The sequence below is a fragment of the Solanum dulcamara genome, chromosome 5 (genome assembly GCF_947179165.1).
Source record: "Solanum dulcamara chromosome 5, daSolDulc1.2, whole genome shotgun sequence".
Taxonomy (NCBI): Eukaryota; Viridiplantae; Streptophyta; class Magnoliopsida; order Solanales; family Solanaceae; genus Solanum; species Solanum dulcamara.
Window position 1 is genome coordinate 3462602 of NC_077241.1, and position 144179 is coordinate 3606780.

At 33.1% G+C, this 144179-nt stretch overlaps 6 protein-coding genes, 1 long non-coding RNA gene, 1 other non-coding gene and 2 pseudogenes across 21 annotated transcripts in view; 4 read left to right on the forward strand and 6 right to left on the reverse strand.

Annotated features, from left to right (window-relative positions):
- Positions 1-8737: 8737 nt before the first annotated feature.
- Positions 8738-11897, reverse strand: LOC129888812 (putative late blight resistance protein homolog R1A-10). The gene is made up of 2 exons (XM_055963841.1): positions 9284-11897; positions 8738-9106 (listed from the first exon to the last, which is right to left on the reverse strand). Exon 1 carries the CDS (start codon positions 11895-11897, stop codon positions 9285-9287), a length of 2613 nt encoding a protein of 870 aa, XP_055819816.1. The 3' UTR covers positions 8738-9106; position 9284.
- A 9952-nt stretch (positions 11898-21849) lies between these two features.
- LOC129888814 (putative late blight resistance protein homolog R1A-10) lies at positions 21850-25923 on the reverse strand. The gene is made up of 2 exons (XM_055963843.1): positions 23032-25923; positions 21850-22099 (listed from the first exon to the last, which is right to left on the reverse strand). Exons 1-2 carry the CDS (start codon positions 25727-25729, stop codon positions 22092-22094), a joined length of 2706 nt encoding a protein of 901 aa, XP_055819818.1. The 5' UTR covers positions 25730-25923; the 3' UTR covers positions 21850-22091.
- A 2051-nt stretch (positions 25924-27974) lies between these two features.
- LOC129889885 (putative late blight resistance protein homolog R1A-10) lies at positions 27975-32540 on the reverse strand (annotated as a pseudogene).
- Positions 32541-32680: 140 nt separating this feature from the next.
- LOC129888813 (TMV resistance protein N-like) lies at positions 32681-37665 on the reverse strand. Its single transcript, XM_055963842.1, has 4 exons — positions 36964-37665; positions 35717-36806; positions 35085-35357; positions 32681-34468 (listed from the first exon to the last, which is right to left on the reverse strand). Exons 1-4 carry the CDS (start codon positions 37455-37457, stop codon positions 32837-32839), a joined length of 3489 nt encoding a protein of 1162 aa, XP_055819817.1. The 5' UTR covers positions 37458-37665; the 3' UTR covers positions 32681-32836.
- Positions 37666-43000: 5335 nt separating this feature from the next.
- LOC129890890 (small nucleolar RNA SNORD96 family) lies at positions 43001-43094 on the forward strand. Its single transcript, XR_008767078.1, has one exon. It is a non-coding gene; the product is annotated as a small nucleolar RNA SNORD96 family (small nucleolar RNA).
- A 1919-nt stretch (positions 43095-45013) lies between these two features.
- LOC129888815 (uncharacterized) lies at positions 45014-49614 on the reverse strand. The gene is made up of 2 exons (XM_055963844.1): positions 49356-49614; positions 45014-45756 (listed from the first exon to the last, which is right to left on the reverse strand). Exons 1-2 carry the CDS (start codon positions 49496-49498, stop codon positions 45135-45137), a joined length of 765 nt encoding a protein of 254 aa, XP_055819819.1. The 5' UTR covers positions 49499-49614; the 3' UTR covers positions 45014-45134.
- Positions 49615-57876: 8262 nt separating this feature from the next.
- LOC129888816 (uncharacterized) lies at positions 57877-78670 on the forward strand. Of its 10 annotated transcripts, XR_008766721.1 has the most exons (19): positions 57877-57942; positions 58107-58172; positions 58337-58402; positions 58573-58692; positions 59503-59619; positions 61635-61777; positions 63288-63353; positions 63524-63643; positions 64516-64586; positions 65639-65778; positions 67201-67721; positions 68590-68655; positions 68827-68952; positions 69783-69899; positions 72031-72089; positions 72693-72807; positions 75200-75362; positions 75858-76001; positions 78241-78670. It is a non-coding gene; the product is annotated as an uncharacterized LOC129888816 (long non-coding RNA). The 10 variants fall into 10 exon arrangements; XR_008766728.1 differs by lacking the exon at positions 65639-65778 and having other exon boundaries at positions 78246-78670; XR_008766724.1 differs by lacking the exon at positions 65639-65778 and having other exon boundaries at positions 75205-75362.
- A 1252-nt stretch (positions 78671-79922) lies between these two features.
- Positions 79923-86955, reverse strand: LOC129888818 (probable polyamine transporter At1g31830). 3 transcript variants are annotated; one of them, XM_055963845.1, is made up of 2 exons: positions 86710-86955; positions 79923-81877 (listed from the first exon to the last, which is right to left on the reverse strand). In XM_055963845.1, the coding sequence occupies exons 1-2, from the start codon at positions 86815-86817 to the stop codon at positions 80429-80431; spliced, it is 1557 nt and encodes a 518-aa protein (XP_055819820.1). In that variant the 5' UTR covers positions 86818-86955; the 3' UTR covers positions 79923-80428. The 3 variants fall into 3 exon arrangements, with proteins under 3 accessions (XP_055819820.1, XP_055819821.1, XP_055819822.1); XM_055963846.1 differs by lacking the exon at positions 86710-86955 and adding an exon at positions 82992-83098; XM_055963847.1 differs by lacking the exon at positions 86710-86955 and adding an exon at positions 82996-83074.
- Positions 86956-104463: 17508 nt separating this feature from the next.
- Positions 104464-105950, forward strand: LOC129890337 (ubiquinol oxidase 2, mitochondrial-like; annotated as a pseudogene).
- A 29666-nt stretch (positions 105951-135616) lies between these two features.
- The window catches only part of LOC129888819 (uncharacterized), a 9762-nt gene continuing 1199 nt past the window's right edge, over positions 135617-144179 (forward strand). Inside the window, exons 1-10 of one of the 3 annotated variants that reach the window (XM_055963850.1) lie at positions 135618-135919; positions 136782-136965; positions 137360-137437; positions 137818-138181; positions 138315-138427; positions 138560-138724; positions 139008-139147; positions 139986-140078; positions 140185-140324; positions 140474-140689. In XM_055963850.1, the coding sequence (XP_055819825.1) occupies positions 135858-135919; positions 136782-136965; positions 137360-137437; positions 137818-138181; positions 138315-138427; positions 138560-138724; positions 139008-139147; positions 139986-140078; positions 140185-140324; positions 140474-140514 (1380 nt within the window). In that variant the 5' untranslated portion in view covers positions 135618-135857 and the 3' untranslated portion in view covers positions 140515-140689. Of the gene's footprint in view, positions 135920-136781; positions 136966-137359; positions 137438-137817; positions 138182-138314; positions 138428-138559; positions 138725-139007; positions 139148-139985; positions 140079-140184; positions 140325-140473; positions 140690-144179 lie in introns of those variants that run through there. The other 2 variants (XM_055963849.1, XM_055963851.1) reach the window with 2 other exon arrangements.

Below are 144179 nucleotides of genomic sequence, written 5' to 3' on the forward strand. Positions count from 1 at the left end.
AGGATAACATAATCCAAGTTTAAATATCTTATCCCCCATCACATATCCCCCACCATACTTTTTCTTTTTTGCTTCCTCACTTTTTTCTTTAAATACTTTTTAGCCTTTTGCACCCCCTCCCCATCCCCTTCGATTTTTTATGTTATGTTACATTTATATATTTTTTTATAACAATACTTTGTTATTGCAGTTAAAAACTATTTGATAATGATACTATTATGAAAAAGTTTGACTATATATAATACACACCATGTAGATCTTTTTGAGTTTCACATTAAAATCGTAATAAAGTAAATATTAAAAAAGTAATAATAGACTGTTATATAATCACTATTACTTTTTTTAGATATTTATTTTTAAAAATTACAACAAATAATTTGAGACTGACAAAATTATTATTTACTAATAAAGGGGAATGAGTACACATGTCACCGTCAACGTGTGTGCTTCCCCAGAATTAGTATTGATTTAAAGGGTATTTTGGTCATTTAGTGATTTTCACTTTATTATTTTATTTATCTATTTTAATAAATCAAGACCACTTTATTATTTTCAATCAATAGTATTTTTATTATTAAATAACTATATAAAATAATAAAGCAGACAAGTTTAAAATTTTAAAATTGTTATAAAACAAACTAATTTAACAAATTAACAAGAAAGAGAAAATTGAGAGATATTTGTATGTTTTAATTTCATAACATACAGGTTATTTATAGTCGAGGAAGGAGAGGGAGTTATAATAACAAAGGCAAGTGGTAATATAATTGGGTAGAAAAAAATAGGGAACAAAGTTAGTGGGTAGGAAAGTAATGGGCAACCACTTGTATAACACTTCCCCTCAGATATTCACATGTAATGTGCTTTATTAAAAACTTTACAAGAAATAATATACATATTATCCTAAACACCCATAGATGTTGTGCCTCGTTAAAATCTTACTAGAAAAAATCCAGTGGAAAAAAGCCTAGTGAAGATAAAAAAGTATACACATTCTATCTCCTTTTATGAAGCCACATTTCAATTGAGTTATGCACGCGACATTGTCTTCGAATATAACGGTGGGTACTTTGATATCATTTTTCAGGCCGCATCTTTCTTTGATGAACTGTATCATCGATCTCAACCACACACATTTTCTACTTACTTCATGAATTATTATTATTTTAGCATGATTTGAAGAAGTAGCAACAATAGACTGCTTTGTAGATCGTCATGATATAGCAGCTCCTCCGTATGTAAATAGATAGCCTGTTTGAGATCGAGCTTTATGTAGTTCTGATAAATAACCTCCATCTGCATAATCAATAAGGTTCGCACAACCTTTGTTAATATAAAACAAACTCATATCAATGGTACCCTTTATGTATCGCAAAATATGTTTGATACCGTTGCAATGTCTTCGCGTTGGGAATGAACTTTACCTTGCCAGAAAATTAACAGAAAATGTTATACCAAGACTGGTTGCGTTTGCAAGATACATAAATGCACCAATAGCACTGAGATATGGTACTTCAGGACCAAGAAGTTCTTCGTTCTCTTATAGAGGTCGAAATTGATTTTTTTCCACTTCAAGTGATCGAATAACCATTGGAATACTTAATGGATGTGCTTTGTCCATTTAAAATCATTTTAAGATTTTTTCAGTGTAGGCAGACTGATGGACAAAGACCCCGTCTGCTAAATATTCAATTTGCAGACCCAAACAAAATTTTGTCTTTCCAAGATCTTTCATCTCAAATTCTTTCTTTAAATATTTAATCGTCTTTTGGACCTCTTCAGAGGTTCCAATGAGATTTATGTCATCAACATAAATAGTGAGTATAATAAACTCTGATTCTGTTTTCTTAATAAAAATATATGGACAAATGACATCACTTATAAAACTTTCATTTGTCAAGTACTCACTAAGACGATTATACCACATACACACTGATTGTTTTAGACCATATAATGATCTTTGAAATTTGATTGAGTACATCTCCCGAGACTTAGTACATGTTTCAGGCAATTTTAATCATTCTGGATTTTCATGTAAATTTCATTATCAAGTAAATCATAAAGGTAAACTGTAACTACATTCATTAGATGTATTTCAATATTTTTATGTACAGCTAAACTAATGAGATGTCAAAAATTTATTTCATCCATAATAGGTAAATATGATTCTTCATAGTTGACCCCGGATCTTTGACAAATCCTTGTGCAACAAGGAGTGCATTGTATCTTGCAATTTCATTTCTCTCATTTCGTTTTCGCACAAAAACTTATTTATAGCCAACTGGTTTTACACCTTCATGGGTTTAGATGACAGTTCAAAAAATCTCACGTTTAGCAAGTGAGTCTAATTTTGATTGAATTGTCTTTTGTCATTTTGGCCAATCATATCTACGTCGGCATTCTTCGATGGAGTTAGGCTCAATACTTTTATTATCTTGTATGAGGTTAAATGCAACATTATATGCAAAAATATTATCCATCGTATTTTTCGATCGATCTAAATTTATCTCATCACCGATAGAACTTATTGAAAGTTATTCATTCACTTGAGTCTCAGGTTCATTGATTTCTTCAAGAATATCAAGATTACTCAAATCTTGATCTTCTTCAGGAGGTTCTTTTGTAGTATCATCTTTATTATTTCTCACGCTTCTCTTTCTAAAATTTTTATCCTTTGAACCCAATGGTCTACCACGCTTCAGGTGTGTTTGGGATTCAGAAGCTATGATATTAGTAGATGGTTCTTTTGGGACATCGATCCGGATAGGCACATTCACTGCAGGGATATGTGACTTAGTTATCCATTTCAAATCAGTAAATGCATCTGGCATTTGATGTACTATTTTTTGTAAGTAGATGATCTTCTGGACCTCCTACTCACATGTGCGGATACGTGGATCAAAATGAGACACTAATGAAACTTTCCACGTAATTTCACTTTCTTTTTTGGGTTTCGTTTTCTCTCCCAGCAATTTTCTTTTGGGTTCCGTTTTCTCTCCCCCTAATTGTGAAAAAATTATTTCATCAAATCGACAATCTGCAAATCGAGCAGTAAATAAGTCTCTTGTCAACAGTTGAAGGTAGCGAATTATGAAGGGTGAGTCAAACCCAACATATATGCCCAACCTTCGTTGAGGGCCCATCTTTGTACGTTGTGATGGTGCTACAGGCACGTATACCACACAATCAAAAATTTGTAGATGGGCTATATTTAGTTCATGACCAAATACTAATTGTGATGGAGAGTATTTATTATAATTTATCAGTCTGAGACGTACAAGTGCTACTGCATGTAAGATAGCATGACCCAAACAATAGTCGACAGTTTTATTTTCATAAGTAGAGGTCTTGATATCAACTGTAGACGCTTATTAAATGACTCTGCAAGGCCATTTTGAGTATGAACATGAGCAACAAGATGTTCAATTTTTATCCAATTAATAAGCAATAATCATCAAAAGCTTGAGATATAAATTCTCCAGCATTATCAAGGCGAATAGCTTTAATCGGATAGGCTGGAAATTGCGCCTTTAATCTTATTATTTCTGCAAATAACTTCGCAAACGCCAGGTTGCAAGATGATAAGAGGCACGCATGAGACCATCTTGATGATGCATCTATTAGAGCTATAAAATATCTAAACAATCTACTAGGTGGATGAATAAGTCCACATATATCCCCATATATACGCCCTAAAAAGCTAGGAGATTCGATGCCAACCTTCGGGGTTGATGGTCTGGCAATGAATTTGCCTTGATAACAAACAACACATGAAAATTCATCATTCGTAAGAATCTTCAGGTTCTTTAACGGATGCCCAGTTGAATTTTCAAAAATTCGTCTCATCATTATTGATCCATGATGCCCTATTCGATCATGCCATAGCACAAATGTATTTAGATCCTTAAGCTTTTGATTTACGATTAAATGTGCTTCAGTTGCACTAATTTCTGTATAATATAGGTCAAACGACAAAGTTGATAATTTTTCCAAAATATATTTTTGGCCTGAGATACTCTTGGTTATACCAAGGTATTCTATATCATTTCATTTAGTGTCTCAACATGATATTCATTTCTACGGATATCTTTAAAACTTAACAAGTTTTTTGGGAATTTAGAATAGAACAGTGCATCTTCTATGACAATCTTTGTTCCCTTAGGCAGAAATATAGTAATTTTTTCGGAGCCTTTTATCATTTTTGAATTACCAGAAATTGTAGTAACATTTGCTTTTCTTCTAAGCAAGTAGAAAAAATATTTCTCGTCTTTAAAAATGACATGAGTCGTTCTACTATCAATTAACAAATATCCTCGCGATTGATTATTGACCAAACAAAATTTGAGGCATATTCATTTTTCTTCAAAAAGAAATAAAGTAAACATTATAATTAAAACGTGGCTCATTATACAAATTTTATTTATTTACATGAATTAGAAAAATATAAACATATTTTTTAGTACAGACAAATAAAAAGAAAATTATTTAAATATTATCAAGCTTATCAATATTCATATTTCCTTCTAGAAAATTGAAGAAATAAGCAGCATCCAGATGCATAGGCTCAATATTATCTTCAGAGATAAAGTTTATCTCTGGATTATTTTTTGTTCTCTTCAAGGATGTCCGATATAGCTGAATCAGACGTTTTGATGACCGGCAGGTTCGTGATCAGTGTCCCATACCTCCACATCTATGACATATACTTTCTGATTTTTTCTTTGGTATAACTTATTGCTTTTCACTCTTTTTTTATATTGCTGATCATTTCTCAGTGCTAGACGAGCATCATGATTATAATTTTTTCTTCGACCACGATCACGACTGGGGCCATGACCTCTTTCTCGCTAGTTATAGTTTGCCTGATTTACTTCAGGGAGTGGCAAAGAACTAACGGATCGACTATCATGATTTTTTATTAACAGTTCGTTATGTCATTCAACAATAAGAACGTGAGAAAATAATTCAGAATATTTTTTAAAACTCTTTTCGGATATTGCTATTGAAGGAGCATATTCTCTGGTGGAAATGTGGAGTTTGTATTTTCAAGTTTGTCTTGCTCAGTGATTTCTTCTCTGCATAAATTTAACTGTACTATAATTCTAAACAGGGCAGAATTATATTTTGTTATATTTTTAAAATTCATTAATCTCAAATTGAGCCGATCATGACGTGTTTGTGGAAGGATGACCAACTTTAGGTGGTCATATCTTTCTTTTAGATTCTTCCATAGTTTAAGAGAGCCTTTTAATGTGAGGTCCTGCAATTTTAACCCCTCGTCAAAATGGCGCCAGAGAAATATCATGGCTTTGACACTGTCTTGACTAGATGCCATATTGTCATCTTTGATGATGTCTGTCAGAACCATCGATTCTAGGTGTATTTCAGTATCTAGTACCCATGATGAGTAGCCTTTTTCAAATATATCAAGAGCAACAAATTCAAGTTTAGAGATTTTAGACATTTTAAGAAAATAAAATTCTTACCCTTTTTGTTACTTGTTTAAAATAACTTAAAGTAATGGAGGCTCGTGCTGATAACGTGTTATAAAATAAACTAACTTAAAGAGAGACAGTAAGAGAAAGAGAGAATTGAGAGATATCTGTATGTTTTAATATCTACAAACTATTTACAGTCGGAGAAGGGGAGGGAGTTATAATAACAAAGGCAAGTAGTAATATAATTGGGTAGGAAAAATAACGAGACAAAGTTTATTGGTTAGGAAAGTAAACGACAACCACTTGTATAACAAAAATATAATAGCAACGATATTTATAATTACATATTCCCATGCTAATCATAATCATGTTAGCACCAAGGACATTTCACATGCAATTCAACATCATACATCACTTCCATTGAAAAATTTGAGACCTATCAGTTTTCCAATGTCTTTTCATTATATAAGCTTTTTATTCATTTGATATTTCATATATATATATATATTGAGATCTAATTAAATTCGAATAACGTATTATAAGATTTATTTTTAGGGCCAACACTTGCAATAAAAAAAATTTATTTTTGAAACTCAAATATGATATTTTTGATTAGAAGGAAAGAAGTCTCAATCATCCCATCATTAACTCACGGTTCTTGTATAGATTTATCTAACTGCTAACTAATTATTTAAGGCATTTTTAATGCCTCCTTTTTATTAACATGGCAAAAAAATAAAAGTGATAATGGAGCATTGTGTAATTAATAAAATAAAAGAGGCAGGTGGAGAATAAATGCATTTTCATTATTACTTTATGCTTTTTGAATACACGTAATTATTATGAGTATGAACAGAATAAAGTAGTAATAAATCGTTTTACTATTTGTTGAAGGAATCTCATGATCATAGAGAAAAACATTTATGAAAATAAAAAGAAAATAAAATTAAGCATTTTAATAGTATATATATTTGTGAAATATAAACTATGTTATATATTTGTGAAATATAAACTATGTTATATATTTGTGAAATATAAACTATGTTTTTGAATATTTAATTTCAGAAGGTGTGACATGGAAGAAATTACAAATTTTACATTATCAAATGATAAATAATTATATAAGATAATTAAAATATTAATTTTAAAGTCTTAAATAGTAAATTTATTTTTTAAAAATAAAAAGTTGATCAATGTTTCGTGTTGGGACTTCATGCTTTTGTAACACTCCCTCAATTCCATATTAAATGAATTTATAAAGCAATGCATATATATTAAAAAAAATATTCAAGGATATAATTTGAACCATATTTTTCACTATTTTCCTTTGTAAAATCATAAATATAATTTTGCAAGTAGTGTGATTTATCTCCTAGAAAATATAAAACTTCAATAAATGAAAGGGCAAATATGGAAAATGTTTCAAACATCTATTTTGAACTTTGAACAATTCAATTATTTTGAACAATAAAAAATTCCTCAAAAATTCACTTAATATGGAATGAAGGAAGTAGTAAATATCAGGGTTGAGCCATCATACGCTACGGATTCGGCAGAAATCAACAATTTCAATTCGACTTATACATTTATCCAAACTTATAAGCTTCAAAATCTAATTCAATAGAGGGAAAGTAGAAGGGAATATAGCCTTCTGATATCAGGTTTATTTGCATCCGGTACTTTTAATGTTGAACACAAATTTATGTATAACTCATAATTTTAAATATATAATGAGTTCAATGCTAAAAATCTTACTAGTTGAACTCGTAAAACATAAATTTTAGAATGGCTTCTGAAGTCAATAATTCATAAACTAAAAATTATGATTCTTCCCTATTATAGACATACATATATACAGGGATGAGCCACTTATTACTCAGGGGTTCATCCGAACTCTATTCGGTGAAAAATTATATTATTTATACATAGTAAAAATAACTTTTTATGTATATATTAGAGGTCGAACCCCCTTCGATAAGTTCATGTGTCTACTTCTTCAAATTTTGAACATCCTAAATCAAAATTCTGGTTCCGCCACTGTATATATATACTACTACTTCATCCATTTTTGTTTGTCCACTATACTAAAAATAATTATTCAATTGTACTTGTTTAGTTTAAAAAATTAAGAGATAATTTATCACCTACTTCCTACTTTATCCTTATTGTCAACTATAACTATTCCCAATGCATTTTCAAAGCAACAACAACATAATATCCATTATTTTGTCAAAGCATTGAATTTATTGTAATCTTTTTTTAACACTCAAAAAAAAAACCTAGAAAAGAGGAAGAGTCACTAAGACAAGAGGATTTATTAAATAAAGTAAGGAAAGGCGTCTTTCCATATTTAACTTAGAACCAATATGTAATGCTGTGGGAAAGGGGTTAGACTAACTATCGGAACAAGCAAATTTTCCTTTAGCCACTCATGAATGGGCATCAAGGATGCTTTGTAGAGCCCCTTGTCCTCACTTCCACTCCCAAGGATCCCCCCGGCCTCGGGTCCTGAAAAAGTTCCTAGTCACCGGGCTGAGCGCACCTTTGTACTTCAATAGGGCGAGCAGTAGCGTAATGGGAGTTTGCCCATATAAACTAAGGGAGGGCTTTTCGAGTGACGATTGAAGTAATATAGTAAAATTGTTATTCTATTTATTGCTTTTTATAGATTTTGTTAAATAATACTAAACAAGTAAAAATAGACGGAGGAAGTACTTACTCAATACTCCATCTGCTTTATATTACTTGGCTCATTTTAACTTGACACAATCTTTAAAAAAACTTGTACAATATTAGGAATATATTTTACTAAATTAAATTCATTAATCATATTTTAACACTTTAAATTTGATAGCTACTATTTTATATAATTATTTAGTATTATAGATACTATAAAAAATATTTTAATTTAAAAAATAATTACGTAAAATATTTATTTTTAATATAAAGATTAAATAAAATAAATCGAAGAAAGTACACACACGAGGAGCAATAAATTTAAAATGTTGCATTAGAGTTAGTACTCCCCCACTTAGTGGGATTCCACTGAATTGTTGTTGTCGGAGTTAGTGCTGCTGAAATCAACACGTTATGTTTTGTTTGATTTAGATATCCGGAAAACATGCCCATTGGTTTGGGCCATTTTGCGACTAATGAATAGTCGCGAAAATGATAATTACTCATTTATTTTTATTAAAAATTTTAAATTCAAAGTTTTGAATACGGAGCGGACTTTAAAATAGGGATTTAGGTATGTTGTTGTTATCAATTTCTAATATTTACAATATTTCCCTAGCAACTCCAGAATACCAGTTTATTACAACACAATCAAAACAAGAAATTACTCTGTGTACAATCAAGCAATCAAAATATCGAAACCAGAAAGAAAAAATGGTACAAACAAGGAACAATTATTGGCAGAAAAAAACTTGACATCTGAAAGAAAGTACCTTACAGCAAACTCGACCGATTAACTTTAGCTCGAAACTTTGTGTTCTTGGCCAGGAATTTCCATCCTCTGCTTAGCTACTTCTGAATGAGGTAACAAAATGTGAATCTTTACAACAAAAGTTAGCATCATCTCCCGCATTTTTGACAAACAGTTGCCAAGATTCATCCGCTTCCAAAGTGGAAACATTCAGTTCGGTGTCTGTTCTCAGTTCATTTGCCTACAAACATCCAAAGAATGAGAAGTTATAATTACCTTGCTTCTTGTGAAATCTTTAGATTGGCGATTTGGGCACTATAACATATACCATAACACCAAAAGACAGTTTAGAATTCTCATCTACTGATGTAACACATATAACAGATGTTGAAGATTCGTTCCAAATTATTTTACTTACCTCAAATTGTGTCATAGGCATAAACTTTAAGTATGTTGTTTCCCAAGCTCTCTTGCTCTTCTCGGATCTTGTTAGCAAATTTCACAAGGGAAGGAGTACATCCCCATAACTCAATTCGCTCCAGCGTCATACTATTTGCAAATTCTTCAGGAATCTCTTGTAAGTAACAACATGTTTTGATAATTACGCGCTCAAGGTATGGGAAAGAATCATCGGTGGCCCTCCAGTATCTAAGAGCCTTCTTCTCTATGAGCAAGAATTTCAATTTAGGAAATCCCTTATCTGATACTTCCCAGACAGTTTCTCCAAGCTCATCACGAAACAACTGTAATGCCTTCAATTGGAGCACCTCGAGGTTGGGCAACGTGCTAATGATTGTCAGCTTTGACCATAATAGATGAGTTCCTTGAAGTGTCAGCTTCTTGAGATTCGGTGGGAAAGAACCCACACATGGAACTGGATGCCGATGAAGGAAATCACTTTTGTAATAGTCGTATAATAAGATTTTTAGTGCCTCTAGCTCAGGTAAATATATAAGATTATCTAGGCATTTGGGCGCCTCATAGAAGTGCTTACTCCGGCCACAAATCCCCAATTTTTTCACCTTTTTAATCCCTTCAAACATTTCTTTTGTGCAACAAAGAGGTCTCAACCCATGAACACTTTGCAAGTTCTCCAAAACCTGTGACTTATTGCCAGATACCTTTGGAGGAGAACACAAATAAAAAATTGAAGAGTCGAGATGCCTCAATTGAGTCATTTTCCAGGTTCCATCTGGTAAGTGAAACTCATCGGGTAGAAACTTACTAGCTTGACCAAAACTAAGAAATTGTAAATTTCGAAGTTTATAAATTGGTGGATATCCACTGAACCTAGCCATCAAATACCTTAAGGAAACTAGGTTTGATAGTCCGTTAGGGAACTGCCGCACGCCGGATCCCAGCAAGTCCAATACTCTTAGAAGTTTGAAACGGTCTAGTCCTAAATCAAATTCAAGTGTGTACGGTTTTCCCGCAAGAAAATGAAGAGAACGTGTTTTACCGTAAGTAGGGAAAGGAAGAGAGAAAAAATCTTGCACTGGCGATTGATGAAATGAAACCCACCGACGATCTTGAGGAACGATGGGACCTGAAATTGGGGGATTTGAAACATACAAAAGATTCTCACTTTCAGATTCTCTCAAGCATAAATCATGGAGAAGATCATGAATCCTACATGTCTTGATTTTGCCATCCAAACTATGCTTGCAAACAACAATTAGACTTTTATCAATAAGATCATGTAGTAGATTCGCAGCCACTTTTTCCAATTCCCCAAGCTCCCTCAGCTCAAAGAGTCCTTCTGCCATCCATAATCTAATCAAGTTTTCCACAGAAATTTCACTAGCTTTTTTGAAAACTCCAAAATACAGAAAGCAAGCTTTCAAGTGGGAAGGAAGATAATTGTAGCTCAAAGCGAGAACTCTTGAGCAATGTTGATAATCATCAAGGTTTACTAATGAGCTTACACTTCGAGCTACTTCATTCCACTTGTACAACGTCCTCTTGCTAGAAAGAGACCCTGCAACCACAGAAATCATTAGTGGTAATCCTTTGCAATTTTCTACAACTACCTTTCCGACACTCTCAAATTCAGCTGGACAATCATTTTTGCCAAACGCCTTTTGGCAAAACAAATTCCAACTTTCTTCTGGATCTAGGGGAGGCATTGGAAAAGGATTCTTAGGAGAGCTAGCATATCGAGCAACCTCCATGATCCGAGTAGTCAACAGTATTCGGCTTCTATTGTTGTTTTCTGGAAACCATAGTCTAATATCATCCCAGGCTTTCGATCTCCATATATCATCCACAACAATCAAATACCTTCTTCTCATGAGACTTTTCTTCAAGCAACCAGCTAGTTCATCATCGGGTTTCTGATCAAGATCTTCATTCACACCAATAGCGTCATGAAGGAGGGATAGAAGCATCTTTCTTAAACTGTAGTCGTTGGATACAGTAATCCATCCACGAACATCGAAGAATCCCACAATTGAGGGATCGGAAAACATCTTTTTGGCAAACGTTGACTTGCCTATGCCTCCCATCCCAGCAATGGAGATGACTTCCAGTTGTTGTTGAGATGAGTGCCCAGTAAGCTGACCCCGCATGCTCGCTTGTTCATCGTTGTGCCCCACCATGTCGTTCTCAAGGCTCGAAACACGCGATCGTGGTGAAGTAGAACCACCAAATGAACGATTTCCGGCTAGCAAATTTTTATTCTTGTTCCTTTGTTTGCTGAGCTCTTCCTTCACAGAATCGATGTCTTCTATAGCTTGTTCCAAGATCTTACGAAGCCTCTCATTTGCTTCTGTTCGAATATGTTCATCCTTCTCCATAATCCGCACTACTTGTGATTCGACTTCATCTTCTACTTCATTTGCTTGATCTTTCACCTTTTTCTGCAGATCTTTCATCAGTTCATTATCAGAATTGTCAAGAAACTCTAACAGCGAACCAACCTTCTCGTAGAGTGATTCCAAATGTTCTTTGTTACCCTCCTGAAGGTCTAAGCTGGATTGTGAAATCAGGTGCATTGTTCCCATTAGAGAAGTAACAACAGCATAAGCAGCCATCTCCGTTTCTAATTCTATACAAGATTTGTGAATGAAGAGATTTGATTTACAAGTATATCACTATATCAACTGAGGTGGTCATGTATTAAATACTAGTAATTGATCGAAGTTTCCCAGAACATATCTATATTGCAAATTGCATTTTTAATACTGATTTGAAATTTGTTAAGTCAATTGGTTTACAAAACACTCAACAATTAGAAGATTTCACTAGTACCAAATTGTATAGTTGCTTGAGTTGGATAGTCACTATCATAACATATGCTAATTTTGATTGCATACAACTAGCCATTTCTAGTAGAGCTGGAAAATCAACTAGCATATTATATTACTTATTAGAAATCAACTAGCCATTTCTAATTGAGCTGGAAAGTCAACTAGCATATTATATTACTATTAGAAATCAACTAGCTATTTCTAATAGTGCTGACTTGATTATTTTTAAGGAAAAATTATCTTGTTCAAGCTACTGAGTCTTCTATGACCTGGTCTGCTTCTGAAAAGTTTATGCAACTTTACACAGCCCCAAAGAAAAGAGGAGCTGGTTGTTAGCGGAAAAGTAAAAGAAAAAACATTAGATTTAATGTGGTTCAGATCAGCGTAATCCTACGTCCACCAGATAACAACTGCCTTTATATTAGTAATAAAGAAAGGGAAGATATCCCAGTTACACCTAAGAGAATTGCTCTTTCAACTCTCTCCTCTTACAGGGATTTTATGATTTGGCGATTAGTTGTTATACAAATGAGCAGTGAACCATTAAATTTCAATGACAAAAACATCATGTAACAGATGTTATGAACCATTAAATTTCAATGGCAACAACAACATATTCAGTGTAATTCCACAAGTAGAGTTTAGGAGGGACCCGAATCTTGTGCAGGTACAGAGGCTGTTAACTTTTCTTATATCATTACATTAAATGATATACTAGTAGTTAAGCATAAAAAATAACATCACAACCATCAGGTGAATTTTCGATTCTCATATACTGATTTAGCACAGTTCATCAGAAATCAAAACTTATTCTGCTAACCTTTTTGTATCTAAGGCTTTAAGCATATTGCTACCCAAACTCTCTTGATTTTTTCAGATCTGCTGAGAAAAAGTCACAAGGGTACACAATGTACTCTAAGATAACATGCAATTTAATGCTAAGTTTACGGTTAAGAAAAGACGTTGAAAATGAATAAAAGAAACGACCACACAAATAACATCTTTCTAGCCGCCTAAAGGAGGAAGTATTCAAAGATAAGATAAGACTATGCGCACACAAGCTTCCTTCACGTATACAGTTAGTTCTCACACAATTCCTTAGGATCTTAGGTGCGACCTTAGGGAGTTTGTTTTGACAGCTACTCTCTTATAGTTATGTGTCGTGGTTTAACTTTACGAGTCATTGTTGAGCTAAATTTGAACTTATGAGAATACGTGTGTTGCTTCCTTTATTTATTGGTAAAATGATGGATTTAGTAAATCAATTTTATCTTGATATAAAGAAAAATAAATAAATAAAACAAAAAACTCAATAGAAAAATTTAATAGCGTGTTCATAATAAAAATCCCTAACATGACAATTACATGTAACCGATGTTATGAACTATTCATTTTCCTTATCATATTGAACTCAACGATATAGTAGTTATGCACAAAATATCGTATCACAATCAATTGGTGAATTCTCATCTACTAATTTAACACAGTTCATACAATGGATGTCGAAGATTCATCCAAAGTTATTTAATTACCTCTAATTGTGTTTGTTATAGAATGTATATAGACTTAAATCTTCGTAATATACATAGTTATATTTAGGCAGCAGATTTATAGGAATCACTCTTAATTTCTTTCCTTAGTTCGCACCTAATGTATTGTATTTATTCACTGCTAACCTATTGGAATAAAATAAGATCTTCCATTCAGTTACATGGTATTAGAGCCTATAGGCACGTGTTCTGGCTGAATTGATTGCGCTTTGAATTTCCGGCGTTGGCTCGTCATTTCCGGCGAATTTCAGGTCTGTTTTGATGTTAAAATACAACTTGGAAAGTCTGTTCATCACCTCCAGGTTCGTTTCTATTCTGTGACACTGAATCTGGTTTGTGATTTGTGGTTCTGTGGCTGCTAGCTTCTACTTCAGTTCAGATAATTGGTGTTGTGTGGGGATAAGTTGCTGGTTTAGGATTTCTTTCTTTGAGCTACTTGTTTGGGTATTTGATTGTTCACTGCTTGCTCTAGTCTAATGGTCAAGTACTCAGTTCCTTTACTTTGGGTTGACAACTGGTTTCTTGGATGATAAAATTATTTTAGACTTTGTTCATCTGTGTTTGTGGGGTCACGTACATGCTTCTGGTTATATTTGTTGTTGATGAGTTCCTGTGCGACCTAAATATTTGGAGAAAATGACTAAAATCGTGGCTCATATGTCTTCGGATAAAAGAATTTTGGTTTCGTAGGAAGAGTTTGCAAAATTCCCAAAGAAATCTATTTCAGTTAATACCCTTGTTGAGTCATGAAAGACATGTCTTATATCCTCTTTGAATAAATGGGTGATCGATTTAGGTGCCATAGATCATATGACAGGTAGTCCTGATATATATTCTAAATTTCGATCACATGAAGCACTCCCTCCAGTGACAGTTGCTAATGGTTCATGTCACGCCCCAGAAAGGTACCCTAGATGTGGTCGGCACTCAGAAATCATTGCTGGCCCCCAAGCGAACCACTTGGCCTGATCACGCATCCGTTTATTCATTCAATCAACGGAAGACTTAAAATAAAGAGATAATTAAATGGAAAATTCCAATCAACAATCTAGCTCAAGGAAGAAAGGCCATGGTCCAACAAATCGAACTCCAATCTATGTCATTAAAATAGTCTAACAAGAACAATTCAAGGAAATAAAATACTCAATCGACCCATCACTATCTAGTCTATGAAGCCTCTATCACTACTATCTAATTGGTGCTAATGATAGGTTCATGAATACCTCAAATCAGCATGAAAAGACTAAACTCAACGCAAGAATAACATAAGTGGTATCCTCCGAATGTAGGGGAGGACTCACCAATAAGCTGAGTGTGAATAAATCCTTAATGGTGCGCCTATTGATGATCTCTTAACCTGTCTCTGCATCATGAAATGATGCAGGTCTAAGTGGACATCAGTACGTGACATGTACGAGTATGTAATATGGCAGAATGAAACATATATCAAGGTAGAATAATATCAGTCTAGATATCTCAAGTCAGAAAGATAAGAGAGACTCAATCAAGGTGTCATAAGTCTAAAGTAAGAATACGATTTAGACAGAGACCAATCATATACAATCCAATCCAATCATGTACAATCTAATTCAATTCATTCATATACAATTCGATCCAATCCAATCATATACAATCAGATTCAATCCAATCATATACAATCCGATTCAATCCAATCACATACCATCCAATCCAATCCAATCATATACAATCCGATTCAATCCAATCACATACTATCCAATCCAATCCAATCCAATCATATACACTCCGATCCAATCCAATCATATACAATCCGATTCATTCCAATCATATACAATCCGATTCAATCCAATCATATACCATCAACTCAACGAATAAAGTCAAAGGACTCAACTCAATAGACATGTGAATTAGAATTTAGAAATGTTTTACAAATCTACTCAATCATCTACAATACCAATCAAACCAATCAACCAAATATTTAATCAAATCAATAATAAACTCAAAGGACTCGACTCAACAGATATGCAAATTAGAATTTAGCAATGTTTTATAATTCGATTAAATCATCTACAATCTCAATCAAACCAATCATATTATGCATAATACACTCAATTTGGGAGTTTCTCTTATCCGACAACTATTACTTATGAGCCAGTGATAGTACAACAAACCGATGTTGTTTCCACGTCCGTTCATACCTTGCCAGAGTAGGAACAAATCAACAATCATGAATCCATAACCAATCAAGTCCTATCATGTCAGGACAGTAATTTGGGAAGCATCCGACTTTAACGGTTCAATCCTCTCATACGTTAGACGACTTAGTTGTTGGGTTCGAGTTATTAGACCTTTCTCAAAATTCAATCAATCTGGTCTTATTGGACCTTCTTTCAAAACTCAATCAATTTCAATCATCACTTCATTCAATTAGGCAATCCTTTCAAGAAACATTCATGAATCATCAGGACTCCGAGTCAACAATCATTAATGTTTTTATTTAAGACATGCTTTTAACTCAATCATGCAGTCCCATCACTCTTTCTCAAAATGATTATTCATGTCGAGGAAATATTCATGTTTCAAAGTAGTAAAATGCTTAAGGACATCAACTTGACTCCTGCTTAATGCATCCTCTTTTAAGACATTCAAAATCATTCTTTCAAACTCAATCAATGCAGTAAATATTAAATGCATTTAAAACATAATTTTAACTTCTCAACTCAATCTCAAAATAGACGTTTTAATGTAAAAATACTCGACTCATTTATACTCAAAATAATAATTAAGAGACTTCTCAAACTCAACTCATGCTTAAACTCTTTCTAAATTAAAGATGAAAATAATCATTCTTTAAACTCAAAATAGTGCATAAATAATTTATGCAAAAACGTTCACAAATCATTTTTAAAACTCCTTCTCAAACAATTATTTATACTCAAAATCCTTAAAAGACTCCAATCAAATCGGATTATGCAAATTATATCACGTAGTCACATTAAACTCCAATCTACTCTACCTCAAAACATCATCATCAACATTACCTCTTCGTCAATCATTTTACTTTTTTAAAAAATAAACATCATTTACATCATCATCAAACATCTTGCTCCAAAATCCTCATTTAACTCTGTGTTCATTTTCATCAAACTCATTAAAATATGCATCATCTCACTTTGAAAGCAATACTTTATTTATACATGGAAACCATCAATCTCAACCTCAAGACAAATTATGGCAAAGATGAAATCTCATCTTGGATTCATGTGAATGAATACATGAATGTATACCTCAAATACTCAACTCAAATACATCATCAATACACATGGATTTATATACCAAAACTAGATAGAAATTTTAGATAATTCAAGAACTCAATTCATGGAACCTCAAAACTCAACTCAACTCGAATCAATGAAGATGTAGGACACGAGGACAAACTCAGTCCAACATTGTGATTAGCCTTACATACATGGAATGAAGATTATCTCACCAAAAATAAAAGACATGGCTTGAAGAATTTTGAATCCTAGCTCTTCTCCTCATCTCACATCTCTTCTCTCAAAAGCTCTAGGGGTGAATAAGAAGAAAACACCCCTAGGATACTGATAAGAGGCGGATTTTAGCCCTAAAATGTAGTGGGTTGGTTGGGAAAGGATCGAAAAATCCCTCCCAAAAATTGAAAATGGGCAAAAATTTGAACTAGGATGGAATAAGTCCGCGTTGTTCCCCTATAGTTCTTTTTTTCCCGAAATTTTAAGTTGAACCAAAATTGGCCAAGTCCGCGACGCGGATTGGTCACGTACCCTTCTGGTTAACTGGACATAACTTTTTACTACAAACTTCAAAAAATATAAATCTTGGTGGTGTTGGAAATAAGACTCAAATAACTTTAATTTGATAGGTCATGGGCCACCCAATTCGTAATATTCTAGGAGATATAGCCATTTGAAGTTGACCCTTATACAGTTTTATACGAAAACTTAGCCGATAGGAATTCTTTGGACTTGACTTGATGTTAGAGATCCCTTATGACCCTAATTCACCTATAATACACTTAAAATATTTAGTAATTGATCCTAACTCATATATACAATTAAAAATCATTTAATTCGAGTCTATACTCATATGAAGAATGGTTCGAGTCTTAGCAAAAATATTTGGGGTGTTATAGTTCAATCTGTAACATTATTAGATCTGGGAGTGTAAAACCAACCTCCTCCATCACCTTGTCATTTGTATTAGGTCTACCAAAGTTAGCCTTCAATTTGATGTTTGTTAGTAAGCTTACTAGAGACCTGAATTGTTATATCTCGTTTTTCCCGACTTTTGTTTGTTTCGTGATATGAAGACAAATAAAGCTATTGGTAAAGGACATGTATCTGATAGTCTTTATATTCTTGATGAATATTGGGAATCTCGACTTGCTGCATACTCTATGTTATGTCTCCATTTGAGGCACATTGTTGATTGAGACATCCTTCTTTGCCTATGTTAAAGAAGCTCTGCCCTCAGTTTCAGAATATTTCTTCACTGGATTGTGAGTCATGTCAATTTGCCAAACACCATTGTACCTCAACAAATCCAAGGATTAATAAGTGTGCGGAGTCAATTTTTAAGTTAGTTTATTCTGTTGTTTGGGGACCAAATCCTGTTGTTTCCAAAACTGGACATAAGTATTTTGTCATATTTGTGGATGATTTCTCTCGAATGACTTGGATTTGTTTTATGAAGAGTTGTTCTGAAGTGTTTACTCACTTTTGTGCCTTTTGTGTTGAAGTTAAAACTCAGTTCAATACTTCGGTGTGTATTCTAAGGAGTGATAATGCTAAAGAATATATGTCAAAATTGTTCTAGTCCTACATGAGGCAACACGATATTCTCCATCAGACTTCATGTGTTGATACACCCTCTCAAAATGGAGTTGCTGAGAGAAAGAATAGGCATCTCACTTTTGTTCCAAATGAAGGTTCCTAAACAATTTTGGGCCGATGCAGTCTCTACAACTTGCTTTTTGATTAATAGCATGCCATCGATTGTTCTTGTTGGTAATATGCCTTACAAAGTGCTTTTTCCAAAAAGTCACTATTTTCGGTGGATCCTAAGGTGCTTGGAAGCACGTGTTATCTTCGAGATGTTTGGCCATCTGTTACCAAGTTGGACCCAAAGGCATTGAAGTGTGTTTTCTTGGGCTATTCTCGCCTTCAGAAGGGGTATCGGTCTTATTCTACTGAGCTTAGCAAATATTTGGTGTCGAATGATGTGGTATTTTCAGAGACTACACCATTATTCAATGCACCTCCCATTTCTACTACAACTCAGAGGGAGGAAGATGAATGGTTAGTCTATCAAATTACTCGTGTTGTGACAGAACAATCAGATGATGTTCTTCAATCTCCTAGTTCCCCTATTGAACACCAATTGACAATTGGGACTACAACTTCTGCTCCAGTAAGACCGTTAATTGTTCAAGTTTATTCTAGGAGATGAGAGATCAATGATACATGTTCTGGACTAATTCCTTTGTTATCAAATCTTTCTTCACCCGATCCTTCAGATGATCTTGATCTCCCTATTGCTCTTCGCAAAGGTAAAAGGACTTGCAAATCCACGTATTCCATTGCTAATTTTGTTTTCTATGACCGCTTATCCTTTATGTCAAGGTCCTTGGTTGCTTCTTTAGACTCCATCTCAGTACCCAAAACAGTGAAGGAAGCTTTGAATCATCCTGGATGGTATGATGCGATGCTTGAGGAAATACATGCCTTAAAAGAAAATCACACGTGGGATTTGATGGATTTACCTAGCAAAAAGAAACCAGTGGGATGTAAATGGGTGTTCACAGTTAAAGTTAATCCAGATGGTTCTGTAGCAAGACTTAAGGCCAGGCTTGTGGCTAAAGGGTATGCTCAAATTTATGGGGTGGATTATTTATACACCTTCTCTCTTGTTGCCAAACTTACTTCCGTCCACTTGTTCATTTCTCTAGCTACTTCTGAGAATTGGCCTTTACATCAGTTGGTTATCAAAAATGCATTCCTTCATGTTGATCTTCAAGAGGAAGTATATATGGAGCAACCACCACGTTTTGTTGCTCAGGGGGAGTATGGGAAAGTCTATTATTTGAAGAAGTCCTTGTATTGCTTGAAACAGAATCCCTGAGCTTGGTTTGGGAAGTTCAAAGAGGTAGTATTGGAGTTTGGGATAAAAATGAGCAAATGTGATCACTCAGTCTTTTACCGACAATCAACAGCTGGCACTATCCTGCTGGTTGTGTATGTTGATGACATTGTCATAATAGGAAGTGATTATACCGGGATCTCTTCCCTCAAATCTTTCCTGCATACTAGGTTTCATACAAAAGACTTGGGTCAGTTGAAATACTTTTTAGGTATAGAGGTGAGTAGAAACAAGTAGGGAATTCTTTTGTCTCAAAGAAAGTATATCCTTGATCTTTTTGCAGACACTGGAAAGTTGGCAGCTAAACCTTGCAGTACTCCAATGGTTCCCAATGTGCAGCTTATGAAAGATGACGGTGACCCCTTTGATGATCCTGAGAGATACATGAGGTTAGTTGGGAAGTTAAACTACCTCACTGTGACTCGTCCAGACATTGCTTTTGCAGTAAGTGTTGTTAGCCAATTTATGTCCTCGCCTACAATCAAACACTAGGCAGTTTTGGAACAGATTCTATGTTACTTTAAAGGAGCCCCTGGACTTGGGATAATGTATAGCAATCACGGTCATACTCGTATTGAGTGTTTTGCAGATGCTGACTATGCTGGGTCCAAAATTGACAGCAGATCGACTATAGGCTATTATGTCTTTGTTGGAGGGAACCTAGTTTCATGGAGGAGTAAGAAGCAAAGTGTTGTATCTCTATCCAGTGCAGAATATGAGTACAGAGCTATGTCACAGTCTACATGCGAGATTATGTGGATACATCATCTTCTAACTGAAATTGGGTTGGAACATCATACACCAGCAAAACTTTGGTGTGATGATCAAGCTGCTCTGCATATTGCCTCAAATCCGGTGTATAATGAAAGAACTAAACATATTGAGGTTGACTGTCATTTTATTCGTAAGAAGATTTTGGAAAACTTGATTTCCACTGGCTACGTGAAGACATGAGAACAAGTAGCTGATTTGCTCACAAAGGCGTTGAATGGAACTTGAGTTGATTATCTTTGTAACAAGCTGGGCATGATCAATATATATGCTCCAGCTTGAGGGGGAGTGTTATAGAATGTATATAGACTTAAATCTTAGTAATGTACATAGTTATATTTAGGTAGCAGATTTATAGGAATCACTCTTAATTTCTTTCCTTTGTTAGCACCTAATGTATTGTGTTTATTCACTGCTCACCTATTGGAATAAAATAAGATCTTCCATTCGATTACAGTGTTGAAGGCATAAATTTTGAGCATGCCACTTACCGAACTCTCTCAATGCTCTTTCTGGATTCGCTCAGCAAAAGTCACAAGGGAAGGAATACATCCATGTAACTCAATTTATTGCAGTGTCATACTATCTGCAAATACTTCAGGAATTCCATTTGATAAAGTAATGTTGATGGAATACAAAAGTTTGTAAATTCCAAAGTTTGGAAATTGATAGATCTTTAGGAATCATACAAACCATCATAGCCAAATACTTTAATGAAGATACGTGTACTACTTCACTAGGTAAATCATAGCAGCTCACTTTCTCCAAGTCCAGTATTCTAAGAAGTTTGCAATGGTTTAGTCCTAATACAAGATGATCTATGCTTATGCTGAAATTAATATGAAGAGAACGCGTTTTTCTACGAGTAACCAAGGGGCTGAACTAGATACAAAATATTTACAAATAACAATATGCGCAATAATCATCAAATAACCTCTTCAGAGTTCAGAAAAAAACAAATTTGAACATAAAATCTCAGACCAATATCACAGAGTGGTATTATACACATTCTAGTTTTTGTCCTTGCAAAGTTTTGACGACAAAATCAACCCCAGTTTACAAGAAACAAGCATTACAATAACTATAACAACATACCTAGTGAAATCCCATAAGTGGGATCTGAGGAGGACAGTATGTACGTAGACCTTACCCCCACATTGGGAGGTAGAGAGACTACATCCAATAGACCCTCAACTCGAGAAAATAGCACGAGTGAAGAAACCAAGACAAAATACTACACAAGGCACGGCAAAGCATACTGAAAAAGAACAATAACTACAACAAAATAATATGATAAGCGAATTACAAGGAACAATATGTAGTAATAGAAATCAAAGAAACAAGAACCTAAAAGAGTAATGCTACGGCTACTAATATGGAAAAAGCAACACTTTTGTAACTCAATGACCTGCAATTTGGTACTATCTGCAAAATTTAGCTGTCTCTTTTATACAACACATATTTACATACTTCTGCAACTGAGCCGAACCATAGTCAACTGTTACCAATCTGCACAAAAATAGATTTAACGGTGTCAATTACGAAATTTTTTTACTAACATATCTAACTTCAACCAAACTACCGTTGATCTAAAAGTTTGCTTATCATACGTGACAATTTTTTTTTGTTCCAACAATTTGAATTTAGTCCTAGTTCTCACATTTATCCAACTGAACTACACTATGTACTCTAAAATATATGCAGTGTAACCTTAAGTTACAACTTACAACAGAAAAATGGATTAGGTTCACAAAGTACACTCTAATTTATGAAAAATACACAATATACTCTAATTTAGTCCTTGTTCTGATAATAAATAAGTAAATAGACAAATAAAACAAGTTTGATGGAAATATTAGATATGATGTGCAACGGTTGTTATACAATATCTGTTCACTGAACCTATATCAACAACAACAACAGCCCAGTGTAGTCCCCATAAGTGGAGTCTGGGTATGCAGACGTTATCCCTACCTTTGTGGGATAGAGAGGTTGTTCTCGATAGACCATTAGCTCAAAAGAAATGTGCTCTAAGCAGGATTGCAAGGAAAAAATATGACCGAAACATAGTAAGATAAAAAGCAAATAACGCAAATGATTGTAAAACACATTGAAAAACAACTACACGACTAATAAATACTACTACTAAAAAGTCGAAGAGACGAAGAGGAGAGGAAGAGGCCCTAACATGACAATCATACGTAACAGATGTTATGAACTCACTATAAAAAATAAAGGACAGAGATGATTTTTTTCTAATCCATCTTTAACCCGTCGCTAAATAGGATTAGCGACAAATTTTAGTTGTCTAGTGATGGAATTTGTCCATCGTTGAATTTCTTTATCTTATTAGTGGATTCTTATCTACTGATTTAACACAGTTCATCAGAATTCAAACTTATAGTAGATGCTGAAAGCTCATCCTAATTTTTTTAACTTACCTCTTGTGTCAAAGGCATAAATTTTAAGCATGTCGTTCCCCAAATCCTCTTGCTCTTTTCGGATCAACTCAGCAAAACTCACTAGGTAAGGAGAACATTGATGTAACTCAATTAGCTCCAATGTCATACTATCTGCAAATCCCCGAGGAATCTCTTGTAAGAAGCTACAATTTTTGATAACTACGCGCTCAAGGCATGGGAAAAAATCATCAGCGGCTCTCCAATATTTAAGAATCAACTCTTCAAGGAGCAAGAATTTCAATTCAGGAAATCCCGCCTCTGTTACTTCCCATACCATGTTTGCCACAAAAGCATGATCCTTCAATTTGAGAACCTCGAGTTTCGGCAACATGCTAATGATGGTCATGTCCTTCCATCCTAAACTGGTACCGCAAAGTGTCAGCTTCTTGAGATTTGGTGGGAAAGAGCTCAGACAGGGAAGCCTAAGAAAAAAATCAACTCTGAAAGAGTTGTATGATGCAATATTTAGTGCCTCAACCTCATGTAAATATATTAGGTTATCTAGGCATCTGGGCTCACTATCGAATTCGTCTTCAGTTCCAGAAATCCCCAATTTTTTCACATTTTTAATCCCTTCAAATATTTCTTTCGTGCAACAACGAGGACTCAACCCAGAAACACTTAACAAGTTCTCCAAAACTTGGTACTTAACTTCATTAGTTGGTACCTTTGGAGGAGAACACAAATACATCCTTGTAGACTGGAGGTGCCTCAATTGAGACAATTCCCAAATTTCATTTGGTAAATATATGGTTCCGGTTTGTGGAGTGTATTGAGGGAAAATAAACGTTTGTAAATTCCAAAGATTGGAAATTGGTAGATCTTTACGAATCCCAAAAACCATCACGGCCAAATACCTTAAAGAAACTAAGTCTACTATTTCACTGGGGAATAAACCCAATCTCATTGTCTCCAAGTCCAATACTCTAAGAAGTTTGAAATGTACTAGTCCTAAATCATAACACCGATTGATTTGGTTGGACGAAAAAAGAAGAGAGCGCGTTTTGCTGTGAGTAAGATTATCAAAAAGCATGGGAGAGAAACAACCTTGCTTTGAATGAACTGATACCCACCGACGACCATGAGGACAATCTGTTATTCGTCTCTTAGAAATCGAGGGATTTAAAACATACGAAAGACCATTGCTTTCAGCTTCTCTCAAGCATAAATCATGGAGAAGATCATGAATCCTACATGTTTTGATTTTTCCATCCAAACTTCGCTTGCTAACAGCAACTAGACTTTTATCAATAAGATCATGTAACCGATTAGCAGCCACTTTTTCAAATCCCTCAAGCCCCTTTAGCTCTAATAGCCCTTCTGCAACCCATAATCTAATCAACTTTTTCATAGAAATATCTCTATCTTTTGGGAAAACTCCAAAATACAGAAAGCAAGCTTTCAAATGTGAAGGAAGATGATTGTAGCTCAAAGCGAGCACTCCTGAGCAACGTTGATAATCATCAAGGTTTACTAAAGAGCTCACACTTTGAGCTACGTTAGTCCACTCGTCCAATGTGCTCTTGCTAGAGAGAGTCCCTGCAACCACAGAAATCATTAGTGGTAATCCTTTGCAATTATTTACAACTTCCTTTGCGAGATTCTCAAATTCAATTGGGAAATGTTTTTTGTCAAATGCCTTCTGGTAAAACAATTTCCAACTTTCCTCTGGTTCTAGGAAACGCATTGGAAAAGGATCCTTAGGATAACTTGCATATTGAGCAACCTTCATATCTCGAGTAGTCAACAATATCCGACTTCTATTATTGTTTTCTGGAAAACATAGTCTAATCTCATCCCAGGCTTTCGTGCTCCATATGTTATCCACAACAATCAAATACCTCCTACCCTTTAAACTTTTTTGTAAGCGATCTGCTAGATCTCCATCGCTTACATTATCAAGTTCTTCTTTCACCCCAATAGCATCTTGAAGGAGGCATAGAATCATCTTTCTTAAACTGTAGTCCTTAGACACAGTAATCCATCCACGAACATCAAAGAAGCTCAGAATTGAGGGATCATAAAACATCTTATTAGCAAAAGTTGACTTACCTATGCCGCCCATCCCAGCAATAGAGATCACTTCTAATTGAGATGAGTATCCCTTAAGTTGACTCCGCATGAACTCTTGTTCAATGTTGTACCCCACCATAACATTCTCAAAGGTTGAAACATGCAATCGCGGTGAACTTATACCACCAATTGAACAATCTAGTACAGCTCGCATATTATTATTCTCCTTTAGCTTGAGGACGTCTTCCTTCACAGAATCGATGTCTTCCATAGCTCGTTGCAACATCTTATGAAGCATATCATGAGCTGTTGGAAGGTGGAAAATTTCTGTAGCTCGTTGAAAGGTCTTAAAAAGCCTCTCCTGAGCTGTTGGAAGGCGGAAGATTTTTGTAGCTCGTTGCAACATTTTAGGAAGTGTGTTAAGGGACTCTCTTTGAATGTATGATTCAATTTCATCTTCTACTTCATTTGCTAGATATTTGATCTTTTTTTGCAAATCCTTCATTTGTTCATCATCAGAATTGTCAAGAAGTTCTTGTAGAGAGCCAACCTTCTCGTAGAGTAATTCCAAATGTTCTTTGTTACCCTCTAGTAAATCTAAGTTGGATTGTGAAATAAGGTGTATTGTTCCCATCAGAGAAGTTACAGCAGCATAAGCAGCCATCTCTGTTGCTACGTCTGCAGAGAACCTTCAGAGATATCTAAACAAGAAATATTAATGCAGAAAGTCAGTAATTTTGTTAACTACTTCCTGATAATCTTACTGAAGTTTTCTTTAAATCAGTGTATCAAAAACAAAAAGCACAAAAAAGGTCCTTTGGGACTTAGAACACAAATAAAGTATGGTCTTTCATTAAAAAAAGGCGCAAAGGGATAAAGAAAACAAATATATATGTTTAATCCAAGACTAATAATTATAAGCATGAATGACAAATATATGAACAACTAGTGTATTTCTTCAAAAGAGGCTCATTGGCACGGAAAAACATGGAGAAGTATGCCTTGAACCTTGATGACAACACTGAAGAGCATATAAAATGAGGTGAAGCGCTCAATATGTATTGAGCCTCGATTCAAGGCTTAAGCGCGCCTTTGATAACACTGTTATATATGGAAGCTATTTACACACTGGAAATGATTGATGAAGTGTGATAAACAGTAGGAGCACTACTAATTATGTCACAGTCAGTATAATATAGGTGGTCTTCCTAAAGTATTATTATGTTTCCTAGAGCTGGCATTCACTTTTTCTTGATTTTGATTTTTCATATCAAAAGCTGAAGACTTGAGAAATCCTACCTACAAAGTGCTATTTGGGTTCCACCACATTGCTCACTTTTAACAAAACTAATAATCACCTTCAATTATTTTATTACAACTAAAGTAAATAAAGCCTGAAAGCAGAGGCTCCACTAGCTAAGAGTGGATTTCACCCCATACAGGATCCCAGTTCATGGAAGTTGAATTAGCATTTTATATGGTCTATAGTTTGAGAACACAATTCAGTTATAATATGGGGAAAAACAATGGTAGGAGAAACTCAAAGTGAAGTATAGTGCATGTTCCAGCCAAACGCGGAGCCAGGATTTGAAGTTATGAGTTTGGGATCCTAGACTGTTAAAGTTACTGAGTTCCAAATTATTAATTTGTGTATATTCAATGATTTATTTTATACAATTATAGAATTCGGACCAAATCTAGGTTCCAGCATTAAGGTATAAGCTGCAGCAGATATACATCTAGAAGTTCCAAAGTTTTTCTGCTAGCATCACCTTGTTGTATTGATTGACCCGCCAATGTAGAGAGAACTCATGCTTCTTGTATGTCATCTTGCAGATGATAACAGTCGACCAATGAAGCTCAAAGCAAATTCATTTTCTTCAGAACTCCTTCAGACATTACCTAAAGGAGAGTTAAGAAAAAAGAATTCAATATACATCTAGAAGTTTTCAAGAAGAACATCTCAACTAATGGCATGCAAATTTTTTCCAGATAGCACACAGCAAACCACACTGCTCAGAGTTGGCTATATGAATATGTGGGAATTTCATCATAATTGACTAGTTTTAGATGGTTTCAACCAATCGCAACTCTCTTCCTTTTATCCTAGATTGGGACTAGCAATGTGAGCTCACATAAAATGCAAAGCTCACACGAGTGGAGTTAAATGCTCCACTCACTCAATAAGTCTTTACAGAAAGATCACATACAAATGCATCTGCACAACTGGGACTTCTTTACAATTTATGCCCTGCTCGGCTGTATAATAAGAGAGCGTGGTTTTAAGTTTGTTTCCATTATAGGGCTAGTACATTGAGTATCTTCAAACTTTGCTATCCCGTTACACAGAGCAACACACATAGATCGCATATATCTTTAGTCTTTCTATCATTCAAACTGTAATCAGTACAAAATCATATATTTATAAGAATGCATTATAGTACATCATTTTTCTAACGCAAGGAACATTTCATGCCATATGCATTCCCACACTTCGTGAAAACAGAAAAGACATGCACACAGACAGACCTGTACAGTAAAGCAAATAGCAAATCGAGTGAATTTGGAAGTATTCATCATCTACAAGCATAAACACTAAATTTAAAGGACTCGAAACATCAGTACATTGACTTGATAAACAAAATTTACGTCATGTACTCACAAAATGCACCATTCTGTAATCAGATAGAACTTCCTTTTTATTGTGAAGACACTACCCAGACCTTACTTATGAGATTACACTGGGTGTGTAGTTGACCTGTCTGTATGCTTATTTATGTATATGCAGCCTTACTCCTACCTTTGAGAAGGTAGAGAGTTTGTTTCCGATTGACAAAACAAAGAATAAGACGGAAAAAAATAACAGAAAAAAAACAAGCATATAACAAGCACAAGTAAAGCAAGTGTTGTTACATGGGGGAGACAACTAAATGAGCTGCAGTTGGTGCTATCTGCAAATTCCTTAGATCATGAATCCTACATGTCTTGATTTTTCCTTTCCAAACTTCGCTTGCTAACACCAACTAAACTTTTATCAATAAGATCATGTAAAAGATTAGCAGCCAGTTGTTCCAATCCCTCAAGCCCTTTTATCTCTACGAGTCCTTCGGCAAGCCATAACCTAATCAACTTCTTCATAGAAATCTCTCTAGCTTTTGGGAAAACTCCAAAATACAGAAAGAAAGCTTTCAAATGGGAAGGAAGATGCTTGTAGCTCAAAGTGAGCACTCCAGAGCAACGCTGATAATCATCAAGGTCTACTAAAGAGCACACACATTCAGCTACTTTCCACCACTCATCCGGTGTCCTCTTGCTAGAGAGAGTCCCTGTAACCACAGAAATCATTAGAGGTAATCGTCTGCAATTTTTTACCACTTCCTTCGCAACATCAGCATACTCAACAGGGCAAACTTTTTTTTCAAAATAAGTTCCAACTTTCCTCTAGCTCCAAAAAACGCATTGAAAAAGGATCCTTAGGAGAGCTAGCATGTTGAGCAACCTTCATGTCCCGTGTAGTCCACAATATTCGACTTCTATTATTGTTTTCTGGAAACCATAGTCTAATATCATCCCAGAATTTGCTGCTTCATATGTCATCACAACAATCAAATACCTCCTACCCTTAAAACTTTTCTGCAATCGATTTGCTTGTTCTCCATTACTTAACTTATCAAGCTCTTCTTTTGTTGGAAAAATATTATTTTATATCTCAAAAAGAAATTATAATATATTATTTATCATTTACTAATCATGATTAATTTCCTTTAATACCTTTTAAATGATTCTTAAGTTGGTCAAACCTCTTAATTAGTCTTTTGTAACCTATAATTTATTCTACAACTTAATGACATTGATTTATTCTTCAATGTTGGATTTGAACGTTATTTTACAAATTAGAACGTTAGATCATTAAGGGAGTTGAAAGATGACTATTATTTCTCTATAAATACATATATTTTCAAGTCTTTGGGAGAGACAAGGAAAATCATACATATTCTTCTTCCTAAACTATGTTATAGTTGTGCTGGGTTTTATTTTGTAGAATTTTGTAAGTTTCTGGATTCTAGTTTATACTAGAAGAGCTTGTTGAATCCTGGGGGATACACTCATAACAGGTGAAATATCCTTAAGGACAGTGACAGAAGCACACCTAAAGCTATGTGAATTTCTTACTAGTGTTCGTGATGAAATGTTCGTGTTCATGAATTTTCTGCTATTTGAATTTCTTACTAGTTGTTGAGCATATTTGTGCCAACTAAAATTGTTGTGTCCTGTACCCGAATTGGAGAAGAAAAAAATATTTATATATGTTGGTGATTCTAGAACTACTCAAGTTTTTAGAATGAAAAAAGTTCTAAAACTCACATATGAAGATATTGGCATTATTTGAGGTGGTATATAAATTTAATATTCATGCAACTTGATTCTTGTGGAATTATGAGAAAAGATTGAATGAAGGTTTTAGTGAATTTGATAATGTGTTAACAAATGTTGTTATGTGGATGAGTTAATAGCCATGATTTTGTTTGTGCTTAATAGTTTTTTTTTTAAGTGATAGACGAAAAATGTTAATAGTTATTTTAATTTGATGGATTTATATGAGTCTTGGAACGTCGGCTTTGGATATGTTAGAGTTTTTCTTATATATTAAATAAATAAAAGATGATTAGATTTTCTTATGTTAAAAATAATAATAAGTTGAATATCTAAAAAGTCCTTAATAATTAGTCAATTCAAATTCATATTGGTCTTATTGTTTAAAATAGTCAGATTTTGAATAGTAAAGTCAGATTTTGAATAGTAATTATAAGGTCTTAATGATCAAGTCATTATTTGACTTTAAGGTGATTGAATGACCATTAACTTGGTGAAGCGTTTTTTGCCATTTGATTAATTAGAGCTTCAATGTCAACTTTTGAATAAATAATTATTAGAAGTGACAAATATTATTATTGTGTCACATTTGAAGATAGTTTCTCTAGATAATTGGATGTAGTTTTATTGAGAAATTAATGTGAAGCTGTTGATTTATTTTTAATATGCATAAAATTGTATGTGTTGTTGTATATAAAATTGAAACCTTATTAACGGTGAAAAAATTATTTCTTTATTATGAAATATTTGAAAGTGTAGGGGTGACCTGTTATGATTATGTTGATTGTATGCTAATAAATGTTGCATATACAAATTTGTGGTAATCAGTTGTGATGTGACTAAATGCAACGTTAGAGTTGAAAAAATAAATAAAGTATTATTGAGTTTTTAAAAGTAATAATTTTCTCATGTTCTTGTTGTTGAAAATGATGTTATTTTTAATGTATTATTTTGGAAATAAGTCATTGGTGATAGATGAGAGGTACCACAAGTATATAGTAACCAAATAAATTGAATATTGTGTTGTACTAGAAGGGTACAATGATGCAATGTGAATCTTAAAATAGAGTTAGTAATTGTGGAGTTGATTGGTGATGAGACTAAGTGGTTAAGAAAACCTTTAGTGTGTATTCCAATTGGAATGAAACCAATATTTCCTGTGGTAAAATTAGATACAAGTGTTTGAGACATGATGTGATAAAGCAGCTTATATGAAATTAAAGTATTTACATAAATTATGTGTAGTCAAAGGTGAATTTGATCAATTCACAGACTGAAAGAAATATCGAGGGGAGTGAGACTTCTTTTGTCATTTGAGAAGACCAACCATGATGGTACCTAACCTATAGTGACAAAAGCATGCTTCAAGCTATGCGAATTTGAATTTTTTACTAGTGTTCGTGATAAAGTATTCGTGTTCATGATGAAGTGTTAGTGTTCGCTATGATGGTTTATTTTCCGTAAGATTTCCAACATCTTTCACCCCAATAGCATCTCGAAGGAGGGATAGAAGCATCTTTCTTAAACTGTAGTCCTTGGACATAGTAATCCATCCACGAAAATCAAAGAAGCTCAGAATTGAGGGATCAAAATACATTCTTTTGGCAAAAGTTGACTTACATATGCCTTCCATCCCAGCAATGAAGATAACTTCCAGTTGATGAGATGAGTACCCAGTAAGTTGACCTCGCACGAGCACTTGTTCAGTGTTGTACCCCACCATATCAGTTTCAAGGGTTGAAACATGTGATTGCCAAGTGAACTAGAACTGACAAGTGAATGATATCCAGCTTGCAAATTTTTATTCTTCCTCTGCTTAATGAGCTCTTTGTTGACAGAATCAACGTCTTCGATAGCTTGTTGCAAGATCTTAAGAAGCCTCGCTTTTGTCTCTGTTCCGACGTGTCCACCCTTCTGCATAGCCAATTGTACTTGTGATTCAACTTGTTCTTCTGCTCCATGAGCTAGATCTTTGCCATTTTTCTGCATATCGTTCATTGGTTCGTCATCAGAATAGTCAGGAAAAGCTTTCAGAGAGCCAAACATCTCGTAGAGTAATTTCAGATGTTCTTTATGACCCTCCAGTAAGTCTATGTTGGATTGCGAAAGCTGATTTATTGCTCCCATCAGAGAAGTTACAGCAACATGAGTGGCCATCTATAGAAGATTTATTAATGAAGAAATTTGCAGAATAGTTGGAATTCAAAATGATAGATGGACAAACTTGATTACTCCTACTTATAAGTACATCAATAGGAGGTCATTTACTCACAGAGATTGTGGTGAAGTGGTAAGTACTCCTTCATTCTTAACCAAGAGGTCTCGGATTCAAGTTCTTTTGGTACGGAGTCGCCTTTGTTAGGGAACGCTTTACCCCCCAATGTGGACTTCCTGGCGCGAATCCGAATTTAGTCGGGCTCCAAACACCGGATGGAAAACCAAAAAAAAGAGGAGGTCATTTGTTATATACTTGTTGAAAATTTTAGAGAAGTTTCCTGTAGAAAATGGAAAATTTTGAATTTGCGATCTAAATATTGCTATTGTTTTCCCCTACTGATTTAGAATATGTTGAGTCAACTGCAAAAACATACTCAATATAGTCCCATAAGTAGGGTTTGAAAGAGTAGAGTGTACATATACCTTACCTTTACCTTGTCGGGCAAAAAGGTATACGAGACAACAAGTAGTAATAGAAAAATAAAAAAAGTACAGAAATGGCAAAATAGTAAAAAATAATACTAAGAGCTCGTTTGAATTGACTTAAAAAATGACTTTTAAGCCAAAAATGACTTTTAAGTCAAAAAAGAAGAAGTAGGGGGGCAACTTTTAACTTTTGAATTCTTTTTGTAAATTTTAACTTATTTTAAATACTTTTTAGATTTACCAAACACTTTCAAAAATTAAAAAATAACTTAAAATTGATTTGACCAACTTTTAAAACAATCCAAACATGCTCTAATACTACTAGCTGGAGAAACCAAACTGTTAAGAAGTCAACTACACCTTCACAAAGTTTCAACAACTAGAATATTTTACTAGTACCAACTTATTGCATCAATTAACATGCATGTGACAGTTGGACAGAATTTTGTAGGTAAACTTTAAGTTTATATGAAATCTTATCAACTAGAATACTTTAATTCATAAATTATATTGTAATATTAATCAAGAAATTGTGAGAGTTGCGCAGTCACTTTCATTACAACTCAAGATTTTGATTGCATACGATTAATCAAGAAGCTGTGAGAGCTGGAAAATCAACTAATATTTTCATATTCAATCTCACCTGTCCTGAAGTAACACATAAGTAGAACAGGATATAAAAAGGGAAAATAAAATTCTTGTTAAGGTAGCTGATAAATCATATCTGCTGGTCCTTGTCCCAATGCAATGCTCCTCATAATTTTCCCTCGAGTTCATCTTTATACAACAAATGAAATCCATACTCCTCCATTCCTCCGGAGAAAGATAACTTGATAAGCCCATAGTCATTTGGTGTTTGACCATTTGTCATAGATGTATCCCATAAGCTAGCAAGAGGTACCAAGAAAAAATGAACAGTATATTCTGTATCATAATTTGGAAGGGAGGATAATTCTAGTTTTTGGGTCATCCACAGCATCCCATCATCACATAAGGGAATCAAGTGAGCTGTGGTATCAATTAGGTTGCCTGAGTAGCATACAGCAAATCCCAACAAGTCATCACGTACATACCAATTTTCTGGCAAATTGACTGATACAGTTTTACCAGTTCCCCGATGGTGGAACCAATTTGGGATCTTATTCCCACCATGCACAATGGTAAACACTCTTTGTGACAAGGAACCTGAAGTGGAAACAATATCCTGAGACAAGGAGCGTGGAAATGAAATATACATTGAATTTAGATCCCTCATCACACTGTCTAGCATGTGAATGTCCAACTTCACTTTCATGCTTCCGAAGATTTCTGGAAATTTTTCTAAATTAGAGCAATCCCGTAGACACAGATACTTAAGAGAATCAACGCACAGACCTGGAAACCTCTTAAGTTGAATACAATTAGTCAATGTTAATCGATAGAGTTTTTTGAGAAATCCTAGGGAATGATGGACCTCTTCAAGATTCATACATCTTATCAGATTCAAAGTCTCCAAGTTTGGCATCCCCGTGAAATCTGGCAGCTCTTTAAGCTTCTTGCAGTGCGATAAGTTCAAGAATCGAAGAGCACCAAGTTGGGCCATGCTTTGAGGCAAATGCTTAAAATTATTTCCCCAGAGATACAATTCTTTTAAAGAGGATAAACATCCAATGTCTTCCGGAAGTCCTCCATCTATTATATTGCAGTAATTGAGATTAAGATATTCCAATGAGCATAACCCTTCATTCACCTGCGGGAACACAAGGCACACTCCATCTTTATGGCCTACTTCTGAATTTCCTTTCTCAAAAGTCAAGAATTTAAGCTTGTTCAAGCGGACGATGGAAGGCGGAAGCTGGGAGATTAGAGTACTATAGCTGGCATCAAGCTTCTCCAAGTTTTCTAAATCACCTATCTCTTCTGGCAAGATTTCAAGTTTTGAACAGTACCTCACATGTAGCTTCACCAAACCTTTCAACATGCCAATGCTGCTTGGAAGAGCTACAAGGTTGATCAAAAAGCTCAAATCTAGTTCCGTAAGACGAGCTTGGTGCTGAAAAATAGATGATGGTTGTTCCCTTATCACACTATCTCTCATTTGAATATTTAACTCCAATGGCTTGATTCTTCCGAGGATTTCTGGAAATTTCTCTAAACTAGTGCAATGTTGTAGATTCAGAGATTTAAGAGATTCCACGTTAACACATGGAAGCCTCTTAAGGCTTACACACCAACTCAAATTTAACTCGATGAGTTTCTTGGAACATCCCAGGGAATGGTGAACCTCTTCAAGATTACTACATCCCTCCAGATTCAAATACTCCAAATTTGGCATCCTCGTGAAATCTGGTGTTTGCATCAGGCTTCTAGAGAAGTTGAGATTTATCTTTCGTAGAGACGGCAAATGCTGCAATATATTCAGAACACAGAAAGAATGTGTGAACTTAGGAATTGTTTTCTTTTATTTTTATAAAGAAACTACATGTTCATAACAAAGGTACAACAACAACAACAACCCAGTGAAATCCCACAACGTGGGGTCTGGGGAGGGAAAGTGTACGCAGACCTGACTCCTATCAAGTTAGGACGGCTGTTTCCGAAAGACCCTCGGTTCAGAACAAAGGTAGAATACCTAAAACCCCTTAAGACATGTTTTATTCGATGCACACTTAATGTTGCAATTGTCTTAAGTATCCGCTATTCTTCTCCCAAATCACATACCAGCCTCTCGCCAATCTTTCCCCAGAAAGTAAGAAAAAATGAAAAGAAAGAAGAGATTACCTTCCTATTTTTTTAACAGTTGCTGGTTATTAAAATCACCCGAGTCGAACCAATTGTATTTCACGCCGTTACTAGGTCAGGTTGGGGTATTCAAAAGACAACTTATGACTTATATCAATCAAAGGTGTATTTATGGTCACTAGAATATATAGTCAAGAAGTCTAATTGACAATTGTCAACATTGAGTGTCTATATATGTATTTAACCAAAAAGAAAAATAAAACTGAATTCAGCAATTGTACCTTTGTGTCAATCCATAAATAACGCAGCAAACTGTACGGGAGATCAAGATGAACAAGTCTTTTGGGTTCAAAATTTTCTGGCAATGATTTCCAAGGATACCAAATACACTCAAACCAACGTAAATTGTTCGGCAGGTACTCAATTGTGTCATCATATGTATGAAAACGACCGATGTATAGTATTCTAAGCTTTTTCATCTTTTTCATGACTTTTTTGCTAAAGCATAGTTTTTGAATATATTGTAGCCAGATTGCTTCCGTTGCTTTTGTCCCCTGATAAAAGTATCATTAGTCTACAAAGCATAACTTTAAATCCAAATATCGTACAAATTTCAAGTTAATCACAAAGAATGAAATTAGATTAAACATATAAAACGGCTACTAGACTAATTCATGGTTAATAACATAAGATAAAGGAATTAGGCTGCGTTACTTAAAAATGGTTACTTGACGAATTAGCCACGTTAAGAAATTATATTACTTTTGCTTCTCTTACTAAAGTAAACAACTACAATGGTTTACTTGCAAGTATATGAAGCAAGAGGAACAAATAATTGGAGTTAATTGTCTTATAAGTCTTTGGAATATGAAAACTAGAAATTGAATACTATAGCATTGTTTAGCCTACTTACTGTATTGTTGACTATCACTTCTTCGAAATCTTCAGTGGCCCATAATCTGCTCTGTTCTCCCAAATCTTTTTGCATTTTCACCACATATCTACCCATATCTTGAATCAAGTCATGCATTTCAATTGTATCATTTTTGGAGATGAAAACAAGAGATTTGTCGATTAGGACATCCAATCCGTATTCAGCACCAAAATCACAACTCTCAAGGATTTGCATGACTTCTTTTTTTTCATATCCTCGGAAGAAACATGCCATATCTAGAAATATCTTTTGCTCTTCGGGCTCCAACCCATCATAACTTATTTTGAGTTTTTCAACAATTTCTGAAATAGAGTTGTTCTTTATTTGGTCTACAGTTCTTCGCCACTGAGTTAGGCCTTTCTTATGCAACAACGAACCCCACACCTTGAGGGCTAAAGGAAGGCCTTTAGCATTATTTACCAACTCCAACGAGAACTTCTTAAAACGCTCATCTGGAACTTCTTTTTTGAAAGCATGTTGGTTGAACAATTCCATAGCTTCATGAACGGGTAGTGTAGGCACTTCATATATTGCATCATCCTTCTCTATCAAATGTCTATTTCTAGTTGTTACAATAACTCTACTGCCATTACCAAACCAACGAAGATCACCTGCTAAATACTCCAAATGATCACTATGATCTATGTCATCAAGAACAATTAGAACCTTCTTTGAACAAAGTCTGTTCGGAATTATGCTCTTCCCTTCATACTTATTATTGACGTAATCATCTTTTTTTCTTAACAGTTCAGATAGAAGGATATTTTGTAAAAAATGTAGTTGATTCTTTCTTGCATTTTCTTTAACATCAGCTAGAAAACAAGCAGCTTTAAATTGATAAGATAGGGTATCAAAAATGGCTTTTGCTATTGTCGTTTTACCCACTCCGCCTATTCCCCATATCCCTACAATCCGAACATCCTTGATTTCTATCTGAAGTCGGGATTTTAGTTTCTCTAAATGAGCATTTATTCCCACAATATCTTGCAAAGAAAATAAAGAATAAGCACTCTTGCATAATTTGATAGAAATGTGGTCGACGATCTGTTGAATCTTCTCTGATTCAATCCTACACAAATAAGAAGATTGATTAATGTGGAAAATGTAGGAAAGTCAAGTATTAACAAGTATTTCATATTGTTAACATTCAGGAGGGTATTAACTACGAAACATTGTAATTTAGGTTAATAGCAACACTATATAAAAGTTGCAAAACTTAAACTCACCCGTCACGGATATCATATCCTTTTAGATTTGCCACAACAGTTAGGGCAGTCCTCCATCTTTGCACTTTCTGCATTCCCTCGACATCATCTTTATACTTCGATTCGTGTTTAGAAAATACTTCTCCAAAGTTCTCCCTTTGGTTTCGAACATGTGATGGATCCACATCATAGAAAACTGGTATGACAATTTGTCCATTTTTATCCTTACAGTCCACGATCTTCACTAGTTCATTCAAGCACCACCTCGATGCAGCATAATTTTTCGAGAAAATGACGAGGGCAATTTGAGACTCATTGATAGCTTTCACGAGTTCTTCTGGAATCGAACCGCCATGCTCTAGCCTTTTCACATCTTGAAAGGTGAATATTCCCCTGTTTTTCAAACCTTCATACAAGTGACCAGTAAATGTTCTACGAGTATCTTCACCTCTAAAACTTAAAAAGACATCGTACTTCCGTTGAAGACAGTATTGTGAATTACTGGATGATGCCATTGACTCAGTTAATTAGTTGAAATTTGAGAAGAAAGAAAAGAACTGTGTGGATCAAATAGATAGTGGTAATGATGAGAGTGAATTATTCAGATGGGGTGGTTTATTGCTATTGGATATTATTGAGATATTTTTTTTACAACTATCATGGTGTCTGGGCCAACATCTCGACTTATTGTACCGAATACCAGCCACCTACCATTAATAATAGCGGACAGATGAAAAGATTCACTTAGTATTTTTATCTCTAACTAAGATTCGAACTTGAGCCTGGGTCTCAACCACTTCATTAACCATTAAGATATTAAGTGCAAATATTATTGAGTTAATGATTAAAAATACATTGAAGTATTACTTTTTGTAAATTTTTCATTTAAACTATCACATATTCACTTTTTTATTTAAACTATCACCGATCACGTACACAAGAAACTATCAGTCATTTTTTTTTCTAATCGAAAGAAGTTTATAATAGTAGAAAATTTGTGTCTTTGAAGTCAAATAGAAGACCCACCTGATCTGCATCCTCTGTGGCTCCAAACTCCACAGCAATGTGTACACAATGGACAGCTAAAAGTACAAGTGGCTGAAGAAGTGAAGTCTCATTAATTCAAATTCATATCGAATGGGCTTCATCCCATTCAAGATAATGCTTTCTATCAAAAAAAAATTATACGAAGGACTCGAACCCGAAGAGTGAGGGTAAACCACAGAGTGGTCAAACGACTCTAATTTTTCTCAAAAAAAATTTGTTTATTTGGTATAAAAGAATCAACAACTGTAATTAACTTAAAAGAAAGAAATAGCAGAGGAAGAAGATGTTGACAGAAACTAGCTTCTCTCTTTTTCTTTTTTTTAGAATAAATTAAGTTGTAATTCTCCATGGTCACTTTTTGCCTTTAGGGAAGAAGAAGAGGCTTAAAATGGTTTTATATTTTGGATGGGTTCTCTAATTAGTTTGAATAAAAATAATATTACAATCTCGATAACTAATCTCAATGTTAACTTTCATAATTTTATTTTAATTAAATATGAAATAAACTCATTCTAAAATTAATTTCATAATTAGTTATTTCTTATTCCTCGTGTCAAACGAGTCCTAATAAATTTTTAGTTCTTTAAAGGTTGGTTTGCCAAGAGCAATAAGGAATAATTGAACTCGAAATTAATTTTAGAATGAGTTTATCTCACATTTGTTTAGGATGAAATTGCGAAATAACTTATCCCAAGATTATAATTTTATTTTTATCCTATATTAAAAATAAAATATCAATTTTAGAATGATTAATTTCAGTATAACTTGTTTCTCAATTAAATGACCTAAATTTATTAAAAGTAAAAAATGTTTTAGTTTTGTGGACTATGTTAATAAATTTTGACTATAAATTTGAGGGAAATTGTGTAAAAATTATTTGATCAAAAATAACGGGAAAGTCCTACGCGAAAAAACAGAACTAGATATAAAACAAAAAACTAACAGACTTCATACCTCAAAAAGTTATATTAATTTTTTTCATGTTTAATTGATCAAGATATTATTTTGAAAATCGCTTTCTGAAAATAATTTTTTTCAAATTAAAAAAAATATTTTTTCTAATTTACGCTAGAAAAATAAATAAATAAATAAATAAATAATATATATAATATTTCAAGTTCATAACACGCAACGCTCCTAATCCGCCTCTCTTGATCATCCACCCCTATTAATAGACGATGAGGACAATCTGCGGCTTAGAATGGAGATCACGTTAGAGGTGGGATTAGCTTAAGCAAGTCATCAACTAAGACGTCCAATTCTTTATTGTTTATAGAATGATGTTATTTTTGCTTATTTATTGTATTAAAAACGGGAAAAAAAATATTCCTAAACTATTAAAAATAGTACAAAATTATTCTCCATTCATTTATTAGCCCTCAAATATCCCCGACGTCTATCTTTAAGTTCTATATTGCCCTTATTTTTAACGACCTTCAATTTAAATTCATTTAATAAATTCATTAATAACGTGGTCACCTATTAAATAACCTAAACTAATTTGAAAACCCACCCATTTCCCCAATTAGACCCGCCCCAACAAATCCAGCCACCGTGGTCCGTGGTCTCCCATTTGCGCAAATCAACAAGGCTTTTGATTTAATGTTGAAGGGAGAGGGACTTCGGTGTTTCATCACCATGGATGACTAAACAAGCTTCTAGTCGCACGCTTCTCTTTGAGAAAATACCAAAAAATTTTGTCATTGTCTTATTCTCTTTTGTTTGTTTGGTGACTGAGTCTTCAAGCTTTTTGCTAACAGATATATAGGAGTAACGCCTCTGTTTTAAGCTAGATTTCTCACGCCCATCCATGGCTTTATTGCTTGAAAAGTGTATCAAAAAATTTCCTTGTGAGATTGAAGAACTCATTGAAATTAAAATCATTTTTAGCAAGTAATGTTGAATGTTGCTTTAGTAAGGTACTGCCAACTACTTTCCTCAAACAGTAGATAATGCAATGGTCGATAAATTGTCACTAAGCCTTCATAGTGAACCTTCCTTGTTGAGGTCTTCTCCTCCCCTATTGACTTGGTAAAAAGAGAAGCACCTTTGGTTACCAATGGAGAATTTCTGATCATCTTAAATTCAGGTGATTGGATTTATACCAACGGAAACCATAAACTTCATACACAATAGAGAGATATGGTAAAAAAAAAAATTATAATGGATGGAGTTCCTTTTTCCATCCTATCCCATTCACCGGTACTGATTATTGATACTATAAAAGTCATTTTTGAGTTTTTGTGCCAGCTCATGATCTAAACGAGTCGCACATACACCCTAGTACATGTTCCTCGACGCTAAGGACACCCCCGTAGAGCGGGGGATTTCGTGACATTTCTGATTGGTTGTCTTGTATTTCTAATAAGTTGTTTAATAGTTGGCATGTTGAATCGTATACCTAATATGAAGGGTTGGTTTAGATTGATCCTAACCAAATGATGGTGAATTACTTCTATTTAATAGAATATTCAATTCGAAGATAAAATCTCAAATCACAGGACAACAACTAAATGATATTATAAACAAGGAACTTAGTATAATTACAGAATTTCATCAATTTCTGATATTCAAACAAGGTGTGATAATGCATCTCGATCACAAAAAGCAATAAGATGCAACCAATATTACAATTTTATATAAATCAAACTTGAAGATCAGCATACATTGGTCTGGATGACCTTGAGACCTCAATTCTTGAATTTACTCAAAGATGAAAATGTAAGGAAGATGGGTGATAAAGATGGGTTAAATGAATTTGGGGTGAGTGGATTTGATTTGAGGCGGGTCTGATTTGGGAAATGGGTGGGGTTTTAATTTAGTTTAGGTTATTTAAAAGGTGACAAATAGATGATCGCCACATTATTAATAAATTTATTAAATGACTTTAAATTGGAGTCCGTTAAAAATAAGGGTAATATAAGAAATAAAGATAGACGTCGGATTATTTGGGGGCTAATAGGTGGATGGAGGATAGTTTTGTACTATTTTCAATAGTTCAAGAGCATTTTAGATCATTTTTCATATTAAAAAAAGTAAGAATTCTACTTATTTTTTAAGAAAAATCATCACTCTATATATTCGGACATGTGAAAAAGAAATGAACGAATATTCATGTCTCAATGCAGAGGTGTGAGAGGATTGACTATATATGGTTCAAAGGAAGGTAGAGGTAAACTGAAGAAGTTCGAAAAGAGATGATTAAACAGGAAATAACGCAGTTTCACTTTACCTAGCTTTATCATATTTTTTGTTTCATTTCTCCTAAAAAAATCAGAAAAACCTTTTTTATTATTATTATGTATCTACAACCAGAAATTCAATGCGTAATTTCAACAATACAGGACGTGACTTTAAATAGTAGGTTATGAAGGATACAAATTAGGGTTGGAGGTTAGCTAGATAATTGAGTATTGTCTCACTTATTCTTCTATACTTTTAGTCGTACTATTACTCTTTGTAGTTTCTTGTCCTTTGAATTTGGTTATTATCTGGATTTTCTTACACTTCGATTATCGTTTTATCTTGTTATGACAAAATGATTTATCATATTTTCATGATATTTTGTCATGACTTTCTTTATTTATGTTATTTTCCCTTCTATACTATTTTGGACAATTTTTTTCTTGAGCTAAGAATGTATAAAAAATAAATTTTCTACCTCCACACTAGTTGTCAGTATGGGTGTTCAAAATCGAACCGTAACCAATAAGCCAATCGCAAAATTGTCTTATTAGCTTATTTGTATTGAGTTATCGAATTAACGATTGGAAAATGGATTAAAATTTTATAATTAACAGCTTATTGATGTGGAAGCGGATTATTCAATTTTCTTATCGGGTAAATCGTTAATCCGTTAAGAATTACCATCTTACACTTTTATTTTAGGTATATTAGCCTCATTTAATATTTTAACATAATATATAAGAGTAATTGTATATTTTTTCTTTGATGGTCCTAACTCCGAAAGACAAAAACCGTAAAGTCAGGAAAACTTATTTACTTTTATATAATTATATATTCTGTCTTCAAAAGTAGAGGGCAAGCTAGCAAACTCCAAAAAATATTAAAGTTTAAAAAAGGTAAAGGCGTAAAGAAGCCTCTGACTCACCATTGCATTTAAAATAGTGAAAATAGGTTATCTCTTTTGTAAGGTGTGTTTATCATAAAAAAAATATACCATAAAAATTAAGTAGAAGTTAGCCGATACATCATCCGATAACCGTTTGTTAATCCGTTATCGAACCAACTGATATCTTATAAATTGGCTAGCATATTAGTAAATTTAAAAATTAATATCCAATAGATCAAACTGTTAAAGTGAAATTATCCGCCTTATAGGCTGCTCTAGTTATAAGTTCTTCAAACATTTTATCCTTGCTAAAATCATTGGGTATGTTGTTGTAAACATCTTTAGGGCTTACTCATTTACACCCAGCTAAAACTAAAAAATCGGCCCACATTCAAATTTGACCTAGTATGCTTTAAAAAAAGCCCAAAACTACGCCGCCTTCTAGACCTATACTAACATAGTTCCCATCTATAAAACCCTTACATCTTCTCTTCCTCCATCGCCGGCCTTTTGCTGGTAGTCAACTCTTCCATTTTTTCCGATTGTTTTAAGTTACTTTGTTGAGTTTTATTTGCTTTGTTATGTATTTTGTCAGAATTTTTGATATGTTTTTTCTTAGAGTCGAGTTTCTATCAGAAACGGTCTATGATCATGATGGTTCACTTTTTTTGAATTTGGGGCGGGTTTGATTCAATACCTGCATAACCCAAAATGTGAAAAAAAATCATCAGAAATTAAGCCCTTTTTGTTGATTTTTTAGCAGTTTTGAGTCTTTTTTCTTCTTCATTGAGGAAGAAAGAATCATTGCTTTATTATCCGAAGAGGGCATTCTCATATCCTATCGCCTTGTAGAGCAGAATCTCTGCTATTACTATTTGGGAATTGCCATGAGAAATACATTTTCTTAAAATCAAAATTCAAATTATTGAGCTCTTTTTTTGGCCTGTGAGGAGATCTATTACTAAAAACACCATCTTTCGGGACTGAATGGTCTTTTTGAGGCCTTGATGTTAATTCTGCAATTCTGAGGCCATTTGATAGTTGTATTTACTTCTTTTCTTTAAAAAAAAATAATATATGTTATCTTTTCCAAGTTAATTTCATTGGAATTTGTCTAATTGATTGATTTTTTCAAGGAGGGTGTATAAAGTGTAGTAATTGTGCTTATGGACGGTCAAGTGCTGTTTAGATAATTTAACAACAGTACTTAACAAAAATGCATAAGCTACATTGAAAAGCCACTAGGTTCATTGTTCATGTCTTTTCTTGAGTTTCAATCTGGAAGACTATCCCCTAGTGGCTGATATTTATTGAAGAAATTTCTTTCTTGTTGGGAGATGAATAATATTTACTGCGGTTCGTTTAGTTGCTAGTTAGAGTTACATAAGAATTAAGTTATGTCCTCTTTGTTGTGACGTTGTGTGATTTAATTGGAAAATTTATTGGTGTGGAACATGATTTATAAAAAATTCAACAACAATAATAATACTTGGAAGTTTTGAAGCCACTCATTGCACTGCCATGACAGAGGAACTTGTGACTTGTCCATTTGTTCAATGAACAAACAGTATGAAGATTCATTGATATTGAGAGGCAGAAGCAAAAAAGAACTTTACAGTAAAATCTACTTTTGACAGATTATGTAATGGATGCCAAAACATATTACCATGGAAACAAAATTTCTTATGAAATAGCTCACACTTTTCTTGTGGGTAGTAATCAAAATAATTAGAGGCCACAACAAATTTAGGCTCGAAAACAAGTATATGATGAAGTGGTGGATGTTTAAGCAGCAAAAGTGGCTATGTGAGATTTTATAAATGTTGAAAAATTATTTCAACATGCATTTGATGGAAGAAACGAAAAAAATATATATGAAAAAGGTATAATGCATAACTAAAAAATGCCAGTCAGCTAATGATCGAGTGGTTTAATTTGATGGGACTTGACATGCCGCGAATCATCTTGAAAGAAAGGTGTGATGGTGCATGGTTGTCGTCAGTCTTCTCACTTGAAAAAAGAAGCAAATAACTGATAGTTGTGCAAGAACATTAATATGAACTGTATTTTGTTGTTTCACTTTTGGTGTAAAGAAAAGTTTTTTGGTAAAGTTGAATCAATCACAGAAGTTATAGGATCCCTGTATATTGAGCATGATATATATAGTTAACTTGTAAATATGATTTTTGTATATTACATAGTAAGTTGATGTAAGTACACATGCTATCTGGAATGGAGCTCCCTTTGGCAACATGTTCATTATTGAGAGGTTTCTATTGTTTTGTTATTATTATTGAGAATTTACAATTGTTTGTTGCTTTGTATACATTAGCCTAGCATGTAGTATTTTAGTATCCTTATTTGAATATTTTATTTGTACAATAGCTAGTTATTTTACCTTACTCATTTTTAATCAATTTAATAATTAAGGATGTATTTTTTTAATTAGAAAGATATATGTACTTTTTATCGTAAAAATTATGGATTTTTTTAGTAAATACCAGTAGATTTGAAGAGGATAAAATATGTCATTTGCAATACATAAATGATCAATGCACGTTCCCAGAACTAGTATATATATATATATATATATGCGCGCGCGCAAGCCCACTAAAAGTTTTCAACAAATATTAGATCTGCACCCTTCACTTTAAAGATGTTAATGAGCTCAATAGTTAGACCCTTAAATGTTGAACTCATGGAGTTAAAATTCCTGAATCCGCCTACAAAAAGTTGCAAGTCGTTCACACTTGGACAAAAACAACTTACTTCAGAAGGGTAACATGAACCTATTTCTGAGCTTTAATTGAGCAATAGAAAAGAGCAATCTGATACACTAAACCTCCCGTGTTCACGCAGGTCTGGGAAAGAACTGCACCCGGTGTCATAGCAAAATCAAAATTGATGATAGAGTTGGAGCAAAGTTTACATTCACCAACTCAAGTGACACGATAGCTTAATGGTTGTGCTTCTTTCAAAGGAAAAGAACACATATCTATAAAATGCTATAGTAAAATTCTCAGCTAGTAGAATAAGCTAGTTTACATGTCAGTAACACTTCCATCAGAGGTTCTCAAAGATTTTCTTCATCTTCCTGGTTGTCATCTGAGGTTAAAAGATGATTTAAAGTGACTTTCGCCTTCTTTGTCTCTTTCGACTTCTCATTGGTTTCATATCCATCGACCTTTCTCTTGAGCGATTCATCTTTCTCAGCCTCAATTTCCCCTTCCTCAGTTGCAGCAGCTTTGTCGTCAGAGCTCTCTATCTTCTCCTCCTGTGAAGATGACTTTGATTTGGAATTAACCTGGTTTTCTCCATCATTTAGAGCTTCTTTGGATGATGCCGTTTCAGGTTGACGTAAAATGGAGCTGACTTCTTCATTGCTCGCGAGATCAATGGAGGTTTTCCCTGCCTTGTTTTTAGTGTTAACATTTGCACCTTTCTTCAGCAAATACTTGACGAGTTCCAGGTGAGACCCTTGGGCAGCATAATGAAGGGCTGTCATACCCTTGCGATTGCATGATTTGACAGACACTCCAGAACTAACAAGAAGCCTAACAACTTCCAAATGACCTTTTTGAGCAGCAAAGTGAATTGCACCCATGTCATCCATAGCAGCAGCACCAACGTCAGCTTTGTTTTTGCAGAGATAATCCACTATCTGGGCATGCCCGGACCATGCTGCCAGATGGAGCCTAAAGTCCAATTTAAAATGGATCAATAAGGCAAAAATGATAAATAAACAATTAAAAGAAAAGCAAAATTGATATAAGAAATTACTGGATCAAAGTGACTCGACTCACATGAGAGTTGGAAAAATCGAAAGAAAACTACCAGTTATTGGCAAAATAAAGCACGGAGGGACAGCCAAAACTAGCCACATTATGGTAGTATTGAAGTTGGTTGGGGACAGAGTCTCAGGAGGAAAGAAACTGAAAACTGAACCACAAATTGACATTGAGTAAGTAGTTGAATAAAATATCTTCACAGAGGAAAAAGGACATGACCAACGAGATCATAGACAGATATCAGATAATGAAGTCTTGATGACAGTGGTGAGAACCAAATCAGATACAAAAGGGGACTTATGGAGATAAAGCAATATCATAAAACAATATGTGCCCATCCTTTCTTCTCATGTATAGACAAATGAATCTATTGAAACTATAAAAGGTATTATAGTTTGCATCCACATCGACTGTTCTACTAAGTACCTAACCCACTAGTACATGTACTGTTTCGAATCATTTTGTTTGAGTTTCCAATGTATATCTCTTGTTTTCTTTTTTATTATCTCAACATCTTAGTTAGGCCATCAAACAGCACTCTTTGAGTGCAATACTTACGCCTAGGAGAAAATCTGCTCATAGCCAGCAATAAGAAGAAGAATTTTTCTATGATGACTATTCTTGGCAACTCAAAGCGGATCTTTCTGACTTAACAGCAATACATTATGATAATGTAAAGAGTGAATGTTACAAGCCAGAAAAAATATAACATTAGCCATAGAATATATTTAGAGCATTAGTTTACAAGTAAAGGCATAAACACACTCATAAAGCAAGTTTAAGAAAGTGGAAAAGATAATAACACAACCTTAGGCTTGTGATAATCGCAAAAGACTAATCTTTGCTCGAAAAACTTTGTGAAGATCCCCTTGAAGTATTGATAACAGCACAAATTACATTTCTTTGCCATGCTAAACCCTAACATATGTTTGAGTTTTACTACAATATATCCAACTTAGGCACTTCCTTTCCCTACTGCTAAAATCATAAGTACATGAGGAGACTGAGTGTAAGCTCCATTGGATGAAGTTTTTTCTCATATATCAATGGATATCCTATAAGATTGTCTCCATGGGCAGACCTCGATACCATCATTCCTTCAGATTGTCAAGTTCAGACTTTTAGCACTTAAACACAAGTAATACAAATGACAATTCTAATATATTATTTTTTGGTTTGTAGAACTCCTCAAGGGGCAGGAATATCGTCATAAAGTTCTAGCTCCATAAATGAATATACAAAGACCAAATGTTAGAAATTATTTACTGGAACAAGTATCCAAATGGGTAAAGAAAGCCTTGTATCTTAGAAATTATTTACTGGAACAGGCACTTGAAGTAATTCTTAAAGCTAAAAACATGGTAGAAGAGAATAAAATGAATATATTGCCCCAGGGGGTAACCCCTCAATTGGCAAAGGTTGAGAGACTTGTATCTTAGGTCACAGGTTCGAGCACTGTCACAATTGAAGCGAACTAACTCTGGTATTCAAGTTACTAAGGGTAGATGTGTGGACTAATCATCTTCGAGTTTCAGGGGCTGCAGTTGGCCCAAAGGGTCTGCTTTAGATGGATTTCACAGTTAGAAAGAAGGCGCAAAAATTGTGAAAGATTAAGGTCTTTCTTCAGATTTTTGGAGAAGTATGTTTTTAAAATGACATAAAAATACCCTTCAGGTTGGCCTAGTGGTTTGGGCTTGGGACTTCCATGTTGGAGGTCTCAAGTTCGAAACCCCTTGCCAGCGAAAGCAAGAAGTTTGCCTTCTAGGTTGAGCTCGTCGCACCGGGCTTGCCTAATGGGGGTTACCTCTCCTGTGTGGTTTGCGAGCCATTGCATAGGAGCAGGGTTTTACCCTGTGCGCACCCATAGGGTAGCGGCTGCGGGTTTCCCTTGTCATAAAAAAAAAGGACATAAAAATAATAATGTGACCTACATCTAACAATTTAGTGTTTTAGTATAGCTACAGCCTACATGGATGGAACGTCAATTACAGTAAAAAGGGAAGTGAATAATATCTAATACCAATGCTAGCAGCTTAGAAGTTTTAGACTTAAAAAATCATCTGCAGAAATCTACGTATCTTCTCAGACTTGAATATATACATTCAGAATAACATTCACTCTCCAGCATAGACAAAGTTCCATGTCAATGATGTAGCAAAACTAAAATCAATCAGAAGTCCTTTATCAAAACTAAAGCCATAGGCGTATACAGTGGGAAATAATATCAGAAAATCCTAAAAAAGTAAAATAATGCAGAATCTTACTAAAACTAACAGAACTGGTGGGTTTACAGTCCTCTTAGTAAGAAATACAAGATAATAGTATACCCAAAGGGTAGCGGCTACGGGTTTTCCTTGTCATAAAAAAAAATAATACAAGATAACAGTTATTCAGTCAAGCAAATACTCCCAACTTCTATCAAAATTTAGCTAATAATACACTTGCAGTGACGGCAAAATGGAGTTTTTCCCTTCGCTTATCACCTTAGCTACCCAGAGACAGACCCTAGATTCAAATCAGTGGATGCAGACCGACTACTCTTTTGCCACAATGGTTACAAATGTGCTGTTGCCAGAAAGCAACATTCGCCAATTAGCTCCTTAACACTTCCCAATTCCTTTTTTTTTGGATAAGTTCCTTAAAGTGAAGTTCTAACTTTATAGTAGTTAATGTCTCTTTCTTTCTGTACTATTCTGCCATGACTTTCTCACTTTTGCTATTCATTGTTTTCATCTTGTTTTCGATATGCTTGTCCCTATCTGACCTTTTATCTTGTTTTCCTCTCTTCAGCCGAGGTCTTTCGGAAACAGCCGCCCTACTTTTCAAGGTGGGGGTTAGGTCTGCGTACACTCTACCCTCCCCAGACCCCACATGGTGGGATTATACTGGGATTATACTGGGTTTGTTGTTCTTGTTGTTGTTTTTGTTGTTCCTTAAAGTGAAGTTCTAGACAGACCCACTATCAAAAAGATTCAGAATTCCATATTCAATTCTGGATACTACAATTCGAATTTAGATGTTTCAGCAATGAATTACACCCTCATAGTACATTCCCACCTACAAAAAGATATGATGTTCTACAAACAACAAGTGCTTATCCCTTGCTTATCACCTTAGCTACTCTGCGATGGACCTTAGAATTCAAAGAAGTGAGTGCAGACCCAGTACTCTTTGCCGCAATGGTACAAATGTGCAGTCGCCACAGATGAACATTCCCCAATTAGCTCCCAAATACTTCCCAATTCTTTCTTTTTTCTGGATAAGTTCTTTAAACTGAAGTTCTAGAAATACCGACTATCAAAAAGCTTCATAATTACATCTTCAATCATTTTCTTGAATCCCACAACTCAAATTTAGATGTTTCAGCAATGAATTAGACTCTATTCCCACCTCCAACTACCCATTTTGCAAAACACCCATTTCGTTTTTAAGTCTAAGTTTATCAAAACAAACGCATAATCAATAGAAAGCTTCAAATTGAAAGAAGGAGATTAAAGAAATCATACGGTGTACGAGAATGTTTATCCCTAGAGTTGACGGCTAAAGGATTGGTGCTGCATAGTGTTTGAACAGCGTTAAGATCCCCAGATCGAGCCGCCGCGTGCAGTCCTTCGTTCCTATCAGTTGATTGTCTCTTTGGGTTCCCCATTTTTGTGAAATTGGAGCTCGGAATTGAAGATGAAGCAATTTAGGAAAGAGAGAGATTTTGTACAATGGAGGAGAGGGAAGCAATTTATATATTGGAAAATAGGCATATGGCTTTTTTCTTCAAAATTTCATTTTTTTTCTCTCTCAAAAACATATCGAAATTATAATTTTTTTTCAATGAGTTTTTCACTTCAATTGTCCATTATTCTCCCTATTTATCTAAACTATCATTTGATTTATGTGTTAAAATACACTTTGATGATGAGTTGATTAAGTACATATTTTTTATGGACAACAAACTTGTGTAGAACAATTCAACTTGAACGTGTATTTTTTAATACAAATGGAGGAATTATTTAGTTATGAAGTTCAGAAAAAATATGATGGTTTAAATAGGTAAATAGAACAATGAATGATTGAATTATGAAAGCCGCAAGAAGGTGATTATTTAGGTATTTTTGTTTATGTATACAAGTGCTGAGAAAAATTATCATAAAATGTTTTCATTGTTACAAGATTGGTCCAAATATGTCCAACGGCGGAAGCTTTCCAATACATCAATATTTTTATAGTGAAAAATAGTTAAATTTGCCCTTGAACTGTGTAAAATAGTTAAAATTACCCCTAAAACCTTCTAGCGCTAATAACATCGTCTTCTTCAATACTTAAATCGGAAAAGAGCCTAAAATTCCTTTGAACTATTGAATTTGGTACAAAAATCTTTCATTAACCTTATGGCTCCAAAATGCCCCCGACGTCAATGTATTGGCTCTAAATTACCCTTATTTTTAACGTCCCACTTAAAAAATAAAATTAAGAAATTATTTATTATGTGGCAGGATCCTACAACAACAACAACAACAATAACCCAGTGAAATCCCACAACGTGGGGCTGGAGAGGGTAAAGTGTATGCAGACCTTACTCCTATCAAAGTAGGACGACTGTTTTCGAGAGATCCTTGGCTCAAAAGAAGCATAAAAAGAGGTTAGATAAGGCTAAGAAGTTCAAAGCGTTATGGAAAAGCAAATAACGAATAACGCAAATAACGAAAGCGACACAGATAAAATAGAATAATCAAAGTACAGAAAGTGATAGAAAGATAATAACAGAAGTCAGAATACAAGAAATTATAGTGTGCTAATACGCCTACTAATATGGAATAACAACGAGACTATGTACTAGCCTTCTACCCTAATATGGGTCCTCCACTCCCTCCTATCTAAGGTCATGTCCTCAGTAAGCTGTAACTGCGCCATGTCCTATCTAATCACTTCTCCTCAATATTTCTTCGGCCTACCCCTACCTCTTCTGAAACCATCTATGGTTAACCTCTCACACCTCCGCACTGGGGCATCTTTGTCTCTCCTCTTCACATGCCCAAACCATCTCAGTCGTATTTTCCGAATCTTGTCTTCCACCGAGGTCACTCCTACCTTGTCCCGAATAGCCTCATTTCTAATCATGTTACTCCTGGTATGCCCACACATCCATCTCAACATTCTCATCTCGGCTACTTTCATCTTTTGAATGTGAGAGACCTTAATTGGCCAACACTCCGCCCCATATAATATAGGCGATCTAACCACCACTTTGCAGAACTTGCCCTTAAGTTGTAGTGGCACCTTCTTGTCACATAGCACACCGGAAGTGAGCCTCCATTTCATCCATTCTGCCCCAATACGATGTGTGACATTATCGTCAATCTCCCCGCTGCGTTGCATGATAGACCCAAGATACTTGAAACTACTTTTCTTTTGGATGGTCTGGTCAACAAGCCTAACTTCCGCGCCAACCTCCTGAAGTGTCTCACTAAACTTGCACTCTAAGTACTCTGTCTTGGTCCTACTCAGCTTAAACCCTTTAGACTCCAAGGTATGTCTCCAATCCTCCAACTTAGCGTTAACTCCGCTACGAATCTCATCGATCAGGACAATGTCGTCCGCAAAAAGCATACACCATGGCACCTCACCTTGAATTTGTCGTGTCAATCCATCCATCACCAAGGCAAATAAAAATGGACTAAGGGTTGATCCTTGATGCAACCCCATCACAACTGGAAAGTGCTCTGAGTCCCCTCCTACTGTCCTTACCCTGGTTTTGGCACCCTCATACATGTCCTTGATTACCCTAATGTACACCACAGGTACACCTTTAGCCTCCAAACATCTCCATAGTATCTCTCGTGGAACTTTATCATAAGCCTTTTCTAGATCGATGAATACCATATGCAAGTCCCTCTTCCTCTCCCTATACTGTTTCACCAGTCTCCTCATAAGATGGATGGCTTCTGTAGTTGAGCGTCCTAGCATAAATTCGAACTGGTTCTCTGAAATAGACATGCCTCTCCTAACCCTCATCTCCACCACTCTTTCCCACATTTTCATAGTATGACTTAGAAACTTGATACCTCTATAGTTGTTGCAGCTCTGAATATCCCTTTTTTTGTATAGAGGGATCATTACGCTCGACCTCCATTCTTCGGGCATCATTGTTGTCTTAGAGATGACATTAAATAACCTAGTCAGTCACTCCAAACCTACCGAGCTCGCGCTCTTCCAAAATTTCCCAGGAATCTCGTCAGGTCTGGTCGCTCTTCCCCAGCGCATCCTACGCACATGATCCTATTGGCTATTATTAAAATTAATCTAACTAATTAATTTTAATTTAAAAATTTGACCTCCATTGAAGGAGTTTAAGCTTGGAAAATGGTGGGAGGTGGTGACTTGAGAAATGGAGAAAAAGAAGGAAAAAAAAACAAAAAATGGCTAAATAAAGTCTTTCACGTATTATTGTTGAGTGTATCACACTCACTTTACCATTTCAGCAAAAAGTGTCAAAATGACACAGCGAGACCCTACATGAAGTGTCTAAAATGAACATCGGCCAATTGAAGTGTCGAAATGAAACTTGGTGCCAACTTTAAGGGGACATCAATAGATTTGGCCTTATTTATATCGATGATGGTATCAGATAATATTAAATGTTAAAAGTGTTATGTTTTTTATCTATAGGATTTCAATTTCCATATTGACAATGGATAATGTGTGTGCCATCCATCAGTCTTCTTCTTATCCTCCTCAGTAGTTTTTGTCAAAAAACATGTGTAAGTATGAAGTAATAAATAATTGGCAATGCTCAACTAAAGAAGCAAGATAATAAATACATAGCCATCAATTGAAGTCTTCAATTCAAATCTAAAAATATGAAAGCAATGGAGAGATTTCTTCATAAACATAGCCATCAATTGAAGTCTTTTCTATGCTCTCAAATATATTGGAATGTCAAAAAAAAACATCACATTATAAAAAGTTTCAACTGAAAAAAAGTCAAAACTATATAATTATTTCATCAACCAAGCAAGTAAATTACAAAGATCAGTGTCCACAATTAAGTATAATTTTCAAAGCCTACATGAAGCGAACACGCTTGTTCAGTAAGGGAAAAAAAAGACAAAAAAAGAAACTAAAAGGAATCAAATTATACATTATTTCATAGGCCTTCTTATATCAAAATTCTCATAAATATTTTAAAACCAACTACAATCATGTATAGTAGCAATTTTTTTTACCTCATAAGGTCTAATAACATCAGAAAAACAATAGAACCTATTTACAAAATCAACAACAGCAAAATAATTCAACCTAAGTAAATTGAAATTCTTTGTTGATATGAACGTCATCTTGATTGTTGTCAATGATTTCTTGGGGGCGATTGCTTTCTTAATGCCTTCGTGTCCCTCACGTGATCATATCCTACCCTCTGCTCCCTTTTCCTTTCGGGATGAGGAGGCCTATGAGCCGTTAGTGGCTAGAAGAGCTCCGATTCCTTGCAGAAGACAGCCAGTCAATTTACAAGTTTCGAGACTTTCACTGCTCATTGGCCAACAATTTGAGACTCTTCTTAATTTGTTATAATTTTATATGTCTACTGATAAATCAAACTTAAGCTAAAGATAAATGTTTATACAACTATTACAACATCATCTTATATATCAATCTTAACTCTATAGAAAAGAAAAAAACTAGTCACTAAACATAGATTTTGTACATTTATCACACGTTCAATTATTACAAATCTCTATTAGGAACAACATTTAAATAACAAAAAGCTTCAAAGAATAAAACCTCCCTTTTGTGAAAAATATTTCTACAAAAACGCTACTAAAGAAGATATACCTTATATAATGCTAATCATTATATATGTATGTTGCACGATTATATCTTACATCAATTATTCAAAATTTTAAAAATAAATAAATTAAGAATACAAATTATGAACACAAAAAATTGAAATATAAAACGTCCTCTTTTTAATTGGGAAAGTATTTTTTATTTGAAGGTATGAAAGACTGATATATTTTATTTATGTATTTTTACTTTATATTTTCTCTTTTAAGTTTTAAATTTATATTTTTACAATGAATATTTCTGCAACATTATTGAAAGTTTGTGCTTTTTGTATTTTGACAGACACATTTCTCTCAAAAAGAAAAATATAGATTCTTCTCTTGAATTCTCTGCAGCATTTTGAAAAAGCTTTTGAAACGTAATATTTTTTTGATAACTAACTTTTCTATTATTCACCAATTGCAATATTTACATATCCATAGCAATTTTACCACAGATTGCTATCTCAAATAATAAAAACTCAGTTTTAATCATCTATGAGCACTAAGACAAACTAAAATATTAGTTGTTGCATTCTTGCTTTGATCCTTAGAGTGGCTCTCACATTGCAAGTATAAGCAATCTCCTTTGCAAGTTCTTCGCATTGTCTTCTCTTGTTTTCAAATATCCTTCTATTTCTTTTGATACAGATCATGTATACCAGCTCTACATAGACCATTTTGAAAATTTAAGCACTTAGTGATCTCCCCTTCGAACATGATATAGACCAGGCTAGGTTGTCATCCCATGTTGTTGTAGTTTTCCATTGGCATTTTAGCCATGTCATTAATCTGTTCCATACACTTTGGGTAAAGTTACACTGAGCAAAAAGATGGTCACTTTACTCCAAATGTTGTTGACATAGTTTACAAGTTTAGTCCACCACTATCCCCCAAGCATGAAGTCTATCTGTTGTTTGTAGCCTATCATGTAATTGAAGCCACATAGTACACCTGGCCTTTGGTCTAGCATTATTGTCAAATATCAAGAACTTCCGGGGAACTCTCATATTGTCTCCCAACAACTTGTGATAGATGATTTTAATATTGATTGTGTCCTGCTGTGCTGTTTGAGTTTGCTCCAATGTACTTGTAGCTGCAATAATCTTCCTTATCATCCACGAGGCTTGTGAAGGAATTGGTGCAGTTGAAATTGTGTTGGACTTAATTTAGTAGGTGTGGACCCATCTGATACATAGTTTATCTTGTTTATGAGCTAAGTCCCAATTAGTTTTTGCAATAGCAACTTTGTTTCATTTTTGAATGTTGAGAAGGTTCAGCCTTCCTATGGACTTTGGTGTACAGATCCTTTCCCAAGCAACTAAGGATGTTTTGGTAATGGTATTGGTACCTAACCACAAAAAGCTCCTGCAGTAGGAGTCAATAAGTTTCAGTATCTTAGCTGGAATGAGGAAAAGTTGAGACCAGTAAGATTGAATGCCAAACAAGACAGTTTGGATTAACTGTAATTTTCCAGCATGGGATAATTTCTTAGCAGTCCATGTAGAGATCTTTGCTACTCTTTTCTCTACTAAAGGAGTCCATTGAATCAGGGAAAGCTTCTTTGTAGAGAGTGGAATGCCTAAATATTTGAAAGAAAATTGTCCAACAGTAAATCCAGTGTAGTGAATAATCCTTTCCCCATCAGCCTTTAAAACTCTTCCAAAGTAAATGGAGCATTTCCCCATATTTTTTTTGTAGACCAAAGGCTTCTGAGAAAGTCTTAAAATAAACCATCAAGGATGTGATAGACTTAAGATCACCTCTGAAAAATAGTAGGAGATCATTAGCAAAGCATAAGTGAGACACCCTAGCTTAGCACATCTAGGGTGAAAGGAATAGCTTTTGTTGACTTTAAGGGTATTGAGTGATCTACTAAGGTATTTCATGGCTATGGCAAACAGAAATGGGGATATTGGGTCGCATTATCTAAGGCCTTTAGCAGCATCAAAGGGAGTAGTTGGTTCCCCATTTATCATTACAGTATAGTTCACAATTTGGACACATTGCATAATCCATTCAATGAATTTAGCTGGGAAGCATAGTTTTGTCATAACCTGTCTCAAAAATATCAATTTCACTGAGTCGTATGCTTTTTGTAGGTCTATCTTAACCATACATTTTGGGGAGATGTGTTTTCTCTGATATGCTTCCACTAGCTCAGTTGCTAGGATGATATTGTCAACAATTTTTTTCTCATGAATGAATCCTGATTGTGCCTCATTAATTAGTGAAGCTATTATCCCTTGTAACCTTGCTGTTAGGATCTTTGCTATGATTTTGTTGAGGACTGTACAACATGAAATTGGTTTGTACTCTTTTACAGTAATAGGATTAGCCTTCTTAGCAACCAGTGTAATAGAGGTACAATTGATAGCTTTGTGCAAGCTTCCTGTATTAAAGAACCTTTTAACGGCCTGTGTGATATTTGCTTTAATCAAGAGTCATGACTTTTTGTAAAATACAGCATTGAAACCATCTATTCCTGGAGCCTTGTCATCTCCAATGGACAAGAGATCTGAATAGATTTTTTTATCAGTGACTGATTTACACAACTATAGTCCTTATTGGTGGCTTATTATAGGTCCTCCTCTCATAATGACTCTATTTACTGCAGGTAGGCTATGTGCTGCTGACCTCACTAAGTATTTATAGAAAGCTAGAATTTTCACTTTAATGTCTTTTTGATTAGTTAGAGTAGTCCCAGTAAGAGAAGTAAGTTCAAAAATTTGCTTCCTAATAATTCTTTCCTTAATGACTGTTGAAAAGAATTGATTGGTCCCATCATCAAATTGTATCCATTTGGCTCTAGATTTTTGTTTGAGGACATTTTCTTCAATATTAGACCACTTCTCCAACTCTTGAAGGACTTCCTTTTCCTGTACCATTAAGTTATCTGAATAATTTCTAGTTAACTGCTGAAACTTAATGTTTACATAATATATCGTAATTTCTTCTCGAAATTATTTTAACAATATAAATTCATGATTATTCAGAAAATTTTATGATCACTAAATAATTTAAATATAAAAATCACAAAATAATAATAATTTACTTTTTTTAGTCTATTCACTCTTTAAGAAACCTGAGTTTATTTTCTCATATCTTACTCACGTCTTTACCATTTTGTAACCCCAATTTTTTTTTAATTTTCTTGTTTTCTTGGAACCTTGTTTTCTTGGCACCCAGTGTTTTTTTGTTTGTTTTCTTGGCACCCTGTTTTCTTTTTCTTGTTTTCTCCTCCCAAGCAATAAACAAAGGAGTCCAAATAACCTTCTCTCTCAGAAACTGAGAAACCAAAAGAAAAAACACTTTCTCGAATTCTCCGCTGCAATTTTGATAAATTTGATGTTTTAGAGCACTTTTTTTTCCAACTCAGAAAACAATCGCAAGGTATAATTCGAAGTGAAAATTCGATATCTAAACTTTGAATCGATGATGAATTATGTTTATGCAACTGTTTTAAAAAAAAATCCATTTTATTCACCAAATGTGTTTGTGTTGATTATATTTTTCATCGACCAAGTGAAATGACGTTGAAGAAATTGACTAATTTCCTAATTTTTCTCTCAATTCTCCGTAGTAAGTTTGAGTTTCCTCTACTTTTTCAATCTTTTATACCGTAAATTTTTTCTAGCATTATTAAAAGTGCTACTGCAGATCCGAATTTAATTAATTAGATCTTCAGTAACTACATTTCTCCCAAACCAAAAAATATAAATTTTGAAAAAGCTTTTGAAACATGATGTTCAAGTAGTATGTTATATTTCTTTCCAATTCCAAAACAGTAATACTTTAATTATTACTTTTTTTTAACCTATTCACTCTTTAAAAAACTTAAATTTCTTTTTCTCTCCTAAAATAATCGGTTCCAAACCCGACCCAATTCATCTAAATGGGTCAAGTCTGTCACGCTTTTACCGTGGTTTTGTTCTTGTTTTCTTCTCCCAGCAGTAAGCAAAGTAGTACAAATAATGCTTCTGAAACTGAGAAACCACAAAAAGAAAAAAAGAAGACGTTATTCTCTCGAATTCTCCACACCATTTCTGGTTAAATTGATCTTCCGGCACTTCATCAAATTTTTTCCGACTCAGAAAACAATCGCTACTTATAATTCGAAGTGAAAATTCGTGATGAGTTTTGTTTTTGCTACATTTTTCAATTTTTTTTTTCATTTTTTGTGTTTGTGTTGATTATACTTTTCATCAAGTAGGTGAAATGGCGTCGATGAAATTGGATTAATTTCCTAATTTTCTCTCGAATTCTCTGCAGCATTTCGGTAAGTTTGATCTACCTGTACTTCATCAAAATTTTTCCGACTCAGAAAACAATCGCTACTTATAATTCGAAGTGAAAATTCGTGATGAGTTTTGTTTTTGCTACATTTTTCAATTTTTTTTTTCATTTTTTGTGTTTGTGTTGATTATACTTTTCATCAAGTAGGTGAAATGGCGTCGATGAAATTGGATTAATTTCCTAATTTTCTCTCGAATTCTCTGCAGCATTTCGGTAAGTTTGATCTACCTGTACTTCATCAAATTTTTTCCGACTCAGAAAATAATCGCTACTTATAATTCGAAGTGAAAATTCGTGATGAGTTTTGTTTTTGCTGCATTTTTCAATTTTTTTTTTCATTTTTTGTGTTTGTGTTGATTATACTTTTCATCAAGTAGGTGAAATGGCGTCGATGAAATTGGATTAATTTCCTAATTTTCTCTCGAATTCTCTGCAGAATTTCGGTAAGTTTGATCTACCTGTACTTCATCAATTTTTTTCTGACTGAGAAAACAATCACAACTTATAATTCGAAGTGAAAATTTGATATCTAAACTTTGAATTCATGATGAATTTTGTTTTTGCTACAGTTTAAACTGGATGTGTTTGTGTTAATTATATTTTCATCGTGTAGGTGAAATGGACTACTGAAATTTCAGTATTTGTGAAATTTTAGTTTCATCGAGTAGGTGAAATGGCTTAGAAGGAATTGGATTAATTTCCTAATTTCTCTCGAATTCTCCGCAACATTTTGGTAAGTTTGAGCTTCCTGTAATTTTTTGTTTGAATCAGAAAATAATCACCTCTTGTAATTCGAAGTGAAAATTCTATATCTAAACTTTGAATCCATGATGAAATTTTGTTGTTGATATTTAAATTGGCTTGATTTCCTAATTTTTGTGCTTCAGATGGTTTAGAAAGTGATTCTTCAATTCCTTTTGAAGAATCAATTCCGTAAAAATAGCTCTGTCATAATTCTTTTTTTGAAAGTTTTGAATTGCATGAGCTCAAATTTGGTGCATCTTATGGTGTACTTGCTTTGTTGAGGTGGTACTAGGGGGAGGGGAACGAGAACGAGAACGGGAAATTAGGTGAGGGGATTACAAGGTATGGAATCGGACCCCACCCACATGAGGTTTTGGCAAGCTTAAGAATGGATGTGGTACCTATAATCAGGCCCAACCATTGCCGTACTTGAGAAGAAAGAATAAAATATTCTCTTTTTATCTATCTTAAGGCTGCCACTGATTTCTTATCTGGTATCTTGATGTCCTGTGTGTAGGGTTGTTCGGAAATCCTTTTGCAACTTCCTGGACGTTCATACTTTGTTCTGTAGTCTTTCAATTACCATATAGTTTCTATAATGTAATAAACGCTATATGTCATCGATTGTGATGTTTACGCAGGTTGACTCCTCAGATTTTTTAATTCCTGGCTTCTATGTGACATTTCTTGCGACACTTTTTTTTTACTAGTTGTTAATTGATTGATTGCATGTGTGCATTTTTTTATGGTAAAATATGAAATGATTATTGATTTTTCTTTAAATTTGGATTTGAGACAGTATGTTGGGGCTTTCAGAAGGTGTTATGGAACCAATTTTGTGCATTTATGGAACCAAGTTACTGGTAGCAGGATTCTTGGTTACACACAGTTGTCGGAATCTGACCGCTCTTTTGTGGTTAGTAATTTCACCCACGCGCCTGGTATTCTTGTAGTTTTTACTTTTGATATCTATCATCATTTGCTTATTATGTTTCGGTTACTGCACTATTTGGTTGTTTTTATTTCTGTCTTGCAGGCTTTGCTCTATTTCTCTTATTAGTTGTTATGTTTACTTCCCGATTTTCTTTTTTTGTATACTTGAATTTGTTTCATTTGAGCCGAGAGTCTTTCGGAAAACATGCTTTCTACCTACACGAGATAGTGATAAGGCCTGCACACATTATACCTTACCTTGACCTTGATTCCACTTGTGAGATTTCACTGGGTATGTAACCTCTCATTTTATTGATATTAGAGTGAGCAGGTGAGCCTATGCTCATTTTGCATTTTAGTGCTGTTTATAGAATTGATAACTTGCTTTCTTTTGTGATTTATTATTTATGTGGCTGAAATAAATTAAAGTTGTAGATATTAAACTTTTACTTATTTGTAATAGGTAAAAACTCCTAATATTCAATACTTTAAAATTAACTAAAATTTCATTTCTTAAATCTTTCCCTTTTTGAACTACAGTAAAAACTCAATAAAGTAATATTCGATAAAGTAATAATCTCGCTAAATGAATATTTTTCTCCGGTCCCAACTTGGGCCAGTTATATTAAAGTAATTTTCTCGCTAAATGCATTAGATAATAATTAAAAATAAAGTATTAAAGGCCCAGAAAAAATATAAAGTAATAATTACTAAAATACATCAAGAATTTATATATATTTAATCAGTCAATAATACTAGACCAATAACTATTTCTAGCTTTTTCCTTTTATAGTTAACATAAAATCTCTTCATATTCTATATACTTGAATACAATTAGAAACATTAAACTTTACTAAATTCGTTTAGCTTTCCTAGATTTAAATAATAAATATGCAAAGACTACACTTTTTAGTTTCCTAGATTTAAACTTTTTGAAATTCTTAATTCAAATATTTTTTTTCTTTCTTATGGCACATACTGTAAAATACTCTCTAAAATAATAAATATTTATTTATCGATAAATAAATATTTTATGCATTTATCGATAAACTAATAATCTCGATAAATGAATATTTTTTTCCGGTCCCAAGCATATGCATTTATAGAGGTTTTACTGTATATTATATGTCTTAAATGCCCTGAAAATGCTAGCTGCTCCTGCAAGGATGTTCGCCATCGTACATGAGAAAATAGATGGCTGAAATCCATGAGCCTAACTATGGCCCTCGCCTTTTGCTTGGTACTTTTGAGACTTCTTACGATGTTGTTTCATACAAACTTTGTGGTGATATGGTCCAACTCAATTTTCCTGATCACAAAAACAAAGCTCAGAATTTAATTGGCTTTAGCAGTTTGACACACAGTGGAGTTCCAGAGAGGTCCACGGTTAAGTTCACGGATTTCAGCAACCCTTTTCCCCATGTTCGTTGGCGGACACCCTTGTAGGTGCAACTGGCATTTTTTGGGTCACCTTTACTTCACATGCAACCCTTTTGGAAACTTGCTTAGGTGTTATATATACAAAATTAATTATCAAATTGATTATACTGAATTGTTTATTGTTTCCTCCTTTCTGTATTATCTAAAATTTAATGTATATATAACTGATTAACTCCTTATGTATTTGGTATCAAAGTCTTACTCTTACTCTTTTTCTTTTTGAACTATTAAATTCTTATTTATCATTACCTTTTGGTATCAAAGTCTTACTCTTACTCTTTTTGAACAACTCACTTGCTCCTTGATTCCTCAATTACAAATACTACCCATAAATCATATTGAACTACTTAAAACTCAATTCTCTTTCAAATTAGTCTTATTTTTTAAATGTCATACTTTGCTCTACAACAACAACAAAATAAAGGCATAAAAAATAGCCCAAGCAACTTCCAAAAAAAGTTACATGCGTGACCAAAAAGTTACATTCTTTGAATTTTCTGATTTCTTCTTTCTTTGCATGTATTACGTATAAATTTTTTACTTTATACTTTTATTTAGGAATTTGAGAAATTGGGGTTTCAAGAATGGAAGGCGGGACTTAATAATTAAAGTCTCGAAATGCATATCGATTTTTTTGTGGGAGTTGATTGGATGGATGACTGAAGAAGTTGTTATTGTGATCTACGAGTTCATACTAAGAGGTTAGAATGAACTTTCACATCTGGAAAAAAATATCGATTCTTTTTTCCGATTACTTCAAATTTTCACATCTGGAAAAGAATTTGCATGCGTAACTTCTGTGTTAATTGCGATACAAGGAAGAATATGTTTGATTGCTTTTGACAAGTAGGGAGAAATCAAATTCCTCCATGTTTTACTGCCTTATCTAAAAATACAGCCCCTAAAACATGCTGAACAACTCAATTGAGTTCTCTTCCAAATCGATCCCATTTCCCCAAAATGGTACACTTCTATACGGGAAAGAAGAAAATCACCCAAGCAAGTTTCAGGAAAGGTTGCATGCTAGACAAAGGTGATAGTTTAATTTTTTTTTAACCTATTCACTCTTTAAAAAACCTGAATTTATTTTCTCATATCTTACTCACGTCTTTACCATTTCGGAACCCTGTTTTCTTTTTCTTGTTTTCTTGGAACCCTGGTTTGTTGGCACCCTTTTTTGTTTTTTTGTTTTTTTGGAAGCCTGTTTTCTTTTACTTGTTATCTCCTCCCAAGCAGTAAACAAAGGAGTACAAATAACCTTCTCTCTCAGAAACTGAGAAACCAAAAAAAAACACTCTCGAATTCTACATTGCAATTTCGATAAATTTGATCTTTCAGAGCACTCTTTTTGCCAACTCAGAAAACAATCGCAAGGTATAATTCGAAGTGAAAATTCGATATCTGAACTTTGAATCGATGATGAATTATGTTTTTGCTACCGTTTTCAAAAAAAAATTCCATTTTTTTCACCGAATGTGTTTGTGTTGATTATATTTTTCATCAAGTGGGTGAAATGACGTAGAAGAAATTGGATTAATTTCCTAATTTTTCTCTCGGATTCTCCGCAGTAAGTTTGAGCTTCCTCTACTTTGTCAGTTTTTTATGCATGAATTTTCTGTAGCATTATTGGAAGTGCCACCCCCAGATCCGAATTTAATCAAAGCTTCAATAAACACATTTCTCCCAAACAAAAAAAATATAAATTCTCATCATAAATTCTCTGCAATAATTTGAAAGAGCTTTTGAAACGTGATGTTTCTGTAGTTTGTTATATTGCTTTCCAATTCCAAAATAGTAATAGCCTAATTATTACTTTTTTTTTTTAATCTATTCATTCTTTAAAAAAAATTCTCTTATAAAATAACCCGTTTCAAACCCGACTCAATTCATCTAAATGGGTCAAATTTGTCACGCTTTTACCGTGGTTTTGTTCTTGTTTTCTTCTCCCAACAGTAAATAAAGTAGTACAAATAACGCCTCTGAAACTGAGACACCACAAAAAGAAAAAAAGAAGACTTTATTCTCTCGAATTCTCCACACCATTTCTGGTAAAATTGATCTTCCGGCACTTCATCAAATTTTTTCCGACTCAGAAAACAATCGCTACTTATAATTCGAAGTGAAAATTCGTGATGAGTTTTGTTTTTGCTACATTTTTCAATTTTTTTTTCATTTTTTGTGTTTGTGTTGATTGTACTTTTCATCAAGTAGGTGAAATGGCGTCGATGAAATTGGATTAATTTCCTAATTTTCTCTCGAATTCTCTGCAGCATTTCGGTAAGTTTGATCTACCTGTACTTCATCAAATTTTTTCCAACTCAGAAAACAATCGCTACTTATAATTCGAAGTGAAAATTTGATATCTAAACTTTGAGTTCCTGATGAATTTTGTTTTTGCTACAGTTTAAACTGGATGTGTTTGTGTTAATTGTATTTTCACCGTGTAGGTGAAATGGACTACTGGAATTTCAGTATTTGTGAAATTTTAGTTTCATCCAGTAGGTGAAATGGCGTAGAAGAAATTGGATTAATTTCCTAATTTCTCTCGAATTCTCCGCAACATTTCGGTAAGTTTGAGCTTCCTGTAAAAAAGAATTTTGAATAAAAAAAATAATCACCACTTGTAATTCAAAGTGAAAATTCTATATGTAAACTTTGAATCCATGATGAATTTTGTTGTTGATATTTAAATTGGCTTGATTTCCTAATTTTTGAGCTTCCAATGGTTTAGACAGTGATTCTTCAATACCTTTTGAAGAATCAGTTCAGCAAAAATAGCACCTTCAAATTTTATTTATTTTTTTGAAAGTTTTGAATTGCATGAGCTCAAATTTGGTGCATCTTATGGTGTATTTGGTTTGTTGAGGTGGTAATAGCGGGAGGGAAATGGGAATGGGAAATTAGGAGAAGGGATTACAAGGTACAGAATCGAACCTCACCCACATGGTTTTGGCAAGCTTAAGAATGGATGTGATACCTATAATCAGGCCCAACCATTGCCATACTTGAGAAGAAAGAAAAAAATATTCTCTTTTTATTTATCTTAAGGCTGCCGCTGATTTCTTATCTGGTATCTTGATGTCTGTCCTGTGTGCAGGGTTGTTCGGAAATCCTTTTGCAACTTCCTGGACATTCATATTTTGTTTTTTTGTCTTTCAATTACCATATAGTTTCTATAATATAATAAAGGCTATAGGTCATCGATTTTGATGTTATCGCAGGGTTGACTCCTCAGATTTTTTAATTCCTGGCTTCTATTCACACTTAAACATCATATGCTTGTGAGAATTATTTTTACTAGTTGTTAGTTGATTGATTGTGCATGTGTGCATTTTTTTTGTGGTAAAATATGAAACGATTGTTGATTTTTCTTTAAATTTGGATTTGAGACAATATGTTGGGGCTTTCCGAAGGTGTTACGGAACCAATTTTTGTGCAGTTATGGAACCAAGTTACTGTTAGCAGGATCTTGGATACACACAGTTGTCTGAATTTGGCCGCTCTTTTGTGGTTAGTAATTTCACCCACGCGCCTGGTATTCTTGTAGTTCTTACTTTTGATATCTATCATCATTTGTTTAATTTGTTTCGGTTACTGCACTAGTTTGTTGTTGTTCTTATTTCTTTCTTGTAGGCTTTTTTCTATTTCTCTTATTAGTTGTTATGTTTACTTCACTAATTTCGTTTTTTGTATACTTGGATTTGTTTTATTTGAGCCGAGATTCTTTCGAAAAACATCCTTTCTACCTTCACGAGGTAGTGATAAGGCCTGCATACACTCTGCACTACCCTGACCCCACTTGTGAGATTTCATTGGGTGTGTATCCTCTCATTTTATTGATATTAGAGTGAGAAGGTGAGCCTATGTTTATTTTGCATTTTAGTGCTGTTTATAGAATTGATAACTTGCTTTCTTTTGTGCTTTATTATTTATGTGACTGAAATAAATTAAAGTTATAGATATTAAATTTTTACTTATTTGTAATAGGTAAAATGTCCTAATATTCAGTATTTTAAAATTAACTAAAATTTTGTTTCTTAAATCTTTCCTTTTTTGAACTATATTACATGCCCTAAATGCCCTGAAAATGCTAGTTGCACCTACAAGGCTGTTCGCCATCGTACATAGGAAAATAGGTGGCTGAAATCCATGAGCCTAACTATGGCCCTCGTCTTTTGCTTGGTACTTTTGAGACTTCTTACGATGTTGTTGCATACAAACTTTGTGGTGATAAGGTCCAACTCAATTTTTCCTGATCATGTGCATACAAAAACAACCAAGCTCCGAATTTAACTGGCTTTAGCAGTGTGACACACAGTGGAGTTCTAGAGAGTCCACGGTTGGGCTCACGGATTTCAGCAACCCTTTTCCCCATGTTCGTTGGCGCACACCTTTGTAGGTGCAACTGACATTTTCAGGGTCACTTTTGCCTCGCATGCAACCTTTTCTAAAACTTGCTTAGGTGTTGTATATACAAAATTAATTATCAAATTGATTGTGTAGTGTTTATTGTTTTTCCTTTCTTCTCAAATTTATTTTAACAATATAAATTCATGATTCAGCAAGTTTCAGGAAAGGTTGCATGATAGGCAAAGGTGGCCCTGAAAATGCTAGTGGCACCTACAAGGGTGTTCACCATCATACATGGAAGAATGGGTTGCTAAAATCCATGAGCCTAACTATGGCCCTCACCTTTGCCTTGGTACTTTTGAAACTTCTTACGATGTTGTGTATTACGATGTTGTTGCATACAAACTCTGTGGTGATAAGGTCCAACTCCAACTCAATTTTTCTGATTATGTGCACACAAAAACCAAGATCAGAATTTTACTAGCTCTAGCAGTTTGACACACAGTGGAGTTCTAGTGAGGGCTACGGTTTGGCTCTCGGATTTCAGCTACCCATTTCCCCATGTACGTTGGCGAACACCCTTGTAGGTGCAATGTCATTTTTAGGGTCACCTTTGCCTTGCATGCAACCTTTTCTGAAACTTGCTTAGGTGATTTTCTTCTTCCCTGTATAATAGTGTAACATTGTGGGGAAATGGGACTGACTTTAAAGAGAACTGAGTTAAGTTGTTCAACATGTTTTAGGGGTTGTATTTATACTTAAGAGGACAAAAAGTGGAGGAATTTGATTTCTTCTACATGTTTGTATACATGTGAAGTTATGAAGTTAACTAATACTTGTCAAAAGCAACCAAACATCTTGCTTTTAGTAACAATCAACACGAAGCTATGCATGCATTATTTTGGTCTCATGCAAAGATCGTCGAGAGGGGACAATGCATTACACCTCAGAATACTTCTTTTCTAAAAATTTTTTCCTTTTAAACTTTTCCAATTTCAACACTACTGACCAAAATCATTACTTCTTCGTCTTCTTCCGAGGCAGATGAATTTGGAATGTTTATTAACAAAAATGAAGTAAACCCTGACGTCAATCCTGAAGAAGTTGAATGTGGATAATTATAGACTAGAGATCTTTAGTCAAAAGATTGGTGCTTTGAGTATATGTACATTTTTGGAAGAGTGTAAATTTACTACCGAATTAAGGTATCCTCTTATCAATACAAGCTCTCATACCATGGTCATCTGGGGACGAAGGGAAGAGAAGGACATGTGGTCTTCTCTACCCAACACTAAAAAAGCAATCTCATAAATGAAATAACATTGTTGTATTGGGTTGCACGTAAAATATCACATTGATATTTAGGTTCCAGACTCGTCGTTTGCTGGTGTCTTCTTTTTCTTGGATTTTTTTATCTCAGACAGACGCTAGTCTCTTTCTTCTATGAAACCAACTAAAATGATCAGTGCTGAGAAAGTTAACATCTTGTGCTATAAATTATCCTTTGATGTATATATCAAAGATGCTTCTAAATTATATTTTCGCAAAGATTAGTGTTGTATGTACATAATTATGTCGTGTTTACTGAATTGATTATTGTTTCCTCCTTTCTGCCTTAGCTAAAATATTAGGTATATAGAACTGATTAACTTCTTATGAATTTGGTATCAAAGTCTTACTCTTACTCTTTTTTCTTTTTGAACTATTAAATTCTTATTTATCATTACCTTCTCCTATTTCTTGTGCAATTGTTTTCTATATTTTTGGTTGACAGTTCAGATAAACTCTACCGATAGAATTGGAGACGCGTATAACAACTCAATCTAATAGTTCTTATATACCACGTGACTGTTTTGATCATCGTTATGAACGTTGAAGGACAAAGAAGAATAGCTTGAGAAGATGTTAGGGCATTATATTGCCGATGGGAACGATAAAAGAGGTATATAGGGCATGAATCTATGATAATGAAATATCTTACTTACTCTTTTTCCTTCTTAATTTTCGATTATCATTTAATCCTATTTGTTCCACTATAAATAGGAATTACATATTGGAATCATTTGTTTTTACATCAGCTGCATAATCATTTACTCCTTTGTTATGTTTACTTCTATATTTTCTTCTTCTGTATACCTGGATTTGCTGCATTTGAGTCGAGGGTCTTTCGGAAACATCTTTTCTTCCTCCACGAGGTAGTGGCAAGGTTTACGTACACTCTACCCTTCTTAGGCCACACTTGTGGGATTTCATTGGGTATGCATCCTCTCCTTCTATTGATATTAGAGTGAGAAGGTGAGCCTATGTTCATTTTGCATTTTAGTGCTATAGAATTGATAACTTGCTTCTCTTTGTACTTCTTTTAAATATCATATTCCTTTAAGTTTGTTATTATTTATGTGGATGCTATACGTTTCACCCCTAAGCACCTAATATAGGTTACTAAATTTATTAAGTTTTCAACTTATGTGCTCACAACTTTGGTCTAGTGGTAAAAGCACAAACACATGATGTATGGGCTAAGCATACTTTGTCAATCTTTTATACCGTGAATTTTCTGTAGCATTGTTGGAAGTGTTACCCCCAGATCCGAATTTAATCAGAGCTTAAATAAACACATTTCTCCGAAACAAAAAAATATAAATTTTTATCGTGAATTCTCTGCAACATTTTGAAAAAGCTTTAGAAACATGATATTCATGTAGTATGTTAAATTTCTTTCCAATTCCAAAACAGTTATAGTTTAATTATTACTTATTTTTTTAACCCATTCACTCTTTAAAAAATCTAAATTTCTTTTTCTCTCATAAAATAACCGGTTCCAAACCCGATCCAATTCATCTAAATGGGTCAATTCTGTCATACTTTTACCGTGGTTTTGTTTCTTGTTTTCTCCTCCCAGCAGTAAACAAAGTAGACATATAATGCTTCTGAAACTGAGAAACCACAAAAGAAAAAAAGACGACATTATTCTCTCGAATTCTCTGCACCATTTCTGGTAAACTTGATCTCCCAGCACTTCATCAATTTTTTTCCGACTCTGAAAACAATCACAACTTATAATTCGAAGTAAAAATTCGTGATGAGTTTTGTTTTAGCTACAGTTTTCAATTTTTTTTTTCCATTTTTTGTGTTTGTGTTAATTATATTTTTCATCGGTTAGGTGTAATGGCGTAGATGAAATTGGATTAATTTTCTAAGTTCCTCTCGAATTCTCCGCAGCATTTCGGTAAGTTTGATCTACATGTACTTCATCAAAAAAAAATCCGACTGAGAAAACAATCACAACTTATAATTCGAAGTGAAAATTTGATATCCAAACTTTGAATTCATGATAAATTTTGTTTTTGCTACAGTTTAAACTGGATGTGTTTGTGTTAATTATATTTTCATCGTGTAGGTGAAATGGACTACAGAAATTTCACTACTGAAATTTGAGAAATTTTAGTTTCATCGAGTATGTGAAATGATGTAGAAGAAATTGGATTAATTTCCTAATTTCTCTCGAATTCTCCGCAGCATTTCGGTAAGTTTGAGTTTCCTGTGATATTTTTTTTGAATCAGAAAATAATCACCAGTTGTAATTCGAAGTAAAGGTTCTATATCTAAACTTTGGATCCATAATGAATTTTGTTTTCGATATTTAAATTGGCTTGATTTCCTAATTTTTGTGCTTCTGATGGTTTAGACAGTGATTCTCTAATTCCTTTTGAAGAATCAATTCAGTAAAAATAGGTCCGTCATCATTTTTTTTTTAAAAGTTTTGAATTGCATGAGCTCATATTTGGTGCATCTTATGGCCTACTTGCTTTGTTGAGGTGGTAATAGGGGGAGGGAAATGGGAACGAGAAAAAGAACGGGAAATTAGGGGAGGGAATTACAAGGTACGGAATTGAACCCCATCCATGTGAGGTTTTGGCAAGCTTAAGAATGGATGTGGTACCTATAACCATACCCAACCATTGCCGTACTTGAGAAGAAAGAATAACATATTCTCTTTTTATGATCTATCTTAAGGCTGCTACTAATTTCTTATCTGTTGTCTTGATGTCCTGTGTGCAGGGTTGTTCGGAAATCCTTTTGCAACTTCCTAGACGTTCATACTTTTTTCTATAGTCTTTCAATTACCATATAGTTTCTATAATATAATAAAGACTATACGTCATTGGTTGTTGATGTTTACGTAGGGTTGACTCCTCCGATTTTTTAATTCCTAGCTTCTATTCACACTTAAACAGCATATGCTTGTGACACTTTTTTTTACTAGTAGTTAGTTGATTGATTGCATGTGTGCATTTTGTTTGTGGTAAAATATAAATGATTATTGATTTTTCTTTAAATTTGGATTTGAGACAGTATGTTGGGGCTTTCAGAAGGTGTTATGGAACCAATTTTGTGCATTTGTGGAACCAAGTCACTGTTAGCAGGATTCTTGGATACACACAGTTGTCTGAACCTGGCCGCTCTTTTGTGGTTAGTAATTTCACCCATGCGCCTGGTATTCTTGTAGTTCTTATTTTGGATATCTATCATCATCTGTATATAGTGTTTTAGTTACTACACTATTTTGTTGTTGTTCTTATTTCTTTGTTATGTTTACTTCTCTATTTTCTTTTTTTGTATACTTGGATTTGTTTCATTTGAGCTGAGAGTCTTTCGGAAAACATCCTTTCTCTACGAGGTAGTGATAAGACATGCATACACTCTACTCTACCTTGACCCCACTTGTGAGATTTCATTGGGTGTGTATCCTCTCATTTTATTGATATTAGAGTGAGAAGGTGAGCCTATGTTCATTTTGCATTTTAGTGCTGTTTATAGAATTGATAACTTGCTTTCTTTTGTGCTTTATTAGTTATGTGACTGAAATAAATTAAAGTTATAGATATTAAATTTTTACTTATTTGTAATAGGTAAAAACTCCTAATATTAAGTACTTTAAAATTAACTAATATTTTGTTTCTTAAATCTTTCCTTTTTTGAACTATATTACATGTCCTAAATGCCCTGAAAATACTAGCTGCACCTACAAGGCTGTTCGCCATCGTACATAGGAAAATAGGTGGCTGAAATCCATGAGCCTAACTATGGCCCTCGTCTTTTGCTTGGTACTTTTGAGACTTCTTACGATGTTGTTGCATACAAACTTTGTGGTGATAAGGCCCAACTCAATTTTCCTGATCATGTGCATACAAAAACAACCAAGCTCCGAATTTAACTGGCTTTAGCAGTGTGACACACAGTGGAGTTCTAGAGAGTCCACGGTTGGGCTCACGGATTTCAGCAACCCTTTTCCCCATGTTCGTTGGCGCACACCTTTGTAGGTGCAACTGACATTTTCAGGGTCACTTTTGCCTCGCATGCAACCTTTTCTAAAACTTGCTTAGGTGATGTTCTTCTTCCCTGTATAAGAGAGTAACATTTTGGGGAAATGGGACCGACTTTCAAGAGAACTGAGTTAAGTTGTTCAACATGTTTTAGGGGTTGTATTTATACTTAAGAGGGCAAAAAATGGAGGAATTTGATTTCTTCTACGTGTCTTGTATACATGTGAAGTTATGAAGTTCACCAATACTTGTCAAAAGCAACCAAACATCTTGCTTTTAGTAACAATTAAACGGAAGCTACGCATGCATTTTGTTTGGTCTCATGCGAAGATTGTCGAGAGGGGACAATGCATTGCACCTCAGAATACTTCTTTTTCTAGAATTTTTTTTTCCTTTTAAACTTTTCCAATTTCAACACTACTGAATCATTACTTCGTCTTCTTCTTCCGAGGTGGATGAACTTGGAATGTTTATTAACAAAATGAAGTAAACCCTGAAAAAGTTGAATGTGGATAATTATGGACTAGAGATCTTTAGTCAAAAGATTGGTGCTTTGAGTATTTGTACATTTTTGGAAGAGTGTACATTTACTGCCGAATTTAGCTATCCTCTTATCAATACAAGCTCTCATACCATGGTCATCTGGGGACAAGGGGAAGAGAAGGGCATGTAGTCTTCCCTTCCCAACACTAAAAAAGCAATCTCATAAATGAAATAACATTGTTGTATTGGGTTGCACGTAAAATATCACATTGATATTTAGGTTCCACACTCGTAGTTTACTGGTGTCTTCTTTTTCTTGGATTTTTTTTAGCTCAGACAGATGCTATTCTTTTTCTTCTAAGAAGCCAACTAAAATGACCAGTTCTGATAAATTTAACAACTTGTGCTATAAATTATCCTTTGATGTTTATATCAAAGGTGTATCTAAATTATATTTTTGCAAAGATTAGTGTTGTAACTTGTACATACATAATTATGTAGTGTTTACTGAATTGATTATTGTTTCCTCCTTTCTGCCTTAGCTAAAATGTTTGGTATATATAACTGATTAACTTCTTATGGATTTGGTATCAAAGTCTTACTCTCACTCTTTTTCTTTTTGAACTATTAAATTCTTATTTATTTACCTTCTCCTATTTTTTGTGCTATTGTTTTCTATATTTTTGGTTGGCAGTCAGATAAACTCTACCGATAGAATTGGAGACACGTATAACAACTCAATCTAATAGTTCTTGTATACCATGTGACTGTGATTATCTTTATTAACGTTGAAGGACAAAGACGAATAGCTTGAGAAGATGTTAGGGCATTGTTGATGGAAAAGATAAAAGAGGTATATAGGGCATGAATTTATGATAATGAAATATCTTACTTACTCTTTTTCCTTCTTAATTTTTATTCCTGTTTTACTACATCAGCTGATTACATTTTTTCCTATTTGTTGCACAATTGTTTGTGTAAATTTGGCCGATAGTTCATATAAAATTTATAGGGACAATTTCAAATATACAAAATAAACTAATTAGTTTACAATAAATATAGCCATGTTTTATTTACATAAAAAATAGCCAAAATCATAGGAAATATACAGTGACTATATAATATAGCTTGCCAAAAGTCATAGAAAATATACACTGACTATATAATATAGATTACTTATACATGAGCTATACACTGAATATACATTATGATACACTCAAAAACTAAATATAGTTTGACTATATATTAAATATACACTGACTACTGAATATCGCTTGACTATATATGAAATATACACTAACTATACATGTCTATACAACGAATGACCATTTGTTTGGTAATTACTTTGGCCGAATGGCCACTGGGTGTAATTTGCCCAACTTTTTTTTTACACTTTTTTTTTGTGGTACAATATGAAATGATTATTGACTTTTCTTTAAATTTGGATTTGTGACAGTATATTGGTGCTTTCAGAAGGTGTTATGGAACCAATTTTGTGCAGTTATGGAACCAAGTTACTGTTAGCAGGATTCTTGGATACGCAGTTGTCTGAATCTGGCCGCTCTTTTGTGGTTAGTAATTTCACCCACACGCCAAGTATACTTATGGTTCTTGCTTTTGATATCTATCATCATCCGTGTATAATTTTATGTTTCAGAATCTCACCCGTGACATATAAAGTTGTATTTAAGTAAACACATTCGTCCTACGTGGCAATTCATGTATGATATACTTGAACTGATTTGTATTAAGTCACGTAGGACACGTGTGTCTATTTATTCAGTTTTATATAAATTTAAGTGCCTACTTGTGTACACCTAAAGTTAAAGGGCATAGATGTCAGTTAAAGGACACATTTATATATTGCGCCATTTTCAAAATATTTTTGTATCTCATATGCAACTTATTTTTCTCTTCTACTATCGATGTGATACTTTATGTGAAACCCACCGCTATAATGTCATTTCATTTATGAATAGCTCGCTTTTTTAGTATTGGGAAATGGAGTCTACCCACCCTTCTCTTCCTTTCGTACCAGATGGTCATGGTATGAGAATTTGTATTCATTCGAGGGTAGCGCAATAAATGTTACACTCTTCCAAAAGTGTACATTTACTATAGTTGTTCGAAGCACCCATCTTTCATCTCAGGCTCCTTCGTCCATACGTATATCCACATTCGAGTTTTTGTTTAAACATTCCGGATTCATCCACCTCGGAAGAAGAAAAAAGTAATGATTTTTGTTGGTAGTGAAGAAATTGAAAAGGCTTAAAAAGGAAAAAATTCTAAAAAAGGAAAAAACTCAAAGAAGTATTCTGAGGTGTAAAACATTGTCCGCTCTTGGCGACCTTTGCATGAGACCAATAAAAAAATTGCATGCATAACTTCCATGTTAATTACTATACAACAAGAAATCAAATTCCTTTCATTTTCTGCCTTCTTAACTACAAATACAACCCCTAAAACTTTTTGAACCTCAACTTAGTTCTCTTGCAAATCAGTCTCTTTCCCCAAATGTTACACTACTATACATGGAAGAAGAAAATCAACCAAGCAAGTTTCAGGAAAGGTTGCATGCGAGGAAAAGGTGACCCTGAAAATACTAGCTGCACCTACAAGGGTGTTCGCTAACGTACATAAGGGAAATGGATGACTGAAATTCGTGAGCCTAACCGTGCCCCCTGCCTTTGGCTTGGTACTTTGAGACTTCTTACAGTGTTGTTGCATATGAACTTTATGGTAATATTTTGGGGAAATGAGACCAATTTGCATATGGAAATTCCTTTTTCTTGCATGCGACCCCTCCTAGAACTTGCTTGGATGATTTTCTTCTTCTCTGTATAGCAGTGTGATATTTTGGGGGAAATGAGACCAATTTGCTAGAGAACTGAGTTGAGTGGTTCAGTATGTTTTATAGGTTGTGTTTTTAGTTAAGAACACCGAAAATGGAGAAATTTGTTTTTTCTTACGTGTTTGTATGCATGTGAATTTTTGAAGTTCATTAATACTTGTCATAAGCAATATCTTGCTTGCAGTAGCCATTGACACGAAAGCTACACTGGCAATTTCCTTTTTTGGTCTCATGCAAAGATTGTTGAGAGGGGACAATGCTATACACCTCAAAATACTTCTTTAGGTTTTCTTCTTCTCTAGATATTTTTTTCCTTTTTCAATTTCAACACTATCGATCAAAATCATTACTTTTCTTTCTTTTCCGAGGTGGATAAATCTGAAATGTTGATGAAGTAAACCCTGATGCCAGTACTAAAAAAGTTGAATGTGGATAAGTATAGCCAGAGAGCTTGAGACAAAGATGGGTGCTTTGGGTAAATGAACACTTTTCTAAGAGTGTACATTTACTACTGAAGCTATCCTCTGATAAATACAAGCTCCCATACCATGGCCATTTGGGGAAGATAAGGACGTGTAGTCTTCTCTTCCCAACACTAAAAAATAAATCTCATAAATGAAATAACATTATAGTATTGGGTTGCATGTAAAGTATCACATTGATATTTAGGTGCCGGACTCGTAGTTTGCTGGTGTCTTTTATCTCAGACAGATGCTATTCTCTCCCTTCTGGAAACCAACTAAAATGACTAGTGCTAAGAAAGTTAATATCTTGTGCTATAAATGAAAGTTGGTGCTTAAATATCAATGTTGTAGTTAAGAAGGCAGAAAATGAAGGAATTTGTAAAGATATTTGTAAAGATCAGTGTTGTATATACATAATTAATTATCAAATTGATTGTGTAGTGTTTACTGAATTGTTTATTGTTTCCTACTTTCTGTCATAGCTAAAATGTTATGTATATATACCTGATTAACAACTCCTTATGAATTTGTTATCAAAGTCTTACTATTATTCTTACTCTTTTTCTTTTTGAACTATTAAATCCTAGCTCATTTATCACCACCTCTTCTCCTTTTTGTGCAATTGGTATCTATAATTTTGGTTGACAGTTCAGACAAACTCTACTGATAGAATTGGAGACACGTATAACAACTCAATCTAATAGTTCTTATATACCACGTGGCTGTTTTGATCATCGTTGTGAACATTGAAGGACAAAGAAGAATAGCTTGAGAAGATGTTAGGGCATTGCTGCTGGACAAGATAAAAGAGGTATGTAGGGCATGAATCTATGATAATGAAATATCTTACTGCACTCTTTTTCCTTCTTAACTTTTGATATCTGTTTTACTATATTAGCTGATTAATTATCATTTTTTTCTATTTGTTGCACAATTGTTTTTGTGTGATTATGACTGACAATTCAGATAAGCTCTATCCATAGGACATGAAAAGTCTGTTACGTAATTTATTAATTCATGTTATGTTATCAATTTAATAGATTTTTTGTGCTACATGAAAATTGTTTTGTGTTTTTTTTGACTGACAGTTCAGATAAACTCTACCGAAAACGCATGAGAAATCTATTACTCAATCAATTTAATAGTTATTATGCCACATGGAAAAATATAAATGCATGCATGCATAAGCAACCATGTCAATTGCAACTATAAATATGATCTTTGTTGCTTTGTTTGTTTTCCTTCTTTGAATTTTCTGAATTATTCTTTCTTTGCATGTATTATGATAGATTTTTTTTTTATTTAGGAATTTGAGAAATTGGGGTTTCAAGAATGGAAGGTGAGACTAAATAATTAAAGTCTCCAAAAGCATATCGATTTTTTTTGTTGGAGTTGATTGGAAGGATGACTGAAGAAGTTGTTATTGTGATCTGCGAGTTCATACTAAGAGGTAATAATTCAAATTTTCATATCTATAGTCATAATATTTCACTAATTGTGATTTCAATTTTGCTATTTTGATTATCCTCTCTTTCTTCATATTGTCGGCTTTTAATTCTGCAGCTTCATTGAATAGTGACTGTTGATGAATGTGAATATGATGAGGGAAATTTTGTTTTCCCTTTTAAACTTTTCATATTTCTAAAAAAGTATTCTGAGGTGTAAAACACTGTCCACTCTTGACGACCTTTGCATAAGACCAAAATAAATAAATTACATGCGTAACTTCCATGTTAATTGCTATACAAACAAGAAGTTTGATTGTTTTTGAGAAGTATTAGTGAATTTCACAAGTTCACATGTATATTTATAGTACATGTAGCAGAAATCAAATTCCTTCATTTTCTGCCTTCTTAACTACAAATACAATCCCTAAAACATACTGAACAACTCAACTCAGTTCTCTTGTAAATCGAGCTCATTTCCCCAAAACACTACTATACATGGAAGAAGAAAATCACCCAAGCAAGGTTCAAGAAAGGTTGCATGAGAGGAAAATGTGGCCCTAGAAATGCTAGCTGCGCCTACAAGAGTGTTGAACATACATGGGAGAAATGGAAATTCGTGAGCCTAACCATGGCCCTCGCCTTTGACTTGGTACTTTTGGGACTTCTTACGATGCTATTGTGGTTTATGATGCTGTTGCATACAAACTTTATGGTGATAAGGCCCAACTCAATTTTTCTGATCATGTGCACGCCAAAAACCAAGTCTAGAATTCAACTGGCTTTAGCAGCTTGACATATAGTGGAGTTCCGTAGACTGTGAATATGGTAAATGAATCTGTCTATTAATAATGATTCCGAAAGCAACTGCTTCAGCTTCTCTGCAGGGCAAGCTTCATTTCCGTTTCTGGATATCAACAAAAATGTTGAAAAAGATAACAATGATGAAAGTGTAGGATTTGGTGGAGTGTGGAAAGATTTGAATGTGAACTTGTCGGAGATTGATCATGGATTTTGGCCACCCATTTGCCCTACGTATGCTGGCAAACATCCTTGTAGGTGCAACTAGCGTTTTCAGGTCCACCTTTGTCTTGCCTACAACCTTTTCCTGGAACTTGCTTGTGTGATTTTCTTCTTCCTTGTATAGAGTAGTGTGATATTTTGGGGAAATGAGACCGATTTGCAAGAGAACTGAGCTGAGTTGTTTAGTATGTTTTAGAGGTTGTGTTTGTAGTTAGGAAGGTAGAAAATGGAGAAATTTGGTTTCTCCTACATGCTTGTATGCATGTGAATTTGTGAACCTCACTAATACTTATAAAAAACAATCAAACATCTTGCTTGTAGTAGCAATTAACACGGAAGCTGCACATGCAATTTCTTTTTTTGGTCTCATGCAAATATCATCGAGAGGGGACAATGCTTTACACCTCAGAATAATTCTTTAGGTTTTCTTCTTTTCTAGAATTTTTTTTCTTTCTAAACTTTTCCAATTTCAACGCTACCGATCAAAATCATTACTTTTTTGTCTTCTTCCGAAATGGATGAATTTGGAATGTTTAAAACAAAAAAGGATGAAGTAAACCCTGACGTCAGTCCTGAAAAAGTTGAATGTGGATAATTATAGACTAGAGAGAGCATGAGGCAAAAGATAGGTTCTTTGAGTAAATGTACACTTTTGGAAGTGTACATTTACTGCCAAAGCTACCCTTTGATAAATACAAGCTTTCATACCATGACAATCTGGGGATGAAGTCATCTCTTCCCAAACTAAAAAAGCAATCTCATAAATGAAATGACATTATTGTATTGGGTTGCACGTAAAGTATCACATTGATATTTAGGTTCCGGGCTCTTAGTTTGCTGGTCTTCTTTTTCTTGGATTTTTTAGCTCAGACAGATAGTGTTCTCTTTCTTCTGAGAAACCAACTAAAATGACCAGTGCTACGAAAGTCTTGTGCTATAAGTTAACGTTGGTGTTTATATCAAAGGTGTTTCTAAATTATATGTTTCGCAAAGATCAGTGTTGTATATACATAATTAATTATCAAATTGATTATGTAGTGTTTGCTGAATTGTTTATTGTTTCCTCCTTTCTGTCTTAGCTAAATATAACTGATTAACTCCTTGTGAATTTGGTATCAAAGTCTTACTCTTGCTCTTTTTCTTTTTGAGCTATTAAATTCTTATTTATCATTACCTTTACCTATTTCTTGTGCAATTGGTTTCTATATTTTTCATTGACAGTTCAGACAAACTCTACCGATAGACTTGGAGACGTGTATAACGAATCAATCTCATAGTTCTTATATACCATGTGAGTGTTTTGCTCATCGCTATGAACGTTGAAGGATAAAGAAGAATAGCTTGAGAAGATGTTAGGGCATTGCTGATGGACAAGATAAAAGAGGTATATAGGGCATGAATCTATGATAATGAAATATCGTACTTCGCTCTTTTTCCTCCTCTTAACTTTTGATTCCTGTTTTACTACATCAGCTGATTATCATTTATTCATATTTGTTGCACAATTGAGTTAATGTCATTGCATTCAGAGTCGCTAAAGCTTTTAAATGTTGGGTATGTGTTCGGACTATTCCTATCTAGCTTTTAAAAATGTCACATTTTAAGAGAGAATCACCCAAGCAACTTTTTTTTTAAAAGTAATTGTATATTGATAGAGACATTTTAGAGATTATCTATCATGTGTGATTTGCCAAAAATTCTACAGATTGATTGTTATTCTTCGCGTATGGTTCGATATATATATATATATACACACACAAGTTCATGAATGGAGATGGAATTGAGAAAGTATGTGTAGACATCGAAATTTATTTGGATTTACGATGAGGGTCCAATGCCCCATTTTGTAATCATTTTTTCCTACGATTAATTTTCTTTATGAAAAATATATCTTGCACGTATATGTCGCAACAATTTATTTTTTATATTCTCGCGTAACTATTTTACATGTTTTCAATTGATTGCAAGTCACTAAACAGAGACCTTGCACGTTTTTTGCCCACCAATTTTTATAAATATGTATCAAGAACAAAAAGTTAAAAATAACAAAACATTCCCTTCGTGGAAAATTATATTTGCTAAAAGAGAAGATATATTTTATATGAGGCTAGTTATTATACATGTTGCTACACGTATATTATTTTATGTCAATTATTCTAATTCTTTTTTTTTATTATCAAGAATATAAATTGATGAACACAAAAAATTGAGAATAAAAATCCCATTTTTAATTTGAAAATTATTTTCTATATGAAGGTACATAAGATGATATATTTTTATCTCAAATTCTCTGCAACATTATGTAAGTCTGTGCTTCTTGTATTTTTAGAGAAACACTTTTTTTCTTTTTTTGATCATTATTGTATGTTTGAGTTTCTTGTATTTTAACACACATTTTATTAGAAATCATGTATTTTTTTGTCAAAGATTCTGCAGATTGATTGTTGTTCTCTGACATTGATTCTATTTATTAGATAATATACAAGTTAAGAAATTGGGATGAATTTGAGAATGTATGTGTAGACATCGAAATTTGATTGAATTTACTATGGGCCTCTATAGAATGAGATCAATTTGTTTTGTTTTTAAAGATAATAATTTTAAAAAAAATCTTTTAAGTTCTATTTTAAGATTATATTAGCAGAATCGAATACACGTACAAGATACGTGTCGAGGAGCTAGTTATAAATAAAAACACAATCTTTAGTTAAATCTCATGACAAGTATGAGTGAGCTTCCCATGCATGTAAATAAATTTGTGCTTCCCAAACTACTAATGCCACTCATAAATTATATTGAACACTCGACTCAAAATTTCAAATAAGTCTTATTTTTTTCTAAAATGCAAAAGCTTTTCATACAAAAAAAAAACTTATACTTCAACACAAAACAACATCTTCAAATAGAAGTCACTCCAACTAGTCCAGATTTTATAAGCAAAATCTCTATCAAAACAGAGGGGCAACGAAAACTAGTCGAAAGCTCAAGAAATAAAACCAAATACAGAGAACTTCAATTCTACATCCTTATGATAGCAAAGCCAAAATGTGGAGGTACATGAACGTTCACTAAGATATAAACGTTTCAAAGAGAATGGATATAACAGCTATTATGAAAGTCGAGCTAGCAAATAAGGAGTAACAGTAAAATGAGGGTTTGAACATTTTCGTACATTGAGTAACTTGTCATGGATCATAAAAAGAGAAACCATATTCATCGTCTATTTCTAATGCCATCATCCTTATGGAATAGGCAGAGGAGCAAGGCAAATATAAGCTTACAAGATTCAAAAGCCGGAAGGATCATCCATCATCCTTATGGAATATCTCTTTTCTCTATGCCCTCCACGAATATTCGTTGTTGCAGTGTGCTGTTAGTAGGAAAAGATACAACGACATATGAGAATCAATCAATGAAGTAATGCTCCATTATCGCGATGAATGTCAGGAAGATGAGGACTAATGGAGAACTTCAACCATTTCTTCTTCTCAACGCGTTTAAGACACGGTTGCATAACCAACCCGATTGCAACAGCAGCAAGGCTTATGATCATGACTTTAACTGTTGAAAATGCCAAAACAATACCGACAAGTATGGTTGGAGGAATACACAACAGGATGGCTCCGATTGTTCCGCCAGGTATCTTGAAAGGGCGCGATGCATTTGGAAACTTTATCCTTAATCGTACGAATGCTATAAATTCCAAGATCATACCAAAGCAATACAAGAAGTTTTCTGCAGCTACAATTTCTTGAAAGCTCATCCACGAAAGCAAAATCACACCGGAAGCTGAAAATAGGATCCCAACTAGAGGTGTTCCATGACGTGATCTCTTGGCAAAGAACTCGGGTAGCATACCTCTCTCAGCCATACCAAGTAGCTGAAAAGAGTCACTGCTCATTTCTGCCACAAATGTCCCCATATTTGACAATGCAGCAGCCCCTTGAATCCACCATCTTAGCCACACTCCACCAAGTATTTTCGCAATATCTGAGAAATAACCATCCGTCCACAGGTCACGTTCTAGTGGAACAGCTCCAGTACCAACTAATAGAGGGAAAAAGTAGGATAAAACGACTAGAATCACAGCATAAAACAGAGCTTTAGGCAGAGTTTTCTTCGGATTATGTACTTCTCCTACAAGAGTACTTATTGAATCCCAATAATTCAGATTCCAAAAGAGAGTGTTAAGATACAAGTTCCAATCAACGTTGTGCACATCCGCCACCAACCACCTCGTAGGCCTTAGTTTAGGAATAGAGATCAACCCCATAACAACAAAAGGAAGAATCGACAATATCCCGAGCAGAACGGCAACCCATCCAACAATAGTTAAACCTCTATAGTTCATGTAAGTAAGGACTAAAGTAATGCCTATGACCGCGATAACACGAGGGAGTCCACCACCTAATGCAGGAACTCCTGATTTCAGATAATCAAGAAACAAAACAGGGTAAAGAGCGTTATCGATTACTCCACTCAACCATTTCACCCAACCTTGTTGAAATCCCCAGTATGGACCTAATGCAGATGAAACCCAAACAACATAGCCACTATTTTCGGGGAACATTGTGCCTAATTCAGCTGTAATAAGTGCCTCAGGGACACTCCATATAATTGGGAAAACCAAGAATCCAACAAGTGCAAGAAGTGGACCAGATGCTTGTACAGTATCCTCAACACCAAATGGTCCACCTGATACTTCATAGAAAATGAGAAAAACCAAAGGCAATAGTGAAAGTTTCCTATCATTATTTGCCCTTGAAGAAGAAACAACTTCATTAATCTCTATGTATTCTGCATCATTGCACTCCCCCATTGGAATTGTAGCTTCTCTTTGAGGTAAGTCCCTTGCTTTCTGCATTTAGCATCAAATCTTTAGCATTACCATCTCACTGAAATTAAGTAAAGAACAACATACACAGTGTAATTCCACAGGTAGAGTTTGGGGAGAGTAGTGTGTAGAGAGACTGTCTCCTATAGACCCTCAGCTCAAGGAAAAGCATTTTAAAGCATTTCGATAAAAAAGAAAATAACGAGAGTGAAGAAGCCATTACAAAAAAATTAACTAAAGAAAAATATGAGAAAACATTTGTAAAAGAAACAGTAACTACAACAAAATAAGACAATAATCGGGGTACAATAACAATAAAAGTAACAGAAATCGAATAACAATAAACTACAAGAGCGATACTATAATTACTAGTATGAAAGAATAAGCGAGATCAGATTCAAACTACTTACTAATGTTCTATCCTAATCCACATCTCTGTAACCTTCTATCTAAGGTCATATCTTTTTTTTTTTTACCCCCCATTTTTGAGGATTTATAGTGTTTCCACACTTCCCCTCCAGTGTGACTCGAACCCAAGACCTACCGGTCGTGGATGGAGGTGCTTAACCAACTGAGCAAGCCTCACTTGTCAAGGTCATATCCTTGGTTAGTTAAGTTGTGTCATGTGCTGGTGATATCATGCTAAAGCAAATAAAGGTTGCTATCCTAATTCGTATCCTCGATAAGCTACAATTATGATATGTCATGTCTAATCGTCTCTCTCAAAAAGTCATCTAGCTAAAGCAAATAAAGGAGAAATCTTTATCATTCAAACTACTTGCGTTCTATCCGAATACAGTCATGTCATGTACTATCTAATTAAATTTCCCAAAGAATCATCTGACTAAAGCAAATAAAGGAGCAATCTTTACCAACTTATGACATAGTTCTTCACTAATAATCAAATCTTTTTACAGAAACAAAAGCAAAACAACCAAAAAATACAAAATTGCTTAGTGGGTCATCAGATTCTTGAACAAGAAGTAAGAAGAAAGCAATTAAAAAAAGAAGAAACATGAATTAACCCATAAAAGATGCATCAGAAACACAAACACAGAATTAATTGTTTTCCACTCAAACTATGTTATACATATGAAATTTTATTTATTTATTTTTTAAAAAAAAGTTTAATAATTACCTACACTGAACTCATCAACTTTAATTCTTGAATCTGTTCTTTTGCTTAGATTTAAAAAAATATCAAAAATTTGCAGAAAACTGAGAGAAGAAATAGTAAATTATATGAGTACATATATATATTTTCATGGTATTTTGTTCTGCAACAGAAAGCAGAGTCTGTTGTTCGCAGAGTACACTCACACACACCCCACTACAAATTTTCTTTTGTTTTTTACTTTTTGCCTTTTTAACATAAAGTATATTTTTTTTTTAAGAAAAGCTTTTTTTATTTTATCATCAAATTTATAGACTTTAAGTTAGTTAATTAATTTTAAAAATGATAAAGCAGAGATGAAAGAAAAGATTACTGGAAACTCTGAAATTAGGAGAAAAAGTAGAGGTAAAATTGAGTTATTAAAAATATTTTATTTGTCTTCTTTGAGCTTAGGCCATCACTTATCTGACTTAAATCACTTAATACACAAACACAGACACTTTCAACTCATTTTTTTTTTGTCAGTTGAACACTCCAATTAATAAAATAATTATTTAGACACTTTCAAAATTCATGTATCATGTCAGCTTGTTGAAGTGTTTAGTTTTCAATTGAGACCAATTAGTTGAGGTGTCTAAATGTGCACTTTTATGCATATTTGTCTGACCAAATTTAAATATTTATTTATATATTATGTCTATATATTTTATAGCACAATTTAGATCCTAAATTTTTTTTTGTCACCTCCAACTTATTTAAAAGACATTAGAGGCCCCTATTGTTCTCAACACCAGAAAACTTCATCATTCTCTCCTTAAAAGCTATCTGTGTAAAATTAAGACAATAAGACACTAGGAAAAACATTGTAACCATGAAAAGATACATGTATAATAATTATTGTCAAGTGCTTTTGTAGCTTAATTTAGTAAACAATTTTCACAATCTTTTTCAAAAGTAGTTTGTAAAAAAGCAATAATTAACAAAGAACTTTTGGACTAATTAAAACTCTCCCACTCCTCTAGTTTATGAGACAAAGAATTATGAATATCTCCCCTCTTTTGTTGATAAAAAACATAGATATTTATATAGCTATAATTATCTCATTAAAGATAAATTATAATTTAAAAATTAAATTATTTATAAATATAAAATATAATATTCTTTTAATGATAAAATTTAAAAAGTATCATGTAAATTGAAAAGAAATTAAGAACTTGCCTTGAATGCGCTTCATTAACTAGACTAGATAAAAGTAATAGTTTATTCAAATAGCTACCACTACACTACTTCTATATTCTCTTCGTCTCAAAATAAGTATTACTTTACTTTAGTTCAACAACAACAACAACAACCCAGTGAAATCCCACAACGTGGGGTCTGGGGAGGGTAGAGTGTACGCAGACCTTACTCCTACCAAGGTAGGACGGCTGTTTCCGAGAGACCCTCGGCTCAAAAAAGGCATAAAAGGGGGTCAGATAAGGTTAACGTTCACGTTCATTAAAAAAACAATAAACACAATATATAATTTATTAAATTATTTTTATTTATTAGATATTTTTTAAAAATTAAACACTATTTCCTGCCGTCTGTCAATTAGTTAACCATCAACATAATTTAATTAATGATCGTATAATTAAGAGAAATAGTTCTTTAATATAAGAGTGTAATTTGAAATAAATATTATTTTTTTATCTTAAATTTTTAAAGAAATATTTATTTTAGGATAATCTTTTTCTTAAAACTAAAATTATACTTATTTTGGAAAGGGGGTAGTTATATTGGTTGTCATGATTATTATATAAAGTAAACTAAGTCAAGCATGCGTCAATTATTTGTTTTAATCTTTTATGTCTCTGCATGTGTGTTTTCTTTTCTTTCTTTTTTCCATCAAAATTCAAAGGTAATTAAATTAGTCATTAAAATTAGTGCACTCATTGTGGCGTGCAGAAAATACCTCTTCTTTCCTTTTTCCAACCAACATGTAAACCCCACCAAATCCCATAACATTCAACAAAAACACACACAACACAAAGTAACATAACAAGGATAAGTTAAATTAGAAAAATTATTTATGAATAACAAATATATAATAAGTGTCTAAACAATGTATAATTTTTGTGTATATATTAATTATGCATATATTATACAGTGATTATATATTGATACAGAGGCGAACTCAGGTAAAGATATATATAGAGAAAGAGTGAGAATTTCTTTGGCTTCTTCATATTTTTGAATTCTCTTAATAATAATCCTGATTCTGCCATTGTATTAATAATATATACACTACATATTCGTTAAATTTTGTAAAAATTATATTCCGTCCTTCCCATTTTAACTATCGCTATAACTTTAAAAAGTTTGTCCCAAATTAATAATCATCTTATGAATTCAACACTAAAATGAATAATTATTTTCAAGTATATCCTTACATTAAAGAAGAGTGCATAACATTATATTTATGATAAAACAACCAATCTAGTTTGATTATATGTTGAATTTATTATTTCATAATGGACGTGAAAAAAGCTAAAATGACAGTTAAAATCGAATGAAGAGAGTAAAGATTAAGATTATTTTGTTATCCAAATTTGTCTAAATGAAAAACTCTCATATATTTATTATATCAACGTAACATATCTTGATTTAACCCCAAAACTAAACTAAAAATATACTCATAAGTATAACTAAGATATACGACACAAATTCGAACTAATTAACATCTTAAAATAAGTACTTCCTTCATCTCATATTAGTTGTCATGTATACTAAAAATAATTGTCCCAAAATATTTGTCAATTTAAACAATCAAGAGAGAATTCATTATATTTTTCCAACTTTATCCTTAGGATTAATTATTCTAGAATTAAGAGGCACATAAATAAATAAAAATTAAAAAAATAATAAAGAATATATTAGTCAAATAACACACCTAATTAATATTTTCTTAAGAGTTGTGCAAACAAATAGAACGGAGGGAGTATCAAATAACGAATGAAATAAAAAGGGCATACAAAGTATTTATAAGAAGGTATTAAACTCCTAATATTCTTTATAACTCTCTCTATATATATGCATGTTTTGGTACATTTTTTAAGAAGTAATAAATAAAATAATAATTTTACGATCACTTTTAATCGTTGAGTCATTTAAATATTGAAAAATAAATAATAATAAAAATAATAAAAGGTAAAATAAATATAAAATAACAAAATCTCTTATTTTTTGAATCGAACAAATAAAAATGAACATTTATTTTTCGTATAGCGACGGAGGGAGTAATATGGTTAACTCGTATGTTATCATGTTCCTTGTCGCACCAATCATTTCCCTCATGAACTCGTCATGGTCGTGAAGTTAGAAATTTTTCTCCAGGATTTTAAAAATAGAAAAAGATAACCATATGAAGAAATTAATTAAAAGAACTCAATATCTACTATATCTAATAAAAAAAATAACTTTAATCTTATCTATATGTAATTTTTCAATGAATAAACTTCGTATGAAGCCCTTACGATATCATTTCTCCCCCTGGCTCATCACATGATAAATATGAACAAAGAAAAAGTAATAGGAATTTTGCCATTTTTTGAGGGTAACAAAATTAGTAACTTGAAAAATAAGATAAGTTACCATTTTGAACATGTTAAATCATATAGATAGTGGAAAACGAAATATTTTTTACACTGTCACTGTCAGTATATACAAGTTAATTTCATTCGAATTTAGATAAATTAATTACCTGATCATCACCATTCTGCGCAGATTTATCATTTTGTGCTACTGCAACTTGCTGTTGAGCATTGGGAACTTCAATGGAGGATTTTGTTTCGAATTTTGTTGTCACCATTTTTTTTAAGACACACCAAAAACAGAAGAAGATAATTAATTTCTCAGTTGAGAAGTGAAAGAAATTAAATTAAAACAGAGGAATTTTGTGATATTTTCATGTTTAATGGGATAATAATAAGTGTTAAAAGAAGGAATTTGGAGAGGGTTTGTGGGGATTTGTTCATTAGGCTTCTTTATATAGACTTTCGATTTTAATTAGTTTGACTAAAAATAAAATATAAAAAGATTTTTTGGACTTGTAATTTTAAACTTAAAACTTTCTTCGTCTCAATTAATTTGACATTATTTGACCAGATACAACAACAACAACAACAACAACAACCCAGTGAAATTCCACATCGTGGGGTCTGGGGAGGGTAGAGTGTACGCAGACCTGACTCCTACCAATGTAGGACGGCTGTTTCCGAAAGACCCTCGGCTCAATAAAAGCATAGAAAAAGGTCAGACAAGAATATTAGAGTAAATAAGTAAATGACGAAAACGGTCCAAACAATAGTATAATCAAAGCACAAAAAAAACAGTAGATATTATTATTGTATAATAACATAAATACCATAAATAACATACATCAGAGAACAAGAAATCATAGTGCGTTAATACGCCTACGAATAAGAAATTTTGTTATGTTTATCAAATTGCACTTATTAAAAGCATTTTAATGCTTATTTTTAGTTGACTTTTCTTCATAATAAAGTGTTAAGTGAGATTCAATAAAGATAAAATGAGGATGGTGCCATTAATTAGTTGTTAAATACTCCTTCTATTCCATATTAAATAAATTTTTGAGATTTTTTTCATAATTCAAAATAAGTGAATTGTTCAAAGTTTAAGATAAATATTTGAACTTTTTCCCTTCTTTTACATTTTTTAGTTGATAAGTTTAAGAGAGTTGATTGCTCATTTATGATTTTAATTTGAATTATTTCTATTTTTAAGAATAATTTGACAATAATTAAAAGGGCAAAAGTGGAAAGAGACATTTAATTTTTATCCTAAATTTTTTTTCTTAATAAGTATGCATTGACTTACAAATTCACTTAAGATGGACTAAAAGAAATAAGAAAATGTGACTTTTCTTAAACGGCTTGAAAAAGAAAGAATATCACATAAATTGAAACAAAAAAAGTATGAGATTTATGTGGCTAAAAAGACATGTCATTATAGGAAAATATGAAAATACCATTTGAAGCTTATGAATTCAAAATTTAAATCACGTTGAATTACTAAAGTCAGAGTCAAAATAGAATTTGAAACTTAATGAATTCGGAATTTTAGTCATTGTGGTTACTAAAGACGTCTTTAAATGCATAAGCAGGGGCGGAATCAGAATATTTGATAAGGGGGTTCAAGAAAATTAAAAAATAAGGGACTGGATGAAAAAAGTAAACAAATGTGTCATTGCCAAGAATTGAACCCGCGACCACAGGCTCAATCACAGGCGCCTTATCCACTTATCCACAATATCCATTTGTTAAGGAGATGCAAAAATAATATTTGTGCATGAATAAAAAAATTCGCAGTATATATATTGTGCAATTTTCCGACGAAGGGGGTTCGATCGCCACCCCTCGCACCCCTGTAGTTCCGCCCCTGTGCATAAGTGAAATATCATTTGAAGCATATGAATTTTAAATTTTAGTCTTTTTGAGTTATTAATTTCTACGTTAATAATTTATACATATTACTTTCTCAAGATAATTAAAAATTTAATTTAAAACTATTGGATTCTGTAGAACCGCTTTCTACGCTCTAGTTAAACTCGTAATTGAGAGATCGTTTGATTTGTGGAATAAGAAATAATAATTAAATTTTTTTTTTAAAATAGTTACTTTATAGTCATTTGGTTAAACTTTCAATTTTGAAGTTAGCAATCTCATAATTATTATCTATCATAATTGTGATATTATTTTTATATCACATTTAAGGAAATTAAGAAGATGCGTCCTTCTTTCTTTGCATTGTTCCAAATAGAGGCAAGAAGTCCATGGCACAATGGTCATAATCAGATCTATTCATATATTTGGGAATTCCAAATCCAATAATATAATTTATTTATTTGATGTTTCTTTTTTTATTTTTATAATAATTTAAATATTATATGTTATATGTGAACTGAAATTGAACCAATCCCATCATGATCAAGCTGTATAGTTGTCTCTTTTTTTTTGGCTCCAATTGTAGGTGGGTGGTGGGGTGTTTTTTTGGAAATTACTTTTTTAATAAATAAGTGGGAATGATGCTTTATTTTGAAGTTATCTAGAAATGATATAGGAATTCATTAATTTATTCACATATTAAATCTACCATCCAATTATTAATTAATATTTAAAACTGTATTTTAAAAATTCAGAATCTATAAAATTAAAATTATGATTTCACCTCTATTTAAAGGTATATTTTATTTAACACTAATTTAAAATTATATTTATATTTTGTGTCTTATAATATAATCTGTCGTGTAATCTTAAATAAATTTCTCACATCTTGAATTCTTAAAAATAAGAATAAATGAAAATGAGATCCAACACATGAGTTTTGTGAACTCTCAATATATATAGACAAAATGACTATGAAACGTATGAGAAAATATCATGTACTGATTTTTGTATGGATTGTCAAATTTAGCAATTTTTTGTGCTTTTCCTCTTCACTTTTCCCCCCTTTTGAGGATTTTATGCAAATGCCTTTTACCTACTCTCACCAACTAAATCTAATGATATTAGATTTTTATTAATAAAATTCAAATGTCTATTATATATTCATAAAAAAAAATGAATTTGTATATATAATATGATTTTTAGGTGAAGAGGATTTCTGAGCCAATCCAAATATTGCCTGCTCGAAAAGTAAGGAAAGAGTCAATTGTGATGCCTATTGATATGTAAAGCGTGAATAACATAATATGAGCTCAATATTAAGTAGATCAAGGATATAAATGAATATCATAGTAAAAAGATTAGACACTATACCTAATTCGACTCAAAAAAATTAGTTCATATGATGAGAATTGCCTTATTGTCGTGTTAAAAAATAACACCTCTATACTTGTAAACATGTGTTAAAAGAATGGCTACTACTTTCTTCCTTTAAATATTAATTAAATCTGTTAAATATTCAGAAACCACCACAAAAAGGCTAGCTATACCTATATTACATGTTTTTTTCCTTGTAAAATTATAAGAATTATTACTAGTAATTAAAATATTTGTGCACATGTTGAAGAACACAAATAGATATGACCCATATGAAATGCAAGCACCTAGTGTACTAATTTGTTCTATATTTTTGTGTTTTAGTCAAACCAAATTGCATTATATTGACCAACTTTTGCTTTTGCATATGCACTAAAAATGTCATGCTATTCAACACATTTTTTAAAAGCTCCTTATATATAAAAAATATATTCAACCATTGCTTCGATTAGTTATCATATTATTTGTCAGTGTTACCTAACACATTTTTTCCAAGCTCCTTATATATATTCAACCTTTGCTTCGATTAGATTATTATATTATTTGTTATTATTATTATTATTCTTTTCTTCATTAGTTATTTCTATACTTTTATATCTCCTTTGCTAACCTACTTTGAAATGCTTTAAAGAAAATTTTATTTACAAAGATAGTTTCGCAAGGTGATTGTTGGTAAGATAAATATTCTTTGTCGAAAAATTATATATGAATAAAAAAATATCATATATATATATATATATATATATATATATATCAAAATTACTTGTGATAGATATATATTATAAACCAGAAACATCCTTAGAAAATATTATACGTCAGTATTGAGTATTATCAATTCCTATATGTTTAGTGCACCCTAACATTACTAATTAATACTTCATAAACATTTCTTAAAAAGTTATACAAACTTAATTACATTTATACTTATATCAACAAGCGGATTTAAAATGTAATCTATGTGTTCGTGTGAATTCAAAATGTTTTGCCAAATTATGTATATGACTAAGAAATTTACTAAATATCTGTAAATATTTGTAATGATCTGTCTCCGTCATTATGGATAAGTCAATGGGGAAGGAATCGGGCCGGAAAACTTTCGGATAGTGACTGAAAAATATTGAGCCTAGGCCAGGCTTGGAGGAAATCTGAGTTAGATGAGGTCTAGGTTAATCCGGTAATGGATGGGGGATTGAATTTTCAGTTTGATATTGAGTTGATAGCCAAGACGATATGAAGCTTGTACGGCTTTACGGAATTATATTCGATCAAATAAAACTTCCAAAATTAAACTTGACATGAAGCATAGATGTTAAAATGTCATAAGATAAGGGTATGTTGTAAAATGGGAGGCTTGATACTCAATCAGAGAGATTTTGTCTCCATGTATCCTATCAAAGTGGGATTAATTCCGTCAGGGGGATGCTGCAGCGGGACGGTCCAGCTGTGGGGGACAGTCGGGATTAAAATCGAGAAAAGTCCCAAAAACATTATTTTTCGCAAACCTTCATTCTTAAGAGCTAAGAGGCGACATAGGGCAGTTCCTCACCATCTTTCCACGAACTCTCGCGACAAAGGTAAGTTAATTACTCTAGTACTTCATAATTTAATTCTCAAAACTTAGAATCATAGTGGATCATCGTTGGGGAGGGTTTTGGCCTAAAATTTATGGTGGGAAAAGTCATAGTTTTTTTTGTTTTTTTTTCTTGGAAAAGTCATAGTTGGGTATTAGGATCATGGATTTAGCCAAAGGTTATAATTTTCAGATAAATTGGGCCATTTTATTGATCTTTTGCATATGTGCGAATGTTTTTAGACCAAGAACAAGTCGAACGAACTCGGAAAGGGAAAGCTCCAGCAGTTTAGAATTTTCAAAAGCTTGATTTCGAGGTAGGTGATGGTTTTGTCTTCGTTTATGTGTTATATGTGCTTGATAGTTACTTCATCTGTATGCATATAGGTATGTGAATAGGGAAAGATGAAATGAAACATGTGAAATGATTGTTTATTGTTTATGGCTTGCAATGAACCTGTTCTTGATAATTATGACTGTTGAAACCATTCACTATATTTGTGGTTGTGCTGTATTTGTTTGGATCCGGTGCCACGTTCCGACACATAATTGAATTGAGTGTCACATTCCGACACATATATGGATTGGATGTCACGTTCCGATACAACATTGGATCTGGTGTCACGTTCCGACACACCAATATGTGAAGTATGGGTTCCATGAGAGGACCATTCCTGATTGTGTTTTGAAATTAAGACTTTTAACTTGTGTATTCTATGTATATGTGTGTTTACTGTGTTGTAAGTTCTTGTTTATATCTCGCTTACTGGCTAGCCGCGTGATCCTACCAGTACACCATTATTTTATGTACTGATATTTCACTTGCTCTTTCTTTGTTGAGTATAGGACATCTTCAGGTGGTTGGTGAGAAACCTCGAGTAGATAATCGTTAAGTTATAGAATTCAAGGGTAAGCCTATCATGATTTCTTATTATATCTTGGTCCATCCTTCCCGAACTAAGGCTTTCAGACATTGTTGTTTTATGGCTTTTGGGGTTACACTCCCTTTTTCTTTAGACATGATATTTTATTTAGAGTGTTGGTACAATGACCTTTAGATCCTAAGTGTTAAATTTCCACATATTCTAGTTGAATTGACTGAGTTTATGAGGACTCAACACCCTTTCTATAGTTAAACCTGCTTTCATATCTTTAAATGCTTTTATTCATTGAAAATGTTGATTTTGGGTTGTGCTATCGATTTTTCCACCGAAGGGTTAGTGTAGGTGTCAATCATGATATTTTAGAGTCGCGACAATATTTGATTTTGAATCCAATTATTATTATATGTTAATATATCATTGACTAGTTGTAAGAGTTCATAAACTTCAAATCATGGATCAGCCTCTGAGCCCGACCTACCTATTGTATTTTATTCTAAAATACCAATATTAATTTATAAACATTATATATTTTTGAGAAATGCCACTCATCATAACATTAATGAACAAAAAAGGAAGTTAACATGATTAACATTTTTCAAAGTTCCATATCTTTTCTTTCCTTTTATTAAGGTAATTTTACACAAATTTCATATTGTTATGAGCTAATTACATTCTATTCCTATTCTTTTCAAAATTACAAAATTCTTTGAAATTTAAGGATTTCAGATACATCACTTAACGTTTCGATACACCGCGTCCCAATTTCGAATACACCACTCAAGGTCCAGATACATCGCGTCGCGATATATTACCTTTGTTGATATAAGACACACCTGTTCCGATACATCACTCAATGTCCCGATACATCACATCCCAATGCATTACCTTTGTTGATACAAGACACACATCTCCCGATACATCGTGTAAGAGTGATGTATTCGAGAATAGAAGAGAGTAGAGATTTTTATAATTTTTTCAAATGATAGAGAATTTTAAAAAATATGATAAAATAATGTGTATTTAGTTAATTTTTCCTTTTTTTAATGGGGTTGGGGAGGTGGTGGTAGTGCAACATGTTTTCTTTGTGTTAATTCATTCATCCCACGCGTGACTTTATTTTAAAGTTTTGTGAAGATTCCAAGCACTTTATATATAGACAGTCCATAAAGCCGAAAAACAATTAGAAAAAGCTTTCATAATTTTGTCAAAAAGTTAAGAGGACAACATAAGAAGAATAAGAAGAAATTAAAGAAGATATAATATAATTGATGTAAAAAGGAATTCAATTGTTGAGTACTAAGAGCCTCCATAGTGGATCATGCATTATTATTATTATTACTTCGAGGTTTTAGCACTTGTTTTATCCTCCTTTTTTGGTTATTAGGTGAAAGTTATATTCACTAAACGATTACTCAAATATTTGCACCAAACTAATTAATTTTATCCCGATTAAGTGATTTAATAAAATGAAACATGCATTAGTTAACCATGATGAAATGATACAAGTGTATGTGTATAGGTTGGATGTCAATCACGTCCCACCTTAGTTTAAAGACGTAATATTTTCTCATGTTCTGATAAACAATTTCTACTACTATTAGTACATTAGGATCAAATGCTTATCATTGGTAAGATATTGGAATTATCCAACATACCTCAACTTTCATTTTGGTGTAATGCTTTAATTTCCTCCTTATTAAAAAAAGTTCTATTGGATTAGGAATAATTAAGTACTGTTAAGTAGTGGACGTCCATTTCTTTGCGTGGACCCACCATTTTTATCAACACGATGCTCAACTTGCCTTCCTTTGTATCACTATAAATATGGCCATTATTTGTCATTATGAAGGAAAGAAGACATACTGCAATTCCTCTCCTTTTCTCATCTGTTCTTCCTTTGTTATTTCTTTCTTTGTTACTTCTTGTATCTTATTTTGTTGAAGCTAGTATAATTTTATAACACGTTATCAGCACGAGGCTCCAGCTATTTTTAGAAGGTAACAAAAAGTGGTAAGAGTTTTATTTAAATTTATTTTCATAAAATGGAAAATATTTTAAAACTTGAATTTACTGCTCTTGATATCTCTGGAAAAGGCTACTCATCATGGGCACTTGATGCCGAAATTCATTTAGAATCAATGGGTCTGGCAGACACCATTAAAGATGACAATATGGCATCCAATCAAGACCGTGCTAAAGCCATGATATTTCTCCGTCACCATCTTGACGAGGGGCTAAAATTACAACATCTCACATTAAAAACCCCCCTTAAATTGTGAAAAATTTTTAAAAAAAGATATGACCACCTGAAGTTGGTCATGCTTCCAAAAGCTCATCATGATTGGCTAAATCTGAGATTAATGGATTTCAAAAATATAACTGAATATAATTCTGCTCTATTTAGAATTATAGCTCAGTTAAATTTATATGGAGAAGAGATCACTGAGTAGGATAAACTGAAAAAAACATACTTCACATTTCCACCCGCGAATATGCTCCTGCAGCAGCAATATCGTGAAAAATAATTTTAAAAAATATTCTGAATTACTTTCTCACCTTCTGATTGCTGAACGCCACAATGAACTATTAATGAAAAATCATGATAGTCGGCCCGTTGGTTCTTTGCCCCTCCCTGAAGTAAATCAGGCAAATTATAACCAATGAGAAAGAGGTCATGACCTCAGTCGTGGTCGTGGTCAAAGAAGAAATTTTAATCATGATACTCGGCTGGCACCAAAAAATAATCAGCAATATAAAAGGCAGGGTAAAAAGTCAGAAGCTTTACCAAAGAAAAAATCAGAAAGTGTATGACATAGATGTGGAGGTGTGGAGCACTGGTCGCGGACTTGCCGGTCATCAAACCATTTGGTTCAACTATATCAGACATGTTTAAAAAGGATAGAAAATAACCCAGAGACAAATTTTATCTCTGAAGATAATATTGGGCCCATGCATTTGGATGTAGCTGATTTCTTTAATTTTCCAGATGAAAATATGAATATTGACAAGACTAATAATATGTAAATATTTTTCTTTTTATCTGTATTAAATATGATATTTGTATTTTCCTAGTCAATGTAAATAAATAAAATTTGTGTAATATACCATGTGTTAATACTTATTTTATTTCTTATTGAAGAAAATATGGAAATGCCTCAAATCTTGTTTGGATCAATGATAAATCAAGAGGATATTTGTCTAATTGATAGTGGAACAACTCATGCTATTTTTAAAGACAAGAAATATTTTTTCAATTTGCTTAGAAGAAAAGCCAATGTTACTACAATATCTGATAATTCAAAAATGATTGAAGGCTTCAGAAGAGCTACTATAATTCTGCCTAAGGGGACAAAAATTGTTATAGAAGATGCACTATTTTCTTCTAAATCCCCAAGAAACTTGTTAAGTTTTAAAGATATCCGCAGAAATGGATATCATGTTGAGACACTAAATGAAATGAATATTGAATATCTTGGTATAACCAAGAGTGTCTCAGGCCAGAAATATATTTTGGAAAAATTACCAACTTTGTCCTCTGGCCTATATTATGCAAAAATCAGTGCAATTGAAGCACATATGATCGTAAACCAGAAGTTTACTGATCTAAATAAATTTGAGTTATGGCATGATCGAATAGGTCATCCTGGATCAATAATAATGAGACGAATTCTTGAAAATTCAACTGGACATCCGTTAAAGAACCAGAAGATTTTTACAAATGATGAATTTTTATGTGCTGCTTATTATCAAGAAAAATTAATTGCCAGACCATCGACCCTGAAGGTTGACATCGAATCTCCTGATTTTTTAGAGCGTATACATTGAGATATATGTGGACCTATTCATCCACCTAGTGGATTATTTAGATATTTTATGATCCTAATAAATGCATCATCTAGATGGTCTCATGTGTGCTTATTATCATCTCGCAACCTGGCGTTTGCGAAGTTGTTAGCACAAATGATAAGATTGAGAGCGCAATTCCCAGATTATCCAATTAAGACCATTCGCCTTGATAATGCTGGAGAATTTACATCCCAAATTTTTAATGATTATTGCTTATCAATTGGATAAAAAATTGAACATTCTGTTGCTCATGTTCATACTCAAAATAGCCTTGCAGAGTCATTTATAAAGCGCCTACAATTGATAGCAAGACCTCTACTAATGAAAACAAAATTGTCAATTACTGTTTGTTGGTCATGCTATCTTACATGCAGCAAGACTTGTACATCTCAGACCGACACATTATAATAAATACTCTACGTCACAATTAATATTTGGTTATGAGTCAAATATAACCCATTTACGAATTTTTGGTTGTGCGGTATACGTGCCTGTAGAACCACCACAACGTACAAAAATGGGCCCTCAATGAAGGTTGGGCATATATATTGGGTTTGACTCACCCTCCATAATTCGATACCTTGAACCGTTGACTAGAGACTTATTCACTGCTCGATTTGTAGATTGTCGGTTTGATGAAACACTCTTTTCGCCATTAGGGGGAGAGAAAAAGGAACCCGAAAAAGACAAAGAAATTGCGTGGAAAATTTCATCACTATCTCACTTTGATCCACGTACCCGCACATGTGAGCAGGAGGTCCAGAAGATCATCCACTTACAAAAATTAGCAAATCAAATGCAAAATGCATTTACGAATTTGAAAAAGATAACTAAGTCACATATCCCTGCAGTGAATGTGCCTATCTGAATTGATGTCCCAAAAGGACCATTTACTAGTATCATAGCTTCTGAATCCCAAACACGTCTGAAGCGTGGTAGACCATTGGGATCAAAGGATAAAAATCCTAGAAAGAGAAGTGTGAGAAATAATAAAAATGATACTACACAAGAACCTTCTGAAGAAGGTCAAGATTTGAGTACTTCTGATATTCCTGTAGAAATCAGTGAGCCCGAGACTCAAGTGAATGAAGAACTTTCAATAAGTTCTACCGTGATGAGATAAATTTAGATCGATCAAAAATCACAGTTGATAATATTTTTGCATATAATATTGCATTTAACCTCATGCAAGATAGTGAAAGTCTTGAGCCTAAATCCGTCGAAGAATGTCGACGTAGATATGATTGGCCAGAATGGCAAAAGGCAATTCAATCAGAATTAGACTCACTTGCTAAACGTGAGGTTTTTGGACCAGTAGTCCGAACCCCTGAAGGTGTAAAACCAGCTGGCTATAAATGAGTTTTTATGCTAAAACGAAATGAGAGAAATGAAATTGTAAGAAACAAGGCACGCCTTGTTACAGAAGGATTCTCTCAAAGATCCGGGATCAACTATGAAGAAACATATTCACCGATTATGGATCGAATAACTTTTCAATATCTCATCAGTTTAGCTGTACATAAAAATCTTAAAATACACCTAATGGATGTAGTTACGACTTACCTTTATGGTTCACTTGATAATGAAATTTACATGAAAATCCTAGAAGGATTAAAATTGCCTGAATCATGTAATAAATCTCGGGAGATGTACTCAGTGAAATTGCAAAGATCATTATTTGGTCTAAAACAATCATGCGTATATGGTATAATCGCCTCAGTGAGTACTTAATAAATGAAGGCTATATAAATGATGTCATTTGTCGATGTGTTTTTATTAAGAAAATGGAATCAGAGTTTATTATACTCGCCGTTTATGTTGATGACATAAATCTCATTGGAACCCCTGAAGAGGTCCAAAAGGTGATTGAATATCTAAAGAAAGAATTTGAGATGAAAGACCTTGGAAAGACAAAACTTTATCTAGGTCTCAAATTGAACATTTAGCAGACGAGGTCTTTGTCCATCAATCTGCCTACACTGAGAAAATCTTAAAAAGATTTTATATGGACAAAGCACATCCATTAAGTACTCCAATGGTTGTTCGATCACTTGAAGTGGAAAAAGATCAATTTCGACCTCCAGAAGACGATGAAAAAATTCTTGGTCGTGAAGTACCATATCTCAGTGCTATTGGTGCACTTATGTATCTTGCTAACGCAACTAGGCTTGATATAACATTTTCTGTTAATTTGCTAGCAAGGTATAGTTCATTCCCAACGCGAAGGCATTGAAACGGTATCAATCATATTTTGCGATACCTGAAGGGTACTATTGATATGGGTTTGTTTTATACTAACAAAGGTTGCGCAGACCTTATTTGTTATGCAGATGCATGTTATTTATCAGACCCACATAAAACTCGATCTTAGACAGGCTATCTATTTACACACGGAGGAACTGCTATATCATGGCAATCTACAAAGCAGTCCATTGTTGCTACTTCTTCAAATCATGCTGAAATAATAGCAATTCATGAAGCAAGTAGAGAATGTGTGTGGTTGAGATCGATGATACAGTTCATCAAAGAAAGATGTGGTCTGAAAAATGATGTTAAAGTACCCATAATTATATTCGAAGACAATGCCGCGTGCATAGCTCAATTGAAGGGTGGCTTCATAAAAGGAGATAGAATGAAACATATTTCACCAAAATTATTCTTCACACATGATCTACAAAAGAATGGTGATATTGATGTACAACAAGTTCGTTCGAGTGATAATCTTGCAGATTTATTCACAAAGGCATTACCAACATCAACTTTTGAGAAATTAAGATATAAGGTTGGAATGCGTCGTCTCCAAAATATCAAATGAAGTTTTCATCAGGGAGAGTAAAATACGCGCTGCACTCTTTTTTTCCTTAACCAAGGTTTTGTCCCACTGGATTTTCCTGGTAAGGTTTTTAACGGGGCAGCAATCAAGGCGTATTATCAGATGTGTGTACTCTCTTTTTCCCTCACTAGGCTTTTTCCACTGAGTTTTTCTTATTAAGGTTTTAATGAGGCACAACATCTATGGATGTCCAGGATAACTATGTATATTTATTTTTTTAGCATTTTTCTTTACACGTGGACATCCAAGGGGGAGTGTTAAGTAGTGGACGTCCATTTCTTTGTGTGGACCCACCACTTTTATCAGCACGATGCTCAACTTGCCTTCCTTTGTATCACTATAAATATGGCCATTATTTGCCATTATGAAGGAGAGAACACATAATGCAATTCCTCTCCTTTTCTCCTCTATTCTTCCTTTGTTATTTCTTTCTCTGTTATTTCTTGTATTTTATTTTGTTGAAGCTAGTATAATTTTATAACAAGTAGATATTTGTTTTCAACATTTTACTCTCTTTAATGTCACTTTCAACTTTACAATATAGAAAAGATTTCAACTTTAAGCATCTTAATTAGTAGTTAAGTGCAACTTGGATTTTGACATGCAAACATCAAATATCATAACGATTTTTATTTAGTGAATCTAAGGACCAAATACCCAAAAAAATATTTATTTTAAAATCAGTGTTCGGCACGAAAATTTCCTCTTTAACTTGAAGTTTTATTTTAAATTTGGTAAACAAGTTACAAGTAGTTTTTCAACTATCTTTTCATTTTTAAAGTTTTCTTTACGTACATTCAAGCATGAACATGATTTAAAATATATTTTTTTGTAAATTGTATAATCAAAAATACAACTTTATCTTCAACTTCAACTTCATAAATTTCAAATAAAATAAAATATATTTAAAATTTATGATCAAACGCCTACTAATTATAAATCTAAAACCCCCTACTAATTATAAATCAAAAGAGGGTAAAAACATTAGGAAAAGATTTTAAGGGAATGGGATTTATTCTCTTGCTGCTAATTATAGTAGAAAAAATAGTTATTGATAAAGGAAAATCTAAATACTGAATGTATAATTTTTGTATATTTAACTAGCGATTGTAATAATGATGTACTAATTGAAAGAATTCAAGCAAAACCGGCAGTTGTGTACAAAACTCTTAATCTAGTGCAAGTTATCGTGTAGGGGCATGTCACGATCCAAATTGGGCCGTGAGTGATACCCACACTAACTCTTCAGTGGGAGAATCAAATCACACCCCAAACTAGCATCCTAATACAAAAGTAAGTATAAAAAGATGTGAAAACTGTTTTTATATAAGCTTTAGGCTGAGTTTTCATAAACTCAGAAATAGATCTAAACACTGTCATAAAATAGTTCAATCATGCGGAAGTCAACCCCCTAGAACCTGAAAATTATTGTCTCAAAACTACTAAGTAACAAGTCTAAGAGTAAGAGTGCAACCCCAAAAACAACAATGTAAAGTAACGTCTGAAAGATATAGTCTAAGTCCTTAACGGATGGACTATGAGATAAGATGGATCCATGACAGTCTGAAAAACTGGCTCACCCTTAAATCCAATAAATCAGTGGTCTCCTAACCGAGGTCTGTCAGCAACCGCCTGAAGATGTCTTGTAATCAATAAGGAAAGAGCAAGTGTAATTTCAGTACGCATAAATAACGATGAATTGATAGAATCACGCGGCTAGCCCAGTAAGTGAAACATGCACAAGTAACTATAATATAGTAAAGATAGGCATATATGGACACAAATTACCATTTATCATTTCATAAGCATTATATAGTTTCACGGTGTCAATCTCAATACAACAGTCAACAATAGTCCTCTTATGGGACCTATACTCAAATTGTTAATTTGTATCGACGTAGTACCCGATCCAATTATCTGTCAAAATTTGACCCGGTCTAATACATGTGTTGAAACATGATATCCCATCCAATATATGTATCGGAACATGACACCCGATCGAATATATCACAATCACAACGAATAGTTCAAATACTTTTGCACAATCAAGTAACAAGTTCATTGGATGCAATTGATCATAGTAGTCATTTCGTTAAATCCATTACATCTTTTCCTAGTCTCATGCATGCAGGCAATACTATCATTTGCAGTTTAACATGCACACATAACACAAACAGGAATCAAACCAAAACCTACCTCGAAATCAAGCCTGGGAACTCTAAAGAGCTGGAGTTTTCCCTTTCTGAAGTCTCTCGGCTTGTTCTTGGTCTAAAAACAAAAATAATTATAATGAATCAACAAACAATGGCCCACAATACCCGGATTACATCAAAATCTTAACCCTTGACCACTTTTATGATCATCTTTCCCCAACCAGGACTTTTCCCACCATTAAATGCAGGTCAAGAATCCTTTCCTAAGATATTTACCATGGATTCTAGGTTCTAAGAATCAAAATATAAGTTAGGGGAGTGATTAACTTACCTTTGACAAAGAAACAGATGGAAAACTGAAGGAAAATAGCCATAGGTCACTTCTGGTCTCTCAAGAATGAAGTGGGAGAAATAAAAACGATTTTGAGACTATTCTGACTTAAGTCTACGACTGTCCCGACATGGCACCACTTATCCTGCCATGGAGGCCTTGCCATAATGAGAATAACCCCGCCGTGGTGGGTTGCAGAGAGACAAAAACTCGAGATTTGCATCTCAAACCTCCATTTCGCGACACACCCTCAAACCTTGACGTTCTAAAATTAACCCTTCACACCAAGATCATTTACGGGAGTTCTACTCGCCCGAATTCGATTTCGTAAAGCCTTACAAGCTCCTTAGCGTCTTGGCTATCAACTCAAACCATCAAACTCAAAATTTAATCATTCATCTATTACCGATTACCCCAGACCTCACCTGACTCGGATTTCGTCTAAGTCCGACCTAGGTTCAAATTTTTTAAGTTACTACTCAAAAGTTTTCTAGCCCAAATTCCTTACCCATTGGCTTATCCATAACGACGGAAACATATCGTTACAGGGCATTTATATCCTATAGTTGTCAATCAAAATAATAGACATAAAATATATATTATATATAATATATAATTAAATCTAATACATATTTTATACATAATTAATGTATTAATTTGTATGTTTTAACTAGCGATTGTAATTATATTGACCCACCGATCAGTGTGTTAAAAGCCTATCATGTATAGCCAGCCTACTGCCAGATCAAATGAAGCCCAACTATATAGTTTAACCCAAACAGAATTGGGCCTTAATTAATCATATTTAAGGCTGATTTTTGCAAATGTCACACTTTTTAGGTTACCATTTTTAGATTTTGCCCCTATTTTTAAAAGTTGGAAAAATGTAATAATCGTTGAGAAATTATAAATTCGAATAGGAATGGTAAAAAGGGTAAATTTTGTGATTATCTGCTCGATTCAACTAAATAGGTTGATTATCCAATCATTTAAAAATGAGTCAAATATGAATCAGCTCATATTATCCATCATAAAATATGAATAACTCATGAGTATGCACCAATTGCACTTCCTTTAAAGTATGTAAGGGCGTAGGAACCTTTAAGAAGTATGCTTATTAAGGGTGTGTTTGGTTTGAAAAGAGTAGAATGTGCGTATACCTTATCATTATCTTAGAGATAAAGAGCTTGTTTTTGATTGACCATCGGCTAAAAAAATCAGTTCGAAAAGAAATAATGAAAGTATAAGAAATAAATAAATAGTAATAGAACAGTATTGCAACAAAATAATATGATAGTCGAAGTAAAGACGACAAAAGATAGTAACAAAAATAGAAAAACAAGAAACTATTAGAATAATACTTCAACTACTAGTATGGATGGACAAGAAGAATACTAGGTAATGCGCTCCTACGTACTAACCTTTTACCATAATTCATCTCCTCCACAATCTCCTATCTAAAGTTATGTTCTCAGTAAGTTAGCTGAAACTGTGTTCTTTTGAAAAATAAGTTTCTTAAGATAAATGACTTTTCTAGTGGAACTAGAAAAACAAGTTCCAAAAATGACATTCTACATTGATTGAGTTCTCCTTGCCCTTCAACACATCTCATTTTTACATTATCTTCATAGCCCCATTCTCAATACACCCTGCTCCATTTATTTTCACTTTTTTATAGTATTCATCTAAATCATATATAAATATTTTTAAAATAATATATTTTTATATATTAAATACGTATAAATAAGAAACTCACTTATTTTCTTGACAATCGTATTAAACAAACCGTAGGTTGCAAATAATTTCATGTTTTTTTTTTTGGTGTTCCAGAAAGTAGAACAATCGAGAGGAAGTATTTATTGGTGGACTCTACAATTACTTCACGGCTAAATGATTGCCACACTTGATTAAGAACACAAGTCCTTTTAAAAACAAAAATAAATTATAATTGATAAGCTATTTTTGGATTTAATTATTATTTTTATGATAATTTATTTGATTAATACATACAATAACGCTTTATATATTAGTTATAGATGCAGATGTAGGAAATTTCAGTCTTTTCCATTTTGACAAACTAAAATTAGATTTTTTTAATCATTATAATTTAATAATTATATAAAATAAAAAAATTTGAAAATAATTTAGTAAAATAGTCTCTTAAGAACTATCCCCTTCATCCACTAAAGCGAAAAAAAAATTATTTCAAAATATTTGTCAATTTAAAGGTTATTTTCAACTATACTTTGAATATTAAAGAAACATAACTACTCAATTCTTAAAATAAAAAAAAAGTAGGTAATTTAAGTAAGCTATACCAAATATATGTAAAAATAGCTAAAACAACATTTTGAAATAAAGATTTTCTCGAGGGAAATGTTAAATTAAAAAGGATAAAATAAAATAAAGAAAGTATATATTTTAAACTCCCAATTACTTGCCCTTACCCAAAAAAAAGCTGACTTTGACTTTTGACATTTAATTCTAGAAAAGAAAAGTTTAGTCAATTAAAGATTTCTCTAGCTATGTCTAGAAATCACAAGTAAATAAAGATATCGTTTTCCACCGCCTTAATTACGAAGCTTAAACGCACTTTATAACATTTTCTTAATAAAATAATTTCTAAAATAATATTTTTTTTATTTTAATTTATTTATCATATTTTAATTTAATACTGACCTTAAAAAATAAAAAAGACTTTTAATTTTATAATTTTAATTAAAAATATGTTAAATTTATCAAAATATCTTTTAATTTTGTTATTTAATTTAAACATGTAATGTGAAAAATAAAAATTAAAAAATTATTGACAAATAAAAAATATATTTACTTTTACGGATTAAACAAGAAAGTATGACAAACACGAAAAGTAATAATTACAACCCTATATAAAAGCATCAAGTGTCTTAAACCCTTTTTGTTTAGTACAAACAAGAAAACACACACAAAAAAATTATACTCCAAAAACTTTGCTTTTTCTCTCAAGTTACTCTCCAAACTTCTTGCAATTCTTCAATTAATTTCACTTTAATTTAATTAGTTTAATTAAAAAAAGATGATTATGTGTGGCGCAAGGAGGTTGGCACGTTCTATGATTTCACACATTGGTCCACTGCGTCAGGTGACCGGAAATGTAGCCGGAATCGGAGTTATTACCGGTGCATCGATCGATTTCTTGTCTGAGAATTCTATCAAGGTTTTTGAAAAGACGATAGTGATATGTGTTAGACACTTTTCAACTATGTATTCCCGTAACACAACTACTTTTTGAGATAAGGAGCAAAATGAACAACATGGTCCGAGAAAAGTTGAGAACGGTGGCGCTGAAGTTAGCGCCACCGCTCCTAGTAGTGACAAAGATATTGTTAGCTATTGGGGTATTCAACCTCCTAAGGTTACGAAAGAAGATGGTACCCTATGGAGGTGGAATTGTTTTATGGTACGTTTGAAGATTATTTTATAAAATTTATATCATATTATTTTTTTGATTATTTAATTTTATATAATCAAATTAGACTTTTGTCGATTTATACTTATAATGTGTCACAGAGGAGATATGGTTATCGTGCAATGATGTTGGAAACCGTGGCTGCAGTCCGTGGTATGGTAGGAGGGGGTGTTGTTACAATGAAAATCTTTAAGGCTATTCAAGCACAGTGGTGGTTGGATCAAAGCACTATTAGAAGAAGCAGAAAATGAAAGAATGCACCTAATGACATTCATGGAAATATCAAAACCAAAATGGTATGAACGTGCACTTGTCTTAATAGTACAAGGCATATTCTTTAATGCCTATTTTGTGACTTATATTTTGTCACCAAAATTGGCACATAGAATTGTTGGTTATTTAGAAGAAGAAGCTATTCATTCCTACACTGAATTTCTTAAAGAATTGGATGAGGGAAATATTGAAAATGTGCTTGGCGCAAGACGAGACTCTTAAAGATGTTGTCATGGTGGTTAGGGCGGATGAGGCTCATCATCGCGATGTCAACCACTTTGCCTCGGTAACGATTATATAAAACTTTTAATTCTTGTATGCTAACGGTATGAAAGATCTTGATTCTTGTACTACAAGGATAGTTTAGGTCAAACTTGAACGGTTAAAACAAGTCAAATCAATAAATAGGTCAAACAATCTACTATGTACAACTTGAGCTTATTATATATAACTTGTCAAGTTATATTTATATTATAGAAAATTCTTACAATATTTGTATATAAGTATAATTTTTGCATAAATTGAATGTTTGTTTAAGGCTAAACTAAGTAAATTCTTGTGGGGATTGATTGCAGGATATTCATTACCAGGGGCAAGAATTGAAGGATTGTCCAGCTCCACTTGGATATCACTGAGAAAACAATTAATTTAATTAGCTGAAACAATTAAAGAATACAAAATGGTAATAAGGATCACTTTTTTTTTCTATGTAGACTAATATTGTGAGTATTGATGTACATTATCTTGTGTGATTTGTTTTTCTTTTGTTTTTCAGTGAATCAGTGTAATTACTGAAACATTAGTAAAACTACGACTTTATTATTATTATATACAAAGTCTATAGAACATAGAAAATCTTGAAAATGACAAAACGTTTATAATAGAAAACGACGACTCCTTCAGAAAAATAAATTTATTCAAAGGTTTTCCAGAAAAGTTTGCTATGTTCGTCCGACAATTCATTTACTTAAAAGGATTTTCCTGCAGCCATTCTTCCTTGAATTATTCGATCATGAAACACTTCTAACATCCTACATTCAAATATATTTTTAGAAAAGTTTCGCTCTGTCAGTCCGACAAGTCATCTACTTAAAAGGATTTTTCTGCAGCCTTCCTTCCTTGAATTATTAGATCATGTAATATTTCTAACATCCTATAGTTCTGCTTGGAGTTTTATCTCTTCCTCATATTTAAAGACATCAAGTATGATATTAAAAGATCTATAACCGAAAGTTAGAAAGATTATTATTTTCGAAATATCATTACGGTTGTGGTCAACTATATGTGTTGTACGTAGAAGGAGGGTATGAAAAAAACATACAATTGCAAAAAATATTAACTTATGTCCTCAAAATTAATAAAAGACCTCAAACATATAGGTTAACCCTTCTCCCGATTTGAGTCTACGCCATAGTTGAGACACGATATTTGGAATCACAAGTGATCTCAAGCTAATCCTTGGCATAGCATATCTAAGCATATCATATGAAAACTGAAACGGAAGATGTAAACTGAAACTATAACTGAAATAGATTTCAAGAATAAGTCTATTACAATTGAATACTAATGTTTGAAAGCTAATTTGTCGGGATGAGACCCCAGGCTACTTGAAAACTAACACAACTGAAGTGAATAAAATCTACTTGACTTATAACTGAAGTCCTCTAAATGAGAGGGGAACTCACTACAAGGAACTTAGTGGCATGTCTGCTCGCGAATCTGAATCAGGGTGCTGAAATCTACATTATAAAATGATGTAGCGCAAAGTACCATCAATACATGAAATGTATTGGTATGTAAGGTAAGGATTGAGATCAACAATTATACAAAACACTGAAAGAACTATAAATCTAAGCATGAGTAATACATAGCTGAAGGACTGAGAGTTGTAACATATATATGACATAATATTTTAGAAACAAAAATATATATTTCAGACCATATTTTCCGAAATCATATCTGAAAATCATTTTATCTGAAATTTTATAATGATTATATCAAAAAATATATATAAAATAAAAATAAAATAAAATCTTTTAGGTGGAAGTTTCTTTTAACCGACATACAACATGTGAGCTCATGATGCACCAACTAATGCCCCATTTAAGAGGGTGCCCTATACCTTGCGAGGATATAGAACTTATCTATTTAATGTGGATCCACTAATCTGAGCCTCTCAGGGCCAAATGGTCAGCCAACAAAGCGGTGAAACATATATAATCCTACGGTGACACGTAATTCTGGAATTTGAGCTATCTAGAACCCGTGTTCGTTAGTGTTAAATACTACTCTGAAAATATAGTATCCATATAGCTCATAAAATATCTGTGAAGCTTATCATAAGTTTTGTTCGAAATCTCTTTTAAAAAATATCTTGCTATGATGCTATGCTCAAATCTGTGAGACAAAGCTTGAATCTTTCTTTCTAAAATCATATACTGAAATTTCTTCTAAAAACGTATCTTTCAAACAATTTTTTTTCCCAGAAAGTGTATAACTTGTAGATTTTCAGAAATAACTGCTTTGAAATACAAGCTTCAGGATATCATGTCAATAACTCATAAGAATTATAATCATGAATAAATAATTCAAGAAATCATGCAATTCAAGTCATAAATGTGATGAATTTGAAATTGATTTTGATAACCCTAACGATGGAATTAAGTTCATGAAATTTGAGAAATGTCGTAATGAGGATGAAAGGAATTCCTCATTAAAGTCCTATATGTCTTATTTGATTTCCAAGAATTCAAAAAAGAACCCTAGTTTGAAGAAGAAGTCTAAGTATTCAGTTCTTGAAATCTTGATTGAGCCTTTCTTGAAAATTGCTAGAGTTATGGGGTAAGATTTCATTAATCCAAAGAAAAATTATTAAAATACTTGAAATTACTATAAATCTTCATGGGGAACTTTAGCTTGATGTGAAAGAAGGTATAGTCTCTTTAATAGATAGAGGATCTTTCCCAAAAAATCAAATCATGAACACTAGATGAAGTTCTTGATTTTAACGAAACATAAGAGGAGAATTAAATGTTAGAATCTTATAGAAATTCTTGAATTTATGTTTTAAGATCATGAACAAAACATACCTAGATTTAAAAGGGTAGAAGAGAGGGAAAAATAATTCAAAATAACGTTTTATAACTTTAGCTACAACTATGTGGACGACCTACGTGGCCCACGGAGCCCCTCACATGATCCATGTAGGTCTGGGGACGTTTTTGGACGCATTTTGAAAGTATCTACGTAGGCTACGTGACGTGACTCACATAGGTCTGCTCAGTTGCGCTCTGTCACTCTTTAGTAAAATGATCATAACTTTTAACATAGAAATCGAATTGACGAGTGATTGGACAGTTGAAAATTAGACTCAAATATTTTAATTTAATAGGTTATGGGTGACCTAATTCTTCATATTCTAAGAAGCCTAAAGAACATAACCGTTGAAATGAAGTTATCGGGAAATTGGCATTTTAGCTATCCTCAACAGTGTATAGACAAAAAACAAATTTAGCCAAGCTAAACTCATCACAACAACACATTCAGGCTGGCAAAAAGAAAGTACAGATCTATAAGGAAATTTGCACACATACAGAGCCATACAAACAAAACTATACATATCCAATCAAATTTTAACGAAATCACCACTGGGATGCTAGCTAGAACTAAACAGAATCAACGCTATTATTCGATCATAAACACAACATATACCCAGCCGACAAATACACAAAAAGATAACTGCCAATGATGAAGAAAAAACTAAAGGGGAAGTAGGTTAATTTTTGACAATACAAACCAAAATCAAATAAGTTGAAGATTTGACAAGAAATAGATTACATAAACTCAAATCGATAAGCCTAAAGAACATAACCATTGAAATGAAGTTATCGAGAAATTGGCATTTAAGCTATCCTCAGTATAGATGCAACACAAATTTAGCCAATAGAAATGCTTTGAACTTGGCTCGTAAATCCTTAGTAATCATCAGGTTTGGGCCTATATGCATATGGAGGATGATTCGCATCTTTGCTTAGAGGTTGCTTGCGTTACAACCCTTAGTTTTTATTTTTGTGGCTTCTATATATAAAAAATAGCAATTTATTTATACATATGCAAAATTTTGGTATCGCTTTTTCTCATATTTGTTATTTATGGTGAAGTATTTTTGAGACATCGATCCTTCAACGTCATAACAAATATCTGATAGTACTATTTATTTTATAATATTCAAGTTAAGAAAAATGTTAGCCATGTGTATGTAGTTAGTTATCTTTGATCTTGTTATAATTTTATTTTTAACTATTTTAAAATTATGAATAGTTCAATTTAATATTTTAAAATATTTCTACAAAAACTTGAGAACCTGAAATAAAAAAATAAAACTTTAAAAAGTGGTTGAAGCTTTCATGAAGAATATAGGAGTTAGATGTCCACCTGAGGTTTCATGTGTTGTGTTCCTTTGTATATAAGAAGATAATCTAGATGTTTTTATTAATTGAAAATGTCAAATAATAAATAAAAGGAAAAATAAGTTTTTAAATATTAATCATAACTTTTTGGCCGAGGTGGTAGTTTCCTAGTAGTTAATAATTGTAATTTGAATAATGATCAATAAAAAACATTGAAAACTTGAAAATAAGACTTAAATACATTTCTCTATGTGATTCTACAAAATAGTTAAATTTTGCATTAATCAAAAGGATTTAAGAAATTGTATTAAAAACTTTCTTAATATGTCTACAAAAGGAGAAAATTACCTTTTATTTTATTAAATTTATTATTATTATATATCTTATTTTTTTATAATTATCTTTTAAATGATCATATAATATTGAATATTTTTTACATGAGGCTAACTCATCAATCCTTCATCTCCAACTTAATTGATATCCTTAATTAAATGCATGATAGATTTAATCTTAAATTTTATAACGAAATAACTCACTTAATCCCTCCAACTAAATGTGATGTTACAGTGAAGTTTTACATGGTCATAACTACAAGCATTCATCCATAAAATATGCTATTTTATATTAATAGCATGTATAATAAGATAAGTTACCTGTTATAATAAATTAAAATAAGAAAATTATGTAAAAGTTCTTTATATTGTATTAAATCCAATGACCTTTTAGTCACTAAAACAATTGTATAAGAAGAAGAAAATCACAACTATCACTACAAGCCCCCATTCATTTCCTTCTACATTGAAAAACATAACTTGGCAAACCAAAAAGATCAAAACAAGAAGCAACCATCCCCATCCTCCAAAATCATCTTCATATTCATAAACACGACTCTGTTGATAACGATTCTCTTGAAAAAAAGGTAAATTAAAACTCGCGAAATATATTATTATGACCAATACAAGAGGGACAAAAAGGATTTTTGAAAATGTAGAAGATAGTAATATAAAAGAAAGAGGTAGTATGATTGATTGAGTAGTATTACAAACTAAAAAGATAGCTAGAAGAGGGATTAAAAGGAAAAAAGTGAAATTTAAATCTTCTCCTAATGAAATAGTGTTTATTATAAGACTATGACCATAAAGAAGTAACACTAAAGTGACTACAAGAAGAAGAGGGATCAATGGAGAAGGCCCTTTGGCCATATATAGAAATGGGGGGGGGGGGGGGGTTGATTTTTGAAAATCTTGACTTTCTTAAAAAATTTAAATTAACTTGAGTTAATTCAAGAAAAAAAATGAAATAGATTCAGAGTTTAAGTTATATACATGTACAGATAGTATACAAAAAATTTACATTATCAGGTATACAAAAAATTTACATTATCAGGTCAGTTGAACGTATTTAAAAAACCGTCTAGAAAAAATAAAATTTATAATATTAAAAATACGACGCCAGCTTACCTACTTATAAAAATTGATAAAGCTAAGTGACGAGATGGTGTAAAAAATATTTAGACCATGATTGATGGATATTAGTTAAACTCGTAAATTTGGAGTTTGAGAAAGGTTGTGATGGATAATGAGGCGAATTTTATAGTAAACTTTAATACTCAAATCTAGTTTTTGGATTTAATACTCAAATGGCTCAGAACAAAAGGGCATTATATAATGCATCTTTAAATTAAAAAAATAGTGTTGGATAACTTTGCTTCTAATGAAAAAAAATGATTGACAAAGAATATTTATTTGCTTTTAAGGGTTCTACTAATGAGTCATATCTTTCGTTTTCACATTTATAGTAGTAGTAGTTTTCTTTGGCCTTATTTGCTTTACATTTTAAGTTTGCAATGATAATGAAATCTTTTGCTTCAAGCCTCACTTCATTTTAAGTCACTTTAGTTAAAAAGATATTATTTCAAAATAATTAAAGTTGATAATTGTTTTCAATTATACACTTAATATTAAACAAATAGTTTCTTTTTAATAGAGTCAAAATTTTCAAAAAATATCTAATAAATAGAGATAAATTAGTAAATTATATATTTTAATTATTATTTTTAATAGATATGATGACAAGAGTAAAAACAACAATTAAAATGAAACGAGAGAGTAACAGATACTCTGAGCAAGAAATACTCTAGATTTAAATGCTCCTAGAAACTTCGTGTGATATAATAGGCATCACCTATCAAATATTAGCTTTTAAGCAAGATTCAATCTGTCAGCTTATATGCATGGTTCATTTGGTTTGTCACCTTGTTTCTAAGTGATTTTTAATGATTTTTTTGTGTGGCAAATCTTAACGGTTAAACCGATAATAATCAATAACCGATAAATCGATAAGCTAATATCTTAATGGTTCTATAACGGTTTAGCATATCTACAAACCGATAATTATTATGTTAAATTGATAAACTTCAAAATTAAATCAAATCGATCGATACCTAGGCCTAGATCAAATGTTAATTAAGGTAAGTTGGGAACTTTGGATATGGACTAATTGGGTAAGAAATATTTTGTGAGCCTAGACTTATACCCAAGAACAACATTTAGAGTATATTTTGTGTTTTTCAAAAAAAAAAAAGAACTTACATGTGTATGGTAAACTATGTTTTCATATACATACATATTAATGAGAAATCGCAAACAACGATTTCTTTAAAATCGAGACAACGATATGATGATATTTAATTTTTTAAAATCAAGATAACATATAAAGAAAACATTTTGGTGTAATAATAAAAAGATTCAAACATTGCATAAGGATGATGTTTAAATTTTTTAAGCGAGGTAAATTTATTTTATTTTCATTATAATAGGTATCACACTCATTAAAGTAATGTATTCATATAATTGATTTCAATTTATTTGGAATTGATGTTGTTGTTAACCAAGCAACGATTGAACAATACAATCTCTCTGTTTGTTTGTTGCTAAGTTATTTGCATTTAGTTAAGACATGTTTTCTCAATTATTGATTCTTTTAGTTTGAATAAAATAGAAGTTCCAAGACAAAAGAATTCAAACAAACTTAGAGAACCCTTAAAATTTCAAGAAGTCAAATGTTAAAACTATTAGGGATTGAAGCTAAAATATATAAAATAAAAAAGGAAGAAAAACTTAAATATATTAGTAAGACACTCATACAGGATAATATTATTTATGATCCCAAATTTATGTGGTTCCCAAATTTATGTGGTCCAATATAACTTGTCATCGTTTCTTTAGGTATAGGTCAAACTGTTGAACATATCCACTTCCTTTTGATTATTATTTTGGTGGACAATTATTTATGTTGATTTTTTTTCTTTTTTGAGAAAATTATGATGATAAGAAAATACATACTAGTTAATTAGGTAACATAGCTATAGTTTGAATTAATTATGGCTCGCGGCAAACATCTAGCTGTGATTACAGTTTGAGTTTTGTATAATTTGTGTGATTATATAGTTGAGTTTTGTATAATTCGAGCGTTTCTACAAACGGTGTGCACGAATCGAATTGTATAGCGAAACATACAAACACTACAAATTCTATAGCGAATGTTACGACCCGAAATCGAGTGTGATGGCACTTGTCCTATCCCACCAGAACAAGTCAGCCTAAATCCAATAATTAGAGGAGATACTGCGGAAATACTATATATATCAAGTAAACAAAAGCGGAAGTCTTAAATAATCTCAAATAACCCCCAAAAATATAGTTGTCACGTGTACAAGCCACTAATAAATGTGAAATGAAAGATAATACAAGTCTCAAATGTCTCTATATCTCAAATAGAACAAAGCATAAAGTAAAAAGGGACAACGGAGATCGTCGGGCGTCAATCTGCTACCTCTCTAAGTCACCTTGAAGCCTCGGAAGATAATGGATATCTCAAACTCAGTGTCCGGGCTCAAAACCTACACAAATGTAGAAGCAAAAGGTGAGTACCAAACAATACGGTACCCAGCAAGTCAACTAACAAAACTAAGCAAATCTAAGGAATACAAGAACTCTTTTCCTCCCAACTGAACCTCCATAACTACAACCTACACAGAAAATTAGCCCCACATAGATTTCACAATACACAGTCTAATATATCCCACAATCACTGTTAAGTTATCACAAGACATAAATCACAAGTAGCACATGAATCAATCACAAGAGTCAATACACCACAAATAAGTATGCAAGAATGCTCATTCACAATCAATAATTGATTATTAGTCACATTCGTCGGCAATGACATCGGCATCACACTCTCGTTGACAATGACCTCGGCATCACACTCTCGCCGAAAAAGACCTCGGCATCACACTCTCGGCGAAAAAGACATCAGCATCACGCTCTCGTCGAAAATGACCTCGGCATCACACTCTCGCCGGAAAAGACCTCGGCATCACAGTCTTGCCGGCAATGACCTCAACATCAAACTCTCACCGACAATGACCTCGGCATCACATTTCTGCCGGCAATGACCTCGACATCACTCTCTCTATTTCATCATAGTGTTCAAGAACAAAATGTAATTCAAAACGTTCACACAATAATGAGAAAATGAAAAGTTCAAGCAATTCACAATCACAATGGGACAATCAAGGCATATCATAAGAATCACATTAATGTCAATATCAAGCATTTCACACTTTTCAATCACGATCATATCAACACATTATATTTTTATTAACCCCGTTCATTTATTAAGATCAACTCATATGAATACATAATCCATCACCTCATTCCCACTACTCCCCAACGCATACAAGAAAGGAAATTCGAGGATTCTAAAGATTTATAGAGTTTTAGAAGTTCACTTGCCTCAAATAATCAAGCAATCACTCCGAGACTTGAACCTTCCCCTTTCGTTGGGTTTCCAAATCAATTCAATCCAATCAAATAAATAATCACAATAAGCTTCCGAAACTAACAACACCCAAATCTATAATCAAGTTTCTAATATTTTTTTATGCCACGTAATATGTCAACTCCCATATTTTTTTCCAAATTTCAAGCCTAGAGTTAAATCTTAATTCCTCCAAATAACACCTAATAATATTCGTATAATACAATATATTTAATACTTAATGGTTGCAAGAATCTCGATAAGAACCAAACGAAAACTTTAACACAATATTTATAATGATGAGCCAATCATTTCTGTATGAGTGCTACTCCTAATTAGTCACTAATCTATCCCCGCAACAACCAATAATTCCAAAGAGACACACTCACGTTGCAACAGCAACTAAGAACTCCAAAGAAATAATTTTATTTCCTTATTCCTTTCCAATCCAAACCTGTCCTACTCAGTGGCGGAATCGGGAATTTTATGAAGGGGGTTCAAAAAAAATTAAACACGCTAATCAAAAAAAATGTGCTTATTAGGATTTGAACCCGCGAGCTGAGACAAGTTAAGGCAAAATATTGAACCTCATTTGCCACTGAGCTAGTCCTTTGGCTTATGCTCAGGTAGTTCAATGTTAAATATATACACATAAATTAAAAAAATTTATCTTATATATACAGTATAATTTTTTAATGAAGAGGGTTCAAATGAACCCCTCACTTGCACGTGGGTCCACCCCTAGCCTTACTAATCCTTTGCCAACACTTGATTATTACTATTATTATTTTATATATTGTACGCATAGGAAGAAGAAAAGTGTTCAAATCTATGTTTCAAGTTACAAAGCCAATAACTTAAATTCGAGAGAGAGCAAGCCATTAACTCTCCATCCTACCCTTCTAATCATTATCCTATAATATGCTAATCATTACCCAATAATTATTTATTATTAATCAACCATTAAACTAAATTTTTCCTTGCTCCAAAGTCCACCGTCTAAACTTCAATTTGACCAAATTTCCTCCTTTGTCCAATTTTTAATGTAATACTAATAAGCTCTTCTATTCCCTTTTATTTCACCATTTAAATCATACAATAATGATAGTATCACTCTATACATATCACAAACATAAAAAAAATTACCTAGAGACTTCGGTTCTTTTTCCTTTTTGTCGTGCAGGTTCGCCTCACTTCGTTGGTAGAAAAGACTTACGTTATATTAACACTATTAACTTATTTTAATAAATAAAATAGTATAGGGTATTAAATAAATTAACACTTTAGTTCACTAATAAAATTATTATTTTTAAATCGCCCATCAACTAATTAATCAAAGTTATCGAAAAGTCCAAAATTTTCCCAATTTAAATTTACGAAAGGGATCTTTTATGAAAGAAGGAAGACTCGTTCTCGAAATGACCTAACTAGTCATTACAACGAATTATACAAACGTTGTGCATGAATTATATAGTGAAATATACAAATGTTATACAAAAACTACGAATTGTATGGTGAATTATACAAATGTTATGCAAATTATATAAAAGCTGCTATAACTATAGCTACGAATTGTAATTAGCAAATTATAGCTATGGAGCATAATTAAGTTATTTTTGAGTGGCTATATGCGAAAATTGTCTTCTTTTTTCCCATCATCACTAAGTACTAACAATGAAATATTATAAGGAAAACAATATAAATTCCAGTAGTTTAAGGCTTAATTGCGTGCCTTCTCGTGAGTTTCAAAATTACCATTCGTTACAGATTTTGATTCTCAGATATATGTATTTGGTGCGTTCAGATACATATATCTCGATTATATGCATGGAGTCAAAATTAGTTGTAATTTGTTCCTGATACACTATATTCAAGTGAATTTGCATGTAATCGGGATACATTGACTCTTTCAGTTGTCTCTCTCTTATCTTGTTCGCTTGTCTCTCTATGTATCTGTATCAAGAATGTATCTGGTATCCTAGATATATGTATCTAGTGTGATTCACATGTATCTGGGATACACTCACTCTCTCGCTCGCCTCCCTCCTATCTCGCTCACCTCTCTCCCAATGTATCCATGTTTTACGGTATATCTTGTAGCAAAAATACACGTATCTAAATGTATATAATATGAAATTATTAATTAGTGAGACAATATATAATTATTTTAAACTATAAGAAGAATTAATAAATATGATAGAAATGTTTGTTTCGTGAGGTAGTTTTTCCTATTAAAAAAGAGTGCCTAATAATGATTGGACTTTGAATTGTTAATCGACTTATGATTGTAATTCAAACTGTAATCTCCTCATGACCATTGAATTATATTTTTTTAACTATTTAATATACAAAAATTATAGACAACTTATTCAGATTCACGTTATGTGTCATTTATAAGAGAAACAAATCGTATCGTTTTTTGAAAAATACACTAATATACCGTTCCTTCAAGGAAAATCAATACTTTCGTTGTTTCAAAAAGAATGTGCTAGTTTGACTTGATACGGAGTTTTAAAAAAATATAAAAGATTTTTCAAATTTTGTAGTTTTAAATTAAAATTAAAGTTATGTCAAATATATTAAAATGTCATTTAATCTTGTGATCTTAAACATATCATGTAGAAAGATGAAATTAAAATATTGCTAAAAAAAGAAATGCGTTGATATAGAGTGCATGGTTAGAATAATCACCGGACCTTAATATATTAGAGCTAGACTTATCAGGTTTGAGTTTGGAAAATGAAAAACTTGGTAACAAGCACTTTATCTATCATACTGCACGTGTCAGACATGAGTTTAAATTAATTAAGTCAGTGAATTTTGATATCGAATAATATTTTTTAAAAAGAAGTGTCTTGATACCTACATATAGTAAACTAAGGCTGGATTGAATTAGGACATATTATAGTACTTGATGTTTTAAATCGATTTAATACGAAAGGTTAACTTGCATAAATATGACCTAATTAATTTAAGTTATAATTCTTGTTTGTGTGTGGTTACGATTTTTTATTGTTGGTGTGTGTAAAAAGAACTTTTCTGTATAATCAAGATTTAGTGATATGGTTTTATTAAGCAAATGAATAATTTAGGGTTAGTAAACCATCATGTTTGGAATTTGAGAAAAATGCTAATACATAAGTATTATATTATTAGGATTATATATTATATATCAACGAGGTTGATTTCATAAATAATACTTCCTCCGTCTTAATTTATGTGACATTTTTTAGATTTAGAGATTCAAATTAGTCTTTATTTGACCATATTTTTTCATATATGTTTCAAATATCTTGAATTATCAATTATTGTGAGTTGTAATTTTTTTCCGTAGTTTTCTAATTTGTAAATTTTATTTAGAAAAACTTAAAAATTTCGTGTCTGAATTCTGCAACCCCCCCCCCCCCCCCCAACCCAATCTGGACGTCCCCTTCTTCCATTTTGATTTCCATTCAATTTTTATTGTCCGGTGATATTTTTAAGGAAAAATTATCTAAATGTACAATTTATTTTACCATATTCTCTAAAATTTTCTACCATTTAAAAAAATTATAAAACTCCCTACTCTCTCCTATTTTCTGATACATCATTATACGTGATGCATCGGTCGGATACATCACTTTACGTGATGTATCGGGACGTTGGATACATCACTTTACACGATGTATCGGTCGGATACATAACCTACGTAATATATCAGGACGTAGGATGTATCATATTACGCGATGTATCGATTGGATACATCACTTTATGTGATGTATTAGGACGTACGTGATGTATCCGGGTTCCACAAAATTTAAGAGATTTTTGTAATTTAAAAAAGAGTAGGAATATGATGTAATTAGCTCTTAACAATACGGAATTTGTGTAATCCATACTATTTTTAATTAATGTAATTTTATTATTTCAAGTAAGTAAGAGTTTATGGTCGAGGGTGTATTAGAAATAGTCTTTCTATCTTTTTAAGGTAGGGGTAAGACTCCATACACATTATCCAGATTTCACTATGCTTATTATGATGTTGATGATGATGCTTTTGTTTTATGACCGCACACGTTCAATATTGATTGTGGAATACATAATTTGTCACATATCAAATATTTGTGTTTAAAAGACACATTGAAGGCATCAAGTATCTATCTGGTAATTTGCAAAGTTAAAATGTCTAACTTATAAAACATGCCAAGTTGAAAAGGCTATCTAAATATTTTGCCTTTTTTTTTATTTGATATGTATTACATAGCTATATTAGGTAAATTTTAAGAAAACAAAACAAAAAAATTAAAACTAAATTAGAGTTAAGCTATAATTCTTATTTTGGTCAATTTACTTCGATTCATTTTACACCAAGTAACTTTGAATTGATTATTAATTCATTTATTTATTAACTTAACTCATTTTGATCAGTTTAAATTTAATCTAAAAACCATTCATTTATTAATTCAGGTCACTTCAAGCCACTCAAATTTGACTTTATCCGCTCATTTAATACTCCAACAATAAAATAGTAACAATACAAGAAAATGATAATGTTCAATTCTCACTGTCCTCTTTCTTTTTCCTATTTCTTACGTCTATGCAATAGAAAAAGAGTAAAATAATATCATTGGAAGAGGTCCTAACTTCCTACCAACTTTTGTCTAATTGATAACAAATTAAGGAATAAATTAGTTTTAACGTATTAAAGAGGAAAAAATCGATTTATAAATGGAGTCAAATATATATATATATATATATATATATATATATATAAAGTATTTGATGGCTTAGTTGGTTTGGAGGGTGGTCATCTACACTGATGACCAGGATCGATCCCCCTCAATACCTTCTGAGTCAAGCCTATTGCATAGAGCTTGCCTAATGTGGTTTACATCCCTGCGTAGTTTGTAGGCTATTATACAGTGATTGCATCTTGGGGTTCCAAAAAAAAGTGTTCGATTATTCACAGTACAACAAAGAAAGTTAAACGGGATATGTATTTGGACAGAAAGATGGATCTTCAAACTCAATAATCTTTTAGGATGTGTTTGATAGGAAGAAAATACTTTCTGAAAAATACTTTTAAATTTTTTCATGTTCGATTAATCAAAAATTTTGAATTTTTTTTATATATAAGAAATTATGTCATACTCACACTCCAACACACCTCATCTTCACCCCACCTTCATAGCCTCGATCTTGACTATTCCCAGTCTACCTTCCATAATCTTTATCTAGATTATATACATATGCTTTTTGTATAGTGTATTTTGCGTATGTACCGAGTACAAAAAAAAGAGTAAAAAATTCATTTATTTTCTTAGAAAATACTCCATGATTAAAATATTTTATTTGATCACTATTCCAAAAATAGATGTCTACTTTTACTTGTCAAGTTTAAAAAATCAAGAGATAATTTATCACTTTATACCTATTTTACCCTCATTATCAAGTACTATTTATTTACCAATGCATTTTTCAAAACATTAATTTATTATATTCAAATAATAACAATAAACAGTAAACTCATCATTTTAATTAACAAATAAAAATATATGTGTAATGACCCGTTTGGTCATTTTAAGAATGAGTCATCTCTATTTCATAAAATACTCCCTCCAAAAAAAAAAAATTAAATTATAATTTTGGACTATTCGATAATTATATTTATTTAATTGAGGGGTGAATTTAGATAACTAATTTAATTAATGGGCTAAAGTGGTAATTTATTTAACACCCTATACTACTTATATCATCTTATTAAAATAAATTAGGGATATTTGCTACTTCTAATACATAAGAGCTTTGGAAAGAAAGAAAAGAAAAAAAAAACCTACCTTGCAGACGACGACGGGAAGCTCTCGCCGCACTTCAGTTAAGGTAAGAGAAACCAATGCCTAATCCTAGAATTTCTACAGCTAATTAGATATATATGTATTTGATGAAATCCTATTATGATTATTTTATTGTTTTGTGAAGTAGTATATAGCATGATAGGTAATGTATTGTTTAAAGATAAGTTTGAATCACAATTCCTACATATTGATGACTAATGTTAGGAGTTGATTGGCCAATAAGGTGATAAGGATGGGTGGCAAAGGAAATTATTCATAAAGTACTGTGATAGTATTGTTGAGAGGTAAGGAAGGTTGTTAAAGGAGTTAGGAAATTAGTTAGAAGTAAGGGCAATATAGTCATTTTGCCTAATACACAGTTAGAACTACCTAACTAATTTGTTAGTTAGTTAATATAATACAAGCTCTGTATGTGTATAAAGGCAACTATGTACAGAAAAATAGTTAGGGCATTTTCACTGTTGAAGCCCCAAAATAAATCTCTTCTCTTCTTCTTCTCTGCTCCCTCTTCTCCGTTTTTTCTTCTCTTCTTCATCTTAACTGTTTCTCCATTTCTGGACTGCAAGCAGAGCTCAAATAAGCTCATGGTATCAGAGCATGATCTCTGTAACGAGTGCGCATAGCTGATTCAAAGACTCGAAGGTCAGAGTCAAAGAATCGATCAAAGCGATTAGTTCGTAGATTGTAGATCTAAGCTACGTCGAAGCTAAATCTGCAACAAACACTGACTTCCGCAATAAAGTTGAAGAAATGACAGGTGAAGCTGTAGATTCAGCACAACGAGTGAGTATACCAAGTTCAGCAAACTCAGCAGGTAACAATGGACAAGGTATCGACTATAATCACCCTCTCTTCCTTAGTCCCACGGATGTGAGTGGTATAAGTATCATATCATTTCAGTTACAAGGTGTTGAAAACTACACCCTGTGGAATCGATCGATAAAATTGGCACTGTTAGGTAGAAACAAGTTAGGGCTTGTGGATGGAACGTGTAGAAAAGAAATGTATGTTGAAGAACTGTGGGGCCAATGGGAAAGAGCAAATGCAATTGTGTTGTCATGGCTTATGAACTCAGTCTCGAAGAGTTTGTTGAGTGGAATCGCGTTTGCGTCAAATGCTTCAAATGTATGGACTGATCTGCAGGAGAGGTTCGACAGAGTTGACGGATCAAGAACTTATAGCCTACACAAAGAAATAGCTACTTTGCAACAAGGAACAACTTCTGTATCAGCTTATTATACAAGGCTGAAAGCATTGTGGGATGAGTTTGAAGTGTTAGTGCCCTCGCCTTGCTGCAATTGTGAGAAATCCAGAGGTTTTGTAGAGCATATGAATAGACAAAAGTTGTATCAGTTTCTAATGGGGCTGAATGACACATATCATCAAGCTAGGAGTCAGATTCTCATGATAGATCCCTTACCTACTGTCAATCAAGCTTATGCTATGATAGTAGGAGATGAGAGTCAAAAGGCTGTAGTTACAGGAATCAACAATTTGGGGCTGTATGCATCATCTTCTGATTCAGTAGCTATGTACTCCAGAGTTGGCAACAGTTCAGGTATTAACAATAGGTTCAAGAAAAATACATCATTAATCTGTGATTTTTGTAAGTGTAGGGGACACACCAAAGAGACCTGTTACAAGGTGGTGGGGTACCCCCCAGATTTCAAGTCCAAAAGGAAGTTTCAGAGTGCAAACATGGTTCATGGAGATACCAATTGCCATACGAATCACCAGTCAAGTCAGGCTAACTTCTCTTATGGCTTAAACACAAATGTGACTGATGAAGCATTGTGGGGCAGAAATAGCACAGTGCAGAATACTGCAGACAAATCACCAATTTCTACTTCAAACAAGGCAGCTGAGAGAGAGGTCAAACAACTACTCCAAGGCTGTACATTTACAAAAGATCAATATGAACAAATTCTTATGATGATGAATCAACAGACTGGTTCAAGGGCAAATGCACCTGATTGCAATAAGGCAAATAATGCAGGTAAGGCCCTATTTGTAACTGAAAAAAGTGAAGTGTGGATTGTGGATACAGGTGCAACAAACCATATGGTGTCTAAACTGGAGATGCTACTAAAGGAGTCTGTGCTTCAACTTAACACTCCTAAGGATGTGTGTCTACCAAATGGTGGTACCACTAAAGTAACTCATATTGGTTCTTGTAGCCTACCATCTAGAAGTATGATTACTAATGTGTTTCATATTCCAGAGTTCAAGTATAACTTGATGTCTGTCAGCAAGATAACCAAGGAATTAGGCTGCTCTGTCTCCTTCTTCCCTGACTTCTGTGTTTTCCAGGAACTCTACACTGGGAAGGTGAAGGAAGTTGGTAAAGAAGAAGGGGGTCTATATCTGCTATGGAGCCAATTAACTCAAGGTGATGCAAGTAATTCCAAGGAGTCTGCAAACTCTGTTGATGCTGCATATTCAACAGACAAGGAAACAGATATGGAACTATGGCATAAAAGGCTAGGACATGTGTCTTCAGCTGTACTAGCTAAGATGTTCACTATGAATAAAGTTAGTATGTGTAAGGTGTCTGAATGCTTGGTATGTCCATTTGCAAAACAAACTAGGCCTATATTTCCTTCTAGTATCATCAAAAGCAGTAGTTGCTTTGATCTGGTACATGTTGATGTTTGGGGACCTTATAATACTGCTACATTTGATGGCAACAAGTATTTCCTTACAATAGTTGATGATTTTTCAAGAATGACTTGGGTATTTTTACTTAAACAAAAATCAGATGTGTGTGTGTCTCTTAAACTTTTCCTGCAGTATACTCAAAATCAGTTTGGCAAGGTGATCAAGGTCTTAAGGTCTGATAATGGTACTGAATTTGTGAACTCAGTATGTGATAATATGTTCAAATCACTGGGCATCATACATCAAAGATCCTGTCCATACACTCCTCAACAAAATGGGGTGGCTGAGAGGAAGCACAGACACCTACTAGAAGTGACCAGAGCCATCAGATTTCAAGCCAAAATACCTATCAAATTTTGGGGCCATTGTGTACTAGCTGCTGTTTACCTGATCAATAGACTTCCTAGTAGTGTACTTGAGTTCAAATCTCCCTATGAAAGAGTATATGGCAGAAAACCTGGTTTGACTCATTTGAGAACCATTGGTTGTTTAGCCTTTGCCAAGAATCTCATTGAACATGATAAACTCATGCCAAGATCAAAGTCAGCTGTGCACATGGGCTACTCTGAAGTACAGAAAGGTTATATTTTATTTGACTTGCAAAATAACACATTCTTTGTCAGCAGGGATGTTCACTTTAGAGAAGCCATATTCCCTTTTGCCAAGGATGATCACTCTACAGCACATCAGTTGTTTGTAGATAATCTACATGGTCTTGCTGAAACAGATCCACAGCTTCACCTATCCCCATCTATAAGCTCAGGTCCTACTCCATCTGTAATACCAGATGAGGCTGCATATAATCACCCAGAGGTTGCTGAACAAGACTGTGTGTCAACTCAACCTCACACTGATGCAAGTAGTCCTGGTATGTCTGGGCAACCTCTTACCAGAAGATCTGCCAAGTCTAAACATCCTCCCATATGGCTGAAGGATTTTGTCTCTCTGAATGCTCACCAGGATGTTCCATATCCTCTATCCAACTATGTAAGCTACTCTCATCTTTCTCCTTCTCATCAGTGTTTTATTGCTGCTACATCCACTGTGATAGAACCTACCAGCTATGCTGAGGCAGTCAAAGACCCAAGATGGGTTGAAGCTATGCAGACAGAGATCCAAGCCTTAGAAAGCAACAACACCTGGGAGGTCACTTCCTTACCTGTAGGGAAGAAACCTATTGGTTGCAGATGGATCTACAAGGTTAAATACAAATCCACAGGTGAAATAGAGAGGTTCAAAGCCAGACTAGTAGCTAAAGGATACAGCCAACAAGAAGGGATTGATTATACAGAAACCTTTTCTCCTGTTGTGAAGATGGTGACTGTCAGGGCTGTCCTTGCCATTGCAGCTTCAAAGCAGTGGCACATCCATCAAATGGATGTCTTCAATGCATTTTTACATGGAGACCTAGAGGATGAAATATATATGCAGCTACCTCAGGGCTTTGTAAGTCAAGGGGAGAAGGTATGTAGACTAACAAAGTCCCTTTATGGACTCAAACAAGCTCCAAGGCAGTGGAACCATAAACTTACTGAGGCCCTGATTTCTCTCAAATTCAAACAAAGCCAACATGATTACTCCCTATTCATCAACAAGTCAGCAGAAGGTATTATTATTGTGCTTGTATATGTAGATGACATGTTAGTCACTGGCAGCAACTTAAAGTTGATAGAAGAGACAAAGAAAGCTCTACAAAGTACATTCAAGATGAAGGACTTAGGGGAGCTCAAATACTTTCTGGGGATTGAATTTTCAAGGTCTACAGCAGGAATACTCATGCATCAGAGGAAATACACTCTTGATCTAATAGCAGAAGTAGGGATGACTGCAGTGAAGCCAGTAGCAACACCAATAGATGCCAACATCAAGCTCACATCAAAACTCTATGATGATCATGTGAACCAAAAGCAAGAGGAGCCACATGACCCTCTAATAGATCAGACAGCTTATCAAAAACTCATAGGTAAACTGTTGTACCTCAATATGACAAGGCCAGATATAGCATTCAGTACTCAAACATTAAGCCAGTTCTTGAATCAGCCAAAGAAGTCCCACATGGAGGCAGCCCTAAGAGTAGTCAAGTATTTGAAGAGACAACCTGGACAAGGCATTCTGCTGTCCAGTAAGTCAGACAACCAAATTACAGCTTTTTGTGATGCAGATTGGGCAGCATGTGCACTCACCAGAAAATCAGTCACAGGCTACTTAATTAAAATGGGAGAATCACTAATATCTTGGAAAGCCAAGAAGCAAACCACAGTGTCTAGAAGTTCAGCTGAGGCTGAATATAGAAGCATGGCTTCTACTGTTGCAGAACTTGTGTGGCTGCTGGGAATGTTGAAGGAAGTTGAGGCTGATATGAAGGTTCCAGCACAGATTTATAGTGATAGCAAAGCTGCCATTCAAATTGCAGCCAATCCAGTTTATCACGAAAGAACAAAACACATAGAGATAGATTGCCATTTCATCAGAGAAAGATTACAACAAGGCATGATCAAAGTTGACTACCTATCAACCCAAGAACAACCAGCTGATATACTGACAAAGGGACTGCCTAGAGCTCAACATGAGCACCTTCTATCCAAGCTAGGAGTCTTGAATATTTTTACACCTCCTAGCTTGAAGGGGAGTGTTGAGAGGTAAGGAAGGTTGTTAAAGGAGTTAGGAAATTAGTTAGAAGTAAGGGCAATATAGTCATTTTGCCTAATACACAGTTAGAACTACCTAACTAATTTGTTAGTTAGTTAATATAATACAAGCTCTGTATGTGTATAAAGGCAACTATGTACAGAAAAATAGTTAGGGCATTTTCACTGTTGAAGCCCCAAAATAAATCTCTTCTCTTCTTCTTCTCTGCTCCCTCTTCTCCGCTTTTTCTTCTCTTCTTCATCTTAACTGTTTCTCCATTTCTGGACTGCAAGCAGAGCTCAAATAAGCTCAAGTATAAATAGGGATGCAGCATGAACTGATGGAAAAGCTCGGATTGTTCTGGTCTCTCCTAAAAGTCCTGAACTTAAATATAATTTGTTTCCATCTTTTCCCCTGGCCATATCTTGTTGTCATGATGTGAAAGTCCCGGATGAGTGAAAATGTTCATGCAAGTTCGATCTCGATGTTAGGGTTTCTGATATGTTATCATATATAATCCACATTTTGATATATATTGGTATAAGTAATTAAATATTAGGAGTATTGTATTATATAAATATCATTAGATTTAGGTTATTTGGAGGACTTAAGGTTTAACCCTAGGCTGGGGATTTAGCAAATTATTATAATAATATGGGTGTTGTTAGTTTCGAAATCTTATTATGGTTATTTATTTGATTAGATTACATTGATTCAAAAACCCAGCGAAAGGGGAAGGCTCAGGTCTCGGAGTAATTGCTTAATATTTTTTGAGGCAAGTGAATTTCTAAACCTCAGTTTAAGCTTGTAGATGCTTGTATTTCCGTGTTATGTGTACTAGGAAGTAATGAGAATTAAATTGGGTTATTTACTGTATGATTGGCCTTAAAAATGGAGATGAGGGGTATAAAATGGTGATCTAATGACATGTATTGGTGGAATTGATATGTTGTGATTATGGGTTTATTTTGGACATGTGAAATGACTATGTTGATGTGAGATAGGAAAAATTATTATTGTTGTCATATTATTATCGTGAATTATATGAACATAAATTGATTGCATTGGTTCTGACATATTATGTGAGACTGAAAATGATACGAAACAAAAGGGGTCGGGCCACACGCTCCGTGGCAGGTATTATGAAACAAAAAGGGGTCGGGCCACATGCTCCGTGGCAGGTATTATGAAACAAAAGGGGTCGGACCACACGCTCCGTGGCAGGTATTATGAAATAAAGGGGTCGGGCCACACGCTCCGTGGCAGGATATATGTATTGAGGGGACGGGCCACACGCTCCGTGGCAGGTTACATGGACAGAAATGTCCCCCATGGGTTCCGGACTGTGATTCAGCGGATGTGTACCGATAGGACAGACATGCATCATTTCATTGCACTGCATTGCACCTTTCTGATATTTGTGACTTTGTGTTTACCCCCATATTGCTCTGTGTGCTGAACTTGACTTGGTATGATTCATTGACGAGACTATTGATGAGTATTTGTGGACTGTATTACTGTTGTTATTGTACAAGTGTAGAGTTGGGCTGATTTTATGCAGGTTGTAGTTAAGGAGGTTCGGTTGGGAGGACAAGAGTACTTGTATCTATTAAGCTTTGCTTAGTTTTAGCTATCCACTTGTTGAGTACCATGTTGTTTGGTACTCACCCCTTGCTTCCACACTTGTGTAGGTTGTGAGCCCGGACCTGCCTGATCTTATACTGTTTTCCACTACAGCCGAGGTTATCAATTTTGAGTGTCGAGGTAGCTGTTACATCCATCTAGCGGACACCTCTTACTCTTTTATTATGTTTTAGTCCTACTCTAGAGACAAAGACATTGTGACTATATTTTCTTTCGTACTTCGGTAATATATTAGTGGCTTGTATACGTGACAACCAGTCTTGGGGGATTTTGGAGATTATTTATTTATTTTTGACTAAGTTGAACCTTGTTTTATCTCAATTACTTCCGCATTTACTTTCCGTTGAGTTTTAGGCTGACTTGTCTCGGTGGATTGAGATGAGTGCCATCACACCCGAATTTGGGTCGTGACAATATGAAAAAGAAATTCCAAAAAAATATTGTCGAGAAAAAAACATTTTCATATAAATGACCACTTTCTGCAAAAATACCAAACAAAGAGGATCCCTTAGCATATTCATGAAATTTAATAACTCCCTATAAGTGACACTATTGGCCTAAAGTGACTCATATTCCAAAGCACAAAAGACAAAAAGAAAGTATTGGCACTATTTAAATTTAAATAAAGTTCATATATATATATATATAAAAGACTTAATATAATTAAATAATTAAAAATATACACTTATGTGAGATATACACAATTTAATATGATATTAAAATAAACAAAGGTCCCGACTTTGAATCTCACTACCATAAAAAAAAAAACTACTACTCATGATTACTTATTTTTTAAAAAGAAATATAAATAAATAAAAGAAATCAAAAATAGGTAAATCAACTTGCACCCAAAGAAAGGGAAATTCTTAATCAACTTGTTGTATGCTATATTTGTGGATATGTCTTGATATGCTGAGTCAATTATAACATATTTTATATTTTGGGTGGTGATGATAATAGATTAAATTATTGGGCCTAATAATTAGGAGCTATATATTCTTTTAAAACCAAAGAAAACAACTGTATTATTATTAGAAGTCAACTGCTATGTTTTTTAAAATAAATGTAATTATTTATAATATCTCTATAATGTTTCCTAAGTATTTATATGAGTTAGAAGTTAAATATGTTGACTCTCTTAGTTTAACTTTGAGTAACTGGTAAAGTTGCTGCCATGTGACCAGGAGGTCACGGGTTCAAGCCTTGGAAACAGCCTCTGGCAGAAATGCAAGGTAAGGCTGCGTACAACAGACCCTTGTGGTCGGGCCCTTCCCCGGACCCTGCGCATAGCGGGAGCTTAAGTGCACCGGGCTGCCCTTTTTTTATTCAATGAACACCAAATTTAATCAATAAATGCATAATATAACATTTGTTGTCACATCAATTTTTAACATTCAATCATACCTTTAATTACTTCATTAATTCAGTTGTTCCACTTTCATTTTTAGTAGATTTCAGAAGAATCATATATTTCTAAATTCTGAAATAATTAATTTATACATCTCATTTTATCTTAATAATTTTTTTTTCAATCACACAAATATTAGGTTAGTTTAGACACTAATTTTAATTTTTTTTAAATCACTTTCTTAGATCTCACGTCCATTCAAAGAACGTTATTGAATTCTCGATTGGTTGGAGGGCGATTACTAAGATCATGATCCGCACGAAAACCGACTACTCATTATTCTATTTGGGACATGTGTAGAAACATTCTCTCGCCATAATGATAAACTTTTAATTCGCTCCTAAATCTTATATGAAAATATCAAAAGAAAAATCACATAAATTGAAATAAACAGAGTAATAAATATTCTTTATCCATTTTGTCATTTAATTATGATACATTAGTACAATTTGATGTAAAAATATCAAAGAAAAACAAATATTTATTTTAAATTGTGTCATTGTTGTTTGTTTTTTAAAAGCATGAAGTGGGTACATTTTATGATTATATACCAATTGACACAAACATATTGATATGCTGTGGTCACCCTAAGCTTGTCACACTGGCAATAGCCAACTAAGCAAACGTCGGATTGGGTGGTCCAAATTTGAAATTGAGGGCGTGGGGGGAGGGGATGAATTTACATTTTTACTAAGCCTCTTACAAATTTATATTTTTATATCATAATATTTCAGAAGTTATATTCAATCATGATTACTGTATTTAAAAATTGTATGTCCCACTAGGTATAAGTTCAATTGCTGAAGGCAGAAATTAAAGATCAATCCATTAGAAAAGCAAAGCATGCAACTCTACGGTGAGGAGTATTAGAGTGGGTAAAAATTTCACGTTTATTGAAAAATGAACGGGTGGTCTGTTTATATGAACTTGGGCAATCCTCTTATCATGAGCTAACTTTTAGAATTGAGTTAGGCTCAAATGTCGTATATGATATTTTAAAATAAAAAATGGAAAAAGAACACTTGTACCCCAAAAAAGGAAAACTATTTATAAGCAGCTACCCCCTTACTTTCATACCTCCTTATTGAGAACACTACTCAGTTACTGCTTGATACCATTAGAGTATATATATAACATACAATGTTTTAATGAAAAGACTACTTAATCACTATTTGATACCATCAGAATATATAGATATCATCAGAGAATATATATACTCCGATGGTATCAAACATGAAGAAGCAATGGTTCAGTGAATAGTACAAGGGGGCAGACAGGTAAATAGTTTGAATTGTGGGTCCAACTCGGATAAATAGTTTGGATTGGGTCCAATTTAGATAAATATTTTGCATAATAGGTCCAATTTGACTAATAAAATGAAATTTGTGTGGACCATTAGTGATTAGTGACACGAAAGAATCAAATACTCCTATATCACAATAAAAGTATGCTCAATTATTAATGAATGACATAAATAAATTATTTTAAATAGTTCAATGACATATTTAACGCTCTCGAAATACGAAATAAAGTCGCAGGAGGAGCGAAGTAGTGTTAAAGGGTAATGATGGGGGTATTGTCTAGAAAAAGTTAGATCCAATCATGAATTATTCTACTGTATTCATAACAACAGGATATACTTATTCCATTTTGTGTTGGATAATATCTTTTTACAAAAAAAATTAGAAATAGAGTCGTAGAGAAAGAAAAAATGGGAGAGATGATTATAAAATAAGAAATTAAATTTTTATTAATAAAGTCTAAATAGTCAATCAATTAAATTATTAAGATTTCACGTATCTAATAATATGAGCTCTATATAGTGAGAAATAAAAATTAGAAACTATATAATATAATTTTTTGTTCTCCACCCTTTCTTTGGTGGGAAGTGATGTTTCTTTTGCTATGTCTAGCTCACACTCTTTCTTTCTTTTATCTAAACATTAACAACCTTATCCTTAGCACTCACTTCACTTTTCTTTCCTTGTTTTCTTCATGATGCTAATCTACAAGATTTTCATACCTACTCAAAATAGTCATAAACATAGTCTAGAATGTCTCTGTGTTGTGGCATATGAGGTGAAAGTTGAAGATTTTAAGTTTATAAGTTTCAAGTCTGAGAGAAGTATTGAAAACACCTCTGAATTGGACATAGATGATTAGTTTCGTATTCGAACTATTGACAATTTTAAAATTACTCCTCCACTTGACTAACTAAGATACACTCCGATTTGTCACATGACATAGCAAGTTGTCTCAAACTCTTGTAGGAGCATGAGATTCTTAACAAATATCCGAGAGAAGTGTTGAAAACACCATTAAACTTGCTCTTTTTCGGACTTCTTCTCATTCTTCTTTTGCACCTACAGTAGAGATCGGAGGTATTTGGCCCCCAAAAGGAATTGCAGTTTTAGATCCTTGGGAAATCCCTTTTCTTAATACCCTTAATCCCCTTTCATCCGGAGTTGTAAAGGGTGTTTTTAAGATTGTCCATAGTTCGGGGATGAAACTAATAATTCACGCCGAATTTAGAGGTGTTTTTTAATACTTTTCTCTTTAAGTTTTGTTAAAGGCATTTTATTGATTTTGAGATAGATTATTTATATATATTAGATAAATTGTTAAATATAAAAATAAGATATAATTAAAATTATCGAATTCTATTGAATCCATAAGCAGAATATAACTTTGCCTATGATAGCATCGTAAGAAAAACTATAAGGGATAGTTTGGTGTGAAGGATAACACCAATAGTCCTGAAATTAAATTATAGTGCAACTCAATTTGTTGTTTCATTGACAAGTCCGGGATAACTTATCCTAGGAATAATAATTAGTACAGGGATAAGTTATCCTTCCACTTGGATGACATATTAATCCCAAGATAAATAGGTAAATGACAAAAATATCCCTTTAAACCTTTTTTATACATCACTTTTCACATATATAAAGGGTATTTTTGTAAACAAATAATTTATTCTTAAAATTTATATAATGCATATTATTTTGAATGCAACAAACCAAACACTCAATAAAAAATAATCTCATCACAACTTATCCCATCATAACTTATCCTGTAAATTGTCATTACTAATCCCATCATAATTTGTATTCAAACCAAACGACCCTAAGTCTATACTAACTTCACTTCAGATAGCAAAAAGAATTAGAACATCTTTGTCAATATTTTACAAGTTTGATGACACAAAATTACGTGTGTTCTTTCACGATTAAAATGTACTTTCTTTGTCCCATTTTAATTGTCATGATAAGATTTTGCACAATTCTTAAAAAAATATTAATTAGGAGTGTTATTTGACTAATATACCCCTTATTAATTCTTTAATCTATATCTATTTACATCTCTCTTTTAATTCTAGAATAATTAATGCTAAGGGCAAAGTTGGAAAAAAATAATTAATTCTTTCTTGATTGTTTAAATTGACAATTATATATTTTGGGATAAATATTTTTAATAAACATGACAACTGATATGAGACGGAGGGAGTATTTTTTTTTTGGAAAAGCTACACAAAATAGACCAAAGGAGTCAACTATTTACGTAAACTGGACCTACCCCAACTTATTTACTCTGATTGGACCAAAGGCCGAAAGCAATTACAACACTACCCCGCTCCTTCTTCGCGTGACCAGGCCCATGTCTTTTTTCGCGTGACCTTCATGATACTGTGAGTATATATATACTCTGATGGTATCAAAAAATATTGAACAGTGTTTTCACAGCAGTATTTTCTCTTCATGAGACTATCGAAATATATATACACTCATATATACTCTGATGGTATCAAGAAGTAATTGAACAGTTTATTCAGTGATTAGTTATTTTTTGCTCCTTGATAACAATACAGTATACTCTAAAGGTATCAAGGACAGTTAAGCATTTTTACTGCAGTATATATATATATATATATCAAGAAATAATTGAACAATATTTTTTCCTTCATGATACTATCAGAGTGTATATATATTCTGATGATATCAAGAAGAAGCGCGAACTCCTTTTTGGGGCATGAAAGTAATGAAATATCCAATGGTAAATAGTTTTCCTTTTTGGGTATAATAATAATTATTCTTTTTTTTAATCCTATTTTGCGAAAAAAAATCGCAATGGTTAGAACCCGTGGAGTTCTTTCTAAATATATAATATTAATTTTCTTAAAAAATAATTTAGTCCATTTTAGCTCTAAAAAATAATATTATTGACCATTGATGATAAGCAAAAAAAAAAAATCAAATAAATTAGCTTAAAGAGTAAAATTTTCAATAGGCTTAACTTTGTAAATTTTTTTAAAAAAAATAATGCAAAATTAATTAGACATTGGGTTAATGTTAACGAGAAATAGTTTTTTGAGCCTGACTCAACGTTTCAATCTCAAAAGCTATGCCATTACTGCAAGATTGTCCACAACCAAATAGCTCTTGTCTAATAGAAGTGGGACTCCAACTGTCCAGAATTTTGATTTAGGGGTTTTAAAATTTAAAAAAGTAGACACATGAATTTGCCGAAGGAGGTTCAACATATACTATATATACATAAAAAATTATTTTTACTATGTATAAATAGTATAATTTTCCGTCGAAAAGAGTTCGGATGAACCTTATGAGTAATAGGTGGCTCCGCCCCTGTGAACGACAATATAAGACAGGGTGCTCAACATCGAAAACATTAAATAGGAATGGACTTAATTCTAATACTATGATAAAGAAATACATCTTGAGTCTAATTCAACCCAGAGATAACTCAGAGACTCTTTCATCTCTTCCTTCACACCCAAATTTGGACATCAGAACCATGACAGTTTAACATGTGGGCCAACATGTACATCTGAAAACAAGAATTATGATGTGTCCTCTGATACCATGTTAAATAAATAAATTTTAGGTCTGATTTAATCCCCAAATCAGCTCACAAGGGAGAGAATTGCTAAGACCATATAGCGAGACCAAATAGCTCTTGTCCCATCGATGTGGGGTTCAAACAATAATTTTTATTTATTTTTGTCAAAGACGAGTTTTAAGTTTGACAAAGTGATTTTTTATCAGTTTTTGAATTGAATTTTTTTCTAATCATGTGTCCTCTGATACCATATTAAATAAATGAATTTTAGGTCTGATTTAACCCCAAAATCAGCTCACAAGAGCGAGAATTGCTAAGACCATATAGCGAGACCAAATTGTTCTTGTCCCATCGATGTGGGGCTCAAACAATAATTTTTATTTATTTTTGTCAAAGACGAGTTTTAAGTTTGACAAAGTGATTTTTTATCAGTTTTTGAATTGAATTTTTTTCTAATCGTAAAATTTCTATACCTTCCATTCCATTATATATGACACCATTTGATTTGGCATAGTATTTTAAAAAAAGAAATAATTTTTAAATTTGTAGTCTAAAACAATCCTTAGATAATTATTTGACTGTAAATCATTCCATTAAGGATAAAGAGAGAATTTTAACCTTAAATTGATATATAGTAAAGTAATAATCTTTTTGAGACTGAATAAAAAAAAATGTACCACATAAAATGGAATGAAAGGAGTACTATTTTTTTTCATGTTAACACAAAAATAAATACAACTTTCAGAAACCTTTTTCTCAAATACTACTCTTCAGCTCCAATTTATATGGCAACATTCAAATTTCAAATGTCAAACTTTCTAATTTTACACAAGTGCGGAAGTGATGATTGATATACAAGTCAATTCTAAGAGAGAACGTTTCAAGTATCTTTTGTCAATAATTTAAGAAAATGGGTAGATTGACGAGGATATTACATATTGTATCAGAATGGGGTGGATAAATGAAAGCTCGCACCGGTTGTCTTGTGTGATAAGAATGTGTCGCCAAAACTTAAATGTAAGTTTGATAGAGTGGTGGTTAGATCAAATATATTGTATGGGTAGACTGTTGGCCGATCAAAACTCACACATAGAAGATGAAAGTAGCGAAAATGAGGATGTTGAGATGGATGTGTGGACATACTAGGAGAGATATGATTAGGAGCGACGAAACAAGGTAAGAGTGACTTCTGTGGCAAACAAGTTGAGTAAAATGAGACTAAGATGGGTCAGCATGTGAAGCGAGGATGGCTTGATTCCCAAGTGAAAAAGTGTGAGAGGTTGGATATAAGGTGGGCTAAGAAGAGGTAGAGGTACGCCGAAAAAGTATTAGGGTAAGACATGATTCTCCTACTACTTATCGAAGACATGATCCTAGATAGAAATATAGGAAGGTCAGGATTATGGTAGAAGGTAAGTAGTCAGTCGAATGTTGGCTTAATTTTCCTTACCAGTTGTATTATTACTTTTCTTCTACTGTCTCTAGATTTTATTATCATTTGTTATTTCAATTTGCTTCAATTATGGTATTATTTACTATTGTCATGGTGCTTTTCTCTATTATTTTTGATACAGTTTCTCCACTATTATATTTTCCTTTCATACATGTTTTCTTGAGTTGGGGTCTTTCGAAAACAACTTGATCAACTTCAGTTTTTCCTGACCCATTAGTAAGATTATAGTACATATATTATTGTTTTTATTGTTAACTTTATAATTTTAACTATCAATTTAAACATGAAAGATTTACGTTTTTATAATAAAATTTATATTTAAAAATTACATAAAAAACCTATAAAAACGGGGATTATGATTCAAAATAGTTTTAAAACATATAAAAATTATTTAACTCTCAAAATTCAAAAACAAAAATTATTTAACTCTCAAAATTCAAAAACAATCTCACTGTATTTGAACTTATGGAATGTTTTTAATTTTTTTTTTTAATCTTGAAAGGCCTACTGAATTTTGTTTTTAATTTTTTTTTTCTACTAAATTTTTGGGTTATCCTCTTGTATTTCTGGCTTTTCATATCATCCCCATTTTCAACATCATCATCACTATAAAGTTTTGAGAGAAGAGCAATTAAATTTCATTACATTGAACATAATCTTATGATAGTTTTTCAGTCTCATATAATCCAATAGAGTGAAAAAAAAGAAACAAAATTTAAGTTGGTTTAGGATTATGAAAATATTCTCCAATACCATGGGTCTTGGAATTTTGTGTAATATTAGTAGTTTTGTCAGCTTCCACTTTTGTTCTTATACTTGTCATAATAATTTCAGTTACTTCTATTTGTCTGCTTCTTTGTCTTTTGAGTGTTCAATTTCACTACCCAAAATGGACTCATACAAAAACTCCAATTTTGATTCTTGAAGAAGTGGACCAGTAAATTGATCAAAAATTTCAACTTTTTTTTCCCTCTTCTTTGTTTTCCCCTCTTTAGTGTTTTTGGACTAGAAGAATGGTCATCAGTGCTGTGAAAGCATCTTCAGTAGCTATGGTTTCTTTAGACATTTGCAGCAGGTAAAAAAACAATCCTTTTAAATTCAAGAATGCATTTGGGTTTTGTTGGATTTTGATTTTTGTTTTGATTTATCAAGAAAAAATGCAATCTTTTTTTCTTTTCTTTAGAAGTGTGTTTGTTGAATTTTGATTTATCAGGAAAAAATGCAAGCTTGTTTTCTTCTCTGTTTGGTTTCTTTAGAAGGGTGTTTGATGAATTTTGATTTATCAAGAAAAATGTGAGCTTTTTTTCTTTTCTTTAGAAGGGTGTTTGTTGAATTTTGATTCTTGTTTTGATTTATCAGGAAAAAATGCAAGCTTTTTTTCTTTTCTGTTTGTTTTTTTTAGAAGGGTGTTTGTTGAATTTTGATTCTTGTTTTGATTTATCAAGAAAAATGTGAGCTTTTTTTCCTTTCTTTTTGGTTTCTTTAAAAGGGTGTTTGATGAATTTTGATTCTTGTTTTGATTATCAAGAAAAATGTCAGCTTTTTTCTTTTCTTTTTGGTTTCTTTAGAAGTGTGTTTGATGAATTTTGGTTCTTGTTTTGATTTATCAAGAAAAATGTGAGCTTTTTATTCGTTTCTTTTTGGTTTCTTTAGAAGGGTATCTGATGAATTTTGGTTCTTGTTTTGATTTATCAAGAAAAATGTGTGTTTTTTTTCCTTTCTTTTTGGTTTCTTTTAGAAGGGTGTTTGTTGAATACTGATTCTTGTTTTGATTTATCAGGAAAACTGTGAGCTTTAGAAGGGTGTTTGATAGGCTGTGGTTTCTTTCCTTTTTTTTGATTGTACTTTGTTTATGTAAAGTCATTTGTGGATTGGAGAAGAATTTGTGCTAGTACTAGGCGAAAATTCCCAAACCCTTTATTCTGTGCGATCATCAGGTGTGATTTTAATGGTCGCGTTGGATGTTGGATTGGGAATGAGAAAGGAAAATGGAACAAATTGGCTTCTGCTGCTGCTGCAAGTACAAAGTCACCCAAATTGCGAATGAGCATTTCACCTATGGCTTCCTCTGCTGCTCTAGCAGAAACCCGATGGTCGTCTCGAGCCAAGTTCTATGAGGAGGTTTGGGACTATATTTCTTGTTATATGCTTCTTTATAGATCAATTCTTGATGTCAAAATGGTGATTTGATACTTGTTTAATCAGTTCATGTAAGTAAAGATACTCCTTCTTTTCCATTTTATGGGACACCCTTTCCGTTTTCGTCTGTTCAAAGATGAATGATACCTTTCTATATTTGGAAACCTCACTTTTAATGACATGTGATTTTCGCTATATAAATGTCATGACATGTTTAAGAAGCACAAGTTTTAAGATCTTTTTGTCTTAAACTTTGTGCTCAGTTAAACACCACCATCTAAAATGAAACGGAGGGAGTATATGAATAGGCCTATCTTTGTTTGTCTATTGTAGTATCTCGGTCTAAATTTAGAGAATTGATTTTGCGAGTTGGCAGGTTTTGAAAGGTGCTAGGGAAAAGTTTACACAGGAGATATCATTTCAGTCCAAGGACAAAGATATATCCCTGGCAAAGGTAGTAATTTGTCTTGCTAAGCTCTTTTCGCGCAATGCAGTTGATCTGTTGGTTCGAATATAACCACTTTCTTGGTTTCAAGGGAAAGAAATGAAGTGGCTGTTTGTTTTTGGAATGTTCTGTCCATAAATAGTTTCCGACGTTGTCGTTTTCTTTTAGATAACTGCAAATAAGTAAATAATTGTTAGTTTATGAATGGAGTCAATCAGCACAAGAGTTAAACCATAATTTCGCGAGCAAACTGCTTCTTTTATTTGCTTTTCTCTGTTGTATTTAAACCATCATCTTGCACGTAACGTGCATGATTCATTTGTTCATTTACTTGTATTAAAATTGCATGCTTCATTTGGTTTTTTGTCGTTTTCTATTATCCGGGTTAGGCTTTGCTCTACATTGCTTCTGAAGATGAGGCATTTATGGATTTCAACCGGGAAATGGATGCTTATTCACTCCAAAATGAAAGGAGATCTGCTTCGTTGGCATCTGATACCACAGACTGGAAATGCGTGGAAGCCATGCCTCTGGCTGGAAAGAATATGAATGAGTGGATGGCTGAATTGGATTCCATTGCAAGGGAAGTTGAAGCAGAGCTAGTTCTGAGAGATATAGGATGCCATTTGGTTGAAGTTTTGGATGCAGTGAATGTTGTTCTTTTTAAGTCGAGGGGCTTCAAAAGGTTGTCTGTGATAGTGGACCCGAAATGTTCATACCTGCATTCAGTGTTAAGCTCTGGATATTGTAGCGGTATATCTTAAAATTTGTCTCACCAATATTCTCATTATTTTGCGTATTTCTTAAGCCTCATGAAATTCAGAGTTCTTTCTTGATTGCTTCATTTTTATTAATGCAATATGACATGCTGTTTACTTATGTACAGCAATTTTGCTTAGTGTCATTTACATTGAAGTTTGTCGAAGACTTAATTTGACCATTGTGGGATCTCGAATTGGAGAAGAATTCTTGATATGGCCCCAAACCGGAAACCCTGAGGTATGTTGGTCTGAACAGATGGATGTTTTTGATCTTTTCGTTGGCATGTCCATATACTACTTCCTTCAGGATTTACGTTGCTGATCTCTAGTTTCATTGTGTTGGTATATCTACATTTTGTAATGGTTGTAGGAGCTATTCAAGGTTACTTCTGGTCACAGCCAGTTTGGTATAGTTAACGGAAAGTGCGTCGATGACCCTAGATCAATGGCCTCGGACATCAATAGCAGTTCACTGTCAGAGCTTGAGATTGCAACAAACCGAGATATTATCGGAATTGCTTTGGCTAACCTCATGGTGAGTCTGTTGGAATTTTAAGCTTGAATTTATACATCTCGTGGTGTTATTTATGAGTATTAATGTCGCCATTCATAGGTTTGGCAAAATAATTGATCAGTAATCAAAATTCTTTTTCCTAAACTATAACTAAACTGAGCTAAATGAAGCGAAGTTTACTGAAATAGTGAACTTGTACTATTACTATAAAGAAAAGAAGAACGGGATGAATTGGATTAATATACAGAACCCGTTCTAATATATATATAATCCTCTCCTTACATAATTGGAAGTTCCTATACAGAGGATTCACTGGAAACGTGCGTCAAGAGCAAATCATGGTTTGATGCTGACTTCTCCACTTAGGTCCGTGGATAAGTCTGAAGAGAAGTTTAAGAAGACTGATGCCTCAACTGTACCTTTGCTGCGGCCTCAAGATTTGAGGTAAAAATCATATACTCACTCTAGTGTATCTTTGTTTACACCGCTGGTTCCTGTTCCTGATTAAGCAGGCCACTTTGTGTTGTCCCTACAGGTTCAAGATGCTAATATGCAACATTTGGCATGAGAAAAGGAGAACCGTGAATAATTTTGGCCACATTATTATTCTTATTGATTCTAACTTCCTACAAATAAAAAAAAAAAAAACTTGATCTGGTTTTTTAGTTAGTCGAGCATAATTAGGTTCACTGAACCTTCTCATTTATAGCACCATTTAGTTTGACAGAGTGCTTTTCATATTTAAACTCAGTTGTCTATCCAAATATCTATGTTGCTCGAACTCTCTAAAAATGTTGTCGCACTCATGTCCGATGATCCTCTGAAATGCACTACTTTTAGAGGATCCAGCATGCACCCGTTGATATTATTGAAGAGTCCGCCAAATATGTCTAACTTGCACTAATCTTTAGATATGATTGTTAAGAATGAAATCTTTCAAGTTCTCATCAGCGTTGTATCCATGTCCATTTCTGCATCCTCGTATTTCGATAGTTTGTTTTCATCAAAAAGGGGATTCCCTCGACTTGGCATTTGATTATCATCTCTAGCGCATTAACTTCTTATCCAAAATGTAGAAACATGCTAGAGAACAGTGCTAATAGTTTAGGTGGCTGTATTATGTAGCTTATACAAGATCAGGTCTTTGTTTTATTAGTTTAGGCAAGTAATAACGTCTTTTTTTCAGCAGAAGTTCTGACCTTAGCTATCGGGTATTAATTTGTGTGCAATATCTTTTTCGCTTGTAATGACAATATGTCTGGGATGGTACCAACTTTTCTAGGCTGGCTATTATGGCTTCGCAAAGATTACTGATTCTGCAGCCGCACAATTGGGCTCTGAGGAGAGACCACGGCATGATGTTGTACTATAGCAGGTAAACAATGACACTCGAATGATATATAACCGTTTCTGTTCTTTTCCTCGTTTTGCTGAAATTTTTCATGCCATCAACAAATTTTGACAAATGAACAAATATCCAGGGATTACGAGGAGGCGGTCCAGGAGCTTAGCATTTGCATGGTCTTTGCTCCTGAAGAAGAAGCTGAAGTTCTAGAGGCATTTGTTGGGAAGTTACACCTATTGCGGCTCGAGTCATCATGGAAGAATCTGGAACGTAAAGGTCGGTTAACAGTTACTTGACTTGTTAGTACAAAAGTTGTGCTCTTTCTAGCTTGTTTAAGCCATTATAGAGCTTGTATAAGAATATATAACCTATAGAACTTTAGCTGTAACAACCTCCTTTTTGACTTGTGTAAATATTTTCCCTAGGCCAAAAAAGTTTCATTTACCGTGTTTCGAAAATGAGATGAATGACATGACTTGAGTAGCCCGACCTTATATGTATGCGCGAAAAAACGAGTACAAGTGTCTAATTCTTGATCCGCCACTGCTTACTGGTGCTCATTTGGTCATTTCTCATGCTAAAAGAGGACTGTGACATTATTGTTGTATCTTCAAGTTGATTATAATGTGCTTAGACTAGAACTCATTGGTCTATGTTGCTGGGATCTTCCAAGAAATTGCTGCATTTGTGTCGGATCCAAGTCGCACCTAGTGGTACTTGGAAGAGTCTGAGCCACAAGTTTATTGTTGGAATTGAAATAATCCAGGCTTCATCAGAAGCTAACAAAGCAACTCTTGAATGACGATAAATCAGAAACAAAAAGAAAGTATACTAAAAGTGGCATAATGTTTTAGTATGATTTGGTTAATCGACTTACATATGAGAAAATTTTAATATAAAATTAAGTATAAAACTGTCGAGAGAATAATCTCCTTTAAGTTTTTTTAACCCTAAAAACTATATTGTGGTTTTTATTATACAAAAGAAATATCTTCAATTTATAGAAGTCCAAAGCCTCTTCCTCTCAAAAAACGATTAGTTTTCCTTTTTGATGTAAAACATAATTATGCTGAAATTCAAATATATAAGGTAGAAAATTCAGGACAAATCATAACATGTTTAAATGAGCCGGCTGATTTTGAGGATTATACATAGAAAATAATTGGCGTAAAACGTAAACATGTCCTTTAATTTGATATCAGGTAGCATCTACACTCTCCAACTTTAGGTATGCACTAACAGACACTTAAATTTGTATAAAGTTGAACAAGTAAACACGCGTGTCCTATGTGGCTCTCACACGAATTGCCACGTAGGACGCCATGTAGGATGTGTGTGTTTATTTGTTCAATTTTATACAAGTTTAAGTGTGTAACTTGTGAACATCCAAAGTTGGAGGAAGTAGATGCTAATTATAGCCAAGTTAAATGGCACATTTATGTATTATGCCAAAATAATTTGTTGCTTAAGCACATAAGCTTATTGTAGCTTGCTTATCTAAGCTATAATAATTTGATAAGTTTGTAAATAAGCTTTACCAAGAATCAGAGATTATAAGATTCTGATAATAATTTAACAGATCAATAATGATATTATTATTATTAATAATATAGATATATTATAAAATAAATTAACTTAGCAAAATAAGGAGAGAGTAGGAGGAAGAAAAAGCTGCAGAAGAGTAATGTTTCGTATTTGTGTTTTTGTTTCTTACATTGCACAAGAAAGATGCTATATTTATAGCCATAAAATGAGTAAAAACCAAGTGAGCAACTTGCCCACTTTTAAGTGGAAGTGGGATCCACTTGAAAAATAACATCCATGATATAAAAAGATACCATTATTGTCATAATACTCTCATAAGTCATTTCCATCATAGAATCATTCTAATTGTTTGGAATTTATTCTACTAGTGTCCTTATCCATGGTGTGTCATCGTTCTTGAATCTTTGAGGATGCTTTGAACTAATGGATTAGGTAATTGGGTTGATGATGACTTTATAGATGTTGACATTGAAGAAATTGTTTTTCTACTTTTGTTTATTTATTGAAATTATTAGCTAGAGTTTGGATATACGATTGACAAGCCCGCTGCTACCCCGCCTCCTCCCCCTCTCCTAGAGGACAACGATGAGCATGTGGTGAATTATTGTTGGTCCACGAGAGAGGAGGTCTAAGGAGGTAGAGTGTACAAATTGATTGCAGTTAAGAATGTGCTTAGTGGTTAGTGAAGCGATTGTCAATTTAGGAAACCAAAGTTTAGATTCTAGTAGGAATTAAAAGATACATGATTTATTCTGTTATTTTTTGAGGTTAGGGTGTAATAAAAATAATATATAGGGATAAGGGTAGATACACATTATTCTCTCCATATCTTATGAAATTACATTGAATATATTATTGTTATTAGTTTCTTTTGTCTTGCTTAAGTGGGAAAGGGTTGAGAGACCATATGCTATGGTGATTGGTGGGGATAACTGGGATGTGACATAGTTTGACATTGGAAGCTAAGTGATAAGAAATTTAGGTTGAACATGAAAAATAAAATACGTTATCTGTTACAACAAATAAAATTGATGATTTGATGGTATAAAAAATGTTCCTTGACTGATATATATTCCTAAAATTTGCGTAAATATGTCTCTTGGGAAATTCTTATTTCGGACAACGTTAAAGTCAGATCTAATGTTGTTTAATATATCATTCAACTACACAAATGAAATATTTGATTGTTATCTAATGTTTGCAATAACTTACAAGATTTTAGAGCGCGATTTAACGTTTTCTTCTAAGATTTTCAGTTTATCCATAAAAGAAAAGTTTAGATTGTAGTCTAACAAATTCATGAGTTGCAAAAGAAATGAAAAAGAGAATCATTTACTAAACAATTATCTAAAATAGGAATAATCGACAAAAGTTTATGAAACGTGAAAAATAAATTATAAATTAAATGGTTTTATCAAAGAAAAGTGGACAAAAGAAAAGATCCATAAGAAGGAAATTAGATAATTGAATGAAGATACGTACAACTTTTAACTTCTAAACACAAGAATTTATTTTCAAATTACATAAAAAGTTAGGTAGCAATAAGTGTTTTAATTTAATAGATAGTAGACCTTTTTAATATATCAAAGAAAAGGGCAAAATATAATTTGGTGTCACTTAGCTAGGTTTACTAGGTTGGACGTTTGGTATAAATTCACACTTTTTGTCATGTTAATTAACTCCAAATAATGACGGATTAATCAATGTAAGACTTTTTGTAATGACCCGTTAGATCATTTTGAGAATGAGTCCTCCTCCTTTCATACGAGACCCTTTCCGTAAAATTTTAATGGGTTATTTGGACTATTCGGTAACTTCGATTAATTAGTTGAGGGATAATTTTAGACAATTAATTTAATTGATGGGCTAAAGTGTTAATTTATTTAATACCCTATACCACTTTTCTTATATTTATTAAAATAGGTTAGTAGTGTTTGTAAATTTTAATACATAATTAGTTTGGAAAAGGAAAAAAAATAAATAATAAAAAAAAGAAAAAAAAAGAATTATATATATATATATATATATATATATATATATATAATCTGATGGCCTAATGCCATCAGATGTAACAATCTGAGAACAGCGACGAACGAGAAAGAATGCAGGAACAAAAAAAATAGGGATTTTCATTCCAAAGCATCAAGGTAATTATTTTCATCCTTTCCATTAAATTTTCATGTGATTATGAACATATTTTTAGGATATATGGGTGGAGAAACAATGCTGAAATAAGAAAATATGACCCTAGGGTTCTTTATATAAAATCTTGATTTGGGGGTCGAAAAATGATCCATTTTAGCTGAAATTTGACGTGTGAATTTATTTTATCATGAGTGAACACAATCGGAACGAAAATTTCAGATTTGACTTCAATGACATAGAATGAGTTAGTTCCCGAATTTTGATATATTGAAATAGATAATTAAATATTAGGTATATTATATTTTATGAATTCCATTAAATTTATGATATTGGAGAAATTAGAACCTAACCCTAGGCTTAAAATTTGGAAATATGAGAGTTGACATGTTATTTGACATCAACATTAGGAACTTGATTATAGATTTGGGTAGGTTTTGGGTT

Excerpts from the sequence above, each read along its gene's own strand:
- LOC129888812 (XM_055963841.1), bottom strand. The coding sequence starts at position 11,897 with ATGGCTGCTTATGCTGTTGTTACTTCTCTAATGGGAACAATGCACCTG.
- LOC129888814 (XM_055963843.1), bottom strand. The coding sequence starts at position 25,729 with ATGGCTGCTTATGCTGCTGTAACTTCTCTGATGGGAACAATACACCTT.
- LOC129888813 (XM_055963842.1), bottom strand. The coding sequence starts at position 37,457 with ATGGCATCATCCAGTAATTCACAATACTGTCTTCAACGGAAGTACGAT. Across the intron at positions 35,358-35,716 it reads AAGTGATAGTCAACAATACA|GGGACAAAAGCAACGGAAGC; the intron begins GTAAGTAGGCTA and ends TACTTTTATCAG. Across the intron at positions 34,469-35,084 it reads ATTTATGGATTGACACAAAG|CATTTGCCGTCTCTACGAAA; the intron begins GTACAATTGCTG and ends AATATATTGCAG.
- LOC129888815 (XM_055963844.1), bottom strand. The coding sequence starts at position 49,498 with ATGGGGAACCCAAAGAGACAATCAACTGATAGGAACGAAGGACTGCAC. Across the intron at positions 45,757-49,355 it reads GATAAACATTCTCGTACACC|GCTCCATCTGGCAGCATGGT; the intron begins GTATGATTTCTT and ends ATTGGACTTTAG.
- LOC129888818 (XM_055963845.1), bottom strand. The coding sequence starts at position 86,817 with ATGGTGACAACAAAATTCGAAACAAAATCCTCCATTGAAGTTCCCAAT. Across the intron at positions 81,878-86,709 it reads CGCAGAATGGTGATGATCAG|AAAGCAAGGGACTTACCTCA; the intron begins GTAATTAATTTA and ends TGCTAAATGCAG.